At 35.6% G+C, this 144,179-nt stretch overlaps 4 protein-coding genes and 1 long non-coding RNA gene across 5 annotated transcripts; 3 read left to right on the forward strand and 2 right to left on the reverse strand.

The window, feature by feature from the left end:
• Nucleotides 1-14,152: 14,152 nt before the first annotated feature.
• LOC133331504 (uncharacterized) lies at nucleotides 14,153-20,110 on the reverse strand. The gene is made up of 2 exons (XM_061539894.1): nucleotides 18,550-20,110; nucleotides 14,153-15,464 (listed from the first exon to the last, which is right to left on the reverse strand). The coding sequence occupies exons 1-2, from the start codon at nucleotides 20,096-20,098 to the stop codon at nucleotides 14,287-14,289; spliced, it is 2,727 nt and encodes a 908-aa protein (XP_061395878.1). The 5' UTR covers nucleotides 20,099-20,110; the 3' UTR covers nucleotides 14,153-14,286.
• Nucleotides 20,111-20,808: 698 nt separating this feature from the next.
• On the reverse strand, nucleotides 20,809-102,006 carry LOC133331511 (uncharacterized). The gene is made up of 3 exons (XR_009754387.1): nucleotides 101,939-102,006; nucleotides 77,295-77,436; nucleotides 20,809-20,976 (listed from the first exon to the last, which is right to left on the reverse strand). It is a non-coding gene; the product is annotated as an uncharacterized LOC133331511 (long non-coding RNA).
• LOC133331513 (mucin-2-like) lies at nucleotides 39,001-53,011 on the forward strand. The gene is made up of 7 exons (XM_061539902.1): nucleotides 39,001-40,003; nucleotides 44,381-44,706; nucleotides 44,980-45,082; nucleotides 45,974-46,792; nucleotides 49,178-49,555; nucleotides 52,595-52,761; nucleotides 52,895-53,011. The coding sequence occupies exons 1-7, from the start codon at nucleotides 39,001-39,003 to the stop codon at nucleotides 53,009-53,011; spliced, it is 2,913 nt and encodes a 970-aa protein (XP_061395886.1).
• Nucleotides 54,538-57,734, forward strand: LOC133331505 (mucin-2-like). The gene is made up of 6 exons (XM_061539895.1): nucleotides 54,538-54,772; nucleotides 55,004-55,231; nucleotides 55,868-56,044; nucleotides 56,813-57,088; nucleotides 57,242-57,671; nucleotides 57,731-57,734. The coding sequence occupies exons 1-6, from the start codon at nucleotides 54,538-54,540 to the stop codon at nucleotides 57,732-57,734; spliced, it is 1,350 nt and encodes a 449-aa protein (XP_061395879.1).
• On the forward strand, nucleotides 58,294-62,529 carry LOC133331506 (hornerin-like). The gene has a single exon (XM_061539896.1). The coding sequence runs from the start codon at nucleotides 58,294-58,296 to the stop codon at nucleotides 62,527-62,529; it is 4,236 nt and encodes a 1,411-aa protein (XP_061395880.1).
• Nucleotides 102,007-144,179: the final 42,173 nt, after the last annotated feature.

Here is a 144,179-nt window from a genome sequence, read left to right on the forward strand (position 1 = left end):
CCACATTTGGATATAAACAGCCAAACCACTTGACGTGTATTTTAAAGTCCACATTTCCCATACCTTTATATGGAGGCTACCTAAGGCGTGGACCTACTTCGATCAATTTTGGCATGAATATTTTGTTCACAATGAGAACACTTTGCGCCTCTACCCAATTTACCAGGTATTTATCCATTCGGTATTTACCCACGGCCCATCTCTACCCATATAATTTATTTTTGTGAATTAACAGGGTGACCTATCAACTACTTAAATTACGTCAAAAGATATATATGAATATAAATGTTTGTACAGTGTACTGTACTAATAACTATTATATAACACCCTAAAGTATGCTACATTTGTCATTAAAATTACTATAATAACTAGAATTATATTTTTTAAAACAAATTTTTTTACATCAAATGTTCGTTTTTGAAATTCAACGCATTTGATAGTTGTTTGTGTACAGTACACTTACTTTTCCATTGTAATTTCCCGAAATGCAGTTGAGGTCATATCATACACAACTAAAGTTTACTTCGTGGAAACATGTTGGAATCTTTTTATTTAAATTAAAAAAAGAAACATAAGTTTTAATCATTTTAAATTCAATTGAAACTGTAATGGTAATTTTTTTCAGAAATTCAGTAGTGTTGGCGGTTTATTTGGGATACCATTTGTATTTTGTTTTTGCAAAATAGTCGATAATTCGATAGTTTGTTGTTTTTATAAAAAAAACAACTATTTATTAGTGGGGAATGTATGACATTGTTTGCCGAGAGGTAAGGCAGGGAAGACTATATTTTTCCTCATCAGTTCCCTTAGTTTTTTGTTGGGATATTTTCCCCAGAAGCTATTGCTTCTATACAAAAAAACCTTTCATACCCAAATGTCTCTTGTAACAAAGCGAAGTACTAGCTGACCAAAGACATAAACTGCACGAGAATTTCGTTAACAAGGCATTTACAAACAAAACCATACCTTTCCCACTGGTAAAAAAAATCAGAAATTTTTGATATTCAATATTCGTTTGGGCAAAACAAAGGCAACTCTGACGAATTTATTATAGACGACTTGTCTCATCACATCATATATATATTTTTTTTGTAAATTTTAATGTTGTGCAAGTGTATTGAATGTATAACATTTGGTACTATAAGTATATTAGTATTTAGTAATCTAATAGAAGTAGAATTTTAAAATTTGGTATGAGGAATACTGTTTGCTGTGTTGTCTTTTTAGTCTCAATTGAATACGTTAAACAAAATCTGCCACATATATAATTTCGTCCGATTTTAGGTAAATGGTGCGCATTTTCAGGAAAATTATCACACCTCATTCTAGACTTAAGTCAGTACGCTATGTCAAATTTGGTGCAAATCGAACAGTATATAGGGACTTTGGCACACCATTTACCTTAAATCGGAACAAAATATAAATGGGAGGTATATCTAAATCTTAACCAATTTTCACGAAACTTAACATACATCATTCTAGACTTAATTCAGTAAGCTATACAAATTTCGTGCAAATCGAAAGAAATGTAGAGGCTTTGGTACGCCATTTACACAAAATCGGACGAGAATATATATGTGAGCTATATCCAAATCTGAAACGATTTCCACTAAACATGGCAGACATGTATAATAACCATTTTTCACGAAACTTAACATACATCATTCTAGACCCAATTCAGTACGCTGTGTCAAATTTCGCGCAAATCGAAAGATATATAGGGTCTTGGGTACACAATTTACATTAAATCGGACGAAAATAGATACGGGAGCTATATCTAAATATGAACCGATTTTCACGAAACTTCGCACACATCATTCTAGGATAATTTCAGTAAGATGTGCCAAATCGCAAGATATATAGAGAATTTAGTGCACCATTTACCTTAAATCGGACGAAAATATATATATATATATATATATATATTTGGGAGCTATATCTAAATCTGAACCGATTTTCACGATACTTAACACACATAATTCTAGACCTAATTCAGTACGCTGCACTATAGGTAATTTGCCCTGTTTTTGAGGCAAAAATTAATAACAGCGGTATTAAACGATTTTTTGACTTTTTAAATGATGCATATGAACAAGAAAGAGAAAACGCAGATCTCCACAGTAAAACCCTGATATAACGAACAACCGTTATAAGCAACTACACATATAACGAACAAAGCTAATTATTTCTCAGATATTTTCATTAGTTCTCTCAAACACAACGAACGGTTGAAAACGATTAGGGTAGTAATAAAGGAAAGGAATAAGTATTACAATGTCGTATGTTTTTGCAGAATGCATTAATAACGATTAATACATTATCCATTTATACTCCTTAAGGACATTCATATGTAAAAGTGAGATAAAACCATGCTTACTACAGTCGAACATGATTATAGTAAGCACTGGATATACTGAACAAAATTTTTTCTTATGCCACTTTTTATTTTTAATCAATCCTGAAAAAAGTAAAAAATTTAATTTTTGGTGGTTTATATTCTAAGGGGAACTCAAGCCCGCCATTTCCTGTTCTCCACTATTTAGATTCTTCTCATAATCTTTCCTTCGACAACCTATTTGCGGTTTAAGAGTCACGTTATTTATTTTGTAATCAAAATTCGTGTGTATTCGTTTTTTCGCGGAAAAGTTCTATCTAAATAACCTAATTTCCTATTTTAATTTGACGTATTTTTCCATATTGTTGTTATTGGCAATTTTACTTGCGGGGACGTTCACAACAACAATATGTTTCCTTGCTTTTATTTCTTTCATCAAATTGAATATTGAACATATTATTGTTTTTTATTCTGAAGTTCCCTACAAAAAACAAATATATCTTGAAAAACGCAAAAATCCTATTGGAATCAATTTAGAATGCTTTCATTAATATATTTCAGTTGTCAAAAGGTCTATCTAAAATGACTTATGTGTAAAAAATAGACAGATTTCTTTTATTATAGTCAACTATGTAAATTTTGAATCGCTACACAAACAACACACACAAATATTATATATTAATTTTTACAGCACACACCACCGCAAAAAATCTTACAGATTCATAAAATTTGACATGTTTTATTTTTAATGACATCGAATTTAGCGGTTTTAAACGTTTTAAAACCGGCCTTGATTTTTTAATTTTTTTTTTATTTCTTTAATTTTATTTTCAAAATTTAGAGTTTGGCAACAATTTGCGCCGCTTTTAAGACACTTTTACGCAAAAAATCTTACAGATTCATAAAATTTGACATGTTTTATTTTTAATGACATCAAAAAACATTTTATTTTCCAAAATTCAAAAAATGACTTTGTCCAAAAAACTGTCCAAATTACCTATAGTGCGCTGTGCCAAATTTCGTGAGGAAACTTAGCACACATCACTCTAGGCTTAATTTAGTACGCTGTACGAAATTTCGTGCAAATTGGTATCTAGGGAGGATTGTGAAAATATACTAATAGAGTTTATTGCAAATAGAGAGCAGGACTTCTGAGAGAGGCATTATGAAGGTACCTTTAAAATGTCAAAAATTATACAACAAAACGGTGCAATATATTTATATGTATTTGGAAATCGATTTTTGTCACATACTACAATCGCATCTAGTGGACTTGTGGATTTTGCTTGCCACATAGTGATCCACACATCAACTTCAGTTTCTACTTCCTACTAACAATTTCTTTAATTTTATATCTAAATATATAAATTTTTGATGGCACTACATTTGATAATAGATCTGTCGGATAACTTTTCCAGAAAAATTTACTCAGTAACATTTTGTGGACGATTTTTCTCTCTCAAGAGAAAACAAAATGGAGTTTTAGGTTAATAGAAACCAAATGGGATTTAATTGTTGGTTTTTATACTGGCACAGCGTACTGAATTAAGTCTGGAATGATGTGTGCTAATATCCCAACAGTTCAATTTTGGACGGCACACAATATATCGGAAGCTTGTTTGTCCATAATACGTTCTGCAGTTTCGAAACATCTTTCATTGTCGACATCAAGTCCTGAGTCCTCATCATATCATCTTTGTGGCATTCCGTTTCATGGACAGTAAAGCATTCAATAGCACCATTTCAATTTTTAAAAGGGTGGTCAGAAGTAATTTTGAGACTTGGTGGTTGACCTTTCCGCACTCATCTGTATTTGAAAATAAGATGCAGACTTCACAAAAGCACCTTTTGCTTAATTTGAATATGCGATCCAAGAAAACCGTGATGTGATGACCAAAATCAGAAAACCCCATTTGAGTTGAACCAGATAAGCTTCCATCAGAATGGTAAGATATGCCAACACAATTAATATATTTATTTCTTCCAAACTTAAATAAAGTTCGAAGATGGGGGATTTACGACTACACCTCCCACCGGAAAATCGTCAAAATGTTGCTGAAAATTAAAATTTTTATATCAAGCGAACAAAGAATCGGGTTTAAAACAAACATTGCACAACCTCCACCACGGAGGACAAATATTTTGAAAATTGTTAAGTTTCATAAAAAGCGAACAGAATATTTAAATTTCATCGAAACTTTACACATCGTAACATTTTAACAAGCCTAGATCCGAAGATGGGACGGCACGCAAAATAATGTAGTGCACCAATTACATAAACACTAACATATTTTTGCGTTAGTGTTCCGGAACACAAACATTAAAAATGTTGGTACACTAAAAACATTGAGTACTGCAGTCGGAGAGCACTACAAATCGTAGTGTTCCACCATCGGAACACTAAAAATCGTAATGTTGTTATAGAACACTACGATAGTGTTTATGCTCCGGTCATTTTTATGATCCAAATCGGATACCTCCTACTGAAATCGGGGAAAGTCGGTTCAGATCTGGATATAGCTTAGATATATAGTTTTATATGATTTTTTGAAAGTGGGACACCATTTATATTTACGAGCAATAAAAAATTGGTTAGTGTACCAGCAATTTAAAATACTAGATAGTGGTTATGCTCCGTTACTGTATGAATAAAATATTGTAACTGTACTTTTGTGTAGATATGTACACTACGATAACGTACCGCTATCGTAGTATGTTGCGGTACCATAGTGTTTAATTTCGAACACTGCTTGTACGATGCGTACTAATGGAATGGTGAAGGGATCCAAACACAACCAATCAATCATCGATGTGGGCCGAAAACAAAAATGTAGATTAAATTGAATATTAACAAGTGAAAAAACGTTAAGTTCGGCTGGGCCGAACTTTGGATACCCTCCATCATAGGTATACTGACAGGTACTAGAAATGAAAATATAGGGAACATACTAAAAAGTGGACCTATACCGAAATGTCTAAAAACTGATTATGTAAACCATAATACAAATTTCAGAAATTTTTAATTGATAATTCAAATTCGATGATGGGGAATATCGATCCACTCCTTCTGAAACCTCCACACAGGGACTAGGTCTAAATGCGGCTATAGTTCATTATCGAACCTTACGTTCTAATTTTTTATCTCGCTATCCCCCGCAGGTGAAATGATTACAACAGAATCTTAGAACCAAACTCAAAACGCGGAACAAATCAGATAAATATTTTAATATAAACCAGTAAGGAAAGTAGTAAAGTCGGTCGGGGCCGACTATATGATACCCTTCACCACTTTGGGTATATTCAACAGATGAATCCTAACAGACGTCGAATTTTTGAAGGACCATTAACATGAAAATGGGTCCATAAACATGTCATTCTGCAACATACACTAAATTTTTCATTTGGTCAGATATAGGGTTGCTTCTTACAAAGGGACAAACTTATATAAAGCAATGTAAAGGAAATATATATATATATATATATATATATACATAAGCTATATCGAAATCTAAACCGATTTCATTGAAACTTGTCACTGGTTAAGTTATATACATTATGTACTTAAAATCGGGAGAAAATATATATAGGACTTCTATCCAAATCTGAACCGATTTTCACGAAACTTAACACACATCTTTCTAGACCTAATTCAGTACGCTATTTCAAATTTCGTGCAAATCTAAAGATATATAGGGACTTTGGTGCACGATTTACCTTAAATCGGACGAAACTATATATGGGAGCTATATCTAAATCTGAACCGATTTTCTCAAAAATTAGCACACATTATTCTGGAACTAATTCAGTATGTTATGCCAAATTTCGCTATGCTCCCAAATATATATGGGAGTTATATCTAAATCTGAACCGATTTTTCCCAATTTCAATAGGGTTCGTCCTTGGGCCAAATAAGTGAGCTGTGTCAAATTTCATCCAAATCGGATAATAAATGCGACCTTGTTTACAATTTAACATGGACAGACAGACAGACAGATGGACAGACGGACATGCATAAATCGATTTAAAAAGTGATTCTATGCATATTCTCAAAAGGAATCATGTGTCTATCTCGTTTCCTTTTGCCTGTTACAAACATATGCACAAAGACATAATACCCTGTACCACAGTGTGGTGAAGGGTATAAAAAGGGGGTTATATGGGGCGAATATCAATAATTTTTGGTAGAGAGATTTGTTACCATATATGAGAGAGAGATTTGTTACCATGTTGAGAGATTTTGTACCTATTAATAACTCAAAATACTAAATTACAGCTAATTCGGCGGAAAATTACGATCAAAACCCCCGAAATACTGAAAATTGGGACGTACCGTTATATGGGGGCTAACAGAAAAAGTGGACCTATATTTATAATTTTTTGTGGAGACATTTAGTACCCAATGTAGCAAATTTCAGCGAATTCGGCTGAAAAACGCGCTCAAGAACCCCAAAATACCGAAAATTGGCGGGTACCCTCATATGGGGCCTACCCGAAAAAATTGACCTATATTCATAATTTTTTGTGGAGAGATTCGGTACCTATTAAGAACTCTAAAGACTAAATTACAGCCAATTCGGTGGAAACATACGACCAAAACCCCCAAAATACCGAAAATTGGGGGTACCCTTATATGGGAGCCATGCCTAAACGTGGACCATCTTCGAACTTGACCTGCCTGCAGACAAAAGACAACGTTATGCAAAATTTCAGCACCCTATCTCAATTCCTTCGGAAGATAGCGTGATTACAACAGACGGACGGACAGGCGGACATGGCTAGGTCGTCTCAGAATTTTACCCTGATCAAGAATATATATACTTTATAGGGTCAGAAATGAATATTTCTGTGAGTTACAAACGCAATGACAAAATTAATATACCCTGCAGACTATGGTGGAGGGTATAAAAAAATTACAATATTGTTATAAATAACTGATTTGAAGATTAATTTAGCTTGAAGCTTCATCTGCACCGGCGATTATTACACAAATAAAGCCTTAAAAATATCTACTGAAATTTCCAACAAACTTGTTTGCTACAGAATCATTATGTCACACCTTATCAAAAGCTTCACAGATGCCACTACAAATAAGGCAGACTATTTATTGTGTGCGTGTATCTGTTTGAAATGATTATCTTGGAAAACAAATCTTTGCGGAGACGAAAATACCCATTAGTCTCATCATCAACATCAATCTAAATTTGAAAGCTCTCTGTCTGGAGTTTCATAGCCACATTAATGCAAACTAATCTACCTTTCGCCATAATCCTTCTAAATATTAAACAATTCTTTTTGTGTTCATTAAATCCCATTAAAGTTACAACGATTGTCTACCTCCCTATCACCTGCGATGCTCCCCCGCCGAACATCAAAGTTTACTTTTTGTCCATGGCAAATTTGAAATGTAAGCACATTTTAAGCTGACAGTAACAACCACGTAATAAAGCTGTTCTGGCATAACCGAATACGACATTTTTTGTTTGCTCGCGGTTGAATATTAAATGAATAGTGGATTCGCATGTTTAAGGATGACAGTTGTAGATTATAAAATTGAAATTTCAATATTTAAAGTGTTTTGTAAAAGTTTTTCGCTTAGTCAGCGGGTTTTTTTTGGTTTTAATACATTGGTTGTGTTTTAACAAATTATATGTTTTAGTAATGCATTTTTAAAGTTGGTGTAAATTTTGCATAATTTTGCATAGGTGTTGGCTGCTAAACAAACCGATTTTATAAAAATGTAATTGTTATACATTTTTTGGATCAAGTATTGCTATCATAGTGATTTGAATTAGTCTACATAAAATATTGCAATAGTCTCAAAGGAATGTTTATTACTTAGATGACAGAATTGCTATAATCAAGAGCATTATTGTGGTCTAGTAGACTTTTTATGGACAAAAATGTAGTATTAAAAAACTACAGAAAGGCCAACAAATTAGAACAGAACAATTGTAAACAAGTTAAAGGTCACCATTATCATCAAAATGGCGCAAGGAAGAGTCCTACTAAAATCGATGAAAGTCGGTTCAGATTTCGATACAGCTTCGATATGGTTTTGTCCGATTTTTTGAAAATAATGCAATAACGTTCGTGAATGTCAACAACGATAACGAAATGATAAAAGTAAAATTTTTCCTTCCTTAAGGGAACCCCACATATTCTCTATTTGAATTTTTCAAGATTTTCAATGGGCTGGTAAATCAATACCAATGCTTGTTAAGGTTTGTAACTTTGCACATATATATTTGAAGATTTAAAAGAGAAGAAAAATAATTTACAAAAAATTTTTGTTATTGTTTTGTTGTTGTTTTTTGTAATTAAAGAAAAGTCCTTATTGTTGATGGCGGGCATGATAACTCCTCACTGCAACATCGGAATCCGAAAATTCCAACGGTTTTAGAAAGAGTACACGTCTGGCTCTCGTATGAACTATTATTATTGACTTTGCTCTAAAATTAACAAAATGACGGACTTTTGAAAAAATATTTTTGGAAAATCACTGATTTTTGACCAAAAACCAAGTTAAAAAATAAGGAAGATCTTCACCGATTGGCTTTATCCTAGTTCATACGATAGCTATACACTCACAGAGAAACGTGTAAAAATTTGGAATCGATTGGATTATAAGTTTTTGAGTTATCGTGCATCCACATATCATTGTGCAACCTGTACTAAATTTTTCATTTGGACAAATACAGAGTCGCTTGTTTACAATGAGACAAAATTATGTAAATCGATATATAGGAAATTTCAATTGGATATCCGTTGATTATTTGGAGCCCAACTAACATGAAGTCGGTGTATTTGGCCTATATTTGCTTAAAAAAACATAATTACGTTAAATTGTGTGTCAATCGACCGTATTATTGGGGTTTTCTGCACTATTTACTTAAAATCTAAAACGATTTCAACAAAAGTAGAGAGTACGTTGTGCAAAATGTTGTGTCAATCGGCCATATTTTGTGGCTTTGATGCACCATTTACATTAAATCGGACGAAAATATATATGAGAGCAATATCTAAATCTGATTATAATGTCTTTGTGCATATATTTGTAACAGACAAAAGGAAACGTGATAGACACATGATTCCTTTTGAGAATATGCATAGAATCACTTTCTAAGTCGATTTATGCATGTTCGTCCGTCCGTCTGTCTGTCCATGTCAAATTGTAAACAGAGTACAGGTCGCATTTATGATTCGAATTGGATGAAATTTTACACAGCTCATTTATTTGGCCCAGATTTAGATATAGCTCCCATATATTTTCGTCCGATTAGGGACCAAAGTCCCTAAGTATCATTCGATTTGCACCAAAATTGGCACAGCGTACTGAAATAAGCCTAGATTGATGTGTGCTAAGTTTCGTAAAAATCGGTTCAGATTTAGATATAGTTTCGTGAAAATCGGTTCAGATTTAGATATAGCTCCCATATATATTTTCGTCCGATTTAAGGTAAATGGTGCACCAAAGTCCCTAAACATCTTTCGATTTGCACGAAATTTCGCACAGCGTACTGAATTAAGCCTGGAATGATGTGTGCTAAGTTTCGTAAAAATCGGTTCAAATTTAGATATAGCTCCCATATATATTTTCGTCCGATTTAATGTAAATGATGCATCGTAGACCCTTTATATTCTTCGATTTGCACGAAATTTAGCATAGCGTGCTGAATGGAGCCTAGAATGATGTGTGCTAAGTTTTGTGAAGATCCGTTTAGATTTAGTTATAGCTCCCATTTACATTTTCGTCCGATTTTACATAAATGGTGCACCAAACTGCTAATGTTTGTCCGATTAAAACGAAATTTTGCACACATTTAGACTTGAATGACGTTATTGGCTTTTGTTAAAATTGGTGCAGATGCAGCCATAGCGTGTTTCAATTTTGCTATAAATCGTTTTGCATAAATTTGTCCCATGGTACGCAGACGACACTAAATCTGTCCCATAATACAATCGCATCAAGTGAATAAGATGGTCAAGGATCTTCCGCTTCCCACATAGTGATCCACTTTCAGATATTTTCCATAAAATTGTATGATTTCTTCTAAATAATATAGTTCTATAAAAAATACTCGGAGTTTAAATTTATTTTAAAACGTGAAAAACTTATTGTAGAAAATATACTTAGAATTTCTTGAATCTTCGATGCTGCATTTAAATTTATTTTAAAACGTGAAAAGACCAATGAATGTATACCGCACATTTTCTAAGTTTACGTCTAACGACAGTATTCAGGAGGCTTTACTTCCCCTCAAGGCGATATATTCCCTTTCACACAATAAAATAGTCTCAATGGCCACTTTAACTATATACGTTTTTTGTTTCAATACATCTGAAGCTTGTTTGTCCGTAACATATTCTATATATTTTGAAACATCAATATATAACAAATATCATAATTCAATTCAGAAGTGATATCCAATTATTTATTAATTTCGTCGCTAAATGTAACTTTTGTTCTCGTTATATTATTAAATATAACTATGTTTCCCATTATCCCCCTTAACATAGATGTTTTCAATTTTAAATAAAAATACCATGTTTATATTTAATTTTTTTTTTCGAATAGTTTTATTTTTGTATAAGAAATGCTATAAACTATGAAATAAAAAGTCAGTTATAAATAAAAAAAAATTCCCCGTTAAAATATTGGAAGATTTTTTTCATTATTTAAATGAATGTTGATACAATTTTGCAAAACAAAACAATTTTCATATATAAATTATTATTGATCACAATACACATTCTAATTTTATGATGATGATGATTTAAAACCAGTTATCTCTTATTTTGTTTTTGTATTTTTTATCCTTTGTCAACATTTTGTTATAACTTTGAGCTACTGTATGTACGGCTTAATATGCTGCTACAGCTGATTTCTTTTTTTTTTCTTCTTTTTTGGATTGTATTTACATCAGCCACCTGCATTGCCGTAAATATCTGTCGGTCTATATTTTAATTGTTATGTATTTTAGGTATAAATATTAAATTTAATCTAAAGTTAAATATATTTTATACATTATATGACATCATATTTGTTTCCGTTTTGTTTCATTTCGATACTATTTTTCCATATTATTTTTTATTACGGGGATGCTTTTGCTCTGCTTTGTTTACATTACTTGGTACATCATTTTTATCTGTTCCTTTTGTTTGAACATTCGTTAGAAAATTAAAATATGAAATTAATGAATAAAAGCTTATTTGCTAGTAAAATAAAATTGAAAATAAAAATAAAACGTTTCTTATATTCTGGCTAAATAAGGTGTGGTTCTTAAAAATGTGGGGTTTCCGTTTTCTTTTTTGTTTTGTTTTGTTTTGCCCTTAACTAACTATATTTATAATATTTAGTTTAGTTTATTTTATTTAATATTAATAAAGTTTAAATTCTATAATACAATTGATGTCATAATCATCACACGCCAATGCCAAGCATCCAACTTGGCATTCCTTCTAATGTCTAGGTTCCTTGTCGTTTTGTTGCGTCGTCACATTATTTGTACATATTCCTAGCTAGATTAAAAATAGATTATCTTAAAATCTAATTATAACTCTATTAAATCTAGAGAAAAAAAAAATGAAACGAATAATTATTTTCGAACATAAGATTATGCATGTATGTATGTAGTTTGTATTGTATATTATTTGCAAGGTAATGTATTACAATATACATGTATGTATATTGTATGCATGTATGTGTTATGTTGGTAAATTTTAAAATATTTTTCTTTTTCGTTTTTTGTTTCGGTTTAATTACAAAAGTTGTTCCGTCCCTTAATATCTACTGGAGAGTTAATAAAGTTTACATTGTTTGTTCCAGAAACAAACTCAATTCGATTCATTAAAAAAACAAAATATGGGAGAAAAAACTACATCAGTCATTTTGGCACACACCAGACAACCACCGCTCCTATCGACGTTATAATGTGTTTTCGAGTTTGTTTGTGTTTTTTTGGTCATAACAAAATACGAGAGATCATAAATCTGAGAATTTTTTGTTTTATTATTTTGTGTTTTTTTTTTTTTTGGTTACTGATTAGCCAAAATTTATAATCGCAAAAATAAAAGATTTTTTTGTTATAAATTTGTAATCAGGACGTTGTGTGTGTATATATTTATAATTTGTATAAACTTTTCCACAGATTTGTTTTGGGAAATCGTGTACGACTCGAATGGGAAAATTATTCACATCAGAAAAGTGCCTTTCCAACAAGGATATGCTAATAGGTAAGTCAAATTTATATACTTTGGGATAAACTTAAATGTCCACAATTTTTGTGCTGCAAAATAAAAAAGTTTACCATCATTTGAAATTTAGATTTTATAAAAAGTAATTGACTAATCATATTAAGACGGTAAGACGCTAGCTACAGTGTCCGCTAAAAATAAATGCATTATCATTGTGTATTCAAAATTAAAAATACGGGGCCGATAAAAATTACGTTATGTACTGGTGAAACGTGAAAATCAACATCCTTTCTTTTTGGATGCTTCATACAAATGTACAAAGACCACAGAGAGATGTAGAGCATGAAAATGATGCGAGGAAAATCTGACATTTACTACGTTCATATGCCACACACTTAAAACATTGTTTAGTAAATTTTATTACTTTGTTTGTATTACCGTACTACTTTGTGCTAAAATCAAAGCATATTTTTGGGCTGAATTTAAAATTGGCTGATGTCAATTAATTGTAAGGAAAAAATAGAAGTATAAACATATATAGAAATATTCGATTCTTAAATGCTGCGTTTAAAAAATCTTTGACTTAAATTGGGTCCATTTGAAAATAACTAAAATATATTATGTAAAAAAAATTTACTTAAAAAGAAAAACAACAAAATGCTTCAATAATAAATTATTTAAAATGCAGGTTAGAAATATATTTTCCAGAATCCAAAATATTGAAAACAGGGTTTTTTTAATTGTATGGGATGAACGAAATGCTTTAGAAAATTTTGAAAGAAATCTTCGAGTTTCATACATAATAGAAATCAGTGGATTGTGGAATCAAAATGATTTTGAATACATAAGGCTAGACGAACACAATCAATACTGTCATTAGCAAATTGGTTGTATATATTGGGGCGGTTTCAAAACATAATTTTTATTACTATTGCATTTGAAAAAATGTTTTATGTATGTCTATGCGGTCAACTGTATTTAAAAGATAAATTAAATCAAAAAATAAAATAATCATAACATATTTTAAAATTCATGCAAATGTCATAGATCTGTACCTAAATATTTATAAAAAAATAAAACTTTGGATTTCGAGTTGAAAGAAACAATTAAAAATTCTTTAAATTATAAATTTTATAATTTAAGAAGTTTTCAATTTGCATTTTAAAAGAATAAGTATTGAACCAATGCCAATACATTCAACGCAACGTTCATGCTCTGCTAACGAGCAGAACAGAAATCACAAATACGAATAGCAACGAAAATGTAATGCGAAAACACCACAAGAACAAAATCTTTTGTTTGTTGAAATTGATTTCTTTGGTTCAGAGTTCCGCGTGTAATGCGTGAAAACCGCTAATATTCCTATCCTGGCAGCTAATAATATGCATGAAACCAAAATCGAAAGCAAACAAAAAATATCAAAAAACCTACGAATGTTCAAATGATGGCAGCCATAAGCATTGAGGCTAAGAAGACTGTGTGGAATCCGAAAGAGTGTTCTTTGTATGCTTTTAATGTCACTATTGTTGTTTGTTGTTATGGTTTTATTTCTTTACATTTGTGTGTTTGTAGGCATAAATGATGTTGTTGTTGCTGTTATTGTTTCTATATATAAGTATTCACGAGGATATGGAGGAAGGCATTACGTTTTAAAAGCTAAAAGAACAAAATTGAAACGAGGACAGGAGGAACTGGTAGGGTCTTCGTGTCAATGTCACCATCGACACAGGGTGGGCGGAGGATTTGGCCAGATTCCACTAAACCTCGGTGCCATCCTCTCCCTCATCGTCGAATAGCTGACTTGTGCTGCCATGACCATTGCGTGATGCTGTCACGGACATTTTCTTCTTCGGTTTTGGTGGCGGTCTGGGTGGTATTTTGGTTAATTTCGGTTCTGAACTGTTGCCGCTGTTTGAGATCGTGTTGGTGGTCGTTGTTGTGTTGCCGCTGTTACTGTTGTTGTTGCTATTGGGCACTATGGCGGAATGGTGTCTTGCTGTGCCATATAATGGTTCCGTGTCCGAGGTCGTTGTTGGCTGATGTAGTTGATTAACTAATTCGTGTAGGGGTTCGTAGATTTTACTTGTATTATTGCTGGACATGTTGTTTTGTGGTGTTTGTTGCTGTTGTTGTTGTTGTTGTTGCTGCTGCTGCTGTTGGTATATCGCCTGCTGTTGCTGTGCCTGATTTGAGTTCACTGATGTGAGACTGGGTGTTGCCGGTAGTGGACGATCCCGCATTGTGTAGCGCACTGGCTGTTCCTGTTGCTGCATTAGACTCTTGTTCAAATTAAGAGTTGAGCTACCGCCAGCGGTTGTTCGCAGACCCAAATTGTCATAGACAGGTTCAACTATCATTTCGGCTGTTGTCGCTGTTCCCGTTTCGCTGGGATTCGGCGAGGTGGGCGATTGAAATTCACTCAATTGTGTCGAATTGGTAGCCGATGACGATGGCGCCCAGCTTGGAACTCGCGGTTTGCGTGGTATTGTCATATAGCCCTGTTTCATAACAACCGCTGAAGTGGTTGCCGGCGAGTAGACGACGGGTGCGGGGACAAACGGCGATTGTTGTTGTCTGCTATTAGCAGCAGCGATAAGTGCTAAATTGCGCGATTTGGGATGTTGCAGAGTCATGAAACCGTTCGGTGTGGCGGCCGCTATGGTCGTAGTACCATAAATGCCATGGGGTGTCATGTGAGCGTACACGGGACTGGTCATTGGTGGCGAACGTATGCCGTAGATAACCTGTTCGGGTATATTCGATTGGGACGATTGCATGGATGGTGATGTGGGTGGGACACGTGCTGGGAAAGCCAACAAGTCTGGTGGTAGCGTAGTAACATATGTGTCGTCCATGTAGGTGTGACGTGTACGAGGCACTGTATTGTCCGATGTGGTCACTGAATGAGTTTCATCATCGCGATGATGAAGATTTCCTGTAATGAGCAATGAGAGAGAATATTAAGAAATTAAATGAATAAAACTAAAAACAGTCGTCCGGCCTAATAGTAACTTGCCGATAAAATTCCCTTTTTATTGTAAAACAAATAAAAATTATCTGAGTCTCATATCTAAATTATCTTTTTTTAAGACTGGATGGATGTGCTGTATACTTTTAAGTAGGTACCCAATTAAAAAATATGATATCTTTCTTTCTGTGTGGATGTGTGTGTGTTTTTTAAGCAATGTTCTTGTGTAAACATCATCGTGTTGTATGCTCTCCTATTCACATTTCGACCTATTGTCATAAAACATTTTTTTTCCAAATTCTCTATTCCCTGACTCCTTGTACGAATTTTCATACGTGTGCAAGTAACATGCTTGCTGTTCGTTGTCATTGCCTTTTCTAATAAAAATACAAGCATTTCTGTCTGTCCTTAAAACATTTTAACCTTTTGGCATCAACGAACGTCATTGTGTTGGTGTTTACTTTGTAGATGTTTTTCTTTTCCTTTCGGTTTTGTTTTTGTTTTTGCTGCGCTAAAAACACTCTACATCTTGAATCTTGGGTCTTGTAACCTCGGGGGCATTCTGGTACTGTTGCTCGTTTCGTTGCCGTAGATGTGAAACGTCGCAGTATGAAGCTGCTCACTTTAAATGTTTAAATTAAAACCTTAACAAAGAACAAAGAGTTGTGTTTTTTGTGTAGCACGTTTTTTCTAATCTTGTGAATCAGAAGTAAAGTAAAAAAAGATTGAAAAGAGAGAATATTAAAGCGTGAAATTGAACTTCATTTAAAATGGGTTAACTTTGTTGCTTGAAGCGCAATTTTAACACACAACATTCAAAAAACTTCAAACTATGGACAACAAATTTGTTTTTTTAAAACATGGAGCCTAAAGCAGCATAATATGGAAATTTGATATTCCACAGGTTGGGAATCTGTATATGAAGAACTTGGTAAGTTCAAATCAAAGCAATTGATTATATGGCTATTACCCAAACAGGACATATCAATTAACTGGAATACGACCAATTGTTGAATTCCACCAATAAGGATTCCAAACAAGAATAAAATTATTGGGAACATGGACATCTCCTTTCGACGACATCATTTTCAACAATGTCTCTATCACAACTAACCCAAAAAGTACGACTAAGAAAATTATCCTTTTATGTTGGCCTTTCATTCACTAAAAGCCACAGATATAGTACATGTGTGTGTGTGTAACTCAGAGTGTGTTCGTGTTTGACATTATTTTATAAACAGACATTCTCAAGTTTGACCTAATATTGACATATTTTGACATGGAATTTGTGCAAATTTCCCTTTGCTTTCCAAGTGGGCCATCTCTTTCAACTCTATCTTAATTACAAAACATGTTGTGTTTAATTTTGTACATGTCCACAAACATGAATACCAGGATATTACAATGTTTGTGTGTGCAGGAGTGCATGTAAATGTTGGATGTAGGATTTGAATGCATAATCATTCATTTGAAATGTTTTCGGTAATCAAAAGTGGAAGTTTTACACCATTTCATTTAGAGTTTATTATAAGGTATATATAATTTTTTTGAAGAGTAGAGATTTCTAATTCACGCTGCGTAGGGAAATTCCATCATTAACTATCTGGTATGCTATTGCCCATGACCGAGGTGCATTTTTCGGTTACCAAACATATTTCATTAATTAGTTTTATTTATAGTATAATATTTTTTTCCAATTTAGAAATAGTGTAATCATAGCTAAATCATTGTATTTCTACTTCAAAGTCATAGATTTTATAGTTGTTTGATTATTAGAGTATTGTTTGTCAAACGTACAAACACACGCACAACACACACTACAATACGTTGACAACTTGTCAATATTCGAAATAACTTTAGTTTTCAAATACAGAATATAGAGAATGGAGAATATTGACACATTGACATTTGTTCTGGCATCATGTTCTATGTGAATTCATTGATAAAAAAAACTTTTTTTTTGTATTTCTATTAGCAGATGTACATACAGGCAAAAGTTTTAATGCACATTTGGAACATGAATATACAGTGAAAGTGATTCAAACAGATATAAACTTTGTTTTCGTGTCACTCTTTTCACAGAAACTTTGAGTTTCTTTTTTTTGTATGTATTTTTTCTTCTTCTAAAAATTTCAAGTATGACTATTGTTACGTGGAACTATTTTTCTATTGTCTTAAATGTAGGAGTAGCAGTAAAATATTTTTTGATCATATTTTGCTTTAGGGGACTTCATATAGGATTTTTCTAACAAAAATTAGAAGAAAATTTCAATTTTGAAATATTTTTGTACATTAAAAAAGGGGGAAGGACAAAAGATTTTGTACCTTTAAGCTGTAGTTCTCTTATACGTGCAAAATCGTTCGGAGACTATGTAAATATATTAAAATTCATCTCAACAAAAAAGAGAACCATTCTATAATTCGATTGATATTTAAACATCAGTACGCTATAAATGATCTCCTTTGGAAAAATCAGAATTTTTTATCAAATGCTTTATAGTCTCCAACAAATACTTCCTGACATTTGAAATTTGTAAGTAAAGGTTGTAAAAAACTGAATGATGATTTTTGAACCAAATTTACAAAACTTTAAAAATTACTTCAAACGATTCGAAAATTGAAATTGAATACATAAAATCGCTAGCAGTAAGTGACTTTTATGGTGTACTGTAAAGATGTAGACAAATTGTCAATAAGCTTTTTATAAAATTTCGTTTTGTTATTGTTAAACTATTTTACTATTCATAACTATTCATTTAACTATTTTATCGATTAAGCATTTAATGTACGTTTAATGTGTATATGGAACTATTGACGGCCGAAATGAAACAATACTATTCTTCTGTATGTATATACATTTTACCCAGTTAAAATACAATAATTAACAAACCTTCTTCTTCATTAAACTCTTTTGTAAATTGTGGTTATTGCTTTTTCCCTTGAATTATCCACTTAACTTCCATTTTGTTCTCAACCATTCCTTATGCAGATTTTGCAGAGCCTTTACGACTACCAAAAAAAGAAAAATGAAAAGGAAATAAAAAAAACTTACCAAATTGCGTTTCATCCAACAGAGTCTTCTTAATCTCGTGACCATCATCACCGCCATTGCCATTGCCAACACCATCAATATTCTCCAGCTCCGTTCGCCGTGGCGGTTTTTCGACGGGATTAACTTCTGTCAGTAGGCTTTTTTGCATTTCCATGATGACCGAGCCTTCCAGCATAGAATTGTGTGTTTTATCCATTTTCGAGGAGATTAAACCATTTTCACTCATCATTGTTGTATCCTTCTGATAGGTTTTGGAACGACGACAATACCAGCAGATGACAAGAATTATGACGACCAGAAGCAGCAAAAGTGTTGTGGCAATCAAACCAATAATGAGTAAAATATTGGGCTCTGTTTCCGAGGTAGACGTGCTAAGGCCATGTACACGATTCTTACCCGAACCATTGAGAGGACTGTAGTAGTCACCATTTATAATTAGCTGGAATTCCGCCTCTGCTTTGCCTCCACGATTGTCGGCAATGCAGGTGTAGGAACCCTTATCGGTGGGTCTAACACCAATGATGCGTAATTCCGAATTCAATGTGTTTGGACTTTCGGCACGATGTTGTTCGACTGAGTTGAGAATTTTAAAGCGGGCATCATTTGGGTTAATCGGTCTCTTATTGTAGAGCCATGTCACATTTGGTCTAGGCGAACCCTCAATCCGACATGGCAACGTGATGTTATCTGAATGGACATCGACATAGGTACTCTCCGAACCCAATATTCTTGGTTTACAGGCAAAATTTTCTGAAGGTATTTCATTCCAAAGTTTTCCCTTCAAATGCTTGGGTTCATTACAGTCGGTTGGTGGAGTGTAAAGGCGATTGGCCAGAGCAAAATCACGGAACTCCTGCAACTCGCATGTACAATTCCATGGGTTCGAGGCCAAGGATAAGTGCACCAATTTGGGTGTTCGTTGGAAAGTTTCTCTTCTCAAGACGGTCAGCTCATTGTTCTCCAAGTAGACTGCCGACAAAACAGGCAACTGTCCAAAGGCGTGGATGTCTATCCGCTTCAATTTGTTGTTCTTAAACTCCACACGTGAGAGAAACGGCAAGTCCACAAAGAGATGATTGTCCAATGCTTCAATTTGATTATTGTTCATTACCAGGTTGCGTAACTTAACCAGACCATTGAAGGTGCCCACATGCAGCTCCTTGATAAAGTTATGCGACAAATCCAATTCGATTAATATTGTCAAGCCTCTCAGGGCGTCCCGATTCAGCTCTTGAATAGTGCAATTTTTCAGAAAAATTTTGTGCAGATTTTGAAGATTTGCTTCGCTAAATTCTTCCCTTCTCAGTTCGGGTATCATATTATTGGAGAGATCAATAACTTGCAGTTCGTTGCTCAGATCATTGGGTATTGTGTAGAGTTGTCGGTTTTTGCAATCTGCCGTCTTCTTTCCCGAATTCCAGTGACAATGGCAATTGCTACAGCTCTGGATCCAGTCAGAGTTGGCAACTGTCGAGGGGATACTCGTTAGCAAAATACTCGTCAGGAAGAGAATCTGTGTTAGCCAATAACGCAGGCGGTACCATGTCATTCTGATGGTAGGCTTTCTGTGTCTGGACGTCGTGGTGGCCATTATGTGTTATTTGTAGTTGATCGTGATGATGATGGAGGGGGTGGGTGGTGTGGTAGTGGCGTGTAATGGGATTTCTTGTTGTTGTGATTCAAGTGCTGAAGCGCCGTTTGCAATAAACTTGTTTAATTGAAACTCACTAAGAGTCTCATTAAATATCTTAAATTTTTTATTACTTTTCGCACAACTTCCCTTTGCTTATTTGACTCTGTGGTCCCCTTGGGCAGCAAAGTAGCTTTTATTTAAGCCAATTTAATGGGTGGCAAAACCCAAGTTCAAATATTGGGTATACCTTACTATAGCTGCCGCCCAACTTGTTAATTCCTGTGGAATGTTTAATGCTTGTAAAGCACAACCAGCCAACCATCTATTAAGGACGACAAGCCAATGTCGTCGTCAACCGCTAGGACAATGACTAGCAGAGTACAGCAAGCCTGTTATGATGTTGCTGACGTTGATGATGACGACGTCGACAACGACGACAGTGCTGATGATGACGATAATGATAATGCTGATGATGGTTATGTTGATATAGTCTTCAATGCTGTTGTTGGGTGCTTTTGGGACTGCGTGTGTCCTTTATTTCTTATTAATTAATGTCCTTGTTGTTGCTGCTGCTGCTTTCCTTTATTTTTCTGTTGTGGATTGTGGTGTGAAATTGTGTTTTCGCCGTTGTTGTTGTTGTTGTTGCTGTGCAGTGTGGTGGGAGAGTTGATGGTGTTGTTGTTGACACTCCTTTAAATGTCAGCATTTGCCTGTAGATTTACAGCTGCTAATTACCATAATATCATTGTATTTAAGACGTGCAGCAACAAATACATTAACACTGTTCTTCTGGCCTGTAACGAATTCAAATACAAAGACAAAAATAGGAAATTTCATTATTAGAAACATACGCAAGCAAAATTCGTCATTTGTTGAAAACATAAAATAATTAAAGAACACTACACATATACGCTAACAAATAATAATAATACTAATGGGATAAGAATAATTATAATTAGAATTTTAATGCAAATCTTTTATAAGAACAACTGCTTACAAAGCACTTGACGATGTAGCCAAATTGCTAGAATTATGGCTTAAAGAAACAAATGTACAATGGGGTAATTTTAGAAAAGGGAAACAAATTTCAGAGGCATGTTTTGTGAAAATGTGTATAATGAATAGAAATCCTATGAAATGTACTTTGAGAGATATTTTGGAATATGAAAACATACATGGATTTTTTTTTAATTTCTTTCTTGCGAAACTTATCCCAATGTGCCAAAATGGGTGGTCTTGTGACCTTAAGGCTCCTGGTAAAAGGGTGTATGGATGGTAATTTGCATTCACACTGTAACTGACATTAAATACCTCTTAATTTATTTTGACGTGAACGAAAACAGAGAAAATCACAACTCATAAAATGCTGTTTCTTCTTTTTTCGTCAGCTGAAATGTGAGCAGATCCTTTTTGTCATTACTTTCTAGTTTTGTTTTTCTGCTAAGTCAAATTTAGGGCAGTTATTTCGTTCACTCTTTTTCCTTGATGCTGTGTGTGTGTGTGTTGTTTTTATGTTAATGATGTTGATGGTTGGTCTATTTTTATGCTGTTCACCAGGCAGCCAGCGAACAAGCCAGCATGGGAGAGACATGGCATGAAAAATTACAACCTTTGACAAATGACCCTGAAAAGCTTTCATTTGTCGGCATGTCAGGGATTTGTTTTAATCAGCAACTCTTTAAGACTTAATTTGTCATGAATGTTTAGACACTTGTGAAAGCTTATTCAGATTTTGTCTTTTCTGCTTATCTTTCCCGAAAAAAAAAAAACAAATACAAAATAACAACAAGAATAGGAGGAGTACGCAAAAATATCCACAATATTAATTAAGTTGGAAATAAATAAGATGTAGACAAAGAAGAAGAATAAGAAAAAAACGAGGACAAGGATGAACAAATATCATTTTAATAAATAACAATATAGAAATTTTGGGTGGGATTTGGATTACTGATAAGTACACTTAGATGAACATCTTATACTGATTGTAATGAGACAAATGTCTGATGATTGATTGTAGGAGGCTGGAAACCTTGTACTTACACACAAAGTATTCATATAGAAGTTATGAAACGAATAATTATTTGTAAAAAGTATTGAGGACTAATTCACTTAAAGATGGGGTTTTCAAATAACTCCTACATACATTGGGCATCGAAATTTTTGTATTTTTTTAAGACTTTTGGTGCAAAACACATACAATCGAATAATAATCCTTTTTGCTATTCCATATTTAAGATTCACAAAAAATCGACCACGGTATCTTCATAGGAGAATAAACTAGACCAAGGAAAGCAATTGAAAATTTAGCAACAAGTAAATACGTCGTTAAGTTCGACCAGCCAAAATTTTATATACACCTTACGCCATGAGACCAAAACATGAAATATTTGAATTACATCACATATATTTTTGCAAGGAGGTTTTCAATCCATTTATAATGATTGGTCCGATCATTTAGATGTAACCATCAAATTGCCTAGAATTGCTCTGTACCTATAAATGGGTGTAAACTCAAATCAAGTTTTCATAGTGTCAAATACTTCATTGAACCGAAAATGACAGCCACTTCGAATGGAATCTACAGCTAGATATTCGAAATATGCAAAAACTGTTGTTTTTATGTTAGAAATTAATTGTGTGGACCTTTCTATGAATAAGAACTCCAAATGTGAAATTAGGTTAAAAACTAGAAAATGGAGTTACAAAATTATATGTAACCAAAACAAACGTGGAGACTTTGTAAACTATTTGTTATTTTTCCTAGAAACTTTTCCTGAAATTTGTATATGCAACAGTTAAGATATTATTCTTTTGCCTTTTTTTCTTTCAGATAAATAAAAAAACGTAAAATGTATCTTTATTCTGCTTACAATCAATTTGATACTCATCATTTCAACATCGTTTGCAACAGCATTTGGTTACTTTTGTCGGCAACAATTCCAACATCAAAGAAAACCAAATACTCGAATAACCGCACACAAAGTAAATTTAAACTATTATTTTGGTAATAACTGGTCTTTGTTACATTTTCTCTATTGTCGGTAGCGTTTGGATAGCTTCACAACTCTAGTTGCCTCTTGTACGCTTTTTATATTTGCATTCGCATTTTTAAAGCAACAACAATAATACAAACAATAACAATAGCAACAAGACTAACAAGTATTTATTTATCGAACATTTACAATTTGCATATTCGTATTCGTATTCTAGACCAGAACAGGGCGCAAAAAGTCGTTCACTCTGCAAATGCAAATGGTAACATAATCAACGAGTGAACGAACGAGCGCCCAAGGATGTTGTTGCGGTTCATTTGTTCAGCGCTTTGCCTGTTGCAATGCATCGCATTTCATGACGTCCCAAACAACAATAGCAACAACAACGACCAGCATCTCAATAATCAACCACAATAGCTGGTTGGTTGCAACCGACAGCAGCTAGAAAGAAGAACGACCGACGACAGCAACACTATCCGCAAATCCAATGCAATGAAATACTAAACTAAAACATAATGATGTGCTGATATTATTTCAACCTCTGGGGCTAGTTGGTTGGTAATGGAGTGAGAGCAGCATTGGAAATGGACAGGAAAATACTGATAATGGCGATGATGATGACGGCGACACCGACATGGATGCCCAAGTTGATAATGACAACTGCAGATGCTAAGGCAACCGCATTTGCCACATGGCAGCATTAAAAATACACAAAGTTTTGTATTTCAATTATCGAAATCGTTCACAAAACTAAAGTCATAGAGTCTCCATTGCATTTCATATTAGAGTAAGAAGGGTTATTAGGACACATATTTAAATTTTCTACAAATAATTCATATTTGAATGAATACAAGAGACTATGTGAAGGACAAGGGGTAACTTTGGCCAATATGTATTATTGAATAATTGTTCACATATCAATTAACACTTTTTCAATAACCCTTTTAAATGACGACTGAAAGCCACTGGAAAAAAAGAAAGAACTGATGAGGTCGTTGTGCAGCAGAAACATTGAACAATATTTAAAGTTTATCAATGCAATAAGGATTGGAGCAATGTTTTTCAATACTGGCGACAACACCACCATCACCAAGTACAACGAATATGGAATGCTATTGGGTATAATGGTATCAATGGATTAGTTTCTGACTTGAAGACAAACACGTTCGCACACACACAAACACATACATTCACTAATCTTACTGTAGCCACCATCTAAGGAATACATGTTTCCAGTGATCTTTGGCTGTTGTTGTTCCTATGGAATGCTTAGTTCATCGGTTCAATGATTATGTGGTCGGTAGTATGGTTGGATGGTTGGTTGAATCTTATGCCATGTTGTTTGGCCGGATTCATCATTACCCAGTTTGCCAATGCTCTAGCTAACCACACGAGAGAGTCCCTTAATTCGATTCTTCTTTATATTTCCTTATCTGTATGGCGGACAGTTTGACACACAACCGGAGAGACCTTCTCGAACTGTTGCCCAGCTTGCTGCGATATTGATGTAACTTGTAATAGAAAGACCACGGGAGTCCATTCTTGCCAATGTCATTTAACATTTATCAATCAGTAAACAATTGCAAATTGTATCTTTAATTCCTGCTCGAGCGAAGAAATGGCAACGGACCTAAACACCATGCTATGCAATTCTATTTGTCTGTCGATCTATGGGAACAGAGCTCTGTCCACCAATGTGTGTATTTGTGTAGTGGTGTGTGTTTGCATTGGTCATGGCAGAGCCACAAATTCGCATACCGTTCGATTGAACGATTTTGCAGCAACGAGTGACGATGCCATTATAAATAAAGCAAATAATTATAATTAGCGCGTGTTGAATGCAACGACAATGTTATTAAATTACAAATTGTGTGTTGTATCTATGGGGATTAATATGTTTGTATACCCAACCTGCTGAAAGGGCAGAATCGTGGCCAGGGATTAAAAAAATTATCGATTTTTTTCAATAAATAAAAAATAGTCGATTGAATGAAATTTAATTTTGTCACGTGAGTTACATATGTAAAACAGAAATGAGTGGGAAGGTTGCTCTGAAAAGTAAATGTTTGATGTTTATAAATAATTCTTTTACGACAGAATTAGAATTGAGACAACAATGTGTATTTCAGAATACACTTGAATGAAGCTTAATGGTATATTTTCTCTATATCATCAACCAGTAACACCAATGTGTAGATTCCATATGGATTGGCAATTTTAGCGAATTTTTTCAATATAGTTAGTTTAATTTTTTTTAATTTTTAGAAGCCTTGCTGGTATCTATCAAGAATACGTTGAAAAAAATAAAAAGTTGGCCGAACTATTTTCATTGCTTAGTTATATTTTTTTATCAAACAGTCCACGTTGAGTGTAATTGACACAAATTAATTTCGTGCAAAACCAAAATACTCACTCATACACACAATTTGTATGTGTGTTGTTTGTATGGCCAAGACTAAAGGACTCCTCTTAATTCATAATTGAATAAGAAACTTAATTAGATAGCACAACCAACTTATGGTTTATATATAAAAAGGACAAATAAAAAAGCGCACACACACACACACACAGCAAACGAACTCATGCAAACAACTTGGTCTTGACCTAGTTTAAATTCATTACATGTTGTCATTGTTCGGTTATTGTAGTGGTTTTTTCTATTACAATTGTATGCATTTATAATTATTTCTATCGCTGGCTTCTATACGAAGGCGAAATAAAATAAAAAAAACGTACAAAACGTCATCAAAATGAGTATGCTAAAGGAAAGTGACAAAACGTCATAGAATACACTCATATTGTTTATATCCCCATACACAGAATATCGTGTTGTTGTAGTTCCTTTGTAAGCAGATATGTGGCAAGTTCCATTACATCATCGTTTTGTTGGAACTGTTGCAAAACCACAGAATGTTATGTACATATGTGTTGCCATAGAAATAAAAAGACTACAAATGTCATTAATTAATGAAATGAATAGAAAAAAATTAAACAAATATTATGCAGTGATGGTCGTTTGTGTGAATAACACAGGAATTATTTAGAGATACTTTTGATTCATTAAAAATACTCCCCCATATCTGTGTCAGCTAAAATCGAAATATATAGAGTAATCAACATTATCGCCAAGTATTTTGAAAAGTGTATGAAATCTATGAAGATTGGGTAATGATATCAGATATTTACACTTTTCCGCGCTAATCATTGGGATTCGCCCAAAAGCTGCAGATAGCTGAAAGGGTAACTTCTCTATCGATAAAGTGATATGCTTTGTTATGCTCTTTCAATCATATTGATGACTTATAAATGCGACCAATTTTAAAACACATTATAATCAGCTTCGACTAAAGCTTTATCCATTGGAGGGCAGATAAACAATTCATTATTCAATTTAATTGAGGGCAGCTGACGTCAAAGATAATTTACGGTGATAAATTCACCACCCCTAGTCAATAAACTTAAAAATTTCATTTCAACATGGCCGACAAGCTATTCCGTTCGTTGTTAATAGTTCTACAAAAAATGAATACCTCTTAAAAAGTGGTGTAAGAAGAAATTAATAAAATGGCATATCACATAGCAAAGTTGTATTCTTACAATAGATAAACGTCTAACACCTGTTTGGGCCACAAAAATGCAACAGGGAAGTGAACATCCGTTCCGGATGAAAAAAATTATTCCAATACTTCGGCAATGTAAAGATAGTCAAACGAAGCCAATGAAACAGTTTTTGTTTTCATCATATAGCACCTCGGAAGGCAAATTAAAAAAAAATGAAAATTCAAGAGAAAACAAGAATGTAGACCTTCCTGACTTGATTTTAAAATTATTCTTTACATGCACGACAAGGCATTTGGGTCCATTCACAACCAAAATTTAAATAATTTTTTCAAATCGAAAAAAATATTTCAATTCTACAATAGTTTTTAACAACAATTGGTAAAAATGCCCTTAATAAATATAGTAGAATTCGGACGTGGGAACATTGGTTTATCGAAAAATGCCAATGAATCTTCAAGCTCTTTGCTTCAATTAAAATAAACCTCGGTTAATTGAAAATCTGTATAAGAGAAAGACTTTTTTGTTGCAAAAACACAAAAAATATAAGACGGGCTTCGTTTAAGAGAAAAAATATAATTTTTGGAACGGCGACGAAATTTCATTAAATAAAAAATAAAATATTATTGGACATTTTTCTACGGAAAAAGTAAGTTCTTACACATTTTATTTCAATATTTATAAATTTCACGTTTTTTTTGTCGGATCGTTATAAGTTGTTAGATCGTTATAAGTTACTGAATCGTCGCAGAGATCTATTTTAGGTCTTTTAATTTGAAAATCAGTATGTGCCTTTCACTCTGTTGGGACATGCATCTAATGTTAGGAATGTTTGATATTAGCATGATATTTCATTTCCAGGAACTGTTGGTTTAGATGCAGATATAGCTAAATTATTGTTCGATTTGGGATGAAATTAAATTGTGAATAATAAAAAAAGCTTCATGTTAAAAGCTTCAAACCTGTCCGAAACATATATAAATCAGGTATTCGCAGGCCAAACCAAAAAACTTGTGCTACATTGTATAGTTTTATCTTCGTTGACATTCTAAATAAATTGTGTGTTTTTTTTTGTAATTTTGTCAGTTATATTATTTTGCTTTCCATTTGAATGCATTATTAGCCTTTGTCTAAACAATTCATGTTTTTCATTTTCGGTTTGTTCCAGCTTCTGCACACCAACCATTACAATTATAATTTTACATTTTGATGCTAACGTGCAGTGTGACTGACTGTAAAGAATAATTCTTAAAGCATTCCAATTATGATTGCTTTGTCGTAGTGCTGCACTGCTCACCCATTGTGTTGTATTAGAAAGCCAAAGTTATACTTTTTGTCCATTGTTTGGATACAAAAAAATCCTTCCACCCTCGTCGCAGCACCCTTGACCAGTAGTTTGCATGTACATTCATCGTCGTCATCATCTGTGGTAATGTCCAAGTCCATTTAATGGTTGCCTGCCAGCCTGACTGCCTCATTGGATGACTGTGATTTGTATTTCTCGTCATCTTCATCGTTGTCGTCGTACTGTGTTGTTGTAGTGTTTTTTTACACAGTTTCTGTTTATAAAGTGATTTTTTGTGTTATCCTTAATTGACTTGCGGCAATGTTATGTTTTTTTGTTGTTGATGTTTTTGTTGTTGCAAAGCAATGCATTTCATTTCATTGCATTGTTTGGATTTTGAGCATTTGTTGCATTATTATTAAAGTTCTGGTGTTGTGTCGGTCGTCCATACTGTCGTCGTTGTGGCTGTTGCCGTTGTTGTACAATGAAAAAGTATTGTTTTAATAACGTTTTAATTTTAGACCAGTAAAAGCTATTCATTTCACAAGGGTTGCTTTATTATTGCCATCAAATCTCGATTCAGACAAGGAATCTGCTTTGAATATGAAAATTGTGTTGATGGTGGTGTAGGGTATAAAAAGGAAATTGTACAAAATAGGGAATTATTAAAGTCCTTGGTGAGTAATTATAGTTTCGTTTGTATTGTAATTTGTTCTAGAGAGGTGCACCATATTCATTCATTTTGTTAGAAATAATTATTTAAGGCATATCTTTGTAGTCGAGTCGAAATGGGTGAGGAAAAATTAAAAACAAAATCGATATTGTAGAGACATTCGATAATATTTTTTAAAAAATGAATGCGTTTGAAAATAGTAGTTTAAATGTATAATTATATCCATTAACGGCAACGTCTATTACCAGGAAAACATGTTTTTAGATAAAAAGTTCCAATATAATTTGACTTTAGTATCAGAAGAGCGAATGTAGCAAGTGGATTCGAAACCAATGAATACAAATCAATAACCAATGAATACAAACCAATGAATACAAATCAAACCGATGCCTAAAATTTAAATACATAAATCAATGCATATATGTTTTATAAAAGCCACTGGTTTGTATTTAATTGTGCTTAATATTGAATTGAATGCTATGGAAATTGCGGGCGTACGTATGTACGTATTTCAGAACAAATTTTTACATAGGCTATAATTGTCACACAATGGTTATCAGAACATCAGGCCACAGGCCAAACACTTTATTATGGTTCAAACATATACATAAAACATAAACTATGTATAGGCACACATAATGCACACATTATTATGTATTTGTATGTGCAGTCGAATCCGTTTTATTTGAAACCGTTTAATTAAAACCTCCGGCTAATTGAAACTAAATAACTAATAATTCTTTAAAATTTTCACACAAAATCGGTTTCATATATATGGATGCGGAAGCAATTTCTAAATATTTAAAGAGCTGGATATATTCTTTGTATTTTACTGTCAGATTTATTAACATAATTTATTGAACTTCAGTTAAATGAAACATACATCAATTATAGCATTATTGAAAAACTCGGGTAATTGAAGCAAACTCACTCACTTTCGATTAAACGGATTTGACTGTATATCTTCCTTTGACCATAGTTACTGTAGTTCGTTGTGGACAATCATATCCACATCAAGCCACCACATATCAACTAATGCACATACATTAACACATAAATGAAAACATTAATGTATATAATGGGAAAATTTTGTATCTTTTTTGCTTTATCAAATAAATTGACCATAAACATCAATGTAAATAATAACGATGTTCATATTGCCCGTCGTCCATCGAATCGGAATGGTAGAGAAACTAATTTGAACAATGACCAATACATTTTTGTTTGTAATAAATACATATTTATGAATTCTTTAACAAAAAATAACCTTTAATCTGAAGCATCCATTTCATATAAATGCTCAATGGGTGCCAGAGAAACGACAAAAAAGTTATAAGCCACAGGCAGAGGCGCATCATTGTAATCAAATATTTACAAATGAAAAATCATTTACAGTTGATTGCATCATACTCAGAGAGGTCAAACTGCAGATGCTGTTCCCAACACTCAAAATAAAAAAAATGGATTGAAAAAAAAACACTCTCCGAACTTGAACAAATATAATTACGGAAAATGACTTTGAAAGAAATCGAATGGAAAAATGGTTTTCTTGTTCGAACGAATTTGTGTTCGATGAAAAAATAAAACGAATTGAAAAAAAAAAACATAACTAACAGAACACACTATCTATCTGAAAATTAGTTTAAAGGGGAAAGAGAAACAAAATCGATGAATGTGGTCATTTGGACGATGTCATGTATACCAACACCGAACGAAAAACCTCCACATCTCTCTAATGCTGATAACAAAAATGTCACAGAGGATGGATGCAGCAGTAACTTTTGGGCTTCCGTTTTCGGTTATTTAAAGGGGTTTTTCGGATGCTTTTGTGCTCTGCTATCAGCAGTGGCAAATGAAGCGCAACCACGTTCTGTCCATTCATTTAAATTAAGTTTTTATTCATATTTTCATTTTCCCTTTTTTGGGGGGTTTCTAACGATATAGTTTGGCTTTTGGTTTCACACCAAAAAAAAAAAGAAAAGAGCCAATAAAGGCTTATGGGCTGTAGAAAAGAGGGTGTCACTAAAAAAATATTTTACAAATTACTTTTCAATTGTTTATTTTAGGTTAAAGTTGATTTACATGTGGGGATGTTGGAAGTGCCATCAAAACTGTTATTGACATTTAACTCGAATGTTATATTATTGAACTATATTTTAATGCGTCCAAGGATTTTATAGGAAAATTATTGGACATATTTTTAAAAGCATATGCAAAAAAGTTTTAAAAATATAGTAAAATTTGACATCTCGGCATTTATATTCCGAGCATTAAAATCATTAAAAGAAAAATCCAACATTTTATTGTGTTTCCAACAAAACATGACATGTCCGAAAATACCATTATCCAAAGTGCAGAGTTATATATATGCACATATATACTACAATTCTTTTCTATTTATTTTTTCACACCAACTTCCGCACAGAAACAAAACATTGACACAGATTAAATTCTTTTGTAACAATACGACAGTTGGGATTCATTCAATTTATTTCTAATTTCCATTAGTTACACTTTTTGCAAACAGAGTTTTTCACTTGATACCGAAAAATCGAGATTTCATATATTTACAAAAATGAAACACAACAACAACTGACAATGTTTTTTGTCGTCCGAATAAGGATTAACAAAGAAATAGTTTTCTCAGTCACAATTGTTGAACGTGTGATATTGCACACTTACCATACCACACCACAAAAGCACACACACATGCGGGCACTCTGCATCATCATGGGATCGATCGATGGATGGCTCATGGCTGCACTCAAACATTTTTGAAGCATAGAATTTCATAGTTACTGCCATTACGGATGTCACAAGGAGGATTGTCAGATATGTATGTCCATGTTCATATTTACCACTAAGCTATTTGGCGCTCTTCTACACTTTGTGGTCGTTTGGTCCACATTAATGGTACTCGCACACAACGTCATAGCGACGAACATGATGCATAATGCTTAGCATGGAACGTTGAACGTGGACGCTTTAAGCTATTTTGATGGTATCGAAACCATGTATTTGAAATTGCTTTTTGATTTTTGGAACTTGTTCAAATATTGATTGTTAGAATATAACGGAAATGGTAGACAAAAAAAATAGAAACATTGTAACAAAAAAGATTAAAAAACAAACCGATTTCGAGCAGTGAAGCAGCAACAGCAGTGAATGTAAACCCCAAAGGTTATGCGGAGATTACATGGGAATTAATGAGTTTCAGTTATCAGAGTTTTCAATAAAATTGTAATTCTAATTTTAATTTATTCGTGTTATGAGTTTTTTTTCGTAAGAAAGTGGCTATAGGTTCTGTTTTTCCACTAATTGTCTATTCAAATTTGGTTAGAATAATGAATATGGTTTCACCAATTTGAGCATTTGCCAAGAGTGAAATTTGTTAATATGGAATCTATTCAGAAGGCTTCACCATTCAAGCATTCTATTAATCCCTACGGCAATATTCGATTCCAATGAGTTCATTCCATAAAAAACCCCAGTGAATTGTAGGACATGTGCCGGCCGCAACAAACATTAGTAAGTATAGAAAATTTATTTCCCATAAAACCATAGTCACAATGTAAGTAACCCCCAATTTTCCATTTGAAATATAAGCATTTGCCTATGGCCATAAATTGTTTTTTATAGCCTTGAAACTTTGCATTTGAAGGGTTTTTAAATGGGGACTTGACAGCAGAAATCTTACGATAACATCTTTGTAATACCACTTCGCTTGAAAAAACCCTAATTTTTTGTTAATTTTAAAATTTAATAAATTTTGTCCTCTCTATTTCCTAGAAAATCAAATCGCTTCTAGACATCATATCCTGTCATATGACAAACAGCTTTTGTTCTAAAATTTCAACAAAAAAATCTCGACTAACAAACAACAATAACAAATAAAATCTCATAACGAACGTGTTTATCCTCATCCGTTGTGGGGGTTGTGGCCTCAAAAATATTTTAATTATTTCCTTAATTTATTATTGTTGTTGCCGTTACTTCATAACGGAAATACAATGTCTTACTTTTACTCGTTTCATTTTTTTTTTTTGTTTTTTGAGAAATATTTTTCAGAAATTTTATACGGCGATGTGCGTAGTGAAAAAACAAAAACAACACAACAAATGCCCTCACAACACTTTGGCATTCGTATGGAATTCTTGACGATGGAGGATTATGACTGTTCCCAAAACATGTTCCCTACCAAACAAACAACCATGTGATGTCTAGACTCTGAGCTGTGCCGAGATTTTTCAGTTACCGGATGTAGGCGAAAAAATGTAAAGCCCTTGCTGCCGCGTCTTTTGTACTCTTCTTTTTGTTTTGTTTGTTTGCTTGCATTCTCTGTTATTATTTAAAACAACAATACATTTGCAAAACCATGAAGCCAACGTTAAGGAAAAAGGGGGAAATGCAAAGGCGAAAGTCCCCCAAAGGATAAACAGAGTATGAAAATGAACTGAACACCAACCAACAAAGAGAACGGCGAAAACAAAATATGGGCAACAGAGCGTTAAATTAAATTGCATTTTCCGGACATTCGGGGTGTTGGCTGTTCATAAATTACGTATAATGTGCATTTATAATAAGCTCTGTTGTCGCTGTTGGTTGTTGGACTGTTGTTCGTAGATCCTTCGTTACAGGCAAACTGACTCTTTCTCTCTCTATCTCCTCTCGCTGCTCCAACAAAAACAAATTGCAGGGAAATGAAGCCATTTCACCACAAACATCAACGTATAGTATTACATAAAGTACCATAAATGTGGTTAACTATATATACCGAATTTTCAATGGTTTACTTTATTTTGAAGGTGTTGTAATTATCGGGGGAAATTTACGAAAATCGCGAGTCAAAATTAATCGGCATAAAATATTTCTTTTGCATATTTTAGGTTGGGGAAAAGAAATCCATTATTTTTTCGGCAGTTGGCTGCACTGATAGATTCCTCATAAAGTAGGGGATACTGGGGAACCTTCGGCATCGGAGCACATTCGGCAATCTCGTTTTCGATATGAAGCACAGTGAGAGCTTCATCACTTGCTTCGATACATAGGTATCGAATATCAAAATAAATAAACAAACAAAGTTTGAAAACTCTAGCTAATAAGCACATTTAGATGCACGGGTTTTTGTATGTTTACAGATTTTTTTGTAATATTTCCATTCCATTTTGTATGTATTTCGTGTATAAGAATTTTACAATTTTATGGAAATATTATCAAAAAGTCTTTAATTAGGTCATTATTCCTATAAAAATAATTAAAAATATAATGTTTTTAGAAGATTTATAGAAAAAAATGACAAAAACTATAAAAAGTACCTTCGGGGTAGATTCGACATTTTCTAGTGGGGCACAGTCATATGAAAATAATTAAAAATGTAATGTTTTTAGAAGTTTTAAAAAAAATGACAAAAATTATAAAAAGTACCTTGGGAGTAGATTCGGCATTTTAAAGTGAGTATTATTATTTTCTTATTTGTTTTGTTTTTTTTTTTTTTGAGTTTGTCTTTAAAAATAATCTTTTAATATGGTTCCAAGTTACATATATAAGACCAAACGAGCTTATATTGACAAAAATGCGATAGAAAAATGCTATTTCCGGTAGTGTATATGACCTTGAGACGTCAATGTCCGCCGCTAAAAATATAGTCTTAAAAGTCGAACATTGACTCGCGTATTAAAACAAAATAGATCCTTTAGAGGATCTGAATTCCAACAAGACTGATAGAAATGATAATCACCAGACTATGACTATGGGCCGAATGTGCCCCATCAAATGCCGGGTAGGAAAGCATTCGGCGAATTTGACTTTTTTTTTACAAAACTGTAAAAATTTTAAACTAATACTAATTTATAAACATTTGTGGAACCGAATTTACCCTAGTCTTCCCTATAGATCAAACAATTTCAGATTTATGCTCTTTGGAAGGGCGATATTTTGCAGTAAAAAATTATTTACAATTTTTTGTTTGATGCATTCAGTTGTGAGTTACAGGGTGTTCAAAATGGAAGTGAACAATGTGAAAAATTGGTACATTTTACGTTTTTTTTTTTTTTTTTTGACAATGTTGAAAATGCAAGTTAAGCGGCTAAAATTGTGATTGGTGTTTATGGTTCGATACTGTAACATCTAATTATGTGCGATTTTAGATTACGTTCAGGAATTTTTGATGGTAAGGATGCACCTCGCACATGTAGGCCGGTCGTCGAAAATGTCGATTAAATCGGAGAAATGATCGAAGTTGACCGGCATGTTAGCAGTCGTAACATCTCCCAGGAGCTAAAAATTGACCATAAAACTTTTTGAAACCAGAAATCAGAAACGGCCAGAATAAAATTTTTTATCTAGGGAGGATTGTGGAAATCGACTACTAGAGTTGTTTTTTTTTTTTTTTGCAAATAGAGAGTTTTTCTGCAGATTGAGAGGACTTCTAAGAGAGAGGCCATATGATATTACCTTTAAAATGCCAACAAATCATACAAACAAAAATAAATAAAGCCCTATAACTCATATAAAAATAATGGTTTTCTTTTTTCCCAACCTAATGTTTCTTTGTAAAATTGAGGGTAAGTTAAAATTTAAATAAGTTTTTACGCTATTTCGCCATATATACCCACATATTCATTTGATGAAAACGCAATACATTTTCCATTTGTTTCACACATTCTTCTAATTAAAATTATTATTGAACAATAAAGTACACTCAATACTTGATCTACATCCATGTCTAGCAAATATTGAAAAACGTGCAAGACTTCTTAATAAAGTTCATTTACACTCTTCACAAGCATTTGCAGTTAGTGATGTCTATATAGCGTTTTTTTTTTTTTTTTGATAATAGTTTACTGAAAAAAAAATCGTTATTTTCAAGATAAGTTAACTATTACCCGCAGTATGCATATCTACGAAATATTATGTTATATTAAAATTGATCTGGATGCTGCTCTGGATCTGGATGTACAATTTGTGGAAACTTTAACAAAATATTTCAATTGATAAAAAGGCCGAAGTTGTAACACCGTTTTTGATTAAACGAACAAACGAAATTAATGAATTGCAATGTACTTGATATGTGCGTGTGTTTGTGTGTGCAGGGAATATATGCACACATACATACATTCACATCGAATACCCATACAAACATAAGATTCTATCGATGATTGCAGACAATAAAGTGCCTTGCTTTATTAGTTTTCATAAGTTTTCTGCGGCCACTTCTTCTTTGTCTAGCACTTCCTACACTGCTATTTGATAGAATTCAATGTTTATGCACCAGACGTTTGCCCAAGTATAGACACACTTCGTAGCATGAATCTGTGAATTTATGAAGAATAAGAAGGCCACACACGAGCAAACAGCTCACTTCGTTGGCGTTTAGCTTTTGTTGTGGAGTGCATTGTATGAATTTGTTTGCTTTATTTATTGTTTTCTTCTGTTGATGTTCTCGTTATAAACAAACTAAAGAAAATGCTTTGTTTTACTTGAGTTTTCTTTCAATACCATTTATTGTTGTTGGTGGAACTCCAAATCAGAAGAAGGAAGTAAAATAAAAATTCTTCCATACTCTATTTAAAAAATCAACGCGCACATGCATTCATGTGTTTCGAATATCTCTATTAATTCACCACAGGTTTAGAATTCAAAACTGACAAATGACGTGGTGAATTGCTGAAATGCCTATATTTTATTGAAAACTTGAATTACACTGTGATCCAGTGCATTATGTCTCCATGGTTACTTTCGAGAATATGCAAAGAATAACTTTCTGAGTCAATTTATCCATGTGCGTCCGTCTGTTGATATAAAATTGTGGCATTTATGATCCGACTTGAATGAAATTCGCTACAGCGCATTTTTTTGGCCCAAAGACTAACTCTATTGAAATTAGCGAAAATCGGTTCAGATTTACATATATCTCCCATCTATATATGATTAAAATATTATATGAGTACTGTCATTAAAAATTATTTCTCTTTGCATGATATTGGTTCTTTCCCAACTTCGTCTTGATAGCTAGCTGCTATAGTTTTGTAAACTTCTTGGAATACTTTAGTTGTTCAAACTTTTGCCATTCATTGTCATTGCAGCTGCAACTGAATGGAGTACCACACATTTTTACTTAGCATCTGACAAAAAAGCGAAACGAATTCTTTCATCTTTCTTTTCTGGCGAGCATTGATGTTTACTTCGCTTGACTTTATTCTTTATTGTCGTTTTATTACAAAAGACGATATGACACAGACAGCAAATGGAGCAAGTTTTATTCCCGTTGCTGACTTTTGTTTGTGTCAATAAATGTACCATAAATTATTGACTTCTTTGTAGTTTCTCTTGGGTCCATGTGTGCAGAGAATAATGTGAAGTTTCGTATATAGTATTTTTTTATTATTATTTTATACGTTTTTTTTTCGCAAAAATCCCTGGTATTCCATATTTCATGCTTACTTAAATTCGAATCTGCATTGGGTTTTAATGTGCTGCTCATTTTTATAACAATTACCGAGTCCTGAATAATATTGAGTGCAGACAAATTTAATACATATTTATATATATATTTGCTCTCAATTGATATTTAACTACTTCGATTGCTATTGGAATACAGAGAAACACACACACACCACTCAACATTGATTGACCGGAAAGTGCAGTTCCCTACACAGCAGTCGCTGCAGAGAGCATTCAACCACAAATTATTTGCCTTAATGGATGGATAATTAATTGCTGTAATGGCCTTGTTTTTATTGTTATATGCCAAAATAAAGAGGAAGAATGGAAAAAAACACAGCAAAGAAAATCGAAAAGAGATAAGCAAAAAATGGACCAGTAATTGTAATTAAAAAAAGAAGCCTTATAAACAAAAGCCAACTACAATTACACTACGAAATGGAACGGAAAAATTCAAAGTTAAATAAGCATTGACTGCAAATTTGATATTATTTTTAATTAAGAGCTCTAAAGGAAAATCAAATAACAAAAACACGTCAAAAGGTAATATAGAGAATGTAAATAAAAATTGCAGTACTGGTTTTATTAGGAATGTCATTAAATTTTCTTATTTCAAAAAGTCATGGTAAATTGAACAATGTATTAAAACACTAAAACGTATATTAAATAAACTGAAGTGTGAGCAATAATACGATATTTTCACTATTCCGTTGCAATTGTCTCAATTTATTATGAACCAACTCAATTTATTATGAACCATAAATTGTGCTCATAAAAGAATGCAGGAAGTCCAAGGTTAACAAAATTACCAAAAATAAAACTTTATCAAATTTATAAATACTTAAGTTGAATAAAATCGATTACCTTTTAGTCTATATAATCCACATCCAAACTTACCTAAAAAAAGACAATTAGAATTTGAATTATTATTGGATTAAAAAACATTTTCTAAATATAATTATCATAAGAACATTTAAAAGAATAATTTTAGCATTAAATGTAATACATAAATACAATTTAAATTCCTTTTTATTAAAACAGCCGTTTGAGAAACAAAACTACTACAATTTTATTTCATTTTTTGCATTTATGTGTCATACTGCATTCCACAATTATAACAATGACACATTTACATGTTCAGTCGTAGCTTTGTTTGGATTGTCCAGCTCCATCACCCACACTACACGAATTATTATTGCATTTTTTTTTTTGCTTTAAAGAAATACGAGAATGAAATAAAATTTTACTATAATTATATCAGACCATGACTATCGTCCGACTATACCTACATGCATAAAAACTATTCCTTAATAATAAACTAAACTTGTACATTTCATAATACTAGACGAAATAGTTTTTACATCGTCTAGTCACCTTTACTCCGCATGTAAACTTTACTCGATCATAATTGCAATAGGTAGCTGCTGTGGTCAGAACTTATTCAGCTATATAAAAAAACGTTTTAATATTGGAAGACCTATAAAATGCTAACGCGAATAATACAGTTATGTAAGAATACAAAGCTTTAAACTGAAACCTGACATTCCCTCACAGGTTCGTTTCACAGCTAGCACTTTTATATTCAATTACAGAAAGAATATTTTCGAAACAGAGTAGTTGTTCGTTTACCTCGTCGTAATTCATAAATAGACCACGCAATTTGACAATCCGTTCAGTTCGAATCGAGACGCGCGCTCTATACACGGATTACGGGAACTACCTTTAAATCGAATTTAAGTGCAAACGGATTTCCAATATCGCTTCTAATAACCATTAAAGTGAAACGAAACAAACACGACATTTGAAGAAAAAAAAAATAAGTGAAATGTAAAATAAATAAATAAAAGAATTGAAAAATATAAGTAAAATGTTAAAGCTTTCGATATTACTAAGCATATTAGTGGCAACCACTATAGCTTTAACGTATTCTGGAAAGCCTTACATACATATACGCCAGGGCGTAAAACCCAATCAATTGATTATCAGTGTTCGACATCCATGTACAAATATTACACGAAAAACAACAACAGAATTTCCACCAAACGACGATAACTCGACGACAACAGAGGACTCAACTGGAAATAATGATTGTTCAGACCAAAAACACCACTCGAAAGAGAGCAGTTGTTCGTCGCACTCATCAGAAGAATTTCATTCTGATTGCTTGAATACATCCGAAGAACATCGCTCGAAAAGTTCATGTTCATCATCGTCAGAGGAAAGCCAATGTTCCTGCTCTTCATCATCGAAAGAAGAAGATTGCGAATATCACTCTAAATCTAAGTGTTCGTCATCATCAGAACCAGGATCAATGGAAAAATCACAAAATTCTTGCTCTTCTTCTTCAGATTCTTCGGTGTCTTATGAATGTGATGGAGATTTAAGCAATGAATCCCTACAGGACCACAGCCACATTGGCTCATGTAGCTCTTCAGAAGAGTCCCATTCAAAAGAGACAACTGTAGAATCGGACAAAAACACATATTTTCCAACGATAGCAACATCAACCTTATCTCCAGAATCTACCACTACTCCAGTAGAGACTGGTTCTACCGAAAGGCCCGACGCAACAACCATACCCATTCTATCTACGACGATGGACACATCTGAAACTGAACGCACTACTACATCAACATTTGAAACGACCCTTACAACGCTAGAGGAAGATGGCGGAGCTTTATCAGACAATAGCACAATCACCATGCCAATAGCCGATACTACAACACCGTCAAGCTCAATAACGACCTCAACGCCAATAAGTTGGAATACTGAAACAACAGAAAGTAAATCCACCACTACAGAAACAAGTATAACTACATCGATGAGTGAAGAAACCACCGCCCATGTAAATGACACAACAACACCTTCAGGTGAGGCAACAACGACGAAGTCAGAAGGCGAAGGAACCGCTCCACCGGTTGGTGAAACTACAACACTGTCTTCGGGAGGTGAAGGAACAACAACATCTTCAGGTAAAGCAACAACGACGACGTCGGAAGGCGAAGCAACCACACCATCTGTTGTTGAAACTACAACACCGTCTTCGGGAGGTGATGGAACAACAACACCTTCAAGTGAAACAACAACGACGACGTCGGAAGTTGAAGAAACTACTCCAACTGTTGGTGAAACTACAACACCGTCTTCTGAAGGTGAAGCAACAACAACACCTTCAAGTGAAGCAATAACGACGACGTCAGAAGGCGAAGGAACTACTCCATCTGCTGGTGAAACTACAACACCGTCTTCGGGAAGTGAAGTAACAACAACAACGACGACGACGTCGGAAGGCGAAGGAACCACTCCACCTGTTGGTGAAACTACACCACCGTCTTCGGGAGGTGAAGGAACAACAACACCATTAAGTGAAACAACGACGACGTCAGAAGGCGAAGGAACCACTCCACCTGTTGGTGAAACTACAACACCGTCTTCGGGAGGTGAAGGAACAACAACATCTTCAGGTGAAGCAACAACGACGACGTCCGAAGGTGAAGAAACCACTCTACCTGTTGGCGAAACTACAACACCGTCTTCGGGTGGTGAAGGAACAACAACACCTTCAGGAAAAGGAACAACGACGACGTCGGAAGGTGAAGGAACAACTCCACCTGTTGGTGAAACTACAACACCGTCGTCGGGAGGCGAAGGAACAACAACACCTTCAAGTGAAGCAACAACGACAACGTCGGAAGGTGAAGGGACGACGTCCGAAGGTGAAGTAACCACTCCACCTGTTGGTGAAACTACAACACCGTCTTCGGGAGATGCAGGAACAACAACATCTTCAGGTAAAGCAACAACGACGACGTCCGAAGGTGAAGGAACCACTCCACCTATTGGTGAAAGTACAACACCGTCTTCGGGAGGTGAAGGAACAACAACATCTTCAGGTGAAGCAACAACGACGACGTCCGAAGGTGAAGGAACCACTCCACCTATTGGTGAAAGTACAACACCGTCTTCGGGAGGTGATGGAACAACAACACCTTCAAGTGAAGCAATAACGACGACGTCAGAAGGCGAAGGAACTACTCCACCTGCTGGTGAAACTACAACACCGTCTTCGGGAAGTGAAGTAACAACAACAACGACGACGACGTCGGAAGGCGAAGGAACCACTCCACCTGTTGGTGAAACTACACCACCGTCTTCGGGAGGTGAAGGAACAACAACACCATTAAGTGAAACAACGACGACGTCAGAAGGTGAAGGAACCACTCCACCTGTTGGTGAAACTACAACACCGACTTCGGGAGGTGAAGGAACAACAACATCTTCAGGTGAAGCAACACCTGTTGGTGAAACCACCACTCCTGTCAGCGAAATTACAACACCATCTTCGGGAGGTGCAGGATCAACAACACCATCAAGTGAAGCAACAACGACGACGTCGGAAGGTGAAGGAACCACTCCACCTGTTGGTGAAACTACAACACCGTCTTCGGGAGGTGAAGGAACAACAACATCTTCAGGAGAAGGAACAACGACGACGTCCGAAGGTGAAGGAACCACTCCACCTGTTGGTGAAACTACAACACCGTCTTCGGGAGGTGAAGGAACAACAACATCTTCAGGTGAAGCAACAACGATGACGTCCGAAGGTGAAGGAACCACTCCACCTGTTGGTGAAACTACAACACCGTCTACAACACCGTCTTCGGGAGGTGAAGGAACAACAACATCTTCAGGTGAAGCAACAACGACGACGTCCGAAGTTGAAGGAACCACTCCACCTATTGGTGAAACTACAACACCGTCGTCGGGAGGCGAAGGAACAACAACACCTTCAAGTGAAGCAACAACGACGACGTCGGGAGGCGAAGGAACCACTCCACCTGTTGGTGAAACTACAACACCGTCTTCGGGAGGTGAAGAAACAACAACATCTTCAGGTGGAGAAACAACGACGACGTCCGAAGGTGAAGGAACCACTCCACCTATTGGTGAAAGTACAACACCGTCTTCGGGAGGTGAAGGAACAACAACATCTTCAGGTGAAGCAACAACGACGACGTCCGAAGGTGAAGGAACCACTCTACCTGTTGGTGAAACTACAACACCGTCTTCGGGAGTTGAAGGAACAACTCCACCTGTTGGTGAAACTACAACACCGTCTTCGGAAGGTGAAGGAACAACAACACCTTCAGGTGAAGCAACAACGACGATGTCGGAAGGTGAAGGAACCACTCCATCTGTTGGTGAAACTACAACACCGTCGTCGGGAGGTGAAGGAATAACAACACCATTCAGTGAAACAACGACGACGTCTGAAGGCGAAGGAACCACTCCACCAGTTGGTGAAACTACAACACCGTCTTCGGGAGATGCAGGAACAACAACATCTTCAGGTAAAGCAACAACGACGACGTCCGAAGGTGAAGGAACCACTCCACCTATTGGTGAAAGTACAACACCGTCTTCGGGAGGTGATGGAACAACAACGACGACGTCAGAAGGCGAAGGAACTACTCCACCTGCTGGTGAAACTACAACACCGTCTTCGGGAAGTGAAGTAACAACAACAACGACGACGAAGTCGGAAGGCGAAGGAACCACTCCACCTGTTGGTGAAACTACACCACCGTCTTCGGGAGGTGAAGGAACAACAACACCATTAAGTGAAACAACGACGACGTCAGAAGGTGAAGGAACCACTCCACCTGTTGGTGAAACTACAACACCGACTTCGGGAGGTGAAGGAACAACAACATCTTCAGGTGAAGCAACAACGACGACGTCCGAAGGTGAAGGAACCACTCCACCTATTGGTGAAAGTACAACACCGTCTTCGGGAGGTGAAGGAACAACAACATCTTCAGGTGAAGCAACAACGACGACATCCGAAAGTGAAGGAACCACTCCACCTATTGGTGAAAGTGCAACACCGTCTTCGGGAGGTGAAGGAACAACAACATCTTCAGGTGAAGCAACAACGACGACGTCCGAAGGTGAAGGAACCACTCCACCTGTTGGTGAAACCACCACTCCTGTCAGCGAAATTACAACACCATCTTCGGGAGGTGCAGGATCAACAACACCATCAAGTGAAGCAAAAACGACGACGTCGGAAAGTGAAGGAACCACTCCACCTGTTGTTGAAACTACAACACCGTCTTCGGGAGGTGAAGGAACAACAACATCTTCAGGAGAAGGAACAACGACGACGTCCGAAGGTGAAGGAACCACTCCACCTGTTGGTGAAACTACAACACCGTCTTCGGGAGGTGAAGGAACAACAACATCTTCAGGTGAAGCAACAACGATGACGTCCGAAGGTGAAGGAACCACTCCACCTGTTGGTGAAACTACAACACCGTCTTCGGGAGGTGAAGGAACAACAACATCTTCAGGAGAAGGAACAACGACAACGTCGGAAGGTGAAGGAACAACTCCACCTGTTGGTAAAACTACAACACCGTCTTCGGGAGGTGAAGGAACAACAACATCTTCAGGTGGAGCAACAACGACGACGTCCGAAGGTGAAGGAACCACTCCACCTATTGGTGAAAGTACAACACCGTCTTCGGGAGGTGAAGGAACAACAACATCTTCAGGTGAAGCAACAACGACGACGTCCGAAGTTGAAGGAACCACTCCACCTATTGGTGAAACTACAACACCGTCGTCGGGAGGCGAAGGAACAACAACACCTTCAAGTGGAGCAACAACGACGACGTCGGGAGGCGAAGGAACCACTCCACCTGTTGGTGAAACTACAACACCGTCTTCGGGAGGTGAAGAAACAACAACATCTTCAAGTGAAGGTGTAACGACAACGTCGGAAGGTGAAGGAACAACTCCACCTGTTGGTGAAACTACAACACCGTCTTCGGGAGGTGAAGAAACAACAACATCTTCAGGTAGAGCAACAACGACGACGTCCGAAGGTGAAGAAACCACTCCACCTGTTGATGAAACTACAACACCGTCTTCGGGAGTTGAAGAAACAACAACATCTTCAGGTGAAGCAACAACGACGACTTCCGCAGGCGAAGGAACCACTCTACCTGTTGGTGAAACTACAACACCGTCTTCGGGAGGTGAAGGAACAACAACAAGTTTAAGTGAAGCAACAACGACGACGTCGGAATTCGAAGGAACCACTCCATCTGTTGGTGAAACTACAACACCGTCGTCTGGAGGTGATGGAACAACAACACCTTCAAGTGAAGCAACAACGACGACGTCGGAAGGTGAAGGAACCACTCCACCTGTTGGTGAAACTACAACACCGTCGTCGGGAGGCGAAGGGACAACAACACCTTCAAGTGAAGCAACAACGACGACGTCGGAAGGTGAAGGAACAACTCCACCTGTTGATGAAACTACAACACCGTCGACTGGAGGCGAAGGAACAACAACACCTTCAAGTGAAGCAACAACGAAAACGTCGGAAGGTGAAGGAACAACTCCACCTGTGGGTGAAACTACAACACCGTCGTCGGGAGGCGAAGGAACCACTCCATCTGTTGGTGAAACTACAACACCGTCGTCTGGAGGTGATGGAACAACAACACCTTCAAGTGAAGCAACAACGACGACGTCCGAAGGTGAAGGAACCACTCCACCTGTTGTTGAAACTACACCACCGTCTTCGGGAGGTGAAGGAACAACAACATCTTCAGGTGAAGCAACAACGACGACGTCGGAAGGTGAAGGAACCACTCCACCTGTTGGTGAAACTACAACACCGTCGTCGGGAGGCGAAGGAACAACAACACCTTCAAGTGAAGCAACAACGACAACGTCCGAAGGTGAAGGAACAACAACATCTTCAGGTGAAGCAACAACGACGACGTCCGAAGGTGAAGGAACCACTCCACCTGTTGGTCAAACTACAACACCGTCTTCGGGAGGTGAAGAAACAACAACATCTTCAAGTGAAGCTACATCGACAACGTCGGAAACTACACCACCGTCTTCGGGAGGTGAAGGAACAACAACATCTTCAGGTGAAGCAACAACGACGACATCCGAAGGCGAAGGAACCGCTCCACCTGTTGGTGAAACTACAACACCGTCTTCGGGAGGTGAAGGAACAACAACACCATTAAGTGAAACAACGACAATGTCAGAAGGCGAAGGAACTACTCCACCTGTTAGTGAAACTACAACATCGCCTTCGGGAGGTGAAGGAACAACAACATCTTCAGGTGAAGCACCAACGACGACGTCCGAAGGTGAAGGAACCACTCCACCTGTTGTTGAAACTACACCACCGTCTTTGGGAGGTGAAGGAACAACAACATCTTCAGGTGAAGCAACAACGACGACGTCCAAAGGTGAAGGAACCACTCCACCTGTTGGTGAAACTACAACACCGTCTTCGGGAGGTGAAGGAACAACAACACCATTAAGTGAAACAACGACAATGTCAGAAGGCGAAGGAACTACTCCACCTGTTAGTGAAACTACAACATCGCCTTCGGGAGGTGAAGGAACAACAACATCTTCAGGTGAAGCACCAACGACGACGTCCGAAGGTGAAGGAACCACTCCACCTGTTGGTGAAGCTACAACACCGTCTTCGGGAGGTGAAGGAACAAGAACATCTTCAGGTGAAGCAATAACGACGACGTCCGAAGGTGAAGGAACCACTCCACCTGTTGGTGAAACTACAACTACGTCTTGGGGAGGCGAAGGAACAACAACACCTTCAAGTGAAGAAACAACGACAACGTCGGAAGGTGAAGGAACAACTCCACCTGTTGGTGAAACTACAACACCGTCTTCGGGAGGTGAAGGAACTACAACACCATTAAGTGAAACAACGACGACCTCTGAAGGTGAAGGAACCACTCCACCTATTGGTGAAACTACAACACCGTCTTCGGGAGGTGAAGGAACAACAACATCTTCGGGTGAACCAACAACGACGACGTCGGAAGGCGAAGGAACCACTCCATCCGTTGGTGAAACAACACCACCGTCTTCGGGAGGTGAGGGAACAGCAACACCTTCAAGTGAAGCAACAACGACGACGTCAGAAGTCAAAGGAACTACTCCACCTGCTGGTGAAACCACCACTCCTGTCAGCGAAACTACAACACCATCTTCGGGAGGTGCAGGATCAACAACACCTTCAAGTGAAGCAACAACGACGACGTCCGAAGGTGAAGGAACTACTCCACCTATTAGTGAAACTACAACACCGTCTTCGGGAGGTGAAGCCACAACAACATCTTCAGGTGAAGCACCAACGACGACGTCCGAAGGTGAAGGAACCACTCCACCTGTTGGTGAAACTACAACGACGTCTTCGGGAGGTGAAGGAATAACAACATCTTCAGGTGAAGCACCAACGACGACGAACGAAGGTGAAGGAACCACTCCACCTGTTGGTCAAACTACAACACCGTCGACGGGAGGCGAAGGAACAACAACACCTGCAAGTGAAGCAACAACGACAACGTCGGAAGGTGCAGGAACAACTCCACCTGTTGGTGAAACTACAACACCGTCGTCGGGAGGCGAAGGAACCACTCCATCTGTTGGTGAAACTACAACACCGTCGTCGGGAGGTGATGGAACAACAACACCTTCAAGTAAAGCAACAACGGCGACGTCGGAAGGTGAAGAAACAACTCCGTGTACGACTTCCGAAGGTGAAGGAACCACTCCTCCTACTGGTGAAATTACAACACCGTCTTCGGGAGGTGAAGGAACAACAACATCTTCAAGTGAAGCAACAACGACAACGTCCGAAGGAGGCGAAGGAACAACAACGCCTTCAAGTGAAGAAACAACGACAACGTCGGAAGGTGAAGGAACAACTCCACCTGTTGGTGAAACTGCAACACCGTCTTCGGGAGGTGAAGGAACAACAACATCTTCGGGTGAAGCAACAACGACGACGTCGGAAGGCGAAGGAACCACTCCATCCATTGGTGAAACAACACCACCGTCTTCGGGAGGTGAGGGAACAGCAACACCTTCAAGTGAAGCAACAACGACGACGTCAGAAGTCGAAGGAACTACTCCACCTGCTGGTGAAACCACCACTCCTGTCAGCGAAACAACAACACCATTTTCGGGAGGTGCAGGATCAACAACACCTTCAAGTGAAGCAACAACGACGACGTCCGAAGGTGAAGGAACCACTCCACCTGTTGGTGAACCTACAACACCGTCTTCGGGAGGTGAAGGAACAACAACACCTTCAAGTGAAGCAACAACGACGACGTCGGAAGGCGAAGGAACCACTCCACCTGTTGGTGAACCTACAACACCGTCTTCGGGAGGCGAAGGAATAACAACATCTTCAGGTGAAGCAACAACAACGACGTCCGAAGGTGAAGGAACCACTCCACCTCTTGGTGAAACTACAACACCGTCTTCGGGAGGTGAAGGAACAACAACACCTTCGGGTGAAGCAACAACGACGACGTCCGAAGGTGAAGGAACCACTCTACCTGTTGGTGAACCTACAACACCGTCTTCGGGAGGTGAAGGAACAACAACACCTTCAAGTGAAGCAACAACGACGACGTCCGAAGGTGAAGGAACCACTCCACCTGTTGGTGAACCTACAACACCGTCTTCGGGAGGCGAAGGAACAACAACATCTTCAGGTGAAGCAACAACAACGACGTCCGAAGGTGAAGGAACCACTCCTCCTCTTGGTGAAACTACAACACCGTCTTCGGGAGGTGAAGGAACAACAACATCTTCGGGTGAAGCAACAACGACGACGTCGGAAGGCGAAGGAACCACTCCATCCGTTGGTGAAACAACACCACCCTCTTCGGGAGGTGAGGGAACAGCAACACCTTCAAGTGAAGCAACAACGACGACGTCAGAAGGCGAAGGAACCACTCCACCTGCTGGTGAAACCACCACTCCTGTCAGCGAAACTACAACACCGTCTTCGGGAGGTGAAGGAACAACAACATCTTCAGGTGGGGCAACAACGACGACGTCCGAAGGTGAAGGAACCACTCCACCTATTGGTGAAGGTACAACACCGTCTTCGGGAGGTGAAGGAACAACAACACCTTCAAGTGAAGTAACAACGACGACGTCGGAAGGTGAAGGAACAACTCCACCTGTTGGTGAAACTACAACGCCGTCGTCGAGAGGCGAAGGAACAACAACACCTTCAAGTGAAGCGACAACGACGACGTCGGAAGGCGAAGGAACCACTCCATCTGTTGGTGAAACTACAACACCGTCGTCGGGAGGCGAAGGAACACCAACACCTTCAAGTGAAGCAACAACGACGACGTCGGAAGACGAAGGAACCACTCTACCTGTTGGTGAAACTACAACACCGTCTTCGGGAAGTGAAGGAACAACAACACCATTAAGTGAAACAACGACGACGTCCGAAGGCGAAGGAAGCACTCCACCTGCTGGTGAAACCACCACTCGTGTCAGCGAAACTACAACACCATCTTCGGGAGGTGCAGAAACAACAACATCTTCAGGTGAAGCTACAACGACGACGTCCGAAGGTGAAGGAACCACTCCACCTGTTGGTGAAACTACAACACCGTCTTCGGAAGGTGAAGGAACAACAACATCTTCAGGTGAAGCAACAACGACGACGTCCGAAGGTGAAGGAACCAGTCCACCTGTTGGTCAAACTACAACACCGTCTTCGAAAGGTGAAGGAACAACCACGACGTCTGAAGGCCAAGGAACCACTCCACCTGTTGGTGAAACTACAACACCGTCTTCGGGAGGTGAAGGAACAACAGCATCTTCAGGTGAAGCAACAACGACGACGTCTGAAGGCGAAGGAACCACTCCACCTGTTGGTGAAATTACAACACCGTCTTCGGGAGGTGAAGCAACAACGACGACGTCCGAAGGTGAAGGAACCACTCCACCTGTTGGTGAAACTACAACACCGTCTTCGGGAGGTGAAGGAACAACAACACCTTCAAGTGAAGCAACAACGACGACGTCGGAAGGTGAACGAACCCCTCCACCTGTTAGTGAAACTACAACACCGTCTTCGGGAGGTGAAGGAACCACTCCACCTGTTGGTGAAACTACAACACCGTCTTCGGGAGATGAAGGAACAACAACATCTTCAGGTGAAGCAACAACGACGACGTCGGAAGGCGAAGGAACCACTCCATCCGTTGGTGAAACAACACCACCCTCTTCGGGAGGTGAGGGAACAACAAAACCTTCAAGTGAAGCAACAACGACGACGTCCGAAGGCGAAGGAAGCACTCCACCTGCTGGTGAAACCACCACTCCTGTCAGCGAAACTACAACACCATCTTCGGGAGGTGCAGGAACAACAACACCTTCAAGTGAAGCAACAACGCTGACGTCTGAAGGCCAAGGAACCACTCCAACTGTTGGTGAAACTACAACACCGTCTTCGGGAGGTGAAGGAACAACAGCATCTTCAGGTGAAGCAACAACGACGACGTCTGAAGGCGAAGGAACCACTCCACCTGTTGGTGAAACTACAACACCGTCTTCGGGAGGTGAAGCAACAACGACGACGTCCGAAAGTGAAAGAACCACTCCACCTGTTGGTGAAACTACAACACCGTCTTCGGGAGGTGAAGGAACAACAACACCTTCAAGTGAAGCAACAACGACGACGTCGGAAGGTGAACGAACAACTCCACCTGTTGGTGAAACTACAACACCGTCGTGGGGTGGCGAAGGAACAACAACACCTTCAAGTGAAGCAACAACGACGACGTCGGAAGGCGAAGGAACCACTGTTGGTGAAACTACAACACCGTCGTCGGGAGGTGAAGGAACAACAACACCATTAAGTGAAACAACGACGACGTCCGAAGGTGAAGGAACCCCTCCACCTGTTAGTGAAACTACAACACCGTCTTCGGGAGGTGAAGGAACAACAACATCTTCAGGTGAAGCAACAACGACGACATCGGAAGGCGAAGGAACCACTCCATCTGTTGGTGAAACAACAACACCGTCTTCGGGAGGTGAGGGAACCACAACACCTTCAAGTGAAGCAACAACGACGACGTCCGAAGGTGAAGGAACCACTCCACCTGTTGGTGAAACTACAACAGCGTCGTCGGGAGGCGAAGGAACAACAACGACGACGTCGGAAAGCGTAGGAACCACTCCATCTGTTGATGAAACAACAACACCGTCTTCGGGAGGTGAGGGAACAACAACACCTTCAAGTGAAGCAACAACGACGACGTCCGAAGGTGAAGGAACCACTCCACCTGTTGGTGAAACTACAACACCGTCTTCGGGAGGTGAAGGAACAACAACATCTTCAGGTGGAGCAACAACGACGACGTCCGAAGGTGAAGGAACCACTCCACCTAATAGTGAAAGTACAACACCGTCTTCGGGAGGCGAAGGAACAACAACATCTTCAGGTGCAGCAACAACGACGACGTCCGAAGGTGAAGGAACCACTCCACCTGTTGGTGAAACTACAACACCGTCTTCGGGAGGTGAAGGAACCACTCCACCTGTTGGTGAAACTACAACACCGTCTTCGGGAGGTGAAGAAACAACAACACCATTAAGTGAAACAACGACAACGTCAGAAGGCAAAGAAACTACTCCACCTATTGGTGAAGGTACAACACCGTCTTCGGGAGGTGAAGGAACAACAACACTTTCAAGTGAAGCAACAACGACGACGTCGGAAGGCGAAGGAACCACTCCACCTGTTGGTGGAATTACAACACCGTCTTCGGGAGATGGAGGAACCACTCCACCTGTTGGTGAAACTACAACACCGTCTTCGGGAGGTGAAGGAACAACAACACCATTAAGTGAAACAACGACAACGTCAGAAGGCGAAGGAACTACTCCACCTGTTAGTGAAACTACAACACCGTCTTCGGGAGGTGAAGGAACAACAACATCTTCAGGTGAAGCAACAACGACGACGTCCGAAGGTGAAGGAACCACTCCACCTATTGGTGAAAGTACAACACCGTCTTCGGGAGGTGAAGGAACAACAACATCTTCAGGTGAAGCAACAACGACGACGTCCGAAGGTGAAGGAACCACTCCACCTATTGGTGAAAGTACAACACCGTCTTCGGGAGGTGAAGGAACAACAACATCTTCAGGTGAAGCAACAACGACGACGTCCGAAGGTGAAGGAACCACTCCACCTGTTGGTGAAACCACCACTCCTGTCAGCGAAATTACAACACCATCTTCGGGAGGTGCAGGATCAACAACACCATCAAGTGAAGCAACAACGACGACGTCGGAAGGTGAAGGAACCACTCCACCTGTTGGTGAAACTACAACACCGTCTGCGGGAGGTGAAGGAACAACAACATCTTCAGGAGAAGGAACAACGACAACGTCGGAAGGTGAAGGAACAACTCCACCTGTTGGTGAAACTACAACACCGTCGTCGGGAGGTGAAGGAACAACAACATCTTCAGGTGGAGCAACAACGACGACGTCCGAAGGTGAAGGAACCACTCCACCTATTGGTGAAAGTACAACACAGTCTTCGGAAGGCGAAGGAACCACTCCATCCGTTGGTGAAACTACAACACCGTCTTCGGGAGGTGAAGCAACAACAACACCATTAAGTGAAACAACGACAACGTCAGAAGGCGAAGGAACTATTCCACCTGTTAGTGAAACTACAACACCGTCATCGGGAGGTGAAGGAACAACAACATCTTCAGGTGAAGCAACAACGATAACGTCCGAAGGTGAAGGAACCACTCCACCTGTTGGTGAAACTACAACACCGTCTTCGGAAGGTGAAGGAACAACAACATCTTCAGGAGAAGGAACAACGACAACGTCGGTAGGTGAAGGAACACCTCCACCTGTTGGTGAAACTACAACACCGTCTTCGGGAGGTGAAGGAACAACAACATCTTCAGGTGAAGCAACAACGACGACGTCCGAAGGTGAAGGAACCACTCCACCTATTGGTGAAAGTACAACACCGTCTTCGGGAGGTGAGGGAACAACAACACCTTCAAGTGAAGCAACAACGACGACGTCGGAAGGTGAAGGAACCACTCCACCTGTTGGTGAAACCACCACTCCTGTCAGCGAAATTACAACACCATCTTCGGGAAGTGCAGAATCACCAACACCATCAAGTGAAGCAACAACGACAACGTCGGAAGGTGAAGGAACAACTCCACCTGTTGGTGAAATTACAACACCATCTTCGGGAGGTGCAGGATCAACAACACCATCAAGTGAAGCAACAACGACGACGTCGGAAGGTGAAGGAACCACTCCACCTGTTGGTGAAACTACAACACCGTCTTCGGGAGGTGAAGGAACAACAACACCATTAAGTGAAACAACGACGACGTCAGAAGGCGAAGGAACTATTCCACCCATGGATGAAACTTCAACGACGTCTTGGGGAGGCGAAGGAACAACAACACCTTCAAGTGAAGCAACAACGACGACGTCGGAAGGTGAAGGAACCACTCCACCTGTTGGTGAAACCACCACTCCTGTCAGCGAAATTACAACACCATCTTCGGGAGGTGCAGGATCAACAACACCATCAAGTGAAGCAACAACGACGACGTCGGAAGGTGAAGGAACCACTCCACCTGTTGGAGAAACAACAACACCGTCTTCGGGTGGTGAGGGAACAACAACATCTTCAAGTGAAGCAACAACGACGACTACCGAAGGCGAAGGAACCACTCCACCTGTTGGTGAAACTACAACACCGTCTTCGGGAGGTGAAGGAACAACAACATCTTCAGGTGAAGCAACAACGACGACGTCCGAAGGTGAAGGAACCACTCCACCTGTTGGTGAAACTACAACACCGTCTTCGGAAGGTGAAGGAACAACAACAACTTCAGGAGAAGGAACAACGACAACGTCGGAAGGTGAAGGAACAACTCCACCTGTTGGTGAAACTACAACACCGTCTTCGGGAGGTGAAGGAACAATAACATCTTCAGGTGAAGCAACAACGACGACGTCCGAAGGTGAAGGAACCACTCCACCTATTGGTGAAAGTACAACACCGTCTTCGGGAGGTGAAGGAACAACAACATCTTCAGGTGAAGCAACAACGACGACGCCCGAAGGTGAAGGAACCACTCCACCTATTGGTGAAACCACCACTCCTGTCAGCGAAATTACAACACCATCTTCGGGAAGTGCAGAATCACCAACACCATCAAGTGAAGCAACAACGACAACGTCGGAAGGTGAAGGGACAACTCCACCTGTTGGTGAAATTACAACACCATCTTCGGGAGGTGCAGGATCAACAACACCATCAAGTGAAGCAACAACGACGACGTCGGAAGGTGAAGGAACCACTCCACCTGTTGGTGAAACTACAACACCGTCTTCGGGAGGTGAAGGAACAACAACATCTTCAGGAGAAGGAATAGCGACGACGTCGGAAGGTGAAGGAACCACTCCACCTGTTGGTGAAACTACAACACCGTCTTCGGGAGGTGAAGGAACAACAACATCTTCAGGTGAAGCAACAACGACGACGTCCGAAGGTGAAGGAACCACTCCACCTGTTGGTGAAACTACAACACCATCTTCGGAAGGTGAAGGAACAACAACATCTTCAGGAGAAGGAACAACGACAACGTCGGAAGGTGAAGGAACAGCTCCACCTGTTGGTGAAACTACAACACCGTCTTCGGGAGGTGAAGGAACAACAACATCTTCAGGTGGAGCAACAACGACGACGTCCGAAGGTGAAGGAACCACTCCACCTATTGGTGAAACTACAACACGGTCTTCGGGAGGTGAAGGAACAACAACATCTTCAGGTGAAGCAACAACGACGACGTCCGAAGCTGAAGGAACCACTCCACCTATTGGTGAAACTACAACACCGTCGTCGGGAGGCGAAGGAACAACAACACCTTCAAGTAAAGCAACAACGACGACGTCGGAAGGCGACGGAACCACTCCACCTGTTGGTGAAAATACAACACCGTCTTCGGGAGCTGAAGAAACAACAACACCTTCAAGTGAAGCTACAACGACAACGTCGGAAGGTGAAGGAACAACTCCACCTGTTGGTGAAACTACAACACCGTCTTCGGGAGGTGAAGGAACAACAACATCTTCAGGTGGAGCAACAACGACGACGTCCGAAGGTGAAGGAACCACTCCACCTATTGGTGAAAGTACAACACCGTCTACGGGAGGTAAAGGAACAACAACATCTTCAGGTGAAGCAACAACGACGACGTCCGAAGGTGAAGGAACCACTCTACCTGTTGGTGAAACTACAACACCGTCTTCGGGAGGTGAAGGAACAACAACACCTTCAAGTGAAGCAACAACGTCGACGTCTGAAGGCGAAGGAACCACTCCACCTGTTGATGAAACTACAACACCGTCTTCGGGAGTTGAAGGAACAACTCCACCCGTTGGTGAAACTACAACACCGTCTTCGGAAGGTGAAGGAACAACAACACCTTCAGGTGAAGCAACAACGACGATGTCGGAAGGTGAAGGAACCACTCCATCTGTTGGTGAAACGACAACACCGTCGTCGGGAGGTGAAGGAACAACAACACCATTAAGTGAAACAACGACGACGTCAGAAGGCGAAGGAACTACTCCACCTGTTAGTGAAACTACAACACCGTCTGCGGGAGGTGAAGGAACAACAACATCTTCAGGTGAAGCACCAACGACGACGTCCGAAGGTGAAGAAACCACTCCACCTGTTGGTGAAACTACAACACCGTCTTCGGGAGGTGAAGGAACAACAACATCTTCAGGTGAAGTAACAACGACGACGTCCGAAGGTGAAGGAACCACTCCACCTGTTGGTCAAACTACAACACCGTCTTCGGGAGGTGAAGAAACAACAACACCTTCAAGTGAAGCTACAACGACAACGTCGGAAGGTGAAGGAACCACTCCACCTGTTGGTCAAACTACAACACCGTCTTCGGAAGGTGAAGAAACAACAACACCTTCAAGTGAAGCTACAACGACAACGTCGGAAGGTGAAGGAACCACTCCATCTGTTGGTGAAACTACAACACCGTCGTCGGGAGGCGAAGGAACCACTCCATCTGTTGGTGAAACTACAACGCCGTCGTCGGAAGGCGAAGGAACAACAACACCTTCAAGTGAAGTGACAACGACGACGTCGGAAGGCGAAGGAACCACCCCATCTGTTGGTGAAACTACAACACCGTCGTGGGGAGGTGAAGGAACAACAACAAGTTTAAGTGAAGCAACAACGACGACGTCGGAAAGCGAAGGAACCACTCCATCTGTTGGTGAAACTACAACACCGTCGTCGGGAGGTGAAGGAACAACAACACCATTAAGTGAAACAACGACGACGTCAGAAGCAACAACGACGACGTCCGAAGGTGAAGGAACACCTCCACCTGTTAGTGAAACTACAACACCGTCTTCCGGAGGTGAAGGAACCACTCCATCTGTTGGTGAAACTACAACACCGTCGTCGGGAGGTGATGGAACAACAACACCTTCAAGTGAAGCAACAACGACGACGTCGGAAGGTGAAGGAACAAGTCCATGTACGTCTTCCGAAGGTGAAGGAACCACTCCTCCTACTGGTGAAACTACAACACCGTCTTCGGGAGGTGAAGGAACAACAACACCATCAAGTGAAACAACGGCGACGTCGGAAGGTGAAGGAACTATTCCACCCATTGATGAAACTACAACGACGTCTTGGGGAGGCGAAGGAACAACAACACCTTCAAGTGAAGCAACAACGACAACGTCGGAAGGTGAAGGAACAACTCCACCTGTTGGTGAAACTACAACACCGTCTTCGGGAGGTGAAGGAACAACAACATCTTCAGGAGAAGGAACAGCGACGACGTCGGAAGGTGAAGGAACCACTCCATCTGTTGGTGAAACTACAACACCGTCGTCGGGAGGCGAAGGAACAACAACTCCTTCAAGTGAAGCAACAATGACGACGTCGGAAAGCGATGGCACCACTCTATCTGTTGGTGAAACTACAACACCGTCTTCGGGAGGTGAAGGAACAACAACACCATTAAGTGAAACAACGACGACCTCTGAAGGTGAAGGAACCACTCCACCTATTGGTGAAACTACAACACTGTCTTCGGGAGGTGAAGGAACAACAACATCTTCAGGTGAAGCAACAACTACGACGTCCGAAGCTGAAGGAACCACTCCACCTGTTGGTGAAGCAACAACGACGACGTCGGAAGGTGAAGGAACCACTCCATCTGTTGGTGAACCTACAACGCCGTCTTTGGGAGGTCAAGGAACCACAACATCTTCAGGTGAAGCAACAACGACGACGTCCGAAGTTGAAGGAACCACTCCACCTCTTGGTGAAACTACAACACCGTCTTCGGGAGGTGAAGGAACAACAACATCTTCAGGTGAAGCAACAACGACGACGTCGGAAGGCGAAGGAACCACTCCATCCGTTGGTGAAACTACAACACCATCTTCGGGAGGTGCAGGATCAACAACACCTTCAGGTGAAGCAACAACGACGACGTCCGAAGGTAAAGGAATCACTCCACCTCTTGGTGAACCTACAACAACGTCTTCGGGAGGTGAAGGAACAACAACACCTTCAAGTGAAGCAACAACGACGACGTCGGGAGGTGAAGGAACCACTCCACCTATTGGTGAAGGTACAACACCGTCTGCGGGAGGTGAAGGAACAACAACACCTTCAAGTGAAGCAACAACGACGACGTCGGAAGGTGAAGGAACCACTCCACCTATTGGTGAAGGTACAACACCGTCTTCGGGAGGTGAAGGAACAACAGCATTTTCAGGTGAAGCAACAACGACGACGTCTGAAGGCGAAGAAACCACTCCACCTGTTGGTGAAACTACAACAACGTCGTCGGGAGGTGAGGGAACAACAACACCTTCAAGTGAAGCAACAACGACGACGTCCGAAGGTGAAGGAACCACTCCACCTATTGGTGAAGGTACAACACCGTCTTCGGGAGGTGAAGGAACAACAACACCTTCAAGTGAAGTAACAACGACGACGTCGGAAGGTGAAGGAACCACTCCATCTGTTGGTGAAACTACAACACCGTCGTCGGGAGGTGAAGGAACAACAGCATTTTCAGGTGAAGCAACAACGACGACGTCTGAAGGCGAAGGAACCACTCCACCTGTTGGTGAAACTACAACACCGTCTTCGGGAGGTGAAGGAACAACAGCATCTTCAGGTGAAGCAACAACGACGACGTCGGAAGGTGAAGGAACAACTCCACCTGTTGGTGAAGCTACAACACCGTCGTCGGGAGGCGAAGGAACCACTCCATCTGTTGGTGAAACTACAACACCGTCGCCGGGAGGTGATGGAACAACAACACCTTCAAGTGAAGCAACAACGACGACGTCGGAAGGTGAAGGAACAACTCCATGTACGACTTCCGAAAGTGAAGGAACCACTCCTCCAACTGGTGAAACTACAACACCGCCTTCGGGAGGTGAAGGAACAACAACACCATCAAGTGAAACAACGACGACGTCGGAAGGTGAAGGAACTATTCCACCCATGGATGAAACTTCAACGACGTCTTGGGGAGGCGAAGGAACAACAACACCTTCAAGTGAAGCAACAACGACAACGTCGGAAAGCGAAGGCACCACTCCATCTGTTGGTGAAACTACAACACTCTCTTCGGGAGGTGAAGGAACAACAACATCTTCAGGTGAAGCAACAACTACGACGTCCGAAGCTGAAGGAACCACTCCACCTATTGGTGAAGCAACAACGACGACGTCGGAAGGTGAAGGAACCACTCCACCTGTTGATGAACCTACAACACCGTCTTCGGGAGGTCAAGGAACAACAACATCTTCAGGTGAAGGAACCACTCCACTTCTTGATGAAACTACAACACCGTCTTCGGGAGGTGAAGGAACAACAACATCTTCAGGTGAAGCAACAACGACGACGTCGGAAGGCGAAGGAACCACTCCATCCGTTGGTGAAACTACAACACCATCTTCGGGAGGTGCAGGATCAACAACACCTTCAGGTGAAGCAACAACGACGACGTCCGAAGGTGAAGGAACCAGTCCACCTGCTGGTGAATCTACAACACCGTCCTCGGGAGGTGAAGGAACAACAACACCTTCAAGTGCAGCAACAACGACGACGTCGGAAGGTGAAGGAACCACTGCACCTGTTGGTGAAACGACAACACCGACATCAGATAATAGTGGATTTTCATCATCTGAAGAAAGTATGTCTCATGAAAAGGTCTCACAGGAAAGCTCGTCTTCATGGGATTCATCAGAGTCGACTGGAAACAATGATGGGGAGTCGTCTTTATCAACAAGCGAAACAAATTCTGGTTCATCAGAAACAATTGGCTCTAATGACTCACAAAATAAGAGTGACTCCTCAAATGAAAGTTCTGAGTCTTCTGAAGACTCGAGTTCAAAGAATGATAAAGGAAACAAAAGTGATTCTCATTCGAAAGAAAAAGGCCACCATGGATCATTAAACCATTCTCATTCAAAAGAAAAGGGCCATCATGGTTCACACGAAGGCCATGGCCACTCTGGTTATGGCAAAGGGAATTCCCATTCTAAAGAAAGGGATCATCATGGATCTCACAAAGGAGGCCAATCAAAAGAAAGTTCAGAATCTGTAGAAAACGGTCATGGGTCAATTAGCCAATCAGGTTATGGCAAAGGCGAATCAAAATCTTCAGAAAAAGGGCATTATGGGTCACATAATCACTCTGGTTATGGAAACCGACATTCTCATTCGAAAGAAGAGGGTCATCATGGTTCACATGGAGGCCATGGCCACTCTGGTTATGGCAAAGGGAATTCCCATTCTAAAGAAAAGGATCATCATGGATCTCACAAAGGAAGCCATTCGAAAGAAAGTTCAGAATCTGCAGAAAACGGCCATGGGTCATTTAGCCAATCGGGTTATGGCAAAGGCGAATTTAAATCTTCAGAAAAAGGGCATCATGGGTCATTGACCCAGGGAGGAGGAGAGTCCCATTCTAAAGAAAAATCAGAGTCAACTGAAAAAGGACATGGATCATTAAGCCACTCTGGTTATGGCAAAGGGAATTCCCATTCTAAAGAAAAGGATCATCATGGATCTCACAAAGAAAGCCATTCGAAAGAAAGTTCAGAATCTGCAGAAAACGACCATGGGTCATTTAGCCAATCGGGTGATGGCAAAGGCGAATTTAAATCTTCAGAAAAAGGGCATCATGGGTCATTGACCCAGGGAGGAGGAGAGTCCCATTCTAAAGAAAAATCGGGGTCAACTGAAAAAGGACATGGATCATTAAGCCACTCTGGTTATGGCAAAGGGAATTCCCATTCTAAAGAAAAGGATCATCATGGATCTCACAAAGGAAGCCATTCGAAAGAAAGTTCAGAATCTGCAGAAAACGGCCATGGGTCATTTAGCCAATCGGGTGATGGCAAAGGCGAATTTAAATCTTCAGAAAAAGGGCATCATGGGCCATTGACCCAGGGAAGAGGAGAGTCCCATTCTAAAGAAAAATCAGAGTCAACTGAAAAGGGACATGGATCATTAAGCCACTCTGGTTATGGCAAAGGGAATTCCCATTCTAAAGAAAAGGATCATCATGGATCTCACAAAGGAAGCGAATCGAAAGAAAGTTCAGAATCTGGGTCATTTAGCCAATCGGGTTATGGAAAAGGCGAATTTAAATCTTCAGAAAAAGGGCATCATGGGTCATTGACCCAGGGAGGAGGAGAGTCCCATTCTAAAGAAAAATCGGGGTCAACTGAAAAAGGACATGGATCATTAAGCCACTCTGGTTATGGCAAAGGGAATTCCCATTCTAAAGAAAAGGATCATCATGGATCTCACAAAGGAAGCCATTCGAAAGAAAGTTCAGAATCTGCAGAAAACGGCCATGGGTCATTTAGCCAATCGGGTGATGGCAAAGGCGAATTTAAATCTTCAGAAAAAGGGCATCATGGGCCATTGACCCAGGGAAGAGGAGAGTCCCATTCTAAAGAAAAATCAGAGTCAACTGAAAAGGGACATGGATCATTAAGCCACTCTGGTTATGGCAAAGGGAATTCCCATTCTAAAGAAAAGGATCATCATGGATCTCACAAAGGAAGCGAATCGAAAGAAAGTTCAGAATCTGGGTCATTTAGCCAATCGGGTTATGGAAAAGGCGAATTTAAATCTTCAGAAAAAGGGCATCATGGGTCATTGACCCAGGGAGGAGGAGAGTCCCATTCTAAAGAAAAATCAGAGTCAACTGAAAAAGGACATGGATCATTAAGCCACTCTGGTTATGGCAAAGGGAATTCCCATTCTAAAGAAAAGGATCATCATGGATCTCACAAAGAAAGCCATTCGAAAGAAAGTTCAGAATCTGCAGAAAACGGCCATGGATTATTTAGCCAATCGGGTGATGGCAAAGGCGAATTTAAATCTTTAGAAAAAGGGCATCATGGGTCATTGACCCAGGGAGGAGGAGAGTCTCATTCTAAAGAAAAATCAGGGTCAACTGAAAAAGGGCATGGATCATTAAGCCACTCTGGTTATGGTAAAGGGAATTCCCATTCTAAAGAAAAGGATCATCATGGATCTCACAAAGGAAGGCATTCGAAAGAAAGTTCAGAATCTGCAGAAAACGGCCATGGGTCATTTAGCCAATCGGGTTATGGCAAAGGCGAATTTAAATCTTCAGAAAAAGGGCATCATGCGTCATTGACTCAGGGAGGAGGAGAGTCCCATTCTAAAGAAAAATCAGAGTCAACTAAAAACGGCTATGGATCAGTCAGCCACTCTGGTTATGGCAAAGGGAATTCCCATTCTAAAGAAAAGGATCATCATGGATCTCACAAAGGAAGCCATTCGAAAGAAAGTTCAGAATCTGCAGAAAACGACCATGGGTCATTTAGCCAATCGGGTTATGGCAAAGGCGAATTTAAATCTTCAGAAAAAGGGCATCGTGGGTCATTGACCAAGGGAGGAGGAGAGTCCCATTCTAAAGAAAAATCAGGGTCAACTAAAAATGGTCATGGATCAGTCAGCCACTCTGGTTATGACAAAGGGAATTTCCATACTAATGAAAAGGATCACCATGGATCTCACAAAGGAAGTCAATCGAAAGAAAGTTCAGAATCTGGGTCATTTAGCCAATCGGGTTTTGGCAAAGGCGAATTTAAATCTGCAGAAAAAGGGCATCATGGGTCATTGACCCAAGGAGGGGAAGAGTCCCATTCTAAAGAAAAATCAGAGTCAACTGAAAAAGGACATGGATCATTAAGCCACTCTGGTGATGGCAAACGGAATTCCCATTCTAAAGAAAGGGATCATCATGAATCTCCCATAGGAAGCCATTCGAAAGAAAGTTCAGAATCTGTAGAAAACGGCCATGGGTCATTTAGCCAATCGGGTTATGGCAATGGCGAATTTAAATCTTCAGAAAAAGAGTCCCATTCTGAAGAAAAATCAGAGTCAACCACAAACGGCCATGGATCAGTCAGCCACTCTGGTTATGGGAAAGGGAATTCTCATTCTAAAGAAAAAGGTCATCATGGATCACACAAAGGAAGCCAATCGAAAGAAAAGTCTGAGTCTATAGAAAATGACCGCTGGTCATTTGGCCAATCGGGTTACGGCAAAGGTAATTCTCAAACTACCGATAAAGCTTACAACAAAGGGGCATTGAACCCCGGGAATGAAAAGTCCCATTCAAAAGAGAATTCAGAGTCTACAGAAAAGGGCAACCATGGTTCATTAAACCACTCTGGATATGGCAAAGAGGAGTCTCATTCTAGAGAAAAAGATCAGTATGGCAAAAATACCCATTATGGAGAAAAACACGGGAAAAATTCCAAAGACGTTGAAAAGACCGACAAATCCAAAGAAGAGAGTGACATATGGGCATTTGGCAACTATAAACCTCACACTTGGGAAGGGTCATCGAATTCTAACAAACAGAAACATTCTGAGAGGTATACAAATAATAGTTCAAAATCATCAGAAAAATCCCATTTATCCACTCCCGAGGAAGATTTGAGCAAATCACATAATTCAAAATATGAACAAATAATGGATAAGTCAAAAGAAACATCCAAGTCTTCGGAGGATTCAAAAGCACAGAATAATAAGTCGGGAAAGGAAACCAACAAATGGTCGCAACATAGAACAAGATATGCCAGACATATTTCAAATATTCCCGGAAGTTTTGTAGCCTCAAAGAAGGGAAACAACTCGCATCTATCAAGAAGATATATCCGGAAATTATCACATAACAAATCTGTATATGTTGTCCCAAAGCCACAAGAGACCGTCTCAGATACAATGGAGTACATAACTAACGGAAGAAATGGCTTTGTGGTTAAATCTCATCGCAATGGCAATGGGCAAAGAGAACTCAAATACTACACTGTCAATCGAGCAAATTGCAGGGGATTTCTAAAGTGGGAAATAATAAGGTTTAGGCACTCCAGATAGTCATATGAAAAAAATACACGAATATATACATAACTATGTACGATATGTTTATTAAATTTTTTTATAATTAAGAAAAAAATAATAAAACGACTTTATTAATTAATTTAAAAAATAATAATATTATGTATTAATTTTCATTGTTTTTATATTTTTATCCGTGCAATAGCAACTTAGATAGACCCCATAGTTATTACTAAAAGTATGTTGAATTTATTATTCAATTTCGATTAAATCTGGCTTGACTTTCTGTTATATTGGTGCGATTCTATTCAAAGTTTTATGATGCTCTAATGATGCTACATTGTAAAGTTTTTAATCGATTTATATAAGCTCCTACATAATATTTCTAACTTTTTATAATGTAGCAAAGGCTCTACACCTGTTCAGCTGAAAATTATTGCATTTTTGCACTTCGTTATATGATATCAGAATCTAAAGAAACATACATACTGCACATGTTTCTTTAGATTCTGATATACCGCTGAAAGTACTAAATGAATCGAAGAATATCAGAAACGATGAAAGTATCCAATATTATATAATTTACAAACATATCAATATACCTGTTACCATGTTTCAACAAAACTCTGTGCCATGACAATAATACAATACAAATGGCAGGGTTGTATGAAAAAATATTTTTCTGCAACTAAATGCAGATGAACGGAATTTAATTTGGACAATTTCATTAATTCAATATTATTTTCTAGCGGCATTACTTCTACTTCGATTCGCCAAATTCACAGAATCAATGGATCCACCACCTCCAGAGTCTTGGCATATACATTTTCCATTTCGGTCAAATAAATAAAACTATGTTGTTGTGTGTTTTTTGTCAATACCCTGAAGGAAATGTGGCGTGTTGTATCGCCTTTGACTACTATTGTGGCAACATGTCTCCATATTTTCTACAACTTGTCTACATATAATGTAATAAGAAGAAACATTTGTTATGTTAACAACCAACTGAGCGTGGTTATGCTTCTTCTTATTATTTTTATTAGAAATAATTTTGGCGGCAGTAGACAGGAATTTTGTTAAAAACTCGGGTTTAATTGATTTAAGATAATTGTATAATTAATTAGTGAAAAAAATGTGATCAAAATAAATTATAAAAGATTTACAAGTGGCATATGTGAAATTGTGTCTATATCTACAAACAATTGACTTACTACTGACCGTGTCCACATATGTGATGTTGTGTCTATATCTACAAACTACTGACCATGCCACTAGTTAATTCTCAATGACAAGCACATGTTTAATGTCAATAGTAAAATGTTGGGTATAGTCGGTCAACAGTATTGGTGACAATGTCAATAGTGATTTACTATAGACATTTCCTACAGGGTATTCTCGGTTATATCTACAGAAGTAAATACATGAGTATATTCTGTATTTGTAGTATGAGCCAATGTTCTCTTCTCAATGCACTGGATCATTCTATTTATTTTTCTAAAGATTTATTCGTTGCTGAAATAAAACAGAGTTTTGTTAAAAACCAATTTGTCTGACCATATATACATAGGGGAAAACAACAACATCAACAACATGTTGTGGCCTGTCGGTTTTTGATGCTTTTATTGGAATTTTTATTTATTTCATTTTTTGGTTTATATTTTTATTGAAAAAATAGCAATAGGACGAATGATGCCCCGGTCTATTAGCTAACGTTAGATGTGCGGACAAAAGAATTTAATCTCAAAATTTCAAAGTTAAGTTTTTTAACCAAATAGAAAAAAAGAATATCAGGAAAAATGCTTAAATAAACAAGGAAGTGGTTGTTGAGTTTGAAGCGTAAGAGAATTTAACAAAAATACCAAAGGAATATTTAGTGAAATATAGTCATGTGTATCACGAAAAGGAGCCACTTGATTCTATTTGGCGGTTCAGGTTTTTGCAATAAATAGATTCTGTTCCTTTTTTGATTAAATTGTTGATTTTTAGTTTAGTTTTATATAATGTCCATTACTGGTAAAATAAAATGTTAGTAAGAGATACAAATTAAATTCCAAATTTAAATATACAGTGTATTGCCAAAATTGTCTGTAAAGTTTTAAAGCTATTGTTTTGAGCACAAAACAAAAAATACAAAATAACGATGATACACTTTTTTTCGAATTTCGTTATTCCAACAAACAAAAGATTCAATCTAGCAGCTCAATGTGGTGCCTTTTTAAGATGAAAATCAAATCAAGCCAGAAAAAGTTTGATTGAAATTCCTTGGAGCCTTCAAATGACAGCTAACACCTGCCACAGAGTGGGTTCTTTGTGAATGGAACAGAGGAGTGCATGTGTATTTGTGCCCTCAAGGACTAATCGGCGGCATTGCTCCTCCATACACATACAATATATTTAGTATGGTTTGCTTCTTTTTGCTGTTTGTTTTTCAGTTGATTTTTATACAAACTTGTTTCACGTTGTTAAATTTCATTCATTAAAGGAGTCGCCAGAAAAAAGAAACACACACACACAACAGAAAACATACCAAGCAGATGTTTTTTTAGCAACACCTCGCTCGTGTAAAGATGAAATTTCCGCTTGAAATAAAACCCATAAAAATATTTGCGAAAAAAATAACACACACACCCACAAAGAGCAGCTGAAATTGAATTTGTGATTGTTTTATTTCGCTTAAAATTATTATACATCAAACAAAATATTTTTACAGCTAACATCAATTGTATGCATTATTCTAATGAATGTTTTCGAATTCAAAATTATGCAAATTTCAATTTAGATATTAATTTCATTTTACTTCCAAAAATTTCGAATGTGGAATAAATGGTCTGTTCTTATATGGAATGTGCATGATGTAAAGTCATCTGTGTCTCTTTCCACATCAACATGTATATGTTTTGGAATGGAAATATGTGGGGAATTAAAATTCATGTGCGAGTACTGGAAACCAACGATTTGTTGAGTACAAATTAATTTAGTTGTCAGGTAATTGAAAATGTCGATTTTGCAGAAAATTTTAATATGAGTTTTGTTCATAACCTAAACTTGTATTGTGTTAAGATTTATGGATTTGTGGTTATAATCGTAAGTCAACACTATCAGGTGGTGAGCTAAAAGAGGTATCGTGCGTCATGTGTTCTTGCCAACGGATCGTATGGTTCATACGAAACCAAACTGAAAAATGTGGCAGATATTGTACAAAAAATTTGACTTGTATTTGCACAAATGTACGAAATAGACTCGGTCATTCTAAGTTATTCCAAACATATCCATTTTACATTGCTCTACTTCCGGATTTGTAAAAACTATTACCAATAATATTATAACCACTGATAGTTTAATCTTCACACTTATAAACATTTGCTGTTGTTTTTTTAATTAAATTAAAGAAAATAATTTAAAAGCTTTGACTTTTTACTATAATAAATTACATCACCGCGCCATAAACGAGGATGATGATCATTTAAAAAATCCAAACACACAAATATTTGCCACAGCAGACAACATGTGCGACAGACAGACGGACGGACAAACAACATTTGATGTTCATAAACTTGTCTCTTTCAAAATGAAAATGAATTCAAGAAAATGAAAACAAATCCCAAAGACTGAAAACGAAGCGATTCACAGCTGCAAAGCTTCTGACGTCCCTACGCGTGTGTGTGTGTGTGCGGACGTACATATATGATTCAATTCCCTGTATGCGTTTTGTGTGACTTAAATTTTGCTGGTGTTGGCCACACACGGAAACTGGCTGGAAAAAGGACAAGAGAAAAAATGAAAAGACAAAATGAACTAAAACAAACCATTTGTATTCGTCATAAAGGACGAAACGTAAGTCTAGTGTGGTTAAGTGTATGAAAAACACAAGAAATAAATTTCCGTATATGTAGAAACTATTTATTTGAGTGTTCGTGTGTGCCGATTGTAGTCGGTGTGGGTATGTGATTTATGATACAATACTCTTGGGTGATTTACCACACACTAATCATACCGATATTTGCACCTACTCTACTCATCTGACTAACGAAAGGATACCGCCACCATAGACCCTACAATATGTAGTAGCATTGTTTTAATTTTTGTGTGTTTGAGTTTTAAATTCACCCAACAGCCGACCCTTTCTTCGAGCCTTTTAAACAACCATCCAACCAACAAAAACAAAAAATGAAACCGACCAAACCGAAGAGCATTTGGCAAATGGTGTGTTGAACGTAAATAATATGTTTTCGAAATGGTAACATTTGCTACAATTTTCATACTTGACAATCATGGGGATGTTGATGGTATTGGTTTTTGGTTTTGACTTGGTGGCTGCATGTGTTTGGTGTCGCCAAAGGCAAGGCAAACATTACGTTGACAAGTGAGAACAAGAAGAAGATGAAGACGTTGGTGATGATGCTGATGGGCTAGGTGTCGTTTGAAATATACATGGATCTTTTTTGGTATCTCTGCCTTTATTTTTTGTTTTCGACTAAATTGCTATGTAACATGATTTATTTGGGACATCGTTGGGTGTCATTGTGGGAGGATACACATGGCGAATGTCTGCTCGGTTGTCTGCTTCGTTGGGATTGAGCAAACACAGAAGGAGTCTGTGTGTCGTTGCAGTGACTCATTTCATATCATATCAACACAACAAAAACAGAATCAGAAACAAAACACACACACACACAAGCGATCAACCAGAGACATTGAAACACTTTTCAAAATTGAATTTTTGACATAACATTTTGCAAAAATTTGCTGATGGCTTTCAAAAGGGAAATAAAATAACAAAAATGTATACGGTTTTCAAGAGCATGGGGAAATCAGTGGAAAAGTCAAAATGACATTGCCTTTACACTAAAACTAATAATGGGGGAGGTAAAAACACTTTGTTTTAGAATTGAATTTGTGGTAATACGCTTCGTTAGTTAGCAGAATAGGGGAAGAAAGGGAAATGTTAAAGATTATGTGCTCCATTAGATTTTAAATTTAGGTGTATATTTTAAACGTATTTGCAATAGAAGTTAAAATTTCTACAGATATTTCGGTTATTCGAACTTAAATTCTTGGTCAACGAAAAGTCAATGAGTACATTTAAAAATCCTTGTTTCAGTAAAAAAGTTCATGAAAATCTTCTAAAATTGCTATAGTTGGAAAATATTAAATTCGTTTGGTATTACCTTAGTATTGCCCATATATGTTGTTATCAATGATATTTCCAATATTGATATTCACTTGTTATGTGACCTTAACATGAATTATAGCAAGTGTTTTACTTAATACAATACACATTCACTTAACGTAACAGCCACCCGCTCCTCCAATACATGTCAACACTTGTATGTCAGTAGCAACGGAACAGGATGTGCTTTGAAATGTACGAAGGTTATTACATAACATGTCATGCCTAGCGCACATACACCTTCCGTTTCCTATTTTCCACCCATTCTTTACAAATCAAAGTAGCAATAGCGGCGACAGCAATGTGAAAGGCAACCAAATGCTTAAACAAACACAACTAAAAAAAAAACAAAACCAGCAAATCTCTTGAAAGAATATCCAAAATCGTAAACCTTACGACCACAACAAAACAAAACAACAGTCAAAATGAAAACCCAAGTAGTAATATTGATTTATATTTTGAACGTGTACCCCAAAAATCCAATATGGTGGCATTGGTTAGCAGCTCGAACTAAAACAGCCAACAAATACCAAACACCACCCAACCCAAACCGCATTCAACTGAGAACTATACCACCACCATTTTACCATCACAGCCAGAAACAAAGAACCTAACACTTGGTTACAGCTTTCCTCCAAAAAGTCACAGTGAGTGCGTGAGACGTTGTCGTTGTCCCCAGGAATACGAATGCGAAGGAATGAATAAACGGACGAATGTTTAGAAATTCATATTTGATTTATACAGAAACTACTAAACAAAAGTAATACATTCGAGGATGTACTCTCGTGTTCCATGCCATCAGGACTGCAGCTGTCTGTATGTATGTATGTTCATGAAGGTCGTACAAGTAAGTGGGTTCGGGTACTTGTTGAAAGAACTATACTCGTACCGATGCCATTGGAATGAGAAATAAATAATACAAGGAAATGCTTTAAAAAATATATATAGACATTCACTTGGATTATGGTCTATTCCACGAGGTCTTTTGTATGAAGTTGATATGTTCGGTATTTATCTGTGCAATTTATTAACTCTTTCATAAACATCACAAAGAAATATTTTTAAACGACTTCCGCTGGGAAGCAGAAGAAATTGTAATAATCAGTATTTCAATATATTTCAATTATTAAAAAAGCTTTAAAAATACTTTTGCCTTCCACCGTCTATGTTCCATGTTGTTTAAGTATTTTAAAAGAGTAATTTTGTGGTAGTGATGGAAAAATCGGGGGATACCGCAAAACGTGAGCCTATATGGAAAACTATTTGCGGATAAAAAAGAAAGATATGAAAAACGGAAAAATATATGGTCAGACACCTTCGAAATATACTCTTCAGCGGCATATGCATAAATCGAGTTATATTTCATGGTGTTATTGATTAGACACAAAAATTGGAAACCACCTTTAGGTATCAACTATTCCAAAACGTATGTCGAAAATTCGTTATTTTCCAATAATCCTAAGCCTAATGATATAATAATACTAGGCATAATATTAATTTCGGTCCAAAATTTCGAACATCCAAATCCATAATCTATATCCAACTTTATAGTGATTCCAAATAAGGTACTAACCCCGTGATGAGCAGTGTCATATCATTTTGAAATACAAATATATAAAATTAATATTAATATAATCGAAATAAAAGTTTTATAAGAATAGCAAAGTTTATATAAAATGCAAATTTCAGAAAATTCGAGCACTAAACTAGCACTATATCTGAACCAACTTAAGCGATTAAACGTACACGTTTTTATGATATTATCACGAAACCGCAAAAAAAATTGTTCCCTTTTTTCGCCAATCCATAAGAATGCGATTTAAATTAAAATATAATTATTATTTGTATACAACTTTTTTGTGTGGAAATACCCATTGCTTTTATTATTTAACTACTATGCTATTCATGTATATTGAAACATCATTCTCAAACAATAGCAAAAAACAATTTTTCTACATAGAGCCAGAGCCAGCAAAAACAACAAAGAATACAAACAAATCTATGACGCCAAGGAATAGGATATCTGAATTGTAGAACATGGCATAAAATGGCATTAATATGAGAATTTGCACAGATTTGAAACCACTACAGACATGACGCCACATCGTGATATGAATTTATGGTTTTAATTCAGCATTTTTTTCACTTCAATTTTTTATTCGTTTTCATTTGTTTTTTTTTTTCAAACATACATTTGTTCGCTATTCTAGCATTGTTGTTGCAGTTGTAGTCTTTGAGTTTTGTTTGCTTTTTAATTGAAACGTTTTTTTTTTTTTCATTTACACTTTTACCATGCAATGCAATGGAATTCCATGAAAATGCCATCAAACAATGGGACACATTGTTGTTTGGCTGGTGGTCTTATTTTGCATGGAAAGAGCCGTCTTCTTTGGTATTGATGGCATAGGACCTTGATTGAAAAACGGTGGTTTCGATTAGAATTTTTTGTTGTTGTTGTGTTTGATATCAGTGATTTACTACGTCTCTATATTGTCATATGATTGCTGTGTCAACGTACAATTGTTGTCACTCATTCATTTCGTGTAGTTGTTGTGTTGTTAATTCTTCGCACACACACACACACACACACAGTCAGTTCTAACAATTTGAACTGTTATTGACAGCTGCCAGCCATTAAGTAGGTTTATTCCTTTATTTGCTTATAAATGGTTTGATTGTTTGCATACTTCTCTGTGTGTGTTTGCGCGTGAACAGTGGACTACTAAATAATTTGGAGAGGACCGAACATAAGATGTTGTACCCATGTGTTTCCGGTACACCTGGAGGTGGCATAAATGGAAATATTTATAACGAAAAGACATGCCAATTCCTTTTGTTCTCATTTGTTTGATTGAATAACGAAACATTTCTTCAGCATATATTTATACTCCTTAAAACCATATTGTGAAGACTGGCTTACGTGATAAATACCATTTCACGTTTATAAAGGTGTAAGTATTTTAAATTGATATAAGATATGTCTGTTTTAAGTTGTTTCAAATTTTAAAAAAATTCAGAATAAATATGCATAAGTATTTAGTCTAAAAGCAGCACCTACTGCAAATAAGCCTTTCGTGACGCATCCCTATTCAGTAACTTTTAACAAACTATCGATATTCTTTAAATTTCTTTTGTTATTGTAACAAAAAAAAAACAACAAAACAAACAAATGAAATTGTTGTGAAATAAACAATATGGAATGTTGTTTAAAAGTTTCAGAATAGGCTTACTAGAGTAATGAAATGTTCATAGACTTCTCATGAAATACTAAGCATGATTAAAATAACCCATTACACGTATATAATGTGTTTTAATAGTTTAATAAAAATTCATATTTCATAGCATCCAAGAGAGAAAAAAATTTATGCTTTTGTAAACTTATTAACCTTGCCAAGTTCATTTTAACTCGGTCACCACACTGTGCTACAAAACTGTGGCTATTACACGTAACATTTTTGTTCTAACTTTTCCTGCCACTTGGCATCCAACATGGCTGATGCCTGTCACTTTCATTCTGTCTTCGACAATCTGCCACTGACAGCCACCATTGGAAAATTACATTTCAGCGTGGTGGTGGTAGGCGCACGCTGCTGCTCCACAATGATGATAAATATAAAATTATCATCACTTCCTTTTTTCAGCAGTGGTGCTTTCATTTAATTTCCTTTGGACTTCTTAAATGGCAGCTACTTGGACTGTCAATTCAACGCAACGTTTTCCCTCTCTCTCTGTCCTTTCGATTCTCGTTTTTTTAAGTTTGTTTCGTGATGCCTGTCAATTTGGTTGTTATGTAGAAAACCAAGTTTTGTGGAGGTTATTTTTTTGCCAACAACCGCCGAACAAACCAATCTGTTTCTTTGGTTTTTTGTAGTGATGATGATTCACTCTGGCCCGCGACCTGCTCTTACAACGCTTTGGACATAATCCCTTGTACATGGCAGGGGCCATTGCCGACAGACAGAGAAATCTCGAAAAATGCTTTCAGCCGCCAACCTAAGGCGGCATTACGAAAAAAGGAAATATACTTTAATTTTGAACATTATTTATAAAGGTTGCCATTTCGGGTCACTGAATAAGAAAAAAATATATACAATAACTGGGGTCTTTCTTTTTTCGTGGTTCCGTCCATGCTCCAAAACGCCCTCGTTGAGATTTAAGGCAAATTTGTCAATAATAGTTTAGACGATCCCTCCTTGAGCGTCCATTCAGTGGTTGACAATTTGACATGGTTTTGCTTGTCAACGATGCTTTTCCAATAATCTATGTCTGTGTGTGTGTTTGTGTTTATTTTGGTCTTTGCTTCGGTGTGAATGACATAAAAACGAATAGTATTTTATGATGTTGATTGGATTATTTATTGAAAACGAAGAATGTTTGTTGTTTTTATTTTGCACAATTTAAAATTCACTGTGTTTTTTCAAAAAAAAAAAAAAAAAAAATGAAATTTTCTGATCGAAAATTTCATTTATTATGGAAATGGGAATTTCACTATTAGGAAATATTTAATTTATAGGTCATATATTAAACTTTGCTTTGATTCACTTATTCGTATCTGTTTTTTTGTGTGTTTTTTGTTAAAATTTGTTAGCATAGATCATGTTTCCAAGGAGGTATGAGGGGGGAAATCACACCACGCCAGCAGTTAGTCAACAACGTATTAACCTTGAATTTGTTTCACAACATAAAACGTTAGCAGAACATGATATTCTTTATACATTCTTTTCCACACCGTACACAATGAGGGTGTATGTGTGTGTGTGTCAAATACACCAAAGAAGCATAACTCAACACAGTAGCTGCTACTCTGCATTCGTAAACGCCTCCCTCAACAACAGCAACGTGCCCAGAAATTAACTTTAAACACGTGAATTGTAAATGATGAAAATGTAAACCCCGAACATGCTTTGAATACCAAATAGGCAAACAGATACAAACTGTCATCTAAACATATGGGGGAGAAATCGACAAGAACAGAAGCCATGAATGATTGTAGTATAACATTTTATCATATATCTTCTGCCCTACTCCCTCTCACCCCTCCCCTCTGTGGCTCGGTCATATAGAAAAGGACCGTGATTTGCCAACATTAAATATGTCTATGCGAGCTAAATGTTATTTATAGGGCTGTGCCTTGCACTTGTTAGAATGAAAGTGAATCCGTTTGTGGGATTTCTATTGGAGTGAAGTGGAAATATTTGATTCCCTTTTTATGACATCCTAAGGACGGAAATACCTTATGCTCATACACATACAAACACAGCATAGAGAATTTCTGAGTAGAATTCGTTCTTTTTTTGGCCAAGAACGGCGATGGATATTTGTCGTTTTCGTTTTTTTGGAATGCCTAATATAAGTGGCATAGTCGTGCTGATATTTGATGGAATTTCTTGGCAACGTCAAAATGTCTGCATGGTTGATAGGACATCAAAAGAAGACCACTAGGTAAATATGGCAACCAAAAGCCATCCCACAGCTGCGGCTATGCCATATACATACATACTTAAGCAAAGAGCATCTCTTTGATTTACTTTTCCCTTGTCATTATTTGTAATTGACTTTAATTCGAAATCTGATTTAGGCTAATACCAGTAAAAAATACAACAACAACAGCAACAGCAACCGGGAGCACATAGAGTGAATATCTTAAAACAAGAGCAAATAGCTATATACCAAAGAGTATGAAGATAGATAGTGGTGGGATATAATTTTTAGCAGGTCACATCAGAATATTCTATGAGGCATAGTGAAATTGTTTAGACTGTTAGTCGTGTGGAACGCTTACCAAGTGACCTGATATTAAATGGTGGCTAAATTTACGAAGCCGTGTCTTATATATGATGACAAATAAAATTGTTGGGAATAAACTGGATGAGAAGCGGAATAGGTAAAATGATGTAGGCTAAAAGGCGTTCTACATCATTTCAAATTTCTTCAGTTTGAATTCGAAATAATTTAAAGTACGTAATAAATAGTGGTGAGGGGTTGTCGGGCATCCCATCGCAGAAACTGGGATGTAAGAAATATACAATATATGATGTTTTATTAACATAAAGCTATATGATATATAACTTTAAGTTTGGATTTCTGTATTAAATATTACAGAAAACAGTTTCAGGATGTAATTCTCCACAAGATGTTGGAGACTGTTCGCAGTGCCCGGTATTTTAACCAAAAATATTAAATTAAATTTGTGCCACTATCAATCATATTATCCAAGCCAAACATTACATCAAAGATCGTGTACGAATGGTAATTTGGAAAAATATTTATGTGGGGGTTCATAGATATTTGGAAATGAAAAGGCAATAAGTCCACTTTTTTTAAAAATTGAGATTTTAATATAGACATGTTCAAAAAGTAAAATTACTTCCATTTAATAAATGCATTAAATAATTATGAACTTGGTTGTTGTTGTGTAGTAATAAGTAATGGTACTAAGTCCTATTTGTTAGATGTCGCTGTCTACTCATTGCCGTTACATGTTAAGTCAGCGATATACATTTTTTAAACTTGAAATGATTACTTTAAACTTATTGAAACACAAAAATATTCCAAAAAAAATTTTGTTTGTTTTTTGTTAAAGTCCACACCTCAAGGCAGTTGTCACTTTTTGGTGTATAGAACTCAAATTCGTATTTCTTTAAATCCCCAACAACAACAAAATATATATTTAAAAGTTTAAATGGCCTACAATGTTTGGGATTTAGGTTACAAACATCATATCAATTCTTAAGTACTACTGTATTTTTCTTTATATTAAGTTGTAGATTTCCTACCCCTGTAGAACTTTTCAGCAAGAAGCTGCTTCAGCCCATTCTTGCATGCAGTCTTCGTTCTGACAACAATAACAACGTAGGTGGTTGAGATTGTAGTTGTTGGCGATGATGGTAGTGGTGATGGTGGTGTACATGAAGATACCAAACAACATGATGAACTCTTTCCTTATTTTTTTCTTCTTTCTTTTCCCGTTTTCTCGGTTTCCTTTCTTTTCTTATTTTCGAATGTGTTCTAAATAAGACTGTTGGGAATTGTTCATGCAGTGCCATTGTGGAAAATGAAAGTTTACATAAATATACAAAACATTTATTACAATCCCACATGACTCTCAAGAAAGATGTGGCACAGCAGAAAAAAACGGCAACAACAACAGCAAAACAATGAAAACAAAAATTGAAACTCTCAAGAAAAACTTTTCATTTTATTGAAATGTGCAAGACATGTGGTGCTAGTGGCCAGGAGTGGGGAAAGTGGTGTTGGTATTTATGTTAAATATGAGTCAGGCATTGCAATCGATTTTAATGCACAAAATCTGTAGAGAGTTGTTACAGCATCAAATTATGCATGACTTTTAATGTTTAAAATCTCTATCAATAATAAATTACCTTTCATTCAAAGGGAGATACTTAGAATGATTTACAGAGAAAGAAAACATTTTAAATTTATACTCGTTGTGCCAACAACAACATTTCCAATTCTTAAAAATTTGTAAAATAAAATGGTAGCTGTTAGTTGCTTCTGAGCAAGAGTATAAATTAACACTTGTTAATTTTGAATCTAGTTAAGTTACGTTTCCTGACAATTCTATAAAATAAAGCTATTTAAGGCCTGTTTTGATTCTAAGGAATTCACAATCTTTTTGCAGCCTTTTTATATAATTAACTGTGTGTAAGCAGGTCTGACCTACTTTTGCACGTTCAAATGTATGTTAAACAGTTGCACACGTTGATCGCATTACAAAATGTCAACATTAAAACTTTTGATTATTCTAAGAAAATGTCATCCTTCTTTTGAAACGCTTCAACGTTTCACGTCACAACTGTGTCTTTGTTATATTTCCCTATATCTTTGAAATCCCTGAAAGCAAAAACAAACAAAAATTTAAAGCTTTAAATAAAAATTTCGAAATGTGCCATAGAGACTTTATATTTATTTGACGTAGAGATAAGGTAAACAAACATCTCTGGAGGAAAATAATAATCTTCACAACAGATTAAAAAAAATCGAGAGTGATATGTATACGTATATAAATTTATAAGTTGTTCTCGAGAATTTTGGATTGACATGCTGATGTGATATTTAAGGACATTTTTTGAAATCCCATTTTTCAGCATTAACATACTGATGACATTAATTGAATTTATTATACGGAAATTGTGTGTTCATTTGCATTATGCTTGAGAGAATTTAAGGTTGATGTCCTTTGATGTAGTATTAATCGTAGGCTATTTTTCTCCAAAGGAAACCAAAAAATAAATAAATTAGAAACCATAATGAAATTAAACTGTTTGGAACTTTATAAACAAAGCACGTGATGCATTTTTTTACATCACAGCATAACCTCTAATATTTTCAAATAGTAATTAAGGTTGAAAGGAGGGGCGGTTTAATCAACCACATGTCCGGCATTTGGACGTACACTTAAGCAAGTCAAGCCCTGTTATGAGCTTTAGAAGAGTAAACAAATTAAAAGAAGGAGTCTTGAGATTTTGTGTCCACAATGAAGTCATTCCTTAATTTTTTTATTTACATGTCCTCATGTCAATTAAGTAATTTCCCAAGAATTGGTTTTGCAATATCTAGACAGTGGGATAGGATATTTCCAACAAATCGTTGCCTTCCCCGTGATTCCAAGTATTCAATTTTGAGTAAATTTGCATGCATACTGGGGAGTCCCATGAGAATACTCGTCAGTATGCTGATTTCCTTTCTTTAAACATTAATATTTGAAATACAAAGTGACAGTCAACAGACTCATATGTTAGAATTGATTTATTGGTATTCCACTTCAGTTTACTGCCTTTAATGACTCTCATCCCTCTCTTAAAATCAGATTCACATTAAATAAATAAATAAAGGCCGATACTAACCGCCGGATCTACCTTCCGGTAGTGTAGGTTTGGTTCCCCCACCTTACATGTATTATACAGACTCCCTACATAATCGGTGTTATTGTCCTAATTTTTCCCCGATAGCTATATGTTGCTTAATCAGCAGTATATTCATATATTCCTTAGCATATGACTGGTCCATGCTTTGTTAGTCTGGTCAACTCGGAAAACTTTTAAGTTTTTTAAGCGTGGTCTTTTACTTTAGTAACTTGCCAATTTTCCGAGATACCTTTATTGAGATAACATCAGCTTTCGCTATAAAGCAGTCAAAATATTTTGTAATATTTGAACGAATGATTTTGTAATTTTGATCTCGACACTCGTACAAACTAATGTACGGGTATATGTATATTTGTCTTAAATATCTCAGGTATCACTTCAACATGTCGAATACAATACTATTTTTGCTACCATATAAACGAAATATTCTTTTATTATCTTCGTCTTTTCTTTTTTAAATTACTAAAAGCAAATATTTCGATTTCCCTTTGCCAATTGTTGCTGATTATTCCTGTGAGCTATTTTCTAAAGAATATCAAACATTAAAAATAGTTCTTGAAAACTCAACAAAGTAGAACAATAGAATATAATTAATTAAACTCTCGTTCGCACTTTGGCGCGAAAACTTGCTAATGTAAGAGATAACTTAAAAATTGTGTAATGCGTTGCTTGGCTAATTTAACACAAAATAACAACAACAAAAAAGTTCAAGAAAGAAATTATATATATAAAACTTTATTACTTACATTCAATTAAACACATTATATTCGCCAAGAACAGGAAGAAAAAATAAAACTGATATGAAGAACTTAGCTGGAACGATGCTGGGGTAATTGTTGAAATCCCGTAACATTACATGAACTTGATGGTAAAAATGCCTGGAAATGTCTGTATGTTTGTCTGCTGCTAGTTAGTAGTAATAACTGTAAAATATATAAAAAGAAAAAAGAAACGACAACAAGAATGTAATTAGTATTATTTCAATTCTCTTTTTTTATTTTTATTTTTTTTTTTGTTTTTGGTTCTTTAAAAACAAAAAACCCGTCAGTGGGAGTCAAATTCTCAGAAACAAAGTGATGATGATAATAAAGGCGAAAGAAAGAAAGACCAATAAAGGTCAATATCTACAAAGATGATTATAATGAGAAAATGAACTGAATATGAATCGCTACAAGACTATTTAATGGTTAATGAGGAAATCGAATATGCAGGGCTAATGAATGATAAATGGATAATAAAAAATTGTTTGGTAAAAAGCAGGATAATTCACTCAAATTGGCATATTTTTTATAAGGTCTTATTCGGTCGATTTTTTAAGTCTTAATTGGCACAAAAAAGGAGTATCAATAATTTTTCTGATTCCATTTAAAGTACAGATTAAATTTGTTTACCCTTTGACTAATTTTGAATAATGTTGTTTGAAATAGAAGACTTGTCAAAACCATTCAAGTGCTTAGATTTGTGAATATAGATTCATGCTTACGTATATAAATGCCGTACTGCGTAATTTATGGTACATATTGACACCATTTAACAAATGTATTAAAAAAAGTTAAATTCGCCGAATGTGTCCCTACCCAGAGTAGCTTCGGCATTTGATGGGAATATTCGGAACATTGGAGTTTATATCCTCTAAACGTTCTATTTTGTTTTAATATGCGACGCAATATTTAAGGCTATATTTTCTAGCGGCGGACGTTGACGTCTCAAGGTCACACACACTATCAGAATGTGCCCCAATGCCGAAGGTCACCTACACATATGCTAACAAATTACAAACTTTACAATGGAAGTATATCGAAGCTCTCGCAATGAAATGAAAATTCCATAATTTGTATTATTATAATGATATCTCTTATTAAATTATTTGAACCTCTACAATATTATGTTTTAAAATTCAACCTCCCGCTAAAAAGAACACCAACTTTAATACCACCACATTTTCGGTAATTTCTCATCAAGTCATTGTTATCAATATTTTCATTCCTGACATTATCATGTTGCTGCAAAAGCTATATATTTACAAATGCAAAATCATAAATTGAATATTTGCCTTTTCCTGCCAAAAAAAGCACAACAAATGAAAATTGTTAAATTGTTTTGTACAAATTGTTGGCACATGCCAAATAACAAATCATTTGCTGGGCATTGTTGCAGTCAAAAATTCGCAAGTTAATTAAATTCACACGTTTGTGTGCATTTGTAACATATGCCACAATGCTTCGGCAGTCGGCCAGGCAGCAGCAGCATCACCTCCCCATCACCATCATTATTGTGAAATTGTAACATTGTTAAAGTGGCGAAATAACAACATTCGGATATATTTGAAACTAAAAATTGCCCGGTAAACCGAAAATGGTAAAAATATTGTTTATGCTCTTTATGGCGATGATGTTGGCGGTGCGGAGGATTGCACAATGGAATTCGAATGGAATTTTAATTAGCATATGAACCTTTTGAATTGTGCGGCCAGAGTTAATGGCTTAAACAAATAACGCGCCGTCAGCCAGGCTATGCAAATCAACAAATGAATGAATGAATAAATGGTGGACTTGCCTGGGGAGGTGGAATGGTATAATTTTGTTGAAAACATCAATGAGCATTATTGGCAACTGGCAAAATGTATACATGTGTGTTGCTGTGTGTACATATTCATGAACCCCTGGATGGATGAATGGATAAATGTACGCCCGGATATTTTTAGTCTCCACGTGAATATACCGAATCAACAACAACAAAATATGCACATAAATGGAAACTAACACCAAATCCTGCGAGACGTGCGCCGCTCATTCATTCGCACACCACTCAGTCAGTTCAATTCATTCAGACTTTATGCCTTGCGTACAATTGCACATTCGTGAATCCATTGTAAATACAAAGCAATTAGTCGTATACATCACCTATTCGAATATGTATGTATGTAGATGGTTTACCACGGTGTTGCACTTCCATATACATATATCAATATGTTTGTGCGCACTCGTGTGTGCAATGAATGTGGGGGTACATCATGCAATTCACATGTCTGCTGGTGTAAAATACCAGAACCTGCCAGAATAGTATAAAAGTAACTTAACCATTCGAGTGTGAGTGAGCTGTTGACAGGACTACTTGACGGAAACGAAAGCAAAACTTAACCACAATACAATAAACTGAAAGTTTTTTTTATTTTTGTTATTTTTTTGTATGTGGCATTGATGTGTTCAGTGATCGTGTTTAGATTCCAAAATGTTAACATGTCTTTTGCAAAACAAGAAGTCGAAATAGGGTATAGTTCGTGCTACTAACATGAAAGTTAGATTGCAATTAATTGCCAACATTGATTGGTAGATTGAGGAAAAAAGCTAAACAAACAGCAGTAGGAATAGCATCAAAGGTAAGACACTTTCAACAATGGTTTGTACTTTTCATCGATCTGAAAGGAATACTATGGAAAGACTGTTCAAAGTGTTCAAAATTTATATGGAGTTGAAGTCTAAATTTTTTATGTAAATGAACACAGCAGGTGACAGAAGTATGTGGGTGTGTAAAGCACCATCATTAAACGAAATATGTGGGAATCATGCACACCATTTAATACGCCACATCTTTCTGAAGAAAAGCGTACTAAACCATATGACAATATTGACCTCTCACTTCATAAGTCTTTTTACCTTCAAAAAAGATCAAACTCATAAACTTGCATACATTCCTCGTAGTATCAGCAATCGTCGAGAGTCCGGGAGTTCATGTGCATGTCTGTGCTATGATCAGTCTGTATACAGACATCTATCAACTTGTTCAATAGTATTTGGAGGACAAAAAGTATTTCAAGTTTAAAGTACCATATTTTTATTGCAAACATGTTGTTGTCCAATGTTATTTTCTACCCTTTCAAGTTCCATACCGAAACTAATTATAGAAAATGAAATGACAAAACATTCCTTTTATTTGTGAATGTTATTGGCTCCTTTGGAATCTATCATTCAAAATAAATTGTCACTTCAAATCTTTTCAAAAGTATTTGAATGGAAAAAAGAAACATTAAAATTGTACGAGCCAACCTGTCTTGTCGCCAACACAGCCCAAGCATACTGTACCTTGGCCATGATGCACAAACGTTCTGGTTGGCTGTGTATGTGTGTGTGTGTGTGCTGAACTCGTACATGTTATTCGTGTTGATGCACATTTTAGCCCTTATTTGCAGTTGTTCGTGCGGAATTTATGCAAACGTTAACAAAAACAATGTTAATTTCTATTAATGGCCACTTTGAATAGCTTTGCTAGGTTGTTACTAAGACCAGGCGAGGAGAATACTAACAACTTTGACTTGTTCTTTCTTTGTCTGTCCGCCGTTTGTCTGTCTGTCAGGGTTGTCAAATATTTCTCTTTTTTGTCCCCCCATTTTTAACAAATGAATGCAGCCAACAGCAGTCAAGGCAAATGCATAACAAGCATGTTGTAGTTGCATGTTCTTGTTCTTCTTCTCCTCGTCGTCGTTGGTTTTGGTTGTTGCTGTTGTTCTAATGATGACAAGTTCACATGAACCTTGGTGACAATATTGTGTTGCAGTGCCAACATAGGCCAACACTCTTCTGTCGTTTTGGTATTTGTTTTGAGGATTTAAATGAATGGACCGTCATGCAGACAAAGTGTCAGTCAGACAGAATGGCAGGGGTGTTCGTTGACTTTGTGTCAGGTATTTCTTGTTTTGTTTTGGGCATATTTTTCAATGACAGACGAAACATAGAATTCTCATGTTACTTTTGCTCTCTATATTCGACTGATTTAAAATAACATTCAACATTAATGGTTGTTGGTATTGTTCGGTTGCAGGTAGCAACTACTACTTCGTTAGGTGGCAGCTTTTACGATGGATGAATTCTATAGAGCACAGTGGTTTTGATTTTACTTGGCTCGAGTTGGGCAATATCGTTTTTGAAGCGGCTAGCTCTGGGATTAAGCCCTCCAAAACTGGGATTACTTCTGACAATTTTCAATGAAAAGAGGTACCATTTTATGGGGCTGTACCTAAACGTGAGTCTATATGATCCACCTGCGAACGTGACCTATCTGCAAAAAAATACTAGTGTGTGAGTAAATTTACATCGAATTGTAACCAGCTTAAGAAATATTTTTGATATCGATGTAGGTGTACGTAACTTCCAGTTCACACTCACTAATTGCAATACTCCGCACCACTGTTCCCTTTTTCTATTTAAGTTTTCTGACTGTTGTTTCTAATCCGTTTTTGTGCTTAATTGTTTCTAAAGGTGGGTTGTACCTTTTGTTGTCGCAATGTTTTTCATAAACAAAATCACATTTAACGAAGTGTTAAATTTATTTATTTTTTTTTTTACAAAAATACCTCCTCATAGAATGGCGCAGTGAAGGTGTAGAGCTGTCATTGTAATTTGTTGTAAACGTTTTATTTTGCCATTTTTTTCTGCAGCTTTAACCATGAATAATTGCAAAGTTTTTGTGTTGTTGTTATTTACTAACTCAAATATGCGAACACGAACATTCTAGGATGGGTACAACACAAGTCCTTGGTAAAATGTGGAGCTGTTGGATTTTTATAATGAAGGTTGGCTGTCCATCATTGTTTGCTAAAAAATTGAATGTTAAATATTTGTCGAATTATTAGCAACAATGAAGGTTACTGAACAAATATTGGCCCATGGAAAAGTTTGCAATACGTTTAAGTCACATTAGATCAAATTTGTTTCTCAAAGCAACATTTGTGTGCCTTTTTCCCAGAAATTTTGTCTGTGGATAATTCAGATGAATGTTTTGAAATTTCTCAATTTGTATTCGCAGAATTTTGTCGCTAATCATAATGTTTCTTTTCCAAAAAAAAAAAAAAAAACTCTTCAAGAAAAGCCTACTTATAAATTTATGACTTTTGGCGAAATTGAAAAATAGAATTGAGCAGAAACAACCGCACAGACCGATAGATGTCAATAATGGTCATTGACATTGAAATAAATCTTGTTTATATTCAATGATACTATCATGGGAATCCTGACAAGCAATTGCTACTTGGAATTGTATTTAACAAAAAAAATCCCTAGATTCGTATTAATGATTAAAAATTGCTAAATATAAAATGTTAAGAACAGGTATTGGAAATTTGAAGGAAAAAATAAACAGATAATTTATTTAATAGAGAAAATAATACAGCTATCGAAAGTTATTTGGGATTTATGAAAGATAGACTGTGCTGGCATAAAAGAAAACAGTAAAGAATTAAATACTTATAACAAAAATTCGGAGTATGAAAATATCTGTAAGTAAATAAATTGGCTCAATATCTTTTAATTCTAGGGCTATTTTAAACAATTATGGATCGATTACTAAAACTCCATTTGCGATTTCAACTGGCAACGCCACTGAAATAAAACTTAACATTATGAATATCAACTTTTCTCAGTTGCTGTCGATAATACTGTTTTGACACTTCTGCAACTAGAAATATTGTAAACAAACACAAAATTGAACAGCAACAGCAATTCCTCCCCTCTTAAAAGTGTGTGCAGCTCAAAGGATTTTTTCGGAGGCAATGACTTCACCTTCGCATGGCTCAATCCACAATGTCGGTGGTTTTGACCGAAGTTGTCCGGCTAATAGAGGAAAAACTGTGTAAAATTTGGATTGTTTCCAAATTAACAGAGGAGAGGAGGAAAAGGGGAAGAATAAAATGTTTATATTCGAAAACAATGTTCCCGGGAGTTGATGGCATACATATCATGGCCCCAAAAGGAGATGTTCGCCATTTTGTAGTAATTTTAACAATTATTCCAACCAAATTTCAGTTGTTGTTGCTAAACATGACTAAACAGCAACCAGAAATAAATGGTTGCCGAAAAATTATATTTGAAGCAATTGAAGTTGACAACAGTTGCCATCCATAATTCAAATTTGGCAACCGGCAACGCCACTAAACTATGGTTACCATCTGAATATTAAACAAAACATCATATGTATCTGGAATTCGCAAAAGATTCTAAAAACTAGTAAAAAAAAGTGTCAGTCGGTGTTCCCGACAGATATATACCATCAACCTATGGTTTGAGGAGGTCTTAGGTATTACACACAAACTTCTATTTTTTATGTTTTTATCGAAGAGGTTTCGGATTTAATGTTGATCAAATCGGTTATTCAATTCGCTTCGAATTAAATTTACAAGATTATAAAATATTGACACTTTGTGTGGGAGGTAACAGAAGGAGTTGACCTATCGGACTTAATCTAGGCTTGGTAATAATAATAAGTCGTGCAAAGTTTGGTTCAAATCTAGCATTCCATTCGCCTAATATTGGAGTTTTAAATATTGCTAATTTTTACCATTTTCCATTCAATAGAAGTTGTGGAAACACGCACAAGTTTAACCCCTCTTTTGAACCTAACCTAACAGTTGAGGATTTCATAAGCGCGTTTTTCAATCAACTTGGCTGTAATTATAGAAATTAAATAAAATAATTTCGTTCCCAATACAAATCAGCTATAACTCCAATAAAAACTTATACAACTTATTAGAAAAAATACTATTGTTTATTTTCTCGCCCGTATGTTTATTCCAGGGAAATCTTGTCATGGATTATATGAAGCCAATTAAAATTTATGGTAAAAAAAGAAATATAACAACGAACAACCATCACATATACCCTATTCTACATTAGCATATACATACATATTACCCTGTTGATACCGCATAAATATCACAAATCTTATGAAATAGCTTTGATGCGACAATAATGTGGCACACAACACGCGGTTGAACTCAGAGAGTCGGGCGGGCGGTGATGCTGGGTGCTAGATTATTTGTGAAATTCTTGGGCAAAGTAATGTTCTTCAATAGATTCAACGAGACACAGCTTTTGTAAAACCGCAATCAACATATTGCTGGTATTTGCCAAGTCACTGTTCCATTCCTGCCCATGCCCCCAAGATGTTTGCTCAACACAAAACCGAATCCGTCCAATCAGGAAAATATATGGTGGTGCTTTTCCTGGCTGTGATTTTATTCAAGAGTAAATAGGAAAAAGCCTCGAAATCTTAAATCTCCAGAAAACCCAAGTAAGCAAAAACGCAAACACACACACACACACAATAAAAATGATGCTGCTATTTTTGCTGTTGGTTATTGTAAATTTGTTGGTGTTGCACAGTGGGAAAAAATACCGATCTAGCGCGCAGAAAATCAAAAAATGAAGTTGAAGGAAACTTTAAAACATTAATGCAGTTTTAAAGTAGAGTGTTGAGAGTACTTAAGTCCGTATAAAATAATCCGAATTAATAAGCTAGAACGGAATAACGGTACATTTAAAACAGAAAATTTTTCCAATGTTAAAAATGGCATTTTTTTGCTATAAAATTGCGATGGTCGTGTGCATTCTGTGAATATATTATTATAAAATTTTGTCCATTTTTGATATATAGTATTGGTATTTAATTAAATGGTATAGTTATATAACCCATAAGTTATTTTAATTTAGGTGTTTCGGGCTAAATATATGTAAGGCCCGTTTTTTTTAATTCCTTCAATTAAAATAGGGGTTTAGTATGGAGTGCAGTCGAGTTCAGCTTTGATTTTTGTTTTATTTTTCTTGTGTGTCTGTCTAGAACATCATACTAAATTTTTTCCTGCGACTTCCTGCGATTCTCGGATTTATGACAATTTTTTGAAAAAATGCCAATTTTGTGTAGGAAGCTTTTTTAAGGTTTTGTTCAAATAAAATTAAAAATTTGTGAATTTTTTTGATATAATTCATCAAATATGACTTGGAATAGATCACAGCATAGCAGATAAGAAAAAAAACAAGTTCAAAATGTCCATCCTAAGGTTCAAGAGTACTGGGTGTGAGTATGAAAATGAGGGATTTAAGTAAGCTGCTCCAAACGTTGATTTTAAACTCATGCACTGAATATACATTTATTCCAAATGTCTTTCTAAATGAAAATTAAAATTACAACGAAATCGGTTGTAAGAGTCTTTTAAAATACCGCAGGTAAAGGGTCCACTTTATGAACCATGGAAAAATATCATTGGTGTAACATTCATATATACACTGTTTTACCTATATTTATGATTTTCGTGGAGGTGGAGTTTATGGACTTTTATTATACCTGTTATGGGGTTTCCAATGACTGACATGACTTCGGATGACTTTATGACTTTGTCATGCGAATTTCGTTAGGGTCGGATACAGGTATCAGTTACGAATGAATGCAAAAATACATATTATTTATAGATTTTTCTACCTATGAATGAAAAATCCGCATTTAACAAATGTTCATTCATAGATTTTTCTCATTCAATAAGTGTCAAAGAACGGGATTATACAAGTTATAAACAAGTGAATAGCGATTTATTTTAGTTCTTAAACAAGTGAAGTGGAAAAATTGTCAATTTTGTACAGAGAGCTCTTTGAAGTTTGGATAAAATCTAAACATGGTTCTGATGTAAAAGAATATATATTAAATAGACTTACTGAGGAAATATTTATTCTTTTCGTGGAATTATATTCTTGGTTCTATATGCCTTCAAGCATACACAAAATATTAGTGCATGGAGCTGATATAATCAAATGTGCAGCTTTGCCCATAGGAATGTTGTCTGAAGAAGCCATGGAATCCAGAAATAAGGACTTTCGGAACTACAGGGAACTGTACACCAGAAAAATTAGTCGTGAGGAAACAATGAGGGATCTTTTTAATAGGTTGCTATTTTCTTCTGATCCAAAAATATCATGTTTGTCTCGTAGTACATCTCTTAGCCATCGATATAGTGAGCCACTATCTGAAGAAGTCCTTAAACTACTGGAGGATCCAATGCTACCAACTAATTCAGATCAAAACTCGGATTCTGAATGTGATTAGTATTTAATAAGTAACGCCTAAATTTTGTAAAATATATATAGTTTAATGTTTTAGATATGTAATATTTACAATAATAAAGATATATATAATAACAATAGTGTTTGGCCTTAACCCACTTTTTACCCTCCAAATGTTTCCGAATTTTTAAAAGAAGCTTCCATTCTAGGAGTACTATTAGTTATAACGAAAAATATTGCTTATTATAAAATATTTCAATTGCCTCAAAATAGTAATTTTCACCTAAAAATTTAAGCTTTTTCTAAAAAAAAAAATCGGCGCTTAATGGGTTAATAAAAAAAAAATTGCCAAATTTTTTCATAAAATACTTAAAATTGTCCATCTAAATCTATTCTTATCCAAAATATCGATAAACATACAGTAAAACATCTACTTTGATTTTCTGCGCGCTAGATCTGCATTTTTTCCCACTGTGTGTTGTGTGCAGCTTTTCACTAATAGGGATTAGAAACGAAGGAAAAAAATAATGTCACGACAAATAATTTCAAAAACCCCTACTCGCATGTGGAGCGTAAAAAATAGGAAACATTCTGTATGATATGACACAAAAGGCATATGTTAGAACAAAGGACGATCATGTGTGCATGATGATAAATGGAGTTGTTATAAAAGAATAAAATGGAAGTAATACAATCAGGTGTAAATTTAAATTTGAGGTTGAATAAAATTAAGAAACTATTAGATATGGCATATAAAAAAATGGGTGCAAGAACTAGGTTCCAAAACTATATAGCCGACAATTGTATCAGTTATGTATCTGTAAAAAAGGAATGACATAAATAAATAAATACGTGTTCAGAACGAATGAACTCTAAACTCCAGCTTTTTCAGTTGTCGACAAATTCTACATGGGTGACCATGTTTTCGCAGTGTAATTGTAAAATTTTATGCCTTTGGTCGTAAGGGCTCAGGAAGAATTCTGTGAAAGTTTTCTTCCGTTAAACAAATTTTTTGCATTCCATTAATCATTCTAAACATAACTAATGTAATTTCTTTCATATATATTTATTACAAAGAAAGTTATTATACATTTCCGTAAAATGCCACGGGTGGGGCACCTTTGAACATGCCCATTAAATTCGATTTCTCAAAATTTCAAGTGGGATAATAAGACTAGGAAATTAACTGTATTTTTCACCACATTAATTTTTGTTTTTAAGTCATTTTATGTTTTAATAAATTTTGATCTGAATTTTTTAATTTTCGAACATTTTTGTATATATTTTTCAATAAGTAAATGCATTTCTGATATGTTTGAATAAAATACATTTATATTTTAACATAAACACTGTAAAAATCCAAGTCGTTCAAAAATGTCAAGCTTTGTTCAAAGGTGCCCCCCTGGGCGGTCAGTTTTGAACTCTTTGACTTCCTCCCTTAAAACAGCAATAAAATATTTATATCAAGCTTAATTTATGTCATATGTATATTCATTGTTAAGGTTACATATGTACCTATTAGTTAAAATTTATAAGAAACCAAAAATTATAAAATAAACAATGTTATGAGGCTTGAAGGAAAAAAGTGTTCAAAGGTGCCCCCTCTCCCCTACACATTTGCAATCGGGTACATTTTTGATTTTTATTCCAACTCACACGTACACATTTGCAATCGGGTACATTATGTTCAACAGGTGAGATCGGGAATGAACTAACCCTTTTTAATTTGGGAACAATAGCAATTATGTAAACCATTGTTGAAAATTGAACCATAACATACATTTCAATGTCCAATTTGGCGTAATCTCTGTAATTTTTAGTTATACTGATAGTTTCAATACGATTCTATATTTAAAATTTAACTCAAACCAAAACAAAAACTGTGTTTCCTTTTTTTAATTTATGTGGTAAACGAAATGTCGGAACATGTTAAGTGTATTTATACTGTACTAAATCTTAGAAAAATAAAACATGGAGAACCCACAAGGAAACCGGCCCAACCAACAGCCAGTCAGCAGCCATCCTGCCCATTTAAGTATCTACACAGGCAAACAACATCATGTGGTCGAAGTTAAGAGACTTGGTTTTCTTGTCAAACGTTAGTGTGCGAGTATGTTACGAAGTCTGCTCACTGTTATTGTTGGCCTCAAAGCTTAGTGATGCCAATTTTATGATAACAAGATTCAACTTCGGCTAAAGTCCAACACACATATGGAAAATCTCATGTTGGTCTCAACACAAAACTGTCCAAAAATGGTAGCAACAATTAGAGAGAAGTGAAGGCTGTAAGGTATCACGGAGTAACCAGACAGGAACAGACTTCATCAGTCTTGGCAAAAACAACAAATATTCAGGGTTTGGTTCTTGTTTATTTTCCAAACTGTACACACTTGTATGTGAGAGTGTGAGTGAATGTATGTGTGTTTATGGCGAATTTTGTGTTCATATAAAATCTTATAATTTAAAACATTCTGTGGTAGACTTTAAAAATTCCATTAACATTTAAGTCGTTTATATCAAATTGTCGTTTTTGTGGGTCCTTTCCCTATTTTTACTTCTGTTTCGGGTTGGCGAAGAAACTTATTTTATGTTATTTATACTGTTGTGTGTTTACCCTATACATTAAACCAATGTTTTACCGCATAAGTAAACATCAAAAGTAAACAAAAAAAAATTCAGACAAAAATAATATAAATAAATTTGAACTCTAATGGAAAGGGTTATTCAATTTGTATTTTTATTTGAAGTAAATAAACAAGAGGTTACGAAAATTTTGTGCAGATACAAAACGTGTACCAATGACGAATATTTTGTGAAAAATGCAAGTTTACTAGAGTTCTCAATCCAGCAATTACTATATTACTAGTAGACTAGGGATATAAGAAATATTTGTTCTTATAGGAGGTTTTTCTTATATGAATGTATTTTAAATCATAAACTGATTTTAATATGGATGACACATTTCCTTATGTCTGTTTCATCCATATATATATAAGATGTTCTTATATCCGTGGTTTACTGTATTTATGAAACACCATTTATTAGTTTTAGAAGTCTAACTCTGTAATTGATATTATTTTTTACAGTAATTGATTACATGTACTGAAATTGGAAACATATATAAAGAGTATTTCTCATAATATTTAAAGTCATTGCAGTTTGCCTTTTGAATAAATTTATGTTTTGTTTTTTTTTTTAATTTATCACATAATGAAATTCTTCTTTCATAACCCCATACAACAAACAATTTATATTTTAAATTTAACACACATAGCATAGAGGCAACACCCAATCGCTAAATGCAGCATTTTTGTCGACTGAACTGCACAACACAATCCCCTTCCTTTGTGTGGACTCGAACTGCAAATAAATGTTCCCCCTTTCTCTTCCAATTACAAAAATACCTATACCAACAAACGAACACGAAGTCGTGCAAAACTATACAAATATAGATAGTTTATGTTACATACTAACATTCAGTTTGTATGTAGCAGAATGTCAGCAGCATCTTTAAATGCGCTAATGCTAGTAGTTGGTTTGCTTGTGTATGTGTCGGTATATGAATGAAAGTATGTAAACGTAATGGTACGAATACCGACGCTGGTCGCATGACTGCATGATGCCACGCGCAGCATGCAGAACCCAGTGTGGACTCAAAGTCAAGTTAATGACCTTTGTGGCATCGTGCAGAGAGCTCGGAACAGCGAGACACAATAACACACACATAAACCAACATACAACGACAACATTTGGCAACATGTCCAAAAAACACAGCTTGTCGCATCTTTCACTTTTGTTGCAAATGAGGCGGAAGATCAAAACCATGGCCAGCCATCGTAGGTGCAGAACTGAGAGAAGTTCGTTCGCGAACACAAAATTATTTTACCGAAAATAACGAAATATGAAATGACTTTCATGGCATCGGCAGAGCTCTTTAAGAAGCATTATTTGAATTGATGGCGGCTACAATTACAAAATGTTATTAACTTTAATTAAGACTTGTGCTGTGGTGCTGCTGGAGCACAATGTAATGTTCAGGTGACGCTGAGGTGAGAATACCAATGCACAATAAATATTGCAAAAGAGAGATCAAAAATAATAGAGTTGACCCCAAGTATAAACTGAAATAAATGGGGTACACAAAAACATAACGAAAAAACGAGAGGAAGGTGTAAAAAAGGAAATGGATTTGTTTTCTAAAGTATATAAAAATGTAAAATAATTTGGATTTCCTAAATCTAGTTGGTTTTGTGGTTGAGCTCAAAAGGTATAAGAGTAAAAAAAAATTATATATTTATATTATATTTAATAAAAAAAGAAGTTTTTTAATTGAAATACATTACCTGTTAGCAGATTCGCTTTAGATAGAATTACGTACCTGAAAATAATAAAAAATGGAAAACAATAAATTAATTTATTTATAATAAATTTATTTGTTTGCTATATTAAATAAAAAATAATCCTCCAAAATCTTAGGCATTTCATTTATTTAAGTTAATTAGAAACCCTTGTCAGTTAAGATTAAAGAATACTACTTTTACTGTATCATATTTGACTTATAAAATGTTAAGTAAAATGGGTCTGTAAAGGTATAAAAAAAATCCGCTGTAACATTCACACAAAGCCACTTAAGTCTCTACGTTAGGGGTACTCAAAAAAGTTGGCGTCGGACAGTAACTGAGAAACCGCCACATGAAATGACTTTAAAAAAGAGAACGCAGAGAACAATAATAACAAGGGTAACAGATCTCATGATTGAGCAGGTATGCTCACCGCATATGTCTATTTTCGATCTAATTTTTAGTAAACGCCACAGTTCTATTTCATAGAAAAAAATGGACTTAAACCACTTACAATATGAACAACTAATATAACCGTACATACCAATAATTGAAACCGATATAAAAATACGAAAAGTTTGTGTAAGTTTTTTTTTCGAGGTTTGAAATCTCGGCAATTCTCAACTATTGTTACATTGTTATCATTGCTCTAGAGATGAACCGGAGGGTCTTAACAGAACTACGCCATTAGAGTTTAAGCTATACTAAAAATGAACCAATTTGCTCACAGTTGTCTTCGAGTGAAGCTACAAGTAGTCGTGCAAAATGAGGTCCTTACGAAAGGGTACGTTTGTGTCAAAAGCGCACCGATTTAGGAAAACCAACATTTGGAATTAGAAGAGCCTTGTGGAAGTTAGATGCTACCACAGAAGTCATAGAACCTACTTTGCGCAGAAATTGAGAAGTGGAAAAAACGCTGTTTGACTACTTTGAGACAGAACAAATAGTTATTCACAGGTGAATACACACAAACAGAAGTAAAATAAATCTCGTATAAGCAGTTAGAGGGCCGTGGTAGATTGGATTTTTACGGCATGGAAATTTTAACTAGTGTGCTGGGATGTATATTTTTTTAAATAGATATAGAAATTAATGTTTATTTTGTTTTTTTCCAAATACAATATAAATATTTCATGTGTAAAAGGTGACATATTCCACCGTCGTTTATCAATAGCTGTCACAACATAAGATGATTATCACTCTTCCAAATGACATCTTACAATCAAGGAAATTGTGAATATTGATCAGAGCACCAAGTTGAATGGAATTTTTAATTAAAAGGATGCTGGGATACTATTGAAGGAAAAGGATATTGTGCATGTTGCAGATATTCCCCTCTTTTCGGAGTTTATTGGTAAATTACAATGGGAGAACGGATAGAGCGTATCGCATCCTTTAGCATGACAACGAAATGGTCTCAAGTCGATGCAAAATATAAAAATGGCAATAACAACAACGACGTCAACTATAAATCGAGTCATAAAGTTCACGTACTTTCTTGCCATCCAAAAAAACGGGGGAAAACGATGAACGAAAGGAAAATGGAAAAATTGACATTTTTCAAGGTATGATGCATGGATGGCATTGTGCAATAAAAATGCCTGTTGCAACAACAATTGTGCAAAATGTTTTCCTTTCATAATTTTAAAAGGCGCCATAAAGTCGTGCAAAAGGTTGGACAATGTCTGTCGGGGCCATAAGAAGATGCACTTCAGTGTTTGTTTTTTTGTGCGCTATCTTCGCTTCTTGTTCTGTTTGGCGAAAGATATTTTCATTTTTAATTTATTGCACAAATACAGACACACACACACCCATACCCACACACTAACACCAACTTATTTACATTGAGAAAATCCGGCATAAAGTCGTGTATATTCCTCCTTAAATACTCTGTCCTTATGTCCGTCCGCATTTATTTTCGCCATGCTTAAGAGCAGAAAAGCTGCAAGATTTATGTTGTCATGAAAATATTTTATGAAACACATAAAAGGGCATTTTAAAACACCACGAAATGCAGCATAGATTTCATTAAAGATCCACACCATATTCAAGTGAATGACTTTACCAAACGGGGTAAGTGAGGAATGGGTGGCTGGCGGACGGAATATAGAAGTTTATGAATTTGCATAGAAAGTCTTAAAATAAATTTTGTGCAACATTAATTGAATTGTGAACTCCATTTTTTGTCGTTGTTTTGCAAGAAAATTCTTTTCTGCTTCCGTATGACATTTGCATGCTTCACACAGCAAAAATGTGTAGCAACAGAATCGTCCAAGTGACATGTTCAATATATTCATTTGGGGTATGCGCCACAGGCATCACCACGTATGCAATGAAATATTTGTTGGTAACAATAATTTATCGCCGCCTGATAGACCATCACACAACAATTATATACGCTCCAACATTGCACTTTTGCTGAAATAAAATTCCCGTGGAATTTCCACATTTGTGCGTTGCAGTAATCGGGAGTCGGGAAATATAATCGGATACTGCATATGTTTATATCATTCCTGCCGTAAGAGACCATATTCCATCGGAAGATAAATGAACGGAATTTTCAAAAGGAAGGCAAACTAATAATGTATTTAAGTTAAAATATACTTTTACAAAATGTTCACAGCTTAAAATATAAATAGTAAGCTCCCTATTCGCAATGTGTGATTTAGACTTGCTTAGTCTTTTCTTGGCATAGAACAAACGATTCTAAGAAGTGTGCAAAAGTTTTCTTTTTTGTCATTTTGCCTTGAGAAAATGTGTGTCTTATTGATATTTTCCCAGAAGCTCATTTAATATTCAAAACAGTTTCTTTTTTTGCAAAAACCAAAAAAATGTCGTGCAGAAAATAATCAAAGTTTTGCAAAAGACGTAATAATCGCATTATTACAATTATTGCAATATGATTGTCTTTTGTGTGTGTGTGAGAGAGAGAGGGAGAGTGTGTATTTGTCGTGGCAAAAACTTGGCACCAAGAAAAACACACATCTGTTCAGACATATTGTCCAAAATGTCATTGACCGACTGCTACCTAAATAATGTCAAGACTAGCAAATCTAGTATTAAAAAAAAAAAAAACAGACAGACAGACAATGAATAAAATAAAGTCTGTCGTCTAGTTAGATATAATTATTTATTTTCGTACAATATTTTGTGGTTGCTGTTGTTGGTGCTGTTTTGCTGGCATATCCATTGTTGTGTATGTGGTGGTATTGGTTTAAGGAAATGATAATAAATTTATTTTAATTACTCGAAAATAGCATGTGTTGCAAATTATTGTAGTTATTATATTTATTTATCTATTGTTATCGTTGCTGTTGTTGTTGTCGAACACCAGGTTTTGATTGTTACCATTGGTGTTTCGTTGTCAAAAAATATATATATTTTTAAAAAAAATTGTAACTAATTTATATTGAGGTTGTTGTAATTGTTATTGTGGTATCGCCAACAAATATCATTATGCAGAAATATCCATCGGAGTGGTTTTTAATAAAAATTCACGCACAACAAATGCACGTGACATATGAAACTGTGAACATTTTTGGATAAAACCGCTCGTGTAACTCATAAAGCATTCATAAGGTCATCATTCTATGAGAATGAGGATGTCGCTTTGTGTGTGTGTGTGTCTGTGTGATTTATAATTCGTTTTTCTTCCCATGCGTGTGTACATATAAATTTGGTCTAAATGTGGTATGTTCGTTTATTTTGGCTTAAATTTATGGGACCTAAAAGCAACCACCAGAAATAAGCGCTGTCTATCATCTAAACGTATCTGGAATTTTTTATTTGGCCATTGCGTGTGATTTATTTATTAAAAGGGCCCTAATATGGTTCCATGCCCGATAACACATTAAGTGGCTATACCTGTGGGCAATAAGTGTTTTAATTTAGCTAATAACCATACATATTTATTCTAACGTGTATAGGTAGGTAGTTTGAACACGCATTTGTGTTCGGTCGGCTAAGCATATTATAAATAATAAATACGAGTATATATGCACATACGATTTTGTAGGTGTTGCCAAAATGAGAATGAAATGCTTGCTGTATTTCTATTTCGGAGAAAATTAGAAAGTAATATAATTCGTATTGGTAAGAAATCAAAAAAACTAATGTCGAATGGAAACATCACACATTAATGTTGCAAAATAAATTATAAAACATAAAAACACCAACCCTATTCTCATCGCTTCCCTAGCAAGAATATAGATAATCTCTCAACCGATATTTGCCATTAGAATATATTTTTTTATGAAAAAATCTGCATGGCTTATCGAAATAGTCCAATATAAATGAAAAGTTGTACAATTCTGTGACGTTTATTAATTTTTAATTTGATACAGTTCAGTAGGAAATACTTTACCAGCGTAGGATTTCAACGCAGTTCGTAATATACAGTATTTCGAGAAAACTGGATATTCGGAAATAGGTAAAATGCTAATGTTTATCGGAAGTACCTACAACTGTAGTAGGAGAATGTTCACTAAAGACACATGACTGCGACCAAGGTACTGATAAGGGATGGGAAAATTCCCAGCCTAAGTTTCTAATTTCTTTCAGTCTGAAAAGAAAATTTGGATACTCAAGGACTGAGTCCATTATATTCTGGTCGAAATTGATAAAAATTTACAATGAAAGAAAAATAACTCAATAAAACAATAAAAAAACCTATGTTACACTGGATTTGAAATGTTCTCATACTTTGTGTATAGATCTAAAATTTCCTGTTTTCTGGATTCGTTATGAATATACATCGAATTTTCTAAAATCTTTTATATGATTTCAGAATATTTTATGCAGTTAATATGCATGTGATTTAAATTGACTTTTCACTACCAATTTTAAAATTTGAAAATTTCCTCTCTTAATTTCTTTTTATCGCCAACTTTTTCTTACTAAGGCAATTGCAAGAAATTCAGAATTTTAAAATTAGGGAATTGCTTAGCGTAGGTTTTTGGCTTTATTTATTTAAACATTTTTTAGCCGTACTTCAACAAAAATATATATTTTTTATTTAACGTAAAATCATTTCACGTTTAATATCTTCTCAACAGTCCTACTACACATTTTAGACCATGAAATATTGCTTCTCTACAACAATATCCACTTCACAAAGGAATTACATTTCTCTTCTTCTTCTATTCTCGTTCGGTATTGACTGTTATGATTATGTTGGCCACTTTCCTGTGTGTTTTATGACGTATTTAGATAAGCTTTTATTACCGTTGGTTATAACACAAAATCATGTACACAAAGTGGTGCATAAGCCACCGGGAGGTACTGTTGTTTTTGTACGAATCCGTACAGTCAGACAGATCGACCGACGGACCGGCAAACTAACCAACCGGCTGGCCGACCGGCCGCCCATATTCATTTCTATGCTTTATTTATGGTAAATATCCACTAATAACCGTTGCTAACTGCCGCATTAAGAATTTATAATTTATTTTCTAGCCAAGCACTGGCGTTTATTGGCGCTGCAGACCACAACAGAATACAAAATGTATGCGAATGACTGTTGTGTCATGGACTTTGGTCGGACACTGGCATGGCATGGCCCCTCTTCAGGCCGGCAAAGAAGATTAGCTTACTGCAAGTAAGCTCTGATTTTTGTGGCACATAGTTAATATTTTATATTATTTGTGTATGATAAAACATACAAACACACACAACAACAACAACATACACAGGCAACCAGCAAGAATCACATATAAAATTACAACAACTTTACGACAACAGCAATCACAATCATATCGACTCAATACCATTCGTAAAACTTCCTCAGTCATTAATTTGAGGATTTATGTCCACATATTTATACGTCCTTCCGTTCGTTTGTCAAATACCCTTTGCAAAACTTTATGTAATACACACGCACACAGACGTACCACACACACATGTGACATATATTTTGATTACCATGCGACACAGTTGTACAAAATAATTAATAAATTGGCCAATGTTAGCCAATGTGTTGACCAACGGACCGACAGACTGACGAACAGACTGATTGCCAATTGTTCGGTGGCATGTAAGGATTTATTTAATGTCGATAATTATCAACCACCAACCTGGTTATGATGGTTGACGGATATTTGTTGTTATGTCAGTCAGGGAGTCATATTGTGATGTTTTTGTTATTGCACAATGATCATTACAATTGGTCGGAAATTATTTGAAAATGTTGTTGTCGTTAGATTTGCATATGGAATTGAAATTTGTCATTAATCTGAACAGTGATGTGGAGTAGCTTATTGCATTAATCCCAAATATATAGTTGAAACTCAAGCCATAAAGTATCATGTGAGTCCGCTTTGTTGCAATCAACCCAAGTGAGTTGAGATGAATTACTAAAATTTCTAAGTATAAATCTCCGTAGTCTCCACGTAAAATATTATAGATCCAATATCTTCCTTCAACATCCAAGTTATATTAAAATGAATCTGGAATTTTTTAATCTCTTTTTTAATCTCGTATGTGAATTGAATCCGCTTCTCCTACTATGTAGGTTCTATCTCCTATGCCTTCGTTCTAGTTTAGGAAGCAAAAATAGCGCTGGACAAGGACTGCTTAGTATGGTTTGCAATTGTGAATTATAAGCATCCATAGTATACAGTAATCTGAGTCATTCTCGGATTTTGAGCAAAGGATTGTAGATGTTATCTTAGAACACGTTGAGCTTCGTTGTTTCCCAACTATGGTATGTTACGACTCTGTAAACCTATTTTTAAGCACTAAGAATATTATGTTTATCCCGACCTATAAATATGAAATAAACAAAATATGACATATAAGGGTTCCGAAGACGCTGTTTACGATTCTGCAAGAAAAAAGTAAAAAATATTCAATAGGATCCACCCTACTGAATTTTTACTGGCGGTCAAATTTTTTAAAAGTTGAATCAATCAAATTAATTTTTGAGCGCGTTTTGTAGATCAAAAAATCAAATAAAATGAATCCAAAATAACTGATTAAAAAAGAAAAATCATTCATTTCATTTCTTAGCAGTATTTAATATCAAAATAGCATAAAATCGTTGGTTTATGAATTATGGGTATAAAATAGGTCCCATGGGCTGTTGGTGTCTGTCAAATTTTTTACACACACAATTATAAAAAGATAAACATAAAAAATATTTTCAAAATTGTCATCCATTCACTTTTATTTGCATACACTGACCGAAAAAAGTCAGGATATTTTTGGTAAAAAGAAGTTCGGAACAAGTCGAAATATGTGACTAATACTATGGCGATAGGCGAAACAGAAACAAATCTATTTTTACATGGGAAAATATACATTAATAAGCATATTTGGATTGAACTGAACTTTGGATAAAAAAACCCAATGCGGAATGGAATTATATGTTAAACAAAACTAGTGAGCATCATGCATGCAAACCTTGTGGCCAGTCCTCAATAATGTACATTATCGTAATGTAATATCTTGCAATACGCAAACATTCTGAAAATTGCAATATTCGTTATTTAATTGCTATTTGTCACATTAAGTAAACAAATATTGATTCACAGAAAAGAAGCAGAATATAACAATGTACCAATTAGGAGTACTTTGACATTACTTTCGATTAGGGTAATTAAAATATCATAAATAAATATATGTATGTATGTATTTTGACAACAAATGTGCTACATTTGCAGAGTAAACTTATTCACATATGTATATTACCTAAATATAAATATGCAATATGAATCTCTGATTAAATAGAAAAACAAACAGAAATCCCAAAAACCCTAAACCAAGCAAAAAATTTAGAAATGAAATCAAAACTTTAGTCATTTTTTAAATGTAATGTTGTGTGTCAATAAGGAAGCCTGTTGTTGTGGGTATCCTGTAAAGCCAAACTAAAACAGCAGCAAAAACAAACCTAGAGTAAACATACACCAAGGCTGTGGCTGTTGCAAAATGTTTCTTTAGGTACAATTATCGCACACACACAAAAGAGAACCTTAATTGTCATTTTGGTGCAAATCCATTTTTGTTTTTATTTACTGTTTTGTGGATGACACAGATAAGCACCATTATACAAATAATCTTTATAAAGAACACCTTAGTAAACATATTTATCGTAAAAAAATATTACAGTCGTATATGTTTCACTAGTTGTCTTTAATCCAATCAGACATTGTATGCCAAAACCATTCACCATCCAATGATTTTGTATTTACCCAAAATTTACTTAGCACACCTTTTTAAATACAGTTTGTGCAAAAAAGGCGGAAAGATAAAAGTCAACATAGTTTCATAACTATTTGTTAGAGACCATTTCAATCTAGCGCCACTAACATATTTACGCAAATTATGCGCATTTTAAATTGTTTATTCTCTCCTGCGCCCAATAGTGTTTTTCTTGTTATCACTTTTGAATTTATGTCCAGTTATTATTTTTTATGTTATGTTGTTTGCCTCCGTTTTCTTGAAACCCATGACGAACATAAAAATTTTAGATACTGCCACTGCTGGTTGGTCCAAACACCAACGTAGTACGGACACATACCTTCAACTGCATTTCATAACGAAAAACTAAATATGGTAATATGGCAATAACATTCACAGAACTTTGGTCTGCTGCAATGTTCGACACAAATTCATTGCAAAAAAAAAATACAATTTAGCAAATTACATTTTTCATTTGCATACATTAAACTCCAGAAATATGAATTTTTTATTTATTATGAAAAGCGGCATTTGAAATGCGAAAAAAAAAATACCAAAAAATAATTATACAGAGATGTGTTGGCCTTTACATGAATGGAGTGTGTGAGTGCGTGTAATTTGAAAATAATTGCAAAATGGGCAACATTACATTATACAATGAACTATTATACATATTATAATTATTGTAAATATTTTTATTTTAAAAGCAAACAAGTAACTGACCTATTGTGTGTGTGTGTTTTTTGGCAATTTGGTCTTTGAATACCACAATAACAAACATTTTCACTTCTAAATGATGTCATGAATGTCGAGAAAATTCGCAACTCCATTTTTACTTATGTAAGGATCTTGCACGAAATGTCATTGCCTCATATACTGTATAAAAATGTTCATGCTTATATCTATTATTGGATCTCCTACAAATATCTCAAATATTTGCTATTTTTACGATAATTCTTTTTTAGCAGCTTTTCGCCATTTCTCACCGGATTTTAATACACCCACACATAAATAAATAAATAAATTCAATTTAAATCCCATAGTCTCGATATGTTTCAATTAATCTCCCGCCATAAATATTTATTTTCTGATGAAATGTCACCAAAAATGCATTTGAATCAACTGGATCACAACAACAACAAAACCAATAGTTAGTTGAGCTATCATAGCAATCTGGATATGACAATTTAATAAACAATCCAGCATATTTTTGACAACTACAAAAAGTGCCATGAAAAACAAAAATGTAAACGAATAAAGTTCATAATTCAATCAAAAATTTGTAACCGGTGTCAAATCAAACATTTGTCGCCACATGGGATGATGGGTAACATGAACAAAATTTTCAAACCGAATTTTACAAGTACATCGCATTTTAGCCATGAAATTTTTAATGCAAATTGGGAGAAAGAAAGTGAAATAAACCATCCACAAATATATATACACATACATGCCAAGGACGTTAACAAATTAATTTTTCACATTTTTTTGAAACCCCAAGGGATGAGAGTGTCTGTAAGTTTTTTTTGGTTAAAATATTCCAACTTACAACATGATGCAATGTAGTTTTACTGTTGTTGCTACTGCTATTGCAATAAATAAATACTAAGGGGACAAATTGCCGGAGGATTACAAGTGTTGCGCCCAGTTCATATGCCAAATGGCAGGTGGTAATATTTCGGCCCTAAATATGAACATCCACATTTGCATTCGAGCAATTAAAGAAAATACGCTATAAAAAAGTTGACTGCTATACTCCGTTGCTGCCGTTTGTTACTGCTGACAAATGCCATAAGGCTAGATTTATGTATTTACTGAATCAACCGACGAACCCCATCACCTAGAAAAACAAACATCCAACACAAGCAGATAAAACATTTTTTACAACTTTAGCTGCGCAACAGAACAAGCTTTAGGACCTCACCCATTAAGGATGGCACAACTACGGTTATAATGGCAGCGACAAAAAAACGGTATAACCGAATACGAATGCCAAAGCATTTAAATGAATGTGTAGGTGGATAGTTCCCGACCAGCGGAACATGTGATAAATGATGAAAAAGTTATGATGACTTTTTGCCAAAGGAGAAAAATTAATAATGAAAGTTATGCTGATGCATTGCCACAGTCCACATATTTCACAACCATACACAGATATATAAATATACATATCTACTACCCCTTTATGGATGAGATCCATAACAAAGGGTGTTGGTATTTGTTACAGAAGGAACTAAATAGAAAGTGTCAATACAAAATAACTTTGGTCGTGAAGACAAAAATGATAACCTGCAGGCTAGAACAGAAACTAATGCAGTTCAACGAGCAACGAATCGTATTTGTATTGAATGAAAGACATATGATAGTAAAACCTTGGAACTTATATATTTTGGTGGGTCACCAAAAATGGTATGACATAAAAACCATAGCCGTTTTAAAAATTGAAACATGACTTTAAGATGGATAAAGGTTCGAATTTTTTTTGTTATAAAATTGGAATGCGGACAATAACAAATTTAAGGGTTTTTATAGAAGGTGTGTTCTTATTTGAAACAACTAGCAAACCTGTTGGAAAATGCGACTAAGATTAGCAAAATAACTCAGATCGAGTTGTAGGCCTATATGAAGCTTTGGTTAAAGCGATGAAGGATTTTAACTCTGAGAATCAAAATTGTCAAATAACAGACATTTTGAGACGTCTTTTATCTTCGAAAACTCTATTATATTAACAAGAATCATGTGCGATTTATGAAAAATCAAAAGTAACAAAAATATTTTAATTAATTCTTGGCAATAGTCAGCCGGACGTCTATTATCATTCTGACCATGTTCTTGGTCAGGGCACTCCAACAAATATTTTGAAATATAGAATACACCTGTTTACTGTGTGTCCCTCCAATTCATGAGCACCCTTTATGCCAAATGCATGTAAATTTTATGACAATCCTTTACGTATCCGTATACATATGTCGGCATATAAATGAATGCTATGGGTTTTTTCCTATATTAAAATTAAACTTTTATCAAGTGATGAATGATGTTGCCCATACTTACATGTAAAATATAAATATTTTTTTCAATGTAATAAAAACCAATGTGGTGACATCTGCAAGTTATCTGAAAAGTACATTAAGTGAAAAAAAGAAAGTGAAATTATTATCAAGTGAAAGAGAAACAAACAAAAAGCAACAACATCAACAAATAAATAAAATTTATTAATATTAACTGGCCATACAAACTACGACAACAACAACAACAATTGAGGGTAGAGAAATTGTTGCTGCAATCTGCAGAAATCACAAAGCTCATAGCATACCAGAGCAAGCAAAAACGCACCATCGCCACCACCCTACGCTTATTCTATAAATATTAATTTACTTTAATTTAAAGCAATTGCATGCGACTCCGACTTGCCTCGAAGTGGAGATGCGTTGTCGCAACAACAGTCGCTGGTGTTTGTTGTGCAATATATTGACTGCAGCTATGCTCTCATTCCGAGCCTGAAACTATTGCTGTAGAATGTCATGTCTATTGGCCCATGGTAAGTGCAATTGAAAAGCCATTTTAAAATTGATGTACGCTAAGAGTAATAAACTCGTTAGTTTACAATTGACCGACCGACCGACCGACCAACCAACAGACCAGCGAGCGTCTGTCCCGTTATAATATTCAGTAATAAAAAGAGATGCACTCATAAAACATGTAACTATGGTCATAAAAAATAGTGCCGGGCCGCAGCAACTGCAACAACAGATAATAAAGTTTCCCTACAATGAGGACTTTATTGGCGTTATGAGTATTTGATGTTGAATTGTTATGACTGACAGGTAAAAGGAGTGCCAGGCAATGTTGCCGATTACGAAATGTCAACAAGGGGAACTTTATTAAATTGATTGTTGGGGAAGAACAATATATTACAAAAAAATATATATACTCGTACTTAATACTTGATACAATAAAAAATTAATATTGAAAATATGTTGTAAAACTCCCAAAAAGGGTTAACTATATTTTTAACATTGATGTTTGTCCATAACAGATTAGCAGCTGCCGGGGGCCTTTTTTGTTTTCCATATACATTGCGCGATAATTACATGCAACAAATTTATTTTATAAATACAAAATATTAGCTTTCAAAGCCAGAATGAATAGAATAACTTAATATGATCTCGTTAATATGTTTTATTATATTTTATTCGTTTTTTTTTGCATAACTGATATGTTTACAAAATAAATATTATATATGTATCAGTTACGTATTATTTAACATAGCCTGATGAAATTAATAATTGTTTAATGAGCATAGGTTATATTTGCCAAGCAAAAAGAGCAATCTTGCATCATTAAAAAAAGCTTCATAATTAAAATTATTAAAAAAATATGAATTGTTAAACGTTTTTATAAAAGGGACGGGGGAATTTTCTATATACAAACAAACAAGAAAATATTTCTGTACAAACTGACACTTTTACGCTGAACAATGGGTGGAATAATGCTTTTAAATAAATGGAATTATTTTAAATAAATGAAAAAGTTGGTCAGATCGATCTTTTTTACCCCTCACGATGAATAGGATATTCAAAATATCTAAAACCTTTTTCTTTTCTTTTTTATTTAATATTATTATATTACATAATTTGTTCTTAATAAATTCGTTGGTTCCCATCTACTGCGATTATCCAAGAAAAAGATGCAGATGAAAACAAATACAAAAAAATACAACTTAATTCCGATTGCTTGATTTTGTTCAGTTTTTTCAAGTATCTTTCCATATTCATATGTACAAAAGATGATTGTGTATTTGGGTCTATATCTATGGTATACAATGATGCTGATCCGCCTCTCATATGTACTTTCCAATTAAGACCAATTGACCCAAGGCAATGAGAAAAAACAACAACAAGAAATTGTTTACCATAAAACATTTCATGCTATGGTCGTGCCTTTGCCTTTCTATTCAATATTGGTGGCGTTGTAACTCTATTGACCTTTTATGTTTGTTAGTCATCATCGTTATTGAACATACACTCGTCCTATACATGTTGGTATGTAACTATCATCATTGTTGTTATTGTTGTAGTTATGGCACATCCAATCTCCGTAAAATAGGAATTTGACCTAAGCGCGGAGGTTAAGAACGTTTTATAATCAATTTGTCGATGAGTGAGCTTTTAGTTGTTTTGTGCGACGGATCTGAAGGCTTTTAGGGTTATGGAATTTCATCAAAGTTTTGTTATGACCACATCTTCAGTTAAAGTGTAACTAAAACTAAAAAAAATGGGCATTAAAACTAACCCAAAATAGCAAATAATAATTCGTGCTTTTTTAACTATTGACGCTGTTAAATGGTGTTAAATAATTGTTTACATGTTGCCTTGTTCTTGTTACGTTTATTGTTGTCTGCAGTAAAACAGAATATCATCGCTACGATTCAATGAGCCCTAACGATAGAATGCATCTACAAATGAATGAGCGATAAATGTATAACAAAACAAAAAATACGGAGAAAAAAATACAAAACAAAAATGCAATGCAATGTGCAAACTACTAAAAAACGATAGTTATTGAAATGTGTATTGGTACATTAATGATAAATGGATTCGAAATCCGAAATCAATAAATGCTAAGAACAAAGAACAAACAAAACGAAAATACACACACGTATATGCTTAACGTTTAGGGAAGTTAGTACTTGGGTCTGATAGAATTGTGAATTGTGGCAAAATGGTTGATAGGGTGATTGGAAAAGTTTGTAATTTTTGTGGGATAGACTACTTTTGCAGCAAATTGTAGCCGATAGTTTTATTAACGAATGTAGACTCTACAAAAGTAAGACTTTTTTTGGCGACAGTTTGCCCCTTGTTCATTCAATATATTTTGCAAATATTTTACTAATATTCGAAGTGTCCAACTCAGAGTATCTGAGGGAAGACTTTCGAACCAAATATCCGAAAGCTCATAATCAATCTATAAGCGAAACGGAATACTGGCGACCTTAAAATTAGAGCGAACTTTATCGAAGGGCTTTTATATCGTCAACAACGTCAAATTGTTGAACAAATTTATGTTATAATCACGTCAGACAGAATATCGTCGTGAGAACGGCAACATATTAGATCAGCGAATAATCTACATGACTATGATCTAAAAAGAGAAATAACCGAACAATCAGTCAGGCGTATCTAGAAAACTTGAAAAACATTCACCTGCCTACAAATTCACTTTGAAAGCATCTAATTTGCGCTACCACCTTCCTAAATTTGAAAAAAAAAATGTAAACAGAAATTGGTCGTTAAATTAGTTTGTGTATTTTTGTTGCTACAACGTCTGGAGTCCCTAGCGTAACCATCAAAAATGTGATCTAAATCAGGTTATTAGCAGATATACTAGTCTCTTCGAGAGATATATTATAAATATCCCACGAAATCATGTGTTCCACAAAACGGTAACTGAAGTGAGCCGGAGCAATGTTATGTATAAATACAAGCACTCTTAAGGTATCTCTAAAGTGTTATTTAATTTAATTGAAAACCTATAACTGGAAACAGTTCCGAAAATAATTTTGTAGAGAACATTTCAAACGTTTTATAAGTAAAGTAAAGTTTTAGTATTTTTATCAAAATATTAATTGGTAGGAACAACCCTGAACATTTTGATATCTACCGGAGACCTACATGGTCCATTTCATAGGGCTTTTAGCACACCAATGAGACAAAATGGCAAACCAAATATAAAGCAATAACAGAGAGAAAACATTCAAATAAAATTTCCTATATATTTTTTGTTTATTTTTCTTTCCTCCATTGCTGCAATTCAAGCGGAACTGCAGTTAAATGTGTCCTTTCTCTCTAATATTTGTTTTGACCCCGAGGGAAATTAAAATAAGTTAGCCGCTATTGCAAGGAAAGCAAAGTGCAATGTTGCATGCGAATTTGTTATTAGAATAATTTGTTGTTGTAACTAAATACAAGTTACATAACCTTTAAGCCTATTGTAAACAACAATAGCATACACACACACAAACAAAATATAGTTCATTGTATAGCTTGTTGGCAATATTGGTAAAATTTAATTGATGATTGCTTATTGCGGAAGGAGATGCACGGGGAGATGGTGGAAAAAACACAGATGAGTGCAAATATAATGAACAAAAAATATACATTTGTTTAAAATCGTGTTGTCATCGTGTGCTTATTGTGTAAAATTCGCTAGAACCCTGTTCACCTGTTATGCACAACGGAGTCCTTTTTCGAAAATGTTATTTACAATAAACTTTTGATTGTTGTTATTTAAATGCCATAACTTCTCCAAGGATTTATAATGTCCTTGATAACACACAAAAATAATTGCTCTAAATTTGTAACAATTTCGATAATATTATTGATAATAAAGAAAATGTTTTCTTTTTTATGGAAAGTACAATTATTACCTTTTCGTGTAGCACTGTTGTACTTGGTTTGAAAACTGAGGAAGTAAATGCAATTCGCTTCCCCTTGAAAACGTGATCAAAATTGAAATTCGTTTCAATCTTCGGAACATATTCGAAAGAAGCCAGCAAGAAAGTTTCACAAACGCCAAGCAACATCTATGGAACACAATCAGTGGCTGCGAAGACATCCTTAAACACGAAATACGTTTCTTATCGCTAAAAAATGCATGGATGTGTACATCTCCCCTCGCTGCAAAAGAAGTCGGGAGCATATTCCCACTTTTACCTCCAATGCACTTCTGTTGGAAAGAAAAGTTACAAAAAAAGTAGATGTGCTATAAATGTTAAAGGTAACCAACCCGCCAGCCAGCCAGCTAACCACCACCTACCTATGCATGCATCAGCAATAAAGTGTGGCAAAAGTATTCACGTTAATGGAAGTATGAAGTCTGTCTGCCATAAATGTGTGTGACACGATGAGTTGCAAGCGTGTGTGTGTGGTAGTCCTGTGCTTTGTTGCTGTCATATTCATTTTATATGCATCATGGTTGCATTTATAGGTTGCCTCAAGAATACACCTCCCCCATCATGGAATGAAACCATGTTAACTTTTAATCTTTTGTCCACTCGCCTTAAACGCATTGGTGTGTGTGTGTGTTATCTACATACGCACACTCACAAACACACACATATACAAGTTAAAGGATATAAATAATTAAGTGCGATTTAATGGATAAAAACTAGGTGTGTTTTAGAAACAAGCAATTTGTCACCAAAGTGTAAGACAAACTGTTTTATGACACCTGAATAAGTAATCCAACACTTGTTCTAAAGCTCCCCTCCCCATTAGCATACACAATTATCTACGGAACCGTATGAGGAAGGCAAGCAATATAGTCGGTCTATTAGGAAGAATGTGAAATTGGGAAGAATTTTATGTAAGAAAGTTTAATATCATTGTAAGCAATTTTAGGAGATATGCAATTGAATGAAAAAAAGGGGACCCATAAATAACCTAATATGAAAAATACTACATCGAAAATGTGACTCTAACCAAACAATACGTTAGCGTAAATCAATGTGGTACAGAACTAAATTAAGAGTGTGTGGGATCGTAACTGAGACCAACAATGCTATCGTACTATTTTATGCTACAATACCAGCTTTAGACCTGTCATCTTAACCCTACGATCAATAACCGGGTACATTTGTACCTTTTTTGAATAAAAATGCATTACAATTTTCAATAATGGATATATTTGGATCAAATTTTGAGGAATTGTTCTTGAGGTATTTTAACCGATAATTGCATAAAATTATAAATAATTTCCGTATATATATTTTGTTTTAATTTATTACCTATGCAGATCAATAACCGTCGTACATTTGTACGATCCAAATAAGGCGCTGTAATTCATTTTAAAATGGGAATATGTAGGATCTTAAAATTATGTGTACTTTAAAATAATATATTTTAAAATCAATGTTTAAATGATAATCTATCTAAAATAATTATAGCAATTTCGTCAAACCTTTAGAATGGATTCAGCATTTTTAAATATTGTTTATATTAATTTTATTTAGGTGTTCTCCAACCCCTCTACAAATTTCTGTAGACCTAGACAACATGGAACCATCAAGGTGACTCGTGGAAGTCAGAAACTACCTTATTTTTCTTTTGGTATAAAGCAATTAAAACAACGACGCTACTTTCGTCGGACATTTAACCACTGAGAAAAAACCTATACCTTAAAAAAATTAAAGGTTTCTAGAGTAGATTAGGATATGAGTAAGAAAAAAATGTACCCTTGAGAAAAATCGACCTTCAATGCTCCACAAGTTGTTGTCGAAAATTTATTAAAGTTGAGCGGTATCATTGTATGGGAATTAATACTATATTTGTCTCCAATACAGAGGCAAAATGTGGCCCGGTCCTTACAAATATTTTAGAAGGGGTTAATGTCGTTATACAGAATATACACAAACATATTTATGGAGGTGTGTCGGCGGACAATGTCATACATTCCCCACTAATAAATAGTTGTTTTTTTATAAAAACAAAGAAACTGAGATTCAGCCTGACTATTCGGCAGATACAAAATGGTGTGTCCTGCTCCTTCAAAATTTCAATATTACGAAATACTGTCAATTTGATTACAAATTTGTGTAGGACTAATTATCGATATTACTTAGAACACATAACTGAGTAGGTAGTATTGAATAAACTATACCCCTATTTTCGATCTGAGTTTAACGTTCCCAGAACACAGACTGTAGAGTAACACCGTTCTCCTGGAATTAGGTGTGTAAATGAGTGAAGAAAAACTTTTAGATAATACCTTGAATAGTTTTTTTTTAAACCAATGACATAAATGGTGCTGCTGTGCATATAACTCTATGTGTGTGTTTTTAAGCATTTTGAATGTTTGTGGATTAGATCAACCACATGAATACTTACACACATCTACACCTGACGATGTGAAAACATTTTCGAAAACAAAAGTATTTTTTCCATGTGTTGGTAGACGATTACACTTACGTGTCTCATAAAAAGGTGTATTTATGGCATTTTTATAGTTAACAAACATTTGCTAAAGCTATACTACATATCTGACTATAATTTAGTGAATATGTGTGAGTGTGTTACATACATATGTATATGTCAACAATAACATGATTGTTATGCATAGAAACAAGAAAAACTACAGACAAACTACAAATATGAATATTCAGAGAACTTTAATACACATACTCGTACATATCTGTGTCTATACTTTCTAACAAACTTATCTACAATTCCTAGATCTTCCCCGTTTTTTTTTCAAAAGGCTCACGTTTGGTCTGGTCATAACAATGAAAAACAAAATACCAACACATTTGAACCAAGCAGGGAAAAAATTACCGCTATCGAGTTGTTGGCGGCGGGAGGCGATATTAAGGAAAACACAATTCATAGTGTGTATGTGTGTGTGTGTTTTAAGGAACTATGCTGTAGAGCAACAACAGCAGCAACAAAAACACGTGTGTCGGCGTATGTTGCTTTGTTATAACAATTTGCTGTTGCTAATTTTGTTGTTTTTTAAAGGCAAACACAGACACACACTCACACATTTTAAGGGGAAACACATACACACACTCTTTTCCACAACAGAAATGAGGTCATTTGGTTTTGTAGGTATTTGAGCAAACAGAGTTCCTATATATACTCGTAACTATATATATTAGAGAGAGAATATATATATATATATATATATATATATATAATAATTTTCACACGTTGTAATTAAAGATAAACTGCACGTTCCAGTTGAGCGTTTATTTGCAATACACTTACACCTGTGCATCACTTGTGTGCTAACAAACACAAAAACTGGGTTGTGCAAGAAAACAGCATTATAAACTGTAAAATACACTTCAAAACTATATCTTAAGTGACAGATGTCTATATGCATTTATTTAGAACTGTAAATAATATCAAGGTTTCTCAGATAGTTACCTAAAACTGGAGGTTCTCAAGAAAGAATTAAAAACACGCACTTTTGAATAGGTTTATAACACGGCTTTGGAGTTGGTGTTATTGAGTTGAGTTGAAAAGAAAATGAATTTAAGAAAGGGTGATATATTGAGCACATTGAGCCAGATGGAAAAAATATAAATTTACTTTCATAGAACTGTTCTTCACCCCACAACTTCAAGGCATCTGAACAACCTCATATTGGCTACTTCATTGGCAAAATTCGTATGATCCCAGTAGCTCATACGAATATGTAGTCGATAACAGATGGAACCTGGATGCAGGGTTTCAAAAACCATCTGGCCAGAATTCTCTCGCCGTAGATTTACTTCCCTGCTGTCTCATAGTAAGAGGGAGATTAAAATCATGGGGGTATCATAGCAGGTCACTGTAGGATTAGATCTCTCATTTCCAAATGGGAAATTAACGGAGTGCATTATTAACATCTATGTGAGGATGAGGAAGATCTAAAAACAATTGACCGCACACTCTGTAGGTGTCCATCGCTAAGTAGCAGAAGACACAGACAATTTGGTAAATATGAAATTAATAATCCAGTCTTCTTCTCCGAATTAGACCCCAAGAAGATACTTAGCATTGTTAAAATTCAGACATGGCTAAAATAACCAACTTTCTACACTCTTTAAACTTCCTCTATCCCCCTTTTTCCACCTTCCTTTACTCCTTTCTTTTCCGGTACCCAGAATGGACAAATGTCTCCGAGTGAACGACTGCAAATGACAGCCGTACATCCTTTAACCTAACCTATGTTTCGAGTTTCTTTTTTACAACTTCCAAACAACCTAATATACTCACTAGCACACCTGCATATCTGATTCTATACATGTGTGTATGTGTAATGGCAACATTTCTGGTTCACCGCCACACGTATTTAATGGGTTATCGTAAGCAAACATAATTTCGGGTTGTACTTTGCCACAGTGATGTTTTGTATGTGTGGTTGTCGTTGCTGTTAAAGAACTCCTTTATTTTGTTGGTTTTGCTGCCGCCATGGGCCGCCAGCGGACAACTTCCGGGAGTAATTAAGTTTTCGCATGTTACTGAAAAATTTAAATGAATTTAGATGCAGATATTCTTCATTAGAAAACGAGGTTAGTGTGCAGCGTTTTATCGTCCGGGAAAAAGGGGCAGGAACGAATACAACAAAAATCACCAAGGAGTATTTATAATAAAGGCCATAATAAGAGACCAAAATAATAGCCGTCCAACAGGGAGTGAGTATAACAATTTTTATGTTAGGAAAATTTAAATATTTCTTCAATTTAGTAACAAGCTGAAAATATTATAATTTTGAAAGATATATGCCGAAAATTTGGTGTTATTAACAGTGAATGAAGTAGTGGTTAAATACATACATGATGGTGGATCATTACAAAAATTACATGGTGAAATAATAAAGCAATAATCTTTTTTCGCATCAGCTAATGGTTGCCACCGCACATTCTATGGTAGTCAACTTAAACGCTGAAATTCTCTTTGGAGAAATACAATATGCTTTCTCGTATGTCTGCATATTGAATACTGTTTAGAGTATTCAAAAGAAACCCCCAAATATTTCCCATGAAAGATCTTGTAATCTGTGCTTACAACACGTTCCAGGGAAATGTTAGTCTTTCGAAATCATTTGCAATTGCAGATACTTAATTTAAACGAACGCAATACAAAGAAAATCTAATGACAAAATCTGGGAAATGTAGTCAACTTTTGAGGAATTAGAATTCTGGCTTGACATGGAACAGAGATGGGAGAGTGAGTGCCTTAAAATAATTGCACATTTTTATAATTTTATTCCGTTCTTTCTCTGATCCGATGGATATTATTTTCTTAATATTAACAAGAATATTATATATATATATATATTCCATCTTTGGCATATACATCTTATAAGTACCTATATGTATATGCGTCACATGCTAACATGTGCGTTAAATATCACATAACTACATTTGCCACAGCAACACACATTTTCGGTTTTCCATTAAGATTTACCATTTACATTCAAATCTACCGGCCAATTTAAGGTTCTGTCGATGTCGTGCTGTACGTATGTATGTACATATGGAAAATTTAAATCTTATACCCTGAATATCTTGCTGTTTGACACTATTTGACATAATGGAAGATATTATAAGAAATGATAATGAGAATGGGAAAAGTTTTGCTCACATAATTTTGCTTCTCTTTGCTTTTTTAGGCAATGAAAAAAAAAATTGGTTTGGAGTTTACGTCTTTCACTTGACGATAAAAAATCATATAAATAACTCAAATGGTAATGTCTTTTGAATTTGGATAGAAGAGAAAATTGTTCCAGTAAAGTGGATTCGTATATAATTTTAAAGCGCTGCAGAAAATGTAAATGCTAAGCATTTTAATTGGTAAATCCCTTTTTTAGCCAGGTCAACCACCTAGATATTGCATTAATTAGGAGATGGAGCCTATGATTTTTTTGCATAAACAATCCACTGTACCACAATTACAAATCAGTTTGTTGAAATTATTTTGAAAAAATTAAAAAGTACGCTTATATATTCCTATAAATTATACAATCTATTAATTTTTTCTTTGAGTGTAACACGTTGACTTGCAATCGTTTACTACGCCAAATGGGCAGATATTGCAAGCATTATGCTTTGATTGTCTCAGCCTCCAAGGCAGTCACGACTTTTTGTCATGAAGTGCGTTTTTTTTTTTTTTTTTTGGTATTTTGTTGGAATAGTTTTAGTCGGTTCTTCCTTTTCCTCTACCTCTTTAGAGTTCAGTATTATTATTTTTCTACAACCATTCTTTTGTCTTAAATGTTTGTTTATGATGATGGTATTGTTGTTGTCGGCCGTGGTGCTTGTTGCCACTGCCAGCTTTCGTAAAGTACTTTCAAGTTGCATTGAATCGAATGTAAAATAAAGGAATTGTCGTGAATCGTGAGTACACCTTAAATGTGTGGGCAAAACTTTCAAAATTCATTTTGAGGAAAAATTAAAAAAAAACTCACAAACACAAACATAGCGAAAAACGTTCCTTTATGTTCTGCTCCTTCAGTACATACATATTTGAAAGACATTTTCAAACAACACTTTTGGCAAATAAATGTTTTTAGAAGGCGAACACCACAGCAGTAGGCAATAGTTCGGCTTGCTTCTCCTAGCGTGGCGTGGCAGCGTAATGGAGAATTTGTGAACCACGTTATGATCACAAGGCAAGAAAGACATAATTATAATTCCTCTTGAATGTTGTCCAATAGATTTCAATATTTCAATTGTAATAAAGGCCCCTCAAATTCAATCCCCCACTCATATTGCAGCATGTGATACCTATGAAGATTGTAGTGGCATTAAATTTGTTGAAGTTCAGGAGCCTTTTATTCCCGTTTTATACGAATGTATTTGCCTGTCTGCACCAAGCTGGACCATTCTGTATTCATGCAATGCCTTAAAAATGTCAGATACAAAACAAAGATTATGTCTAAGTATGCCAGAAGCTGTGTATGTACGATGGCGTGCGGGCAGAGGGGCCAAGAATCACATGAAGACTAGCGTTATGCACTATTATCTACCAAAACATCTATCCGCTAGATAGGCTGTAATGAAAGCAACAAAGACGCGGTTGGAATGGGTGGATGGATGGATAGATGAATGAATGTGCGGACTAACAGCAGTAGCAGCTGCACTACCACCACCACCATCCGCATAGAGGGACACACAAAATGAGACTGAGGAATACAAAATACAGACTCAAGTATCATAGAGTTTTAAGTGGCCCATTTGAACTTTGCTCTCTGAAGTGGCACACACAGAATTGCCTACGTCAGACACAGGGGCCTAAACATACCCAATTACATTATACATACAGACAAAACATATGTGTGTGTAAGTTTTATGCACACAATTGTAACGGTATTCAACGTTTATCGTTCTTTTTTGTTCTGTATTTTATTTATTTTTTATTCTGCCATCCAAATAATTCCTTCAGGTAAGAAGTCAAGCCGTATTTCTAAATTGTGGCTTAAGGAAAAAAACACACACACAATATAAGAATGCTATCATAAAATTTCTATTCATTTAAAAATTCTTAACAAAAAATAAATTGTTTTGTTGTTGTTTTTGTTTAATATACAATTTCGCTTTGATGTTAACAACAAGTTCCGTGAAATCTCAATGTAATTATCATGCCATTAAGTTTCGCTTAATCAAATTCTTGACGAAAGTTGAGAAAAATAATATTTCCTAATCATATTCCCACGAATTCCAGAGAGTATATCAGTTTAAAATATTGAGGTTTTTTTATCGACACAGTACTTAAGAATTTTATAATATTTATTATTATTATTTATTTTATTTTTTATTATTATTTTTTTTTTGACAGATGTGTATTTTTGAGTATGATGTTTTTTTTTTTTTTGATTCTCGAAATAAAATTGGTAGATCTTATTACGGGGAAACAATGTTGAAGAATGAAAAATCAATGTTTCGAGTAGTTTACGTGATAAGCATTGCGTTTTGTTTAAAAATCCAAAGGTTTAAACAAAAACCTTAGCTAATAACATAAAACCCACATAGGGTTTATGTTTCACCATCATAAGGTTTCAAATATTGGCGGTATCGATTGGTTCAAGATTTTCAAGTTGAAAAATGTATCACAGTGTTATCTTAAAACATACGTGCATATTATTTCCGGAACAAATTAAAAATTTAAACGAGTTCGGGCTTCTAGTCGCCGGAATTGATACAAATGGTTGTCGCATTTGACTTCCTAAATATATATCGTTGCCTTTTGGTCAGAACTTCGAACTCACATATCGTTACCGATTGTTACATATAAGTAAATCGATTAAGCTTCTCTATTTATGACAATCGGTATATACGAAACGTGGACTTTTGGAACCACACAAAACAGTTGTGTACGGTATAAAAACACGACCACACATGTAATAGGAGCCAATGACTAAAGCATCCCCTTAGCCGAAAAATGTTCCATAACTTTTTTTTAAGAATATTTTAATAGAGACAAATATTATATCCAAAATATCAAGTTTTTATTCATCCCAGAGATAAGCGTATCACTTTTTTTTCTTAAATATATATATATATATATATTTTTAATTTCCCTTTATTTCGCCCGAATTCCATTTCATTGTACATAACTGTACTCTATTTAGTCACTTAGTGATGCTTTTAGAATAATTTTCCGTTAATTGTTTAACAATTGTCAGTTCGTTCATATTTAGTAAATACTATTATGCATTTTGTTGTTCTTGTTGTGGCTGTTGTTGTGGAATTTCATTACAACTCACACATATGTACGAAAATGTTCTCAAATAATCGTGTAAACTGAATATAATTGTTGCAACAACAACAAATAGGCGTGTATGCATTTGTGTGTGCTTGTATTTCATATACTTACATACATACATACAATTTCCATGCTTTTATAATGACGACAATAATGATGATGATTGCGATAATTGTTCAACTTATTGTTGTTGTTGTATTTATTGTTCTCCATCTATTTTGTTATTTACAAAATTTATTTGAAAATGAACATTTTTATGCATTGTTTCGGTGAATGTTTATTTTCTATTTAGTACATTGGATGTGAGTGAGTGCACACACATGTACGTATGTATGTATGTGTTTGTCGTTGGGGACTTTTGTTGTCGTATAACTGCGTGCTACGCAGTCATTTAAAAAACAATTTCAGATATTCATCTTTAAATACTTTCGAAGAAACTTCTAAATGCATTCGTGAACAGTTATTTACTAAAAGTCTTTTAAGCCAAGTGTTTGTATTAGTGAGCGTGTATGTAATTGTCAGTTAACTGTATACTATACGATACATGTGTGTGTGTCTGCATACATAGAAAATTAAGCTCCAAGTTATTCTAGATTTGTTCTGTGCTAATGATGAATTAATGACGCTTAGAAGGGGAGAACCCGCATGGAATGAGCGATGATGCACAACAATTTTATATTGGCGCTGGCGTACTGAAGAAGGAGAACGCTTCTTAATGTTTCATTTTTTTCTTATTATTTTCAATTTTGAATAATAGCCGCCAACGGTAATAGTAATAATGTTATATGCTGGAGTTTTCCGTTGTTCAGCACGACACTTGAACATTACAGGGCTTACAAGCAGGTATTGCCTGCTGCTGTTGTTGTTGGTGCTGCTACTGCATTGCCTGTTTACCGGATGGGTGCCCAAGTGATTTACATTCATTAAAGTGTTGACTGACTCAGTCGAAACAATGGAGGAAACTCATCTCCGCCAGTAAACCGCCACATCGAAAGTAAGAGTTTCCATGTTTTTTAACATAATTCTGCTGTGAGAAAAACAAGTGAACAACTTTCTAAAACTTCTCAAGATTTCATTTCGTTTCTATCTGCAATTGAAAGTTATTTAGAGGAAGAAAGAAAAAAACACCCCCCATGCCCATAGCTAGAAGATGTTGACGATGGCAGTTCTTCACTTCGCTGGCAAAAACAGAAGGAATTATGACACTTAAGTATGCGGCCATTATGGAAAAGAAAGCACTTTGTATTTAGCTCAAGAAGTTATTTGTAAAATAGAAAACAAAAATAAGGGAACAGAAAAGAGGAAAAATAGGCCAACTTTTGGAATATTTCTAGCATTTGTTTGTCTACCAACTATTTTTTGGGGTTTGAACAAAAGCCAAGCACCATCAAAGAAAATAATAATACAACGGAAAAAAATATATATCTAGAGGAACATTTCGTCAATCTGAACAATAAAACAAAGAAATACATTACCCAACATCCTTTTGATGATAGTTGCACATACCTGAAACGAAAAAAGAAATACATTTTATTTAAAACTTTAAAATACTAAAAGAAAAACTTTAAGCCCGATCAATTTTTATAGCATCTAAAATAATGAATCATTATATTATTTTATGTTGGTGTAAAAAAAACCATATTTCACAAAAGTCAAATTAAAAAATGTTTTTTGGAGCATTGTGCAAAATTTACGTCAAATATTTTATAACATAATACAAATATTATTATTTGTATTATTAATGATTGCTTATTATTATTAGTACTAATGATTGATATGTCTGTTTAACGTACACAACCCTTGTATGCAGAGGCTTCCATATACGTGTATTTAATTAAAATATAATAATTTATCATTTGTGTAACTAAAACAAACATTCATTTGTCATCTCTCGAAGAGCTTCAAATGTTTATCGAATTGACTAATTAACACACATTTGTCCACATTTAAAGACATGGATATGTTATTTGAGAGCATTAACAAATATGTAATTTACATAGATAAATAAATTAAATAAAAGTTATTGTAAACATTTGCCAACATATTATAGTTTAATCAAAGTCAAATCCCATATTGACAACACAATCATCAGCATCATCGTAGTCGGAATGCAAACATTAATTAAATATTTCAAATACATATGTTCTACATAGTGCTCTGCTATAAATAAACAATAGAAATAGAGTAGAACCTAAAGTGTTTGAAATAAGCATAGCATATGTACTTATGACCGATAAGAGAGACCATACTAATCGAAGTTCGACTGCATTTGAGGGTAGATAAACAATATGCAAATTATCTCTGTTTGTAACAAAAGCAAATATAAACAGTGAAAAGCTTTGGCCGTAATGATGTCAAATCTTTAATGAGCTTAGAATAATTACAAATAATATTTACGGGCTTTGACGAATTCCTTAGAATAATTCAAACAATAACTACAAATTATCGAGATTTCAAGGTACAATACTTAAGATAAACAAGGTTGGGAATTGCTACAGGATCCCTTCCCATCATACTAGTAGGACATTTACATAGGGATACAATTCTTCAAAATGAAGTAACGTCTGCTGTAAAAACGGTTTGAAAGTATTTATTTATTTTTTTTTTTGTAGATGTCAGAACAGTCTCCTATATTTGGCTGCAAACACACATTAATTCTCTTATGAAAAAAAAAATATATATATATATATACCGTTTACATTATTATTTTTTCACTGAAAAAGTTGCAATGTTTTCTCAAAATAAATTTACTCTTATAAGTGCTCCATTTTTTGTTTATGCAAATAATCAAATACTCGTACATATATTGCACGCTCTGTATGTAGATAATAACAACTTTTTAATCCTCTTAAGTAGAACGGGAGTAGAGATTTCTGTTGAAATTTATAATAATAATAAAGTTTCCAAACAGCAATTTCCTGATTCTGTTTGTTTTATATACAAATATATTTAAAGTTTTTGTTTTGCTTCTATATATTTATTTTTTCACTATTCCTTTTTAAATGGTGAAAATTTCAGTTTTGGCAAGCTTAAAATATTCTGCGATATATTTCTGTGATGACAAGAAATATACTTTCAGACGATGAAAAAAATCACTCTTTTAACAGCGAGATGTCCATTTGATTACCTCTATAAAAATGAAGCCAACGAATGGAATGTATGCCTATTTAAGTGTATCCGCATTCAGATTGTTATTAATACCCAACCTCATCATATCATTATCGGTCACCATATTTATTAATAAATATTTATATAAAAAAAGTAGCCCAGAACTACCGCATGTAATAGTTTACGAGATAAAGAAGTAGCTTATTGGCCAATAATAAACTTAAAGAGACAACAAATACAACAATCTGACATTATTGTTGACTTCGGAGTCGCTACTGTTGTTATTTTCGTTGTCAGGCAGTTGGACGCTTTTTCCCTCTCCTCGTGGATTAAATGATTCAACAATATATTGCCTCAGTGTGACACACAATTACATATTGATACAAACACACAAAATTACATACATATGGGCAAACGAACACACTCTTACATAATGGAGTTCATCTTGACAATAAAATTGTGGCGAATGTATTTTTTCTGTTTTTGTTATTATTGTCGGCGAGTTCATTTCTTGCTTTCTTTCCTCTATGCTCGACGTTTATTGTCGTTGCTGTTGTTGATAGCACAACTTTTGAAGTAGTTGTGGTTTTGGGTCTTCTGCCCGTCTCTGTTGATTGATCCCATTTGATGCATTAAGGAGACATCTTTGCGGAATAGAGCTTTAGATAATGTTCGCACAGAAGAAAAATAAAATCTCAATTGATGACAATTTGATTGAAATAAAACAAACGAATGACAATAAAACAACATTAAATAATGATGTACACATTCGAATGGAGTAGGCTGTGTCGATAATGAATAAAGTGATAATATTTATACCCAGCATCTTCAGCAACTATATTGAGTGGAACTATTTCGAATTTACGAATAGTCTTTTAATGTATCCACGCGGACTGGAAATAGCATAAGGCTTTAAAAATATATCTCAAATGAAGTTCTGCCGCTAGTCAATTTTTGGACAATAGTTTGAGTTTCAAGTGCTTACTTCTTTGAAAATCAAGTGGTCAAATCGAGACCAAAAATTTCAAATGAGCCAAAGAAGTTTATTATTTCAAAAATAGAGTGGTACTTTATCTATACTAATACACAGGCTGCGGAGAATGATTAAAATACGCTCTTTCTCACGAATGCTCACGGCGAGGATTCGAATGTTTTCAATTTATCGCGAATGATAAAGTTACAATGAATAAACAATCATTAGCAATGTCTCGCGAATGTTTGCATTGTACGAAAAATTCACGAATGATAAAATGTCGCAGCAAGCTTCGTCGACTCGTTCTTTCGCGAGCATTTGTTACTAAAAAACAAATGTTTGCGAATGCTAGCGAGCGCTGTTTAAAACAACAACAAACAAAAATATAATAAAATATCATTGAGCATTCGCGAAAATTCGCGAGCATTCGGGAGTATTTGTTTTCATTCGTAAGCGAATGTCAGAAAGAACTTCACCAAACGAAAAGAAAAATTGTTGTTATGTGCACTCACTCGCTTACGAACATTCGTTTGGCGAATTCTCGTTTGGTAAAGAATTATCGCGATAAATTCATTCGTAAAATGAGTCCAAAGCGAAAAAGAACGTATTTTGTATCATTCGCGAGTGAATTTTGCGCACCTTGCAAATAAAAGAGTAAAGTGATTGACTGACTTAGGTTCATCACCGCCCAGAAACGAAACACCTGAAGCTGGAATCTTGAAATTTGGCGTGAGGGTTACTCTTGGTTCAAACGTGTCAGATAAGGCTGGGATATTTGTATTAGAAATTCGTACTAGAGCGCCACGAAAAATACTAAATGTGGTACCATTTGTATTTTGCGAACTGGTGCAGCTAGAACTCTAAAATTTGGATTCAGGGCCATTGATGGAGTGTAGTATAGATGCACCTAAGGATTTTTGGAAATTCGTACTATAAGTATCCAAAAAGTACTGAAATTTGGTACAATTTCGTAGCATGTGAATTGATTGAGCTAAAAACTTGAAAATTGGAACGCGAATTAATGGGTCGATTACGGATGGTAACCATAGTTTAGTGGCGTTGCCAGTTGCCAAATTTGGATTATGGATGGTAACTGTTGTCAACTTCAATTGCTTCAAATATAATTTTTCGGCAACCATTTATTTTTGGTTGCTATTTAGTCGTGTTTAGCAAAAAGAACTGAAAATTGGTTGAAATAATGGTTAAAATTACTACAAAATGGCGAACATCTTTTTTTGACCATGATATGTACGTGTATACCACCTATACATCGAACAACACCCGGGAACTTTGTTTTCGATTAAAAAAAATATTCTTCCCCTTTTCCTCCTCTGTTAATTTGGAAACAATCCAAATTTTACACAGTTTTTCCTCTATTAGCCGGACAACTTCGGTCAAAACCACCGACATTGTGGATTGAGCCATGCCAAGGTTGAAGTCATTACCTCCGCAAAAAACCTTAGAGCTACACACACTTTTAAAAGAGGAGGAATAGCTTTTGACCGTCGGGCTTTTAAGTACACAACGGCATCTTTTGTTAGCCAAAAATACGCCTAAAATCTAAAATGAGCAGTTGATTGAACATTTCTGTAAACATAAACATCTACTTACAGTACGGATGGTAGTTCTAATGGATTGGATTTATCTCTTAAATGCCTTCTAATAGATGCCACCCTTACACATCATTTTCATCTTCAAAAATAGTTCCACAGAGCTTATAATCACTTAAAATTCGTTTTTATGAAATATTCTATTCAATTTTTTGTTTGTTTACAATATTTCTAGTTGCAGAAGTGTCAAAACAGTATTATCGACAGCAACTGAGAAAAGTTGATATTCATAATGTTAAGTTTTATTTCAGTTGCGTTGCCAGTTGAAATCGCAACTGGAGTTTGGTTGCTATCCATAATCGACCCAAAAGGTTGAGAAGTATTGTCGATATAAGGAGGTGGTTTTGGAATACGAACTATAAGTATTCAAAAAGTACTAAAATTTGGTACTATATCGTAGCAGATTGGCCTAAAAACTTGAAAATTGTAACGAAATACGAAAAGTATTAAACTGTACTAAATGTGGTACAATTTGAAATTAACATTACCATCGGAGTGTAGGACAGCGATATGTTGGTAGTTGTGGAAATATGCAATTATGTGCAGAAAAGTACTAAATGGTACTATATTTGGTACAATTTGGATTTTGGGTGAACCGATAGACCACGTTAAATAGTGCCACAAACCGTATGTCGATAGTCTAGCCGACTTTTCAAAATTATTATTATCTATGCATAAAATTATTCCCTTATAAAGAAATCCGACTATACTTATTTTTTATATATGTATCTATGTATATTCAACTGTTAAGCAACCTATAATGTTGATATGGATTATAGTATATGATTCCATGCATGGCAATCCATACATCGAATTCAATAATTAATATGCTTTTAAAATGTCAAGGCATTTTCACACAAGATTGTTTTCCTTGAAATATTAATATCCATTTACCACATGTCACCACAACAATTTACTGTTATTGTTATTATACTCCATACACGTTAATAATACACTTACAACGTCCGATATATTGTTTATAAGTTATCGAAAGCATTCAATGATGTCGTCCTGCGTTTTTGTCACTTTATAGAAAATTGTTCACACAAATACCAATGTCTGCCAATGACTTGAAGAATGCAACCGAACGAAGGAACGTTTACGACTTCAACATGCTGGGTAATAGTATTTGCGAACATTCTCTAAATGTCATCAAAATACAACAAGAACAACAACAAACAAGAACTCTATTAGATGGCATTTCTTTGGGGCAGATGCCAAGAGAGACCATACAGACCTTTGCTTGCCGGTAGTCTAACAGGAAAAAATTTACTTGTAAGGATGTTAAATACAAACATGCAAATGCGTCTTCTTGATATGCACACAAACATACACACATATTCACATATATATGTGAACATATTATCCTTTTAGCGGAAATAGTGATGTTGTGTACTCATTCAACAAGAAGTTTTTAAGTGTATATCCGTAACATTAGAGTCAAGTGTTATGTGACTTTGTAATGGTCACATGACTGGCGGGATGGAGTGGGTGACTTTGTACTATGGCAGTGGTGCCTGTCTGCTCGTTGACGCCGTTGTTTGTCTCGTTTTAGTTTGTCAACCGTTTCTTTTTTTGTTTTGTTTTGCTTTGCTCAGTTCTGTGTTATTTTTTGCCATGTTCTCATAAACAAAGTATTTATTTCGATTTTGTTTTTAGTTTTGTTGTTGCTGTTGCTGCCATTGTTATTACTCTTACGCACACAACACCATCCTTTGTCTATGGCCTCCCACTACTCCTTTTGTGCCAATCACAAACCCCTTGCTCCACAACGCAACTATTTTACCAGACTTTATTTTCCCCCTGTTCCTTTCGAATACACTTTTTACAACAAAGAAACAACAACAAATGCCATCCCATTTTTTTATTTTTTGTAATGGAACAATGGCACGCGTCTCTGTAGCCAATTTTTTACATTTGACTCTTTTGATTAAAAATCACACGTTTCTTATTGTTCAGAGGGGACATGAAGAAGAGTGAATTTTTTGTAAATGAAAGACAATAGACAGACACCGGTAAATTAGCTGATAATGACACATCTGGTTAGTATTCCGCGCCTACTTTTATACAACAACACAGCGCCAACAATTGGCCGTTTGTTCTGATATTTATCGTGCCTGTGACCAGTTTACATCGACGCTATTAAAAGGATTAGCAAATGGCCATTTGATTGCCATTTGTCACCGTTGTCGTCATCATCATGACTGTCATCGTTATGGTGAAGTTTATTTGTGCGAATTTACACATGACGACGAGTTTTAGCTTGGGTAATATTTTCAAATATTAGGTTGGGGGAAAAATAAATCCATTATTTTTATATAAACTATAAGACTTTATTTAACATGCTTCGGAATGTCCGATTTCGGCCAAATATGCACCGTTTTGTTGTATGATTTGTTGTCATTTTAAATGTATCTTCATAATGCCTCTCTCATAGAAGTCCTGCTCTATATTTGCAAAAAAAAATCTAGTTGTCGATTTTCACAATCCTGCCTAGATACCAATTTATTTATCATTAACGAAATTGTGCAATGCAAGACAAGACAAAAATGATAATAGTCCCGACTGTATGGCGGATGCATTAAAACTTCCCAACCAAGCTCCCGAAGTTTCTGACGCGTCACTGTAGATGTTTGTTGGCCAATTCTGTCCGTTTCCTGTCAATTGTAAATGGTTTAAAACGGTTTTATAATCGATTTTTAGTTCCTGTGCGATGATACGAATGCTAACATGCCGGTCAACTTCGATCATTTCTCCGATTTTATAGCCTTTGTCAAAGAAAAATTGTAAAATGTACCGGATTTTCACTTTATTCACTTCCATTTGTAACACACTGTAACTCACAACTGAATGCACCAAACAAAAAACAGCAAACTAATTTTACACTGCGAAATGTCACCCTCCAATGAGCATAAATCTGAAATTGTTTGATCGATACTTTACGAAAAATATATCAATACAGCCATCTGCCGAAAAATGGATCAATAATCTTTTTCCTCAACTTAATATATATATCTCTGTTTACGTAAAGTTTCTTTTTTTTAAATGGAAAATGTACGCTACTATTTATTTATTCATAACAATAATTTGCTATATGTTGATCAGTTGATTAGTAAATTTACCGGTGTTTGGAGAAGAGGATCCAAATTATGTTGATGTACAAGGCCTTATGGCAAGAATTCTTGATGCACCAAGCCATTGCAACTAAGAAAACCCTTCACATTTAATGGAAATTCTTAGTTTTTATGGGCTAAATTATTGAATTTTTTAACATATTTGCACTCTAGCATTGCAATTAATTCTGGAAATTCCTAAACATATAAAATAAACATATTTTCAGCACGCTCAGCAACACAAACATAACATCATTCACCTTGTTCAATTATTCTGTAGGCTGGAAAAATACTGTTGCTTTATACAATAAAAGAAATTGCCCTCAAGCTATAAATATTATCGGTCTATGGAAAATTGTCGTCTGAATGTCACAGCAACAATAACAACAACTAACAACTGTAAATAATAACCTCTGTCTGGAGTTACTAAAAATGACACAAACCAACAACAGTATTTTCAACATTTTGAAATTGGAATCGTTCTCAATTTGCTTTGAAACAAAAAAGGCCAAAACAAAACAGTGATGCCAAAAGCAATGTCGCCAACCGCTGCCAATTTGGTTTGTAATATTGGCATCATATTTAAATTTTGTTTTAATTTTCATTTGGTAGACTGATATGTAGATTAGTTACCACAAATATATTACAAGTAAAACTATATATCTCTCTCTATCTCGAAAATAAACACAATGACAACGACGGCGGCGGCAGTAGATTACGCAACCTCGAAATCAATATCAACGATGGTGACTTCAAACAAAATTATAAACGGGCCGGTCGACGCCATCGTCGTCATCATCACCATCATTAATAATGGGATCGATGTCGACGATGCCGCCTTTAAAAAAGTGTCCGTTTTAAATTGCGACAGGAGGAGGTTAACCACAGACAACGCCACTGTGACGTGATGCAGTCGTTGTCGTCAGCTCGACTATCATCATCTGATCTATCTATGGATGTCATCGGAAAAACAGAGCGAATGAATGAATGAATGACACTCAGGGTAAATGAGGCACAAAGCTGTCATATCATGTTAATTATGGACATAAAGTTGTATCCCATTTCACTTTGGATTTTAAATGATTGTACATAAAACACTTAATCCATAAAACATTCAATGATGATTGAATGAATACAAACACACTCACGAACACAACAGGAAATATGAACAAATACAAAATCATACATACATGTGTACATGTTATGTTTATTGCAGATTACAACGACAACTAAACATACATTTACATGGTATGCTGAAAAAAAACAGGAAAAAGTGGAAAAAACATTTACAGAATAAAAAATAAAGAAAGAAAAAAAAACTAAATGATATGCCTAGATAAACTTTGAAACTGAAAGTGATGTGGGGTGGGAGAAAGAAAATGCACTGCACTCTTGACAGCATTTGCAGTGACATTAAAATTGGATTAACGCAAAATGCCTTCTTGAGTGCAAACGGAAATGTACATCTCCCTGAAAGTCTTACCTATGTTTGCATGCATTTGAGCAAAGTCTATGATCTGATAATCCCGAAGAACTGGTGTTGCATTTGAAATACTATAAATAAGTACCAATCCCTCTTGTTTAAAACCAACCTGCCAGTTTGTTCAAAAATAGTTCTAAATATATTCTACAACAAAACTATTAAGTTGAATTTCACTTCAAAAGAACATTTTTAGAGAGATGATTTTAAAAACCGTTTGATAATATTAAATGGTTTTTTTTCTTCAACCAATGAGCAGGAGTTCAGCACCTCAGATATTTTTAGGGTAAAAAGGCTGTTTTATTAATTGCCATGATAAAAAAACACATTTGGCAGCTGAAGTTATTCCTTTGGTATTTGAATTCTTAACAGTACCTTTACAAGAACACGGAACACATGTGTGCCAAGCTACGTTCTACAATAATATTAATTTTTTTTTTTGCTAAACAAAAGTTATACTGATCTCCAAATACATTTTAACTTATTGGATTATGAGGATATATACCAAAGATAATTTTTAGACGATTTACGCACTTCAATAGCACTCAATGAGAATAAGCGATTTGGTCCAAAGTTCGACATCGTAATATTTCTTCTAAAACTAGATCCTAGTATGAAATTAGAGGATATCATCCTTCAAAAACTTGAAAAATCGGGGTCAATCGACTAAAACGAAATATAGTACGTAGATGGAGGCTATCGCTCTTCGAAATCTTCTAAATTCTATGTGGGAGTGATCAACAAACTTATAAATATATTTCGCTAGAATATAGTACAGAATTGGGGTATATCGGCCCATTCTCCTACCTCCCCCACACTTTGTCCACTTTCTAGACGTGGTAAAATAGTGTAAATATATATTGTATGTTTACAGTTTTAAAGGCTGAGGGTATATACCTGTTAACAATGCCGACGACAAAAATGTTTCTTCAGTATAGATTTTTATTTCGTTAGAACAAATTGTACTTTGGAGGTTATATCTTCCAACAAATAATAGCTCTATTTTCCTTAAGAAGTACGTTTTATTTGAAAAAAATCACACTTAGAACCCAACCTAAACACCATCTAATAAAGAAATTCTATTATTCGGTGGGTATCATCAAACATTGATGGCTTTGATGAATCTTAAAAATATTACATTATTTTTGTGAATGAAGAAGAAATGAAAAAAAAACAAAACACTTAAATGTTGCTCTACGACAAAATAAACACCATAGTCATCATCCACACTACCATCAAAAAAAGTTCCATAATCATTAAGACGACACCATTGATGGAGAAAATACTTTGGCAGCGAAGAAAAAACAGCAAAGCGGAGTGCTTCCACATGCTTTGAAAGTCAAGTGATGAACTGAGTAAAACTCTTTAAAAGTGTCAATTTAATGATGACAAGTGATCGTAAAACATCAGCAATGCCTCTGGCTGGTAATGCTTCTAGCATTGTCGTCATTATCCCGAAAATACACCCCACATCACCACGAGCAACAGCAGCTTCAGCTCCATCAGTTGGAAAATGACATATTTCCGTTTCATTTTGTGACGAAATGACTGTGCTGAAGTACTCAATGAAGAAATTTCACAGATAATAACATTTGTCGATGCTGCTCCAATGTGAATAAAACACTTGTCATGAGGGATTACCACCCAAAGTGAATTTTCGGCATATGAAAAGATTTGGCAGTAGGTCAGATGTGGTATTATTAAAAAAAAAAACTGTTGATAAAAACATTTTTGCATTCAATAAAAATCAAACTAGAATAGTGCTGATGATTATATAGGGCAATAAAATATCCCTCTATGAACTACTGCAGGAAGCAAACAAAAATCCACTAAAAATTAACATTGCTCATTCCGCAAAGTCATTGCTTTATCAATGTGCATATTTTTTTATGTTATAAAATACCCCTGGTGACAACTTCATTTAAAGTGTTGTGTATTCATAATGAATGGGCTTCATAAAATGTTTACTTTGAATGCTATACTGCTGGTGACAGACTGAAGGTATATTTTGAGTAATTTCCCGACATTAAATAAAATATACCATCTAATGTTAAGGTATTAAATTAAATGGATGTATAAAATACAGTAAAGCAGTACCTTCATGTTTTTTTTTTATTTATTATTTTTTTGTGAAAAAAAATATTCCGAGGCTTTTTGTCACCGAGAAAACAACCAGTTGAAATTTTCAATTTATTTAATGGTGTAAAATATTCATCATCAGCAACAACAACACCAGCAATATACGAAAATAACGTTAAGGACGCCAGCTGATGCAAGACACTTGAATGGCTGGCATTTAAAGTAAATTGTGGAGATTTATAAAAATCCCCATTGTATTTGACAAGCCATCAACGAATATTGAATGAAAATATGAAACAACGCCCACACAAAATATATGACCCAGAAACAAAATGTTTATATATTAAAACGGGGCTTTTGCGGTTGAGATCTTAACAATATCATCAGTGCTGCCAATTTAGCACTTTTAGTGCTAGATTTAGCACTTTTTAAACTCGTTTAGCACCAAAAAACTTGATCTAGCACCTAGCATGTTTTTTAGCATTTTTATTTTTTGCAGGATATATGTAATATTTTCCGTCTATTATTTAGTTTAATCCAAAAAAAAACCGTTTTTCGATTTCACATACACATTTTGAAATTTCTGTGTGTTTCACGCTATGCGTTTGATTTTCCAATGTTACATACATTTTTCTAAATTGTTACTTCATATGGTGACTGGGACATTGTACGTTGTTTATTTGGAAAAATGAAAAAAAAAAAACAGTAAGGAAAGTTTAAAAGTCGGACTGGGCCGACTATATGATACCCTTCACCACTTTGGGTAGATACAAGAGACTTTAATGTCAATACAAAATCCGTAGATAGAACAGACATATAATCTTCGGAGGACCATTGAGATGGAATCGGGCGAAATTAAATGTGCTATCTAGATAGATATTTGAACCAATTGAAAAAAAAAACCCATACACATACCATTCTGAAACCAATGTAAAATTGCATGTCAAAGGATCAGACATGGATTCTTTGGTGTACCATTTGTATGAAATCGAGTAATATTATGGAAGCTATATATAAACACATGGACCTCATTGAGCAACCGTTGCATACACCATTTAATATCCTCTGCCAAATTTCGTGTAAATCGAACAAACATAAGTCCTTCGGTGCACCATTTACGTAAATTGGACGAAAATATATATAAGACCTATATCAAAATCTGAACCGAATTCAACAAACCTTATCATACATAACTTCTTCCTCAATTGCATTCTCTATGCAAAATTTTGCTCAATCGGATAAATATTGGGAGTTTGGGGTATCATTCATAAAAAAATCGGACTCAACCTGGACCTAATTCAGTAATCTGTGCAAAATGTCTCAATCGGGCAAATATTGGGAGTTTGGTGTATATGTGGGAGCTATATCTAAATCTGAATCTGAAAACTTCGCAGACATCAGTCTGGACCTAATTCAGTACTCTGTGCAAAATTTTGTCTCAATCGGACAAATATGGGGAGTTTGGTGCATCATTCACAAAAAATCGAACGAAACTATATATGGGAGCTATAACTAAATCTGAACCGATCTTAACAAAACTTCACATACATCAGTCTGCGATTCAGTACTCTGTGCAAAATTTTGTCCCAATCGGACAGATATTGGGAGATTGGTGTATCATTCACAAAAACTTGAACATATTTCAACAAAACTTAGCATACATAAGTACGGACCTGATTCAGGCGCTCTGAAAATGTTATCCCAATTTGGTGCATCATTTATATAAAATCGTACGAAACTATATATGGGAGCTATATCTAAATGTGAACCGATTTTCTCCAATTTCAGTAGGGTCCTTGGGCCTTGGGCCAAATGGTCCTTGGGCCAAATAAGTGATATGTGCCAAATTTCATCCAAATCGGATCGTAAATGCGACCTGTATTTTGTTCACAAGAATACATGGACGGACGGACATGCGTAAATCGACTCAGAAAGTGAAAGAGCCACTTCGTAGTACAGAAAGTGGGTCCCATCCCACTTCATATGGGGTTATGTAAAATTGTGGACATACATCGAAAATTTTCCCAAACACATGTTTTTTAATTACAGCCACTTTGGTGGAAAAAAAGTTTAAAACCTTAAAAGTATGCAAATAGGACGGAAATTTTATATAGAATATATGTCCAAATATAAAAAATTGTCCGCATAAATATTTTTCACCCTAACAGAGCCCTGAGAATACGACTAAACCCTTCAAAATACTGTGAGCAAACCCTGACCTAGATGCCTACATCGAAGAATTTTATCAGGAGAATATTTCCAGGTGTTGCAAAAATATTTAAAAGGCAATCACTTCATCTTGTTTGTATAATGAATTTTTAATAAATACAGATCTCATTATTAGCTACAAGCGAAGTTCCTTCTAAAAACTTTTTCGCACTTTTTAAAAGTTTTTAGCACTTTATAGCATTTTTTAAGACAAAATCTAGCATTTTTTATCGACAAAGTTTTGGCAACACTGAATATCATTGTCACCTGCATACAAAAGTTTATAGATTGTAATTGATGATTTTACAACCATTGGGATCATTATATATAGAAATTTTTTTATTTATTCATTAGGTTCTATATTTTTACTCCTACACAACATAAAATATTAGTTTTCCTATAGAGTAAATATATGTATTTCCTATATATTCCTTTTAAATTATATCATATCTAAATATCAAATACAAAAAATACATAAATGACATTCATAGAATTCATATTAATGACTTTGAGGGAAAAAAAGGACATAGCAGGTAATATTTGTTAAGCATTCTAATTGTTTTTTGGCATGCAATTATTAATTAGATTTGCTGCATTTGCAAAAATTAAATGAATTCAAATGCAATATTTTTAAATAGTTTCGATAACAATGAAAAATTAAATAACAAGCGAAAAACAAGATATTTTTCCACTGATAATGTGTAAAATAATAGTTGCACTTTTTTGCTGATCGAAATTAATAACAAATTACAGTGGACACCATATAACATCAATGCGAAAAACGTAAATATGGCAAAGAATAATTTCTTTGGCATATTTGTTAGGGTAAATATGTTTTTGTTTGGTGACTATTTTTCGTCTTAGTATTAATCCTCGGTAATTGTACGGACTTGTTTCGAAAGATTCATATTATTGTTCAGCAATCTCATATGTGCCCCATCAGTCTCTAACTGGGATACAATATTGAATTTAATCACTCTACATGTCTCTGTCTGCAATAAATGTTCATATAAGACCAAATGCTCTATTCGCTCTTCTTATAGCTATCCTTCAGACCGATTTGCATTTCTAATACATGAATACAAAGAATGTGATAATTTCCAAATAAGCTATTTTCGAATTACAGACAACTGTCTGTTCGACATTTTTTTGTAATTTCGACACGAATTTATTGTTAATTTGACAGCCATTCGAAAAAAACCTTTTAAAAATATTCTAAATATGCCAAATGAAAAGTGTTTACTTTAACTTGTTTTTGTTTTCAGTTCAACAAATTGTAATTGATATTGAATGGTTTGTCATTCATTCGAAACACATTAAATTTATTAGAGTATTGATTTTCAAATAGTTGTGTTAAACAAACATTAATTAATCGACACATGGGTGACAATTTGATGGCTGGGTGTTTTGTTACGTAAATGTGTGGCTAAAAAGTTCTGACAATTAGATTGTTTAAATTGAATGTTCGTTATAATTAAGGTCATCAGACATATGATGCATACACGTATGTGTGTGTGCGAACGAATGTGGGTTTTAATATAATCTATGCGATATCGAATAACAATCGACCCATCGAACGCAGCAACAAATATTTGGGCCATCCACATATTATGAATGTATCAGCAATTGTGCAATTCCATTGAAATTAATATTGTTGTACAAACAAATTTGTCGAATTTGACATAAATTTTGCAAAACACCCAATCCTCCGCCCCCTGAGGTTCCATTAAATAAAATTTCAGATATGTTTGTGTACTCAATCCGAATTTAGAATACACCTGATGATGATGATGACGTTGTTGGCGACACCGTTCAACTCTGATGATGATTATGGTGACCATGGCATGTTGTGTTGTGTTGTTGCAGTTGAATGCATTTTAAATCGAAATGGAAATTGAAATTAAAATTCTAATTATTGTTATCCAATGCCTGGGGACCTCGGGGAAAGTCATTAAATTCAATAATCGGCTTGTTAAGGCAACTTTTGCGAAAAATCCATTATGGCCGTATAGCCAAACAACATTTCAGTTCAGTTCATTAATTTAATGCCGAATTCGCTGTTCGGAAACCATTTAATAATATAAATTGCTCTAGCATGTGGTAAATGTTTTCAAATCGATATATCAAATGGCATTAGAACTGATACTCCAGAGCACAGCAAAAGGGAAAAAGCTATTAATCAGCAATAAATGAATGTGCTCTATTTAAAGAGGTGTTTATTTGGTTGACTTGATAAAAATCAATTTGCATTTATTGCTGGAATTAAATTTGTGACGTTTGTTTACATATGAATTTAGAATGTGTGAAATATGAAAAATATTGGAAGAAGAAAAAAAACTTATTTTGATGGATATCTAATTTTGAAAATATTGCACTGAAATCAATGATCAAATGGAGACATGAAATAGAAACACCGGTTTGAACCAATCTTCCCAACAGACGGGGACTCCGGGCAGGAAAAATATTGCCAAGCTTACGAACAAAAAAAAAGAACTATCTAGGACACAATGAAGAAAAAAGCTATGAAGAACCAGTAAATCAGGTACGCCCAGCAGAGAGATACTATCAAGGATAAGCCTAACCTTGCATAGAAACATTGACCTGAGAACTTTTCGTCAAAGATAACGTCGAGTCAATTCCGAGGCAATCCATCGACAGAGGGCGACAATGATGGCTGCCAAATATCAAGAACACATGGGCAGCATCGAATGACTAAAGAAGTATTATAGAGCCTAGCAGACCTCACGGTGATCGACGAAAACAGCGCATACTGCAAACTAGTAGTTATCTGGTTAGAAAGAGAGGTATACCTCAATTACAGAAAGTATCTGTTATTGTAAGAGGATGGACAAACTGCGTCGATCTACAAAACCTGTCTCTGCTAGAAAGTAGTTAGAAGCCTTCCCCAAGGCAGAATTATAAGGACGGAACTGAGGTCATCTACTTTATGACATTCCGCAATCAGCAGACGACATGGAGATCGCAATTTATGCAAATGATTGAAGGTTTTTCCATCATGGAAATATGAAAATATCCGCGACATTACCACCGAGTCCGACACAGTAGCGAACATAGTACGACGTCGCATATAGTGAAGTTTGTATTGTATGAATACAATTCTTCAAATGCTTTTAACCCGGTTCCTGCAGCACAATGACCCATTATTAAAAATATTTCAGTATTAAACATCATTGACAACACTGGGTTTTCATTCTTTTTGTCAAGCAAAGACAAAACTTACCAAAAGCTATCTTTAAAACGCGACTTTTGTTTATTTGTTCACATAATATTGCGCAAATCAATCATTAAAATACTGATTTGTTGTTTATTTGTTTGTGTTGTTGTTGTTGCCCACCTGTAACGATACAAAGCAAAAAAAGAAATTGGTCATTTAAATAAAATACATTTATGAAATGACATTTACAGAAATGAATGAAATAAACTTAAAATCAAAACAAAAAACCGTGTCCATTAGCGACATGAATACCATACATTTGACATTTATTGTGGAAAATTAAATGAACTACAAATTGTTTTTCTTAAATTAAATTTTCAATTTTTCATATCGACATACATACATGTACTAAAAAACAACAACAGGCAAACAAATAGCCCGTCATTATTTCCATATATCCATCCACCTTGTGCCTCCTTCCTCAAACCCATCAATTTCATTGTTTCAGTTTTTTATGCGATGTTGAACTCATTTGTTTACTTATTTATTTGTTTTATTGTTATTGTTATTTTTATTCATAGATAATAAAATATACATCCATATATGTACATAAGTATGTAATACCCAACCATACATACAATACACACACACACACAAACATGTAACTCTTGTGTATACAACTATTGTTATGTGTATGACAACCGTACTGCTTTGCTGCTGACTGGTGGGGTCATATCTATGTATGTTTGTATGTGTGTGTTTCGGTTAAAATAACAAGTGACTTTTCCAAAGGAGGACAACAAGAGTCATGTAATCACTGGAATACAATAACTACCGCACATGGACACCATAGGAGGTCTGCAGAGTTGTCGCTGTGCCTGGCTTTTTTGTTACTTTTTTATGACCTCAACAAGCATTGCAGCATTAAAATTGTTAAAAGAACGACATGTCTATATACACATAAGAAGAAAGTCAAATATACTATATTTGTATGTACATATATAAAAATGTCCTAAGTAAAAAAAAAAAAAAATACACACACAGAACATAAAAAATTAACATGATGTCATGTTGATTCAATTTCTTGAGATGTGAGTAGAAATGTTAGATTTTTTACGATTTTTTTCTTTGCTGTAGGTATTCTCTAGTTTTGACTTTACATCAAATTAAATAATATTAGATGTTCGTAATGACTCAGAGGACGTTGTTGTTGTTGTTGGTGGTGTTGCTTGACAATATTGAGTATAAAAGTAAGAGTTTCCACGAATCTTTACTTTTATAGCGTTAAACACAAACTTTTGTGTTAATACCGTCGTTAATGAAGGCCAGCAAGCATTTCATTAACCCAACATCACAATTTTAATAGTAAGGGTTGTTAGTCAGTTCTTGCAAGGATAAAAATAAAACAGTAAAGTTGGGAAAGGTCGCCTGATACCCATTCTACATCAATAAACTTGTGACGAGTAAATACGTATTTGATAGCAATAGGAATGATTTTCCAAAAGAGTTTAAATAATGAAAATATATTTTGAAACCTCCGTCAGCGAAAGTAGGAAGGTAGTTTGATAGAGGGGTGATTTACACCACTACATGTTCAAAATTAGCACATACACTTAAACCTGTAAGTGGCCTGTTGTGAGCTCTGCAGAAGGAAGAAATTTAGAAGAAGTCATATATGCCAAGTTCTTGAGTTGTTTCCATTCACACTCCTAAGGTCGGTTATTTCACTTAAGGGGACCCTCCCCCATTCTCGGGGTCAAAATTTTTGTTGATATAATTCGAATCTACACTGATTAAAGAATGTCTCTACAAAATTTCAAGTGAAAATCTCAAGAACTCTTGAAGAAGGGCTTCTCAAACTTTAAACGCGTTTTTCTCTAAACATTTTTTTGCGAATGGCGGGCACGATAACTCAAAAACTAATAATCCAATCGGTTCCAAATTTTGCAACGTTTCTCTGGAAGTGTATAGCTCTCGTATGAACTAGGATAAAGCCAATCGGTGAAGATCTTCCGTATTTTTTAACTAGGTTTTTGGTAAAAAATCGGCGATTTTCCAAAAATATTTTTTCAAATGTCCACCATTTTGTTAATTTTAGAGCGAGTCAATAATACTAGTTCATACGAGAGCCAGACTTGTACTCTTTCTAACACCGTTGGAATTTTCGGATTCCGATGTTCCAGTGAGGAGTTATCAAAAATCAAAAATAAGGACTTTTCTTTAAATACAAAAAACAACAACAAAACAATAACAAAAACTTTTTGTAAATTATTTTTCTTCTCTTTTAAATTTTGAAAAATTAAAATCGAGAATGGGGGAGGGGGTTCCCTTAAAGCGTCATTTCCTAAGAATGGATTCGGATGCATGAAAAGGCTGGGCAGTTTTGGATTTAACTGTTTCAGATGTTATAATTTTTTATGACTTGTTTGCTATCTGTCATTAAATGTATTATATCCTGACCAAATTTTGCACATAACCAGTTGAGACACTCCGTTATAGCTCGAACCTCCGCATATAGGATCGTATTGTGATCTGTTAGGCGAAGTGAAATTTTGGTTCTATATTTTTCAATGAAAAATCCAGTCCCGACTTTTCTGCTAGCTGGGAGCCATCTGTGTAACAAGAGTTACTAGGGGGCATATTTGCTAGTGTCCCGATAATCCATGTATCTACAAATTGAGGATACGATTGTGGCCTGTACTATATTTTGGTGCGGTCTATTGTGTCCGACGTCGATCTACTCTTTTATAGCTATAAATCTTAAAGCTGCGACGGCAGTCAATTGGATGAATATACAATATAGGCTCCGAAGCTCTAGTTGGTGTTGTCCTCATTGTCCCACATTTACCTAGTAAGCATGTTCTCTGGACTTTCTGTACCGATTTTACATTGCAGACTACCAATACGTATGTTAGGATTGTTCTAATAACGTTCTTATAGACCCAGTGTTTCTGTAGAAGGACCATCTTTAAGCTATTAGCGGAAGTAGCGATAATGTTATTTAAACCCAACATCGTAGGAAGAAATATTTTTGTCGGAACCTTAATTTATTTAGTTACTTTAGTTATGTATGTACATATTCCATCCGTGCTTCTAGGTACTAGAGAAGTCACAGCTAAACCTGTCAATCACTGAGCCTTAACCTTTTTTCCGGAATAAATTAGAAACATTTCAAATTTAGGCAATCCGACACTGACCTCCAATAACGTAAAATTTATCAAGTTGAAGGCACTAGTATGACAATTAAACACAAGTTCTTTGGTGAGGGCCAAATTTTTTTCCGAAAACAGAAAGATTAACACTGTGTTAATTTGTAGCACCGGACCTGGTAAATATACCTCTAGCTTTAGAGGCTTTCTAATTTATTTGGAATTTTCTCTGACCACGTTTCTAAATACCACTTGTTGATTGAAATTAATTTAACACTAATTCTTTTAAATAATTTATACAACTATGATATATGTTGTATAAGTGTTTTGTACCTAGGATCGAACATGGGCTTGGCCCAACCATTGATTTCCTATTCTTCAGCTGGCATGAAACATATCTAAGACATCACCGAATGTCTTCAACATCTCCAGATCAATTTTAACGTGACGAGGTGTTTCGGTCGTTATTGGAAACAGAAGGTTTATGTTTTTTCTCTCTTACACCTCTAATCACCATCACATCAAAGCCCTAATACATTTATGCATTAAATATAAAAAATTACAGCATTAAATATTCATTTACGGAACCAATATTTTAAGTATATCCTCAATACCTGTTTTGTATCCTATACATAATTTGAAAAAAATAAGTAAATTGCATTATCATAAATTTTATATTATCGAAATTTATGTTATTTTAATTTAACATTGTAATACCGTGCAGCCGTGTTACCAACACCACTGCCATATTCATTGAAATGCCGCAATAACATTTTGTAGAAAATATTGAATTAACGACTTGATCAGCTTTCGATTACCATATTCCATATTGAACAAGGACGACAACAACAATAGCAACAACTGTAACAAAAATAACGTTTAGCCTATGACAAAATATTACATTATTAATGGAAATTCTGAAAAATCTAATCGTAATTTTTTGCAGTTTTATGATTACAACATCATCATCAAGGAGCTCACAGGATGTAATGAATATTCGATAGGCAACAGCTGTGCCAACCGAAAAACAGCCAACCAACCGAACGACCGACCGTCCAACAACATGATGGAAATTAGGTAAATGAGAAAAATTGATTCAGCTGCCAAATGGGATAAAGTTTAGAAAAGCCGGTATAGCCGCATTCGCCAGAAGTGTATGATTAAATATTATACAGCAATTTTGGCAATGTTTTATGTAAATTATTACAAATTTCGAAAATTTCGTAATACTTGCTATAGCGTTTGGCAATTTATGGTTGCCACTTTTCTCATCCCAAAGAAAGTAGATTATACAAAATATAAACCACACCTGACTGTGACTCTCCCCCAGTATTATACTAAGGAAATGTGCACACACCCTTTTTAAATTTCACTTTTCGAATAAAAAAACATAAACTAAACCATTCAACAAGTTTCCAATAAAAAACAATACAACAACATTTTGCAATGTCAAACGTTTTTCGCACCCAACCCAAAAGTAAATAGAATATTTCCAAATCTAATTAATTTGAAATCTGTTTAATAAACAGCCCTTATAAATAAGGAAATTGATTAACGCCTCACACTCGGCAACCCTTGTTCCACAAGCCACGCCAGTAAATGGTCGACCGTCTGCCCGTGTCTGTAAGTGGTTGTTAATGCAGCGGGAGGCCCAGCAGTAAATTCCTTCGTAAAACCACATACGGATTTGTTTACTTATGCAAATTAACCCTTCTCACCCATCGTAAGTAACCAAAAATCACACACACACACACACTACGACACCACACAATTATACAATGTTATTCGAAAACAGCCATTATAAGAGTAACACCATGACAATGACCACATACCATCGTCGTCTGGTTATGTCGCAGCAAAACAGCACTTCACCGACAACCCTTATTAAAAGGTCATTAAATTGCTGGTTTCTTTTATTACATCCACCATCAAACAGCCATACACACATAGCACGTGTCTCCAACATAAAAATCACTCACTCACAGCATGTCAACTCCATGGTCTGTCCAGGATAATAGCGAGGACATGAACGTGTTATGTGTGAAAGCAAATAAATAATCCACAGCAGTCGGGTACTCTGCCACCAACAATAATGCTAATTTAGCCAAAAGGTTTATAAAATTATTAAACACAACACAAGGACAACGAAGGATAACTGGTACATGTAAGCCAGTCGACTGTAAATTAGACCACTTGGGAGACATTCACACACACACGCACGCATTCACATCCACATAGACTTAAACTCGTTAGCAGAACTAGAAGTATAGATATATCTAAGAAAAGGATAATTGCTGGAAGAGATTTTGTTTTGATATTAACACGAATTGTCACACAAATCCTTGCCATCCATACTGGTATTTTTTCCGCCAGACATCAGTGTCAAAAAAGGATTAACGGTGCTAAAAAAAGAACCAGCCCAAACACTAAATTGAGAAAGTTGTCCCAAAATGTCATGTTTCTGTTTTGGGGGCAAATACCAATGTGAACGCTTGGTGCGACGAAAAAAAAAACAAATAAACAGAAAGAGAGAGAGAGAGAGAGACAAAAATAACACACTTTAATTTTTATAATAGTCTGACACTAAAAAGAGGATTAAGGGGTCAATTTAAAATATTTTTATCAGTGCCTGGCAATAAATATGGCCGGCCTAACGATATTAAAGAGCATATTTTTCGATGACCTTTTAAAGAGGTTTAAACGGTTTAACGGCTGAAGTGACTGCTGCGAACTCTTTTGTGAAAAAATAATAGCATTTATAGCTTAGTAAAATTGAATAGCCGTAATTATTGAGCAGCAGTTAATTTATTTTAAATTAATTTAACTAATAATTAAATAATATCAAAATGATGATGAAGTGCATCGAAGCACAGTTAATCCAATTAACATTTTTAGAATAGCAAAGTTGGTTAGAAACAAGAAAAGGAGATGGATAATTAAAATTGGACAAATGGCAAAATAAAAACAGAAATAGACAAAATTTTAAAATCATAATTTTAACGCATCCCAAAAACTAGGAAACACAACTGACCTTAAAAATGTCTACAAACCTACAAGTCTTCCACCTATAACCAAAACCACATTTCAACATTTTGCAAAATTTCCCAACATTTCAAATAATCGATCTGTGAATATCCATAGCTATCGAAAGGTTAATATTCAACATAGGTCTATATAAAGACCAATTGGTCTGTATAGAGGCTGATTGAAAGAGTATACAGACCATAGGTATGAAACACACGTGTGTATAAAGTCGAATTGGTCTGCATAGAGCCCTCTGCCTTTAACAGGGTTTAATGTATACCAATTGGTCTGTTTTGAGACAGGGGACCATTTGGACCATTTTTGTGGGATTAAGAATGATTTAAAACTGAAATTTGAATATTTTAATATGGGGTACGAACCTTTAATGATTAGGGTAGTACATTTTGGGTTTCTCTTAGAACATGATCGACTGATTTTTTAATATAGAATTAATAAAGAACTTTACTTCCGTTTGTTTTCTTAGTAATAAGACAGGCCAGCCATTTAAAAAGAAATTTAATAACAACAACTTTTGTAATCTTTATAGGTTTAACACTTCTTATTTAATTCTCAGTTTGGGCTTATATAATACCCATGTCCTATAATCAAAAACATCAAAAGATATTGTTGTTTCATTTTAATCAAAATGAAGAAAAACACTTAATCTGAAAAACAAACATGTTGTGACCTTAACCAGACCAGGATATTCATCATCACTTCATACATAATCCATCCATAAATTCAATGGACGAATCTATATGAGTATATCCTTACAATGAGAATTTTCTTGTATTCCTTGCCTTCACTTTATCCTTTGCGTATTTTTTATTTATTTATTTTTTACTCGAACAAAATAGAGTTAAATTGAGGTCTAGAGTATTTTGAAACTAGATTTGTGGCAATACGAAATGATTTATGTGCCACAAAGAATGGGTCAAAACATGTTATTGTTATGTTATCTCATATATCCTTTTTCTCCTTGGGCACTTGGGTGACGCATGAATGGCCAACAAATATAGAGAGCTGATGATTTGGTACAATCCGGCTTATTTTTTGCTGTTGTTGTCTGGCTGTGGCTACTGTTGCTGTTGTTATTGTTGTTCGGCAAGATTTGTTGAGAAGCAACCAATTATTATTATTTTTTATGTCCATAAAATAACCATAAAACTTTTAAGGACCCGTTGAGGAGTAAGAAGAACGACACCAATTTCATTTCCCTGGAATATGAAAATCTCTCGAAAAAAAAAACGTATAAAAACTAAATTGATGTTTGTTTCCTTTTTTAACTATGGTGGTCTCACCATCACATGGGAAAAGTTGGGATGTGCCAAAAAAAGGATGGCTCGTTTGAATATTTTCTTAAAATTTGCTGTTTCGCAAGAAACCATAACAACCGAAAAAAAAAACAAAACAAAGCTCTAAAATTTCTTGTTATTACATTTTATTTTATTCGAAAACTTATTATGGTCAGAATAAAGTTTTTTGTCTTGTTTTTATTTTCTCTCGGATCCCCTATGTCCTTTTTGGATTGGCATTGGCCGTTTAGCCTACTCGACTCGATATAAATGTGGGTTAGAAGCTTTGCAAACCATCACCAACATAATGCTCAAGTGGTATCCAATTATGTTATTATCTATCTGTAGGTAACCACTTCAAACCATTTAAGGGTATTTTTTAGCACACAATCTGTGTGCGGGCATTAGACTAGATATTCACATTTCTTGCTCTGTCTCTCTGGGAGTATGTGTGTACATATCTTCGATATTATGTGGCCTTGCTGGTTTCAATGCCATATCCTGTTCTTGCCTTTTTGGCCGGTACAGATTTGAACTTTTATTTAATTTCGCAAAAAAAAGAAAATAAACTAAGCGATATTGCCTAACATTTATTTAAAAAATTTTTTACAATACCCAGAGACCAGTTGCTCCTCATCACAGCCTAAAATAAGCAATAAAATATGTATCTTTAATCAGGATACGGCTGTATGTTGTTGCTAGCGCCTTTTTTGGCTTTGTTCTTAAAACGATTTATGTTTCAATTTAATGAAAATTTAGATTTAATGAAAATTTAAATTTATTTATTGGAGCGAGCGAACACAAAAACTCACATAAATATCCCAAAAAAAATAATTTTTATATGAAAATCTACGATGTACTGGCGGTGGCATGGCGAAATAAGGATAAGCGTGTAAATGGTTTGGCTATTACATGCACAGTAGTTAAATTAGAATATTTGTATAAAAAATATAAGAATTTTTTCAAGATACGAGAAAACATGGATACTTCCCGAAACAAGTATTTTAATAACCTAAACTATGAAAAAATAAACTATTATATTTTTTGAATAAATATAGATTTTAGGAAATACGGTAGGAACGTACACCAACCAGAACGTTTATGAAAATGCAGAGATAGGGCAAATTTAATATTGCTATTTTCAACCTGGCGAACTACTATTTCCTAAGACCAAAGAGAACGTGGAAAATTGTGGCCAAAAACAGGTCGGATAGAAACCCAGAATGGCTAATATTTTTGCAAATGATATATTCCCAAAGTGAGAAAACATCGATTTTTTCAATTTGTTTTCCAGGCTATCATTTCCTATACACTGTTCAACTATGAATACATGTATTACACCACTTAATATTAAAACCATAATTTACATCCCATACTTTAAGTGTAAAATAAAAGACTTTTCACATGGAAACCGCCTTTGTGTGCAATATTTTAATGAACATTTTCGACACCCTCGCCACCAGTGAACCACATATACACATCGACGCAGGACCAACTTACTTACACACACACACACACACAACCATACCGCACACCTCTCAATTGCTGCTGTGTTGTTTTGTTTTAGACTAACGTTAGAAAAATACTATATGAAATTGTTAACAAATTTTCTTGCTAAACCTAAATTTCAATCATTTGTTGTTAAAACTTCATATATTGTGCCTGATGCGGATGATTTGTTGTTGTTGTTGCTATGCGGATGAGTTTTCGCAACTGTTGATGATGCCTAGAGAGAGAATAATAACTAAACAACAACACCAACAACGGCAACAATCTCCCCGAAAAACGAAAAGTTGATCCTTTGTAAAATATCTATGCCAAAGCTTAGCCCAGAGTGTGATGATGACGATGATATTCAAGGATGTTACTTTGAGTGAAGTACCCTGTCGATGCAGAAGATGAAGGCGAAGAGCGACGTACAAGTAAGGTACTGCCTGCCAATGAAAGATTTCTGTTATTATGCCAAATATTTACATACTCTCAGAAACAGAAGCATTTTCTAAATGTTATTTATAATTGTTGTTGTGGCTCAAGTCTACATGCCTTAGTTAAATGAAAAGAATGAAAAATCCTTAACGAGAAATTTGCAAAATATGCAACAAAACCTCAATGTAATGTTAAAATACTCGCATAGGCAGAGAGAGATAGAGAGAGACGAAATCTTATTTCCTTAAGCCCTAAGGCTACAGGCATTTACATGGAAAACATTTTATATCCAGTAATGGCCAATTAAGGAACACAAAGTAGTAGCTTTTAATAACAAATATAATCCTTAATGGAAATTAATTTAGTTCTTTTTCTTTCTGGGTTTTTATTTATCAACATTTTGCTATGTGTTGTGTGTTTCGTATGATTTTTTAAAGTGAGGATAATATGCAGTGAAATGTGGGAATAATAAAATTACAAAGAAATCTAAAAAATTATTGCATAGTTTCCTAAAATGAAATAATTAAGTGATAAATGTTGTTTAAAAAATCCCTCAAAAATATAGGTTATGTTTGGTGTATCACATGATGATAAATGGCAACAACATTTCGAGACTAGTAGTATTGGTGCACGCACATGTTCCAAGCAATAAATATTCTCTCCATATAACGAATATAATTTGTAAAGCAAATCGCAATATCTTCCCCTATACCCAAATAAAATAAAATGCTTCTCGTGTTACAATGATAACACACAATCAATAAAATATCTCCATTGCATTTCGTTTTCCATTTTTATCGTTCGAAATTGTCATTTGGCAGTTATTCTCTTCAGTTTTTAACCCAAAGCAAATGTCCATCCAGTGCAACGAACAAGCAGAAAAAAATATAATATCAAAAGTCAAATGCTTACAAACGTCTTTGACAAATCTCGAAAAATATGATCTTATTATGCTTGCATATTAAATGCAACGTGACATGACTTTCTTAGAACTCCAATGGAACGCGACACGTACACGCTTTGCTGTCTTTTGTGCTCTTGATTGTGCTGCAGCGCGCACAACTGAACTTGAACAAAAGAATTGAATAAATATTATGCCATGTCTTATTTTTTGCGTTTCGATTTTTCACTGCTTCTTTAAAATGATTCTTCAGTTAGTTTTCATTTTTATTTCTTTTTTTTCTCTCTTTCTCTGATTATGAAATCATAAAAGACGTAATATAATCTCAGTGTGACCTACATGTGCATATATTTATGCACATTCGCTTAATTCTTTTAGTCTTTCTTCGGGCACTTCCAAAAGAAAATTAAAACGAAGCAGAGAACAAACTAGTGAATTATGTCAAAGCAGGAAAAGTGGACGGCAGCGGGGGAAAATGTTCAAGTCTATGCTCATTTTGTCCAATTTTTTTATAAGACGTAGTAGCGAAAAATGCATATCGTGATGATTAATTGCAAATTAAGTACACTCGCCAGACTAAACTATACAAAACATAACATACATGTTGACTATTTACGAGGAGCATGTGACGAGATTGGGAACATCATAAATACATGCAATTATATATTGATCCTGAATTTTGTGTTATATTTTGTGCACAGTTCTACAAAATCGAAATATTCTTTCTCAAAATTTACAACAAAAGTTGTTATCTAAAATTAATCGGTATTTCGGTACCTTTAAGCCTTTGTCATTTGACAAGTAGAATACTGAAACGTACTTCAAGATTTTTGAGTCGGCATGAAGCACCTTCTCTGGAAGTGTGAATTTCACAAAAGCAAGGCCCTGGAATGTCAGTTAACACGAGAACTTAAGCCAGCCCGATCATCCACAATGACGTGTCATTGCTGATTGGGTGATTGATGTATTTTATAATGATCCAGAATTCCATCGAAAAGTTATAC

The sequence above is a fragment of the Musca vetustissima genome, unplaced genomic scaffold, assembly GCF_032173495.1.
Source record: "Musca vetustissima isolate MV318-11 ecotype Yass unplaced genomic scaffold, APGP_CSIRO_Mvet_v1 utg19436, whole genome shotgun sequence".
Classification (NCBI taxonomy): Eukaryota; Metazoa; Arthropoda; class Insecta; order Diptera; family Muscidae; genus Musca; species Musca vetustissima.

Coding starts and splice junctions, on each gene's coding strand:
- LOC133331504 (XM_061539894.1), bottom strand. CDS start 20,098: ATGACATGGTACCGCCTGCGTTATTGGCTAACACAGATTCTCTTCCTG. Junction 15,465..18,549: donor GTTGGATGAAACGCAATTTG/GTAAGTTTTTTT, acceptor TGCTCATTACAG/GAAATCTTCATCATCGCGAT.
- LOC133331513 (XM_061539902.1), top strand. CDS start 39,001: ATGTTAAAGCTTTCGATATTACTAAGCATATTAGTGGCAACCACTATA. Junction 40,004..44,380: donor TGACACAACAACACCTTCAG/GTGAGGCAACAA, acceptor CGTCGTCGGGAG/GCGAAGGGACAACAACACCT. Junction 44,707..44,979: donor GTGAAGGAACCACTCCACCT/GTTGTTGAAACT, acceptor CAAACTACAACA/CCGTCTTCGGGAGGTGAAGA.
- LOC133331505 (XM_061539895.1), top strand. CDS start 54,538: ATGTCGGAAGGTGAAGGAACCACTCCATCTGTTGGTGAAACGACAACA. Junction 54,773..55,003: donor AGAAACCACTCCACCTGTTG/GTGAAACTACAA, acceptor CGTCTTCGGAAG/GTGAAGAAACAACAACACCT. Junction 57,089..57,241: donor AACAACGACGACGTCGGAAG/GTGAAGGAACCA, acceptor CGTCTTCGGGAG/GTGAAGGAACAACAGCATCT.
- LOC133331506 (XM_061539896.1), top strand. CDS start 58,294: ATGTCTCATGAAAAGGTCTCACAGGAAAGCTCGTCTTCATGGGATTCA.